General features: G+C 38.4%; 2 protein-coding genes across 2 annotated transcripts; both read left to right on the top strand.

Moving 5' to 3' along the window:
- The first annotated feature begins 55,266 nt into the window (after positions 1-55,266).
- LOC130412876 (uncharacterized) lies at positions 55,267-75,030 on the top strand. The gene is made up of 10 exons (XM_056737669.1): positions 55,267-55,384; positions 61,750-61,816; positions 62,166-62,306; positions 67,005-67,094; positions 68,916-69,091; positions 70,360-70,446; positions 71,048-71,109; positions 72,158-72,284; positions 74,653-74,892; positions 75,001-75,030. Exons 2-10 carry the CDS (start codon positions 61,813-61,815, stop codon positions 75,028-75,030), a joined length of 957 nt encoding a protein of 318 aa, XP_056593647.1. The 5' UTR covers positions 55,267-55,384; positions 61,750-61,812.
- Positions 75,031-78,728: 3,698 nt separating this feature from the next.
- ofcc1 (orofacial cleft 1 candidate 1) lies at positions 78,729-125,503 on the top strand. Its single transcript, XM_056738810.1, has 12 exons — positions 78,729-79,124; positions 80,553-80,816; positions 81,461-81,596; positions 87,938-88,032; positions 90,738-90,820; positions 100,946-101,176; positions 104,208-104,460; positions 104,814-104,977; positions 108,680-108,839; positions 121,166-121,336; positions 125,078-125,192; positions 125,369-125,503. Exons 2-12 carry the CDS (start codon positions 80,595-80,597, stop codon positions 125,425-125,427), a joined length of 1,689 nt encoding a protein of 562 aa, XP_056594788.1. The 5' UTR covers positions 78,729-79,124; positions 80,553-80,594; the 3' UTR covers positions 125,428-125,503.
- The last annotated feature ends 18,676 nt before the right edge of the window (positions 125,504-144,179 follow it).

Genomic DNA, 144,179 nt, shown 5'->3' with positions numbered 1-144,179 from the left:
TTAAAGTGGACAACAAAAGCGACCCTTAAACCCCATTTGTCTTTGTGTGGTTCCACTGTTACCAATGTATTGACATCAGTGACATCATATCTTATATAAAGAGTTTTTTTATGCATTTCATAAAGCTATCACACCACTACAGAAGACTTGTGGCAGACCCCTCCAGGCCAATGTGTGGATGCTTTTTTGTCATTCTGAAACTTGACAAAACCAGTCCCCATTCACTTTCATAAATAAAACAATGTGTAATATATACTTGTGTACATTGTGTTGCATGTGTGAGTGTGTGCATGTATGTTTTAAAAAATTTCACCCAGGGGCTTCATGCTTGCTGAAACATTGTGATGCTTGCTGGAGGTCATCTCTGTGAATGGAGATTCTGATGAATGAATCCGGTGGCCAGTAAACACTCAGATGACATAAAGCACATGCACATTGGGTAAGATACAAGGTGCCCTGCCTCTGGGAATACAGTCAAATCAGCCTTAAGTCACATTCTGTGGAACAAAGCCAACCCGGAACTGAAATTAAAACGACAGACCTAATACAGAGTCAAAAGCCAACAATTATATTAGTTCACTTTCGGCTTTACAACTTGTCAGACTGCTTACATTCACACACATCGACATCACACACTGCATGACATTATATAATAATTTACAGGACATACGCCACAGGTAAAAGAGCATATACGGGTCACATGACAATGCAAACATGGCAGATGTAGTAAGCTAAATTAAATCAAACTGCAGCCCCAAATACTGTGTAGAATAAACTGTTGCAACGCTCAGTGGGTAGGTTCTTTATCTAATGCCTCACCTATAGTCACAGTATGTAATTTCAGATTCCTTCAGCCATAGACATCCATACAAAGGCGACTTAATAAGTTAAGTTAATTTTTGGCCTGCTTTATATTAACACGACAGTGGAGAGAGAGAGAGACAGGTTGTTGCGAATAAGAGAAGGGAACAGTAGCCAGGAAAGGACCACGAGCCGGAACTCAAACTCAGGTTTCCAATAGTGCTTTTGTACAACATGTCGGTGCACAGTCTACTGGACCACTGCGCAGACCGTCTGTAACATAGACTTCTGCAGTGTTGTCCATTTCATTGGATGATTGAAGTTAAGCCCAGCCGAGTTTCAGGTATTTTGTTAATAAAAAACATATTTTTTTTTTATCAGAGATGATTTACAGATTCACAGCAGCAATTAAAAGATTGAGGATATGATTCACTCGTACTCAGCACACCTTGTTTAAACTGGACACATCATGCGAACGATACGACAAATGTCCACATTGTATTTTGCGTGGTAAGTAGGTTATGCACCTTATTGTTTTCCCTGTTATGCCCAAAAGTGCACCCACATGAAATATACTGGAGTATACTTCAGTATAGTGTATTATATTAAAGCAATTATTTAAATATTTACTATGATATGGTTAAAAACACCATGAGATCTTTTCAATAGTTTAATACTAATAATAGATTTATAATAATTAGTGTGTAATAGATTTATTACAGTGTTCTGACATTGTCCAACACTTGATTTTGTCTTTTTTGGTCTTACATGTTATCCTCCTATATAAGAAATTTGTTGAAAGGAGGGAGCATCAGAACTCTCAGGTTTTCACAAGGGCATCCCTGTGGTTGATGTTATCTACCCAGTAAAGCCACAGCGTCTGTGTTTGCTTTAGCAAATGACTTGCATCTTGTCACTATACATCAAGCCTATGCATGTGCTGCCAATGTGCATTTCAGTATATAAAATGCTTATGTTGGGCTGTATAATCTTTTTAAAATAACCAATGAATGCCTCTACTAGCACAATAAACATGGACATCAAGCTCAGGTCCTTTATGGAAAAAGTAAATATCATATGAGGGTGTTGAGCTCAGCGGTTTTATAGCTTTTACCAGAGTGCATTTCACACTTCAAAGAGTGAGTTTGGTTTTCTACGTTCCCATTAACAATCTCCCTCCATAACACCCAGTCTATTTATGATGGTCATATAACCATAATTAAACGGAGACATGTGTTGCCTTGTGTTAGGAAGGCACAAAACTGCTAGGACAGGAAATCCAGTGCTTCCCGACATCAGCTTTAGGTTATAATTATTGTTCAGAGCAATGATATGTATTACAAAAATAACAATACATGCTGTATTTTTGTAAAAAAATATGTTTTCCAACAAAAACTGTAATTTCAGAGATTTACAGTTGTCTTTGTCCATGTTCATAAAAAATGCAAAATGAAAGAATACTTCTATGGAGCATAAATATTATCAGTTGAACAGTGGAAGTAGACAAATGAGAGTGTGCTTAATTTTTTAATTTCCTAAACTTCCCGTTTATGAGGTTTTTAAAGTCTAACCATGTACTCAGAAGAGTTATTGCAGGTTAAATCTAACATATGGTAACTGGCATACACAAAAAAATAAAATGCATTGGCAATGTGTAATCCAAAGGAATTCACGGCATCATGAACGCCAACTTTACTGATTACTTTACCCTCTATAATTTGATCAATTGCATCAGTTCAGTGGGATTTAAAGTCGTGGTCCACATGGATGAAGAGTGCCGCCCACTTCACAATCTTATGGACCTCATGACAAACATTCACAAGCCCCAACCAGACGAAACTATAAAACTGCTCACTAATCGTTTCAATTCATTGCAGGACTCCAAGACTGACTTTTTTTCTCAAACACACATAAACACAAACAAACAAACATTTTTTTACCTGAAAAACCTCAGAAATTTAGGTTAAACAACTTCCTACAACAGTTTTAACTTGTAACCATTCCAAGGTGACTTCCAATCAAACTTTTAAGCAGATTTCCACACTCCTGAAGCTCAATGACGCGCCGTTATTGAAACCCTGGTGGAATGATGGGTTGATTTGGTTACTTTTGGAATCAGTTGACACCCACAGGCTTCTGTACAGGTATTTGATTTACAATGAGGAGGAGTGTCTGGCAAAGAGCAATGTCTCCAGAGAGAATCTTTCTTCTGATTTCCCTTGAAATAATAAACAGCTGTTGTTTAAATAGATCAAATCAGTGTCACATGGCTCCAGGCCAGAAGAGAAGCCACTGCAGTCCTGATCATGCTCTTTGTCATCTTAATATCTTACTCGCTTTTCTTGACCTCTTTTATGCAGATTAATGTTGATTTGGGCTAATGAGACATTACCAGGCAATAAGGCAAAAGAAGCCTGAAAACGTAGATTGAAGACTGAATCTGTTAGCTTGTGAGTCTATGAAGTACAAGGGTACAGAAAGTGAATATCTACCTACATTTCCTATAGACAATACAGTGGAGTTTAACTTTTGACACCAACCTCAAAAACATGAAACACAAATTGGATATAGATGAGTGCCTTTTGCTTGTGCACTATATTCCAAGTCTTCTGAAAGAAAATAGCCTATTACTTATTGATTTTGATATTTTAGAATGTAAAAACCACGCGAACTTCATATCTAGACCTCATACAACAGTATAAAACAATAAACAAGGCCATTTCATGAGACCTTTAAGGCAGCTCATTAAGGTAAGCTCCTGATTTTTGTTGTTGTTCATTATCATGCAGTATGTAGCTTACAGCATTTTAATTGCATATTTTTTGCCATGTGATGTGTATGTGAAGTTCATGAATGAGTGCAAAATACCTGCTCATTGCGTTGCTTTCCGATAAGCATTCCTGTGGCGCAGTGGTTAGAGCATGTCGCTAGCGACGCCAAGGACATAGTCAGAAATAAATGTATAGTGCAATCGACTATATATATCGACTAGTGTAAGTCGCTTTGAAAAAAGGAGTCTGCCAAATGCATAGATTCGCTTAAAAGGACTAGTTGGTATAATCAGGGGTGCACAAAAGTTTTTTCTGTCAGGTTCTCAAGAGAGCACCTGGAGATTCGGTTTGGTGCTCACACTGCACATAGTGTGACAAATTATACATTACCTATAAAAGAAAGTTACTTTTAAAGAACAATAAACAAAATAATACAGTGTGATTAAAACTATATTTAAATTATTTTAAATTAAACTTAAAATACAATGAAAATGAATTACTTCTTACATTAGTTAATATTAATGGGTCAATGACGTGACATGTATTTTTTGTGTCCAAATTCATTATTTTCCTAAAAAGAATTTGAATAAATACATGTCATATATCAAATGGATCTACAATATGTCCTTTATAAGAAACCCTTTTCATTTTATTGAAATTCAATAGATTTTTTGAGTTTTGGTGTTTGAAAGACCAAAAATGTCAGGTGGTGCGACCGTCCGAACATACAAACAGAGAACAAAACTGAGAAATAAATGTTAATTTTCTCAATAAAATTCTTTATAAAATATTTTGGCATGATTTTATGTTAAATTTCTTATATATGAGGGGAAAAATACACAGTGCTAAATACATTAAATGTATATTATTTTAAATTAATATATGGTCGCACCACCTGACTTTTTCTTATTTGTCATTGACCCTAATATTAAACACTAATTTTGAAACCTAAAACGACAACCTTTTTGATTTTTTGACAGGTTGCTGAGAAGTTTGCGAGCATTTCCCAGCCACATAACTTACGGAGCTGGGGTCGAGTATAACATAGAAAAAACAATCGAACCCAGTCCGATTTTTTTTATGATGGACGAAAATATCGGAGGCAGTTTGAAAATGTGATTGACACAACGTGAGGTCGTATTTGTTTTTTAACGTGCGGAAAATTTGGACGCAAGTGTCGGATTCAATGGGTTAGGTTAGGGTTTAGGGTAAGCGGTAAAGCGGCCGATAGGGTTAGGTTAGGGTTAGGGTAAGCCAGTGGTTCTCAACTCTGGCCCGCGAGATCCATTTTTCTGCCGAGTTTAGCCCGAACTCTGATATAAAAAACCTGAACAAGCTAATCAGCGTCTTTATGAATGGACGCGATAAACTTAATGCGGCGATGTGCGAATCTATCAGCGTATGACATTTAAGTACGGCGAGAGCAATTCAACTGCAGATTGCTCGGTACGGATTTGAATCGCTCTCGCGGTACTTTAATGCGATATGCCAAACAATCTGTGCAGCCCTACATTAAGTACTGATTACTTAATGTACTCACTGATTAGCCTCATCAGGTGTTTTATCAGAGTTGGGGCTAAACTCTGCAGGAAAATGTATCTCGCGGGCCAGAATTGAGAACCACTGGGGTAAGCGGTTATGTTTTAAGCGACCGTCAGGGTTAGGATAGGGTTAGGGTAAGCGGTAATTGACTTTACACATTGACTTTAAACGTCCCCACATTCACGATATCTGGGGCACTGATCAGACATGCTGCAGGAGTATTTTTTTCGGTGTAACTTCGATATAGATACTCTTTGTTTACCACCAACTACTTTGACTTGTGTACTTACAAATCGTTCACGCTATATGCTGTGGGGTGGGGGTTATAGACAAAGTCATGATGGAATTGCAGTATATTATAATACTGTCCAGTGAAATTCTTCCTGTCTTCGAATTAAAAAGAGACATCAGGGAAATGAAAGAAAATCACTTCTCTAGTGTGGCCTTTAAATATCAAATACTGTAAAACTCCATACACCAGAACTGTATGTCTCTGTACTAAAAAGGCCACAGACTCAATACAGAACTACAGCTCAAGTTGAATGCATGGATATTCGAAGATACCTGCGGATGAATGAATTGTGGTTAAGAATCGTGTGTGTAATGTGTGTCACTGTGTCAAAGGGTTTCCGTTCTATGTACATGCTTCCCAATTCTAATTGTCCTTAAAACACACATAAATTATGGTCTCATGCATAGAATATGCACAATTCATCACATGTGTTGTTATTGTAATTATATCTTATTTAGATGGCAGGATTTGCCTCTAATTATGTTTAAAATATTCTGAAATGTTGGCATTCTGATCACATAACGACATATATCGTTGTAATTTGTTTCTAGTGTTTTTACTATATTGCAGTTAGAGATAATGAACTGCACAAAATTCCAAATGAATTGAAACTTCCACCTGTTTTACCCACTAAAATTAAAAACATGTGGCTGCTACCTTACATTTTTAATTACAATCAAAATCACAATCTGCTGTGATTAATAAATACCATTTTTGATTACTTTTTTGATGAAGTGGTTGGAATTATTGAAAAGCAAATGAAAGCATGTCCAGAATGGTGTGTCAGTATTGTGACACCATGCACCCAGGGTGGATGTTTTGGCAACAATAGTTGGCTGTTGTTATCCCGTTTACTGCTTAATTACTCATCTGTGTTAAAATGTTCTTCAGCAGAATGACAGTTGTGTGTTCATGTTTCAACAGATTCCGGTCAGTAACAACCGCTCCATGAGTAAAAACGGAATTGGAACAGAATGAAATACCACTGTGACTCCATTATTAAATAATTTTTAGTAAAGCTACCAACCTATGAGGAGACCTAAGAAGGAACAAACAAAAACCATCACGAAATACCACCAACTTTATGCCATGTGTTGAATTTATATTCCATTTAACAAACACTATATTAATTAACCAACAAAGTACAATTTAGCTGTGCCCAGCAGCAACCAATAGTAGCTTAATGTAACTAGCCCCTACTGAGTGATAGTTAAAAGGGGTCATATGGCGTGAATACGTGTTTTTATGTGTCTTTGTTGTGTTATAAATTGCCCATGCATGAAATAGACACGTTACATTTCAAAATTAAAGTGTTGGAACAAAAGATGAATTTTATCTAAAAGTGAATGCTCACCCAGACCTGCCTGAAACGCCTTCAGAAATCTATGTAAACTCTAGGTCAGTTCGTGGTAGTACCCCCCACATGTATACATAAGTAAGTTGGGAGTACCTGTCACTACAATTGCTTTGGAACCTGATGTTCCAAGTATGATAGCAGCATTACATTTCCGTCACACCCTTGCAGTACTCGACCAATGATTATGCACTGGTTAACGACCAATCATGGCACACCTCGCTTTTTGAGAGCGATGAAATTTGTAAAAAATCTGCGCATTTAGAGAGGCGGGTCAAAGAGGAGATACAAACATGTGGAAAATATAGCTTTTTTAACCATAAATCGTGTGCACGCATTGGATTACTTCTTGAAAACAAACGATAATAATAATTTTAGCCATGTAATATTAACTCTTTAAAGAGGTGGTTCAACAGTCGTGGAAAAAGCAGGATGCGCTGCTTTCTCACTATCTCCCCTTGCTCACACTCATAAATTCACGAGTTTGCATTGCCTCTAATGAACTGGGAAGGATAAGTCTGCGTGTTTGGCGTGCTGTCCCTGGGCGAGGGCTACGAGCTTGGTGATCCTCCTCGAACTCGGAGCACCTGCCCCTTGACTGGGGAGAGGGTCCCAGGCTTGGTGTGTACCCGTACCCGGATAATACTTCCCAGTGCTGAGGTAAAAATGGCCTTGCGGTGTGAAGTCGGGGGGGAGACGTCCGAGAGAATGGAGGTGAGGTGGCTGGAGTACGTATTGGCTGTCAGGATGGTTGCTGTGATTGTTTATCGAAAGCCAGCTGAGTAAATTATCTGCAGGTGCTCCTCCCGAACCTTGTTAATAAAACATAATTTATTTTTGCGGAAGACAATGAAAATGTTTACTGAAAATGCAGTAGTAAAAGTCCCAAACAAAGAACTCTTTTTGCAGTTACGGCGGACATGAATTAGACCGTTTTCCCGCTACATTTTTAATTACTAAATAGACTATCGACAATGACGTAACTACACTCGAAAAACCTGGCAAGTCTCAAACTTCCGTGTAAACGCGGTTTTCTGCATAGCTGGTTTATTACTATGCATGTTAACAGGTGAAAACAGGTTTCTTTTTAAGCAGATTTTTGATAGTTTTACGATAATCTCTGTAATTCCTGTATTTGAATCAATAGGAAGAGCTGTGGGACTTTCCTGTTGCCTCGAGAGCTAGGTGACGTCATCGGGGATTCCGGATATAAAAAGGCGTTGAGGCAGCAATGGCGTCTCTCTGTCTCTCCCGGTTTCTCCATTACCACCTCTCTCGCGGGCGTCTCTCCCAGCGCCTCTCCTATCAGCGCCTCTTTGGATTAGTTTTGTTTTGTTTTGCTTGGATTTCGATGGTAATTCTGTTCTCTTTTGTAATCAGTAGCAGCGGGTAGAATATTTATTTATAGTTCACGTTTTGTTTTTTAATTTAGTTAGAGCTGAAGCGAAGGAAGCAGTTTCCTGGAAGACTCATCCATGGTTAAGAACCTTACTCCAAGGCAGGTTTAGTCACGGTTTTGTTTTCTTAGTTTCCTACCCGTTGCCTCCTATTTTTCTTTTTTTTTGAAAAATATTTATGGGATTGTGATTTGGAACAATTTGGTGAAATATATTATTATACTACCTGTGGAATTTAATTAAATGGAGGCATTTTCGAAAGCAATCAAGATTTGTGATTCTTTAATATGATGGGCGGATTCCTTTTTGTTCGACTTGTTGAGTTTAACAAGCCTTAAACGGGTTATGGGCCGTAGCAATAGATATCAGTTTATTTTGTGCATGTAAACGCACTCATAGAGGTGCAACCTCAGAAACGCGGCCAGTATGAAACCAACAAACAAGTGACATTTTTAGGAATGGGAATAAATTGTTTTTAAGTTTAATGCACCGCAACAGCAAGTGACGTTCCCCAAATGACAGGTTGGGAACTGAGCTGGATTCAAAAAGCGGAGGATGATATGGACGGATCGTCCACTGTATATGATCAATATTCCCAACTAGAAAGAAACAATTTATTAATTATTAAATTAAATTAATTGTTTTTGTCCCCACCACTTTTCAAAACAAAGTTATGCCAGTTATTCTGACAAGATTTACAATGTTAAACGTGATGGCTTCTCAGGCTTGGCATGGTCAAATTGTCAAAAATGAGTTGGACGTACTAGTATTTCTGTGCTACATACACTCCCCCAAGGTTCGTCTAGGTTTTGGAAAGTTTTTATTTAAAATGACATTCATTTACGTAACATTTCTTAGTCCCTTATTGGACAATTCTCACGGAGAAACATGCGCACACGTCAACCAGCTAGAGCAAGAGAAAGAACAGGCCCATCAATGTGCTTCGTTTGCGAAGTTTAGCTGGGTTTGTTTGATCAGGGCATTTTGGTGATGAATGTTATGTAAAAGGTGACTATAACGCTAGATTTGCAAATTCATTTGAAACTGATAGACGGAGCAATCCCAACGCTAAAAAATGCATGCGCTAAGTGAACCGGAGTTAAATGTCTGTGTTCTGTTAGCAATCACCACGTCCATGCATAAGGTACACAATACGAACTTGTAGCGAGTCAACAGCTATGCGGGAGATGATGCTATGATTCATTGTGCGCTTGTGCCTTAGTACCGCCCCCTGCGTGCCTTCAGGAGGTCATCTGTTTTCGTAAATAATCGTACAGCTGTATCTGTCTGTTATAAATGTGATAAAGACTCTTCAAAGATACAAAGCATTCAATACAACTGTATACTGTTTGGTCCTCGGAATTAATATGAGATTGGTAGAAACTGTATGTGTTACATCCACTTTAATTTAAACTAAACCGAGACAGTCAGCAAAAACATTCCTGTCACAGAATCTGCCACAACTGCAGTGTTAATTCTGATTTTTTTTCCAGGTTGGCTAAGAACTCTTCCAATATTTATATATATTTTTTTTAAGATTTATTTTTGGAGTTTTTATCCTTTAATTATAGTATAGTCACAATGAGAGGACAGGAAACGAAGTGGGTGAGATCTAGAAATGACCACGAGCCGGGACTCGAACTCGGGTTGCCACTAACCACAAGACTATCCACTCCAATACTCTACCAATACTGATGCGTCATCACAGTACCGCGGTATATCGTATTCATTAGTTTAGGAAAAAAATTATACAGTATTATTACAAATTATGTACACGCTCTAAAAAACATTGTAGGGTGTTATAATTTAAAATATGCTGGCTTGCTTTATTCCAAATTATAAACAAAATCTGGGTTAATTTAACAGAACATTTGGGTTTGTCCATTTTTGACACAACAATGGGTTGAAATAACCAACATTTGCAGCTACAAAGTTTGTTTGTGTGTGTGGAAAGGCTAACACAGATTTACACACGTCAATTTCATAAAAGGGATTTGGCCACCAGACACAGAAACACTAATTTCCCACTATTTAGGTGTGTGGGGGGGCAGTGTCAGAAAAATACATTAGAGCTGAGCTCACTGTTCATTAGCAGAAGAGACTGACGGCAGGTATGTTGTCCCATTAATTACAATAATCACATCATAGGTGCTGGAATAATTCATTAACTCAGATTTAGTTAAGGCTTAATTTAAAATGTCAGTGTTGGTCAGGAGGACTGAAGAGAAGAGAAGGAGGAAATACTATGAGGATATTACACCACAGGATTTAAATTGTCAATTTGTGTTGGGTCGCCCCGCTGGGGACAGCTTTCCCTCTTTCTGGAGACCTATCATTTAAAAATATGAAAAAATAGGCAAACGTGGGGGATGGAAATCAGTTGGCTACTATTTTTAACTGCCCCATAAATCTGTTCTTAAATTCCCTTCCATTTAAAATATCCTGGTGAAGCATGCCTTCATACGGCCTGTTAAGTACCACAATCCATGCATGGCGCTACATTTATCCTAACAGTGTAATTGGTACAGCTCCCTTGGCTGGTGGCTCAGTTACTCGTCCTCCCCCAGGCCTGCAACCAGGAGAAATCCCACACCACCCCGAGATCCCACGCACAAAGACCCACCAGAGAAAGAGAGAGAGGTACCCCCTTCTCAAACATCTACTTCACACCTGCTAACAGATCCACTAGAGGTAAGTGTGTCTGCCTTTGTGTGTGTCAAGGAACTCCTCAAACAATTTGAAAATAGCATAAATAATCGACAATAAATTCAAAATATGCAAACAGTGTGTAAATCGCTAATTTATCCAAATAAACACTGTTTAGAAAGAGCAGCTGAACTTTCGAAGGGAGTCAGGGTCTCTTATACCCCCTTCAGTTCAATAAATTCTCATTTAGTCTTCGATGAATAGTGTAAAATATAATTTTATTTCATTCTGCGACCTAGTGACAATCCTAAATAAAATATCGTAATATAGTATAGTTTGCAATATTTGTATGTAACATAACTTTCTTGTGTCTTTGAGTTTGTCACTCCTGAGGTTTGTTTCTTTATGCTTGTGAGTGATTTTAGGCCGGTTCTACAGGCAACATATGAAACACACACAAACCACCCAGAGAAACACACTATCACTATGAGTGCAATTGCTGCACCGTGCATGTTACATTTACAGACGGGAGGACAAAAGTCTGAGAGTGGGGCGGCAGAAGGCCGACTGGCAGCGAATTTCACCTGCAGCTAAACTAAGAGGAGGGGCCGGAGAGGGTGAGCGGCGCATAATCAAGCCCAGCGCTAATTTAGAGACTCCAGCTGCTCCTGCCAGAGGGGCCCAGGAACACCTACCACTAACCCTAGCCGCTCCCGCTCGCTCGCTTTTCCTGTTAATCATCCCCCATTCAACCCACCTCCTCTCTGTGCTTCATGCATGCCAAAACAAAGAGGCTGCAGTGTCAAACACCTTCAAACGTCAATATGTTTGGAGTTGCTCTGCAGAGCGTGGCTTGTTTATAGCCTGTATTTCTAGCTTGCACTCTATATGAGCGTCGCCAATTAACAGGTTTTTAGCTTTTTGGTCCTGGTAGTGTTTTAGCTAGCACTAACCTTATTGGTTTAATAAAAAATACTATCCCACAATACAAATATTAAAGCCAAATATAAATATCAATGCAACTTTCACAACGTACAGTAACTTAAATTTATCCTTCCCGTGGAAGGAATGTTTCGTATAAGTTGCTCAATGTGGTTGCATCCGAAAGCTATATAATGCTGCTCAAGGCTGCATTTCAAGGCAGGAAGACATGAATGCACATCCGAATCCAATGTGTGATTTGGATTCCAATGTCTTTACTTCCTGTCTCCTGAGATACCTTCATCTGATCGATCTCTGAAGGCAGCATAGATGTATACTTCACTGCCTTCCATGTCCCACAATGTGCGAACAAGGTGATTGGTCAAGGTCGGTTGAGCTTGGAAAAATAAAATAATGGCCGAGAATTTTTTTTGTAAAGTTGCCTTGGAAGAATAAGGTTCTTTCTGCATTCTGAGTAGTTTTGAAACATTCATCTTAAAAGATTTTTCCTTTCATATGGTGAACATTATATGAGGAACAAAGCTATTTAATAGTGAATAGGATCCTAAATGTATTATAAATGTACAATATTGTTATTTTTCTGGGGATTTTTGGAACAGGTCAAATACAGATATGACCTAATTCTGAAAAATCACTTAGCTGCTTAGAATTACAAGGTTCTGCCAAACATTCATAAAAGCTATACATTTTTAAGCAACAATTGACTTGTGAAAATAAGTGAAAATAAAACGTGAAATTAGTGTAATTATGTGTAAAAAAGTTACATTAACATGTTTTTTATGACACTTATTTAATGTTTTATGATGCTTTTTTTCTTGTTCAAGTTAAGCATAAAAGGCCGTGCTAATTGTCTAATCTAAATATTTTATCCAAAGAACGTGGGATAAGTAAAATAGGTTCTAAAGATGAGTATGGCTGAAATAACATGACGCAATAATATTGTAAAATTTAGGACATTAATTGCATTATGAGTGTGTATGTTAGGTTGACCATATGAGTCATTTCTCCTTCTTCCGGGAGTCGCATTTGTTTACCTCATACATCATCGTTTTTTTTTATTTCAGGTTTTATTTTATAAAGGTAGGCGTTATATTTCAAGGTCGAATGACTACAATGATTAAACGTCTTAATCGATGTTAAATGTAAATGTTATAATGCTTTTCTTTATTGAAATGTGAGAACCACGATGCGGTTGATATGCAACTCCCTGAAGATGCACCCAAAGCCTGGCCGGGAGAATTAGCTCATATGGTCAGCCTAGTGTATGTAAACACAGGAATTATGAAGCTAGCGCTGCTGGCTAGTGTTGTGTTAGAAAAATAATCTCCTCAACAAAACAACAACAAAAAACTGTAGTTTCACACTTCCTGAACCTCGCTGTGTTGTTGGACTGCAAACGTCAGCGCGGAGAAGCAGATGCAATTGAAATACCCCTATTTTTACATGAATATGAGGACAATCTTTTTTTTATCTATTATGAAAAGTTGCTTTTAAGGCACAGTGGCCCTAATAACAAATGTTTGTCTTTTTGCTGGGAACGTCCCTAGAATTCATAATTTTGTTGAAGAAGTGGTCAATTTGTACAGTCCTTCTGACTTTCAAAGTCATTTCAGACTTTCTAAAAGGCCTATATAAAAAGGCCTGCATGGTGTTAGAAGCAAGCAACACAGCATGTTAAGATGCTGTACAATGTAAATAATATAATTATATGTGTGCATGTAGCATTTGTTTTGATGTATTGGCTTATTTATTTCATGGAATAATGTTGTTGAATAAAGATTTACACCAACATAAAATATTATAAAGTAAAAATGACAACAAATAGGACCTAAACAAGTAATAATTAAAACGAAACAAATAAAATAAAATAAAGCACATGCCCTCATTAGGCTACGCTACTTATGTAAAACATCCCTTTATAGTATACGATTTTAACTAGGTGTTTTCATTATCACATATAAATAAAAATGTATAAACTACTATAAACTGTGAACTTCTTAATAACCAGCGGACATTCTTAGCCAATGAGCGTTAAGCTGTGTTGTCAACAAGTCGTTTCCCATCATGCTTTGATCAGCGCAGTCGGTTTGGATCCTTGTGTGCATTCAAAGTGATTGGCTCGCAGATAGAACCTAATAGAACCAAATAATAATTAGATTTTGTTGATAGAGCCTTTTTCTTACAGAAAGTCCCAAAATGAACAAAAACAAACATGGCATAATGCAAACAAGGTGTCACAGAAAGAAATATGTGAATAACTATATTTTGAAGAATGTCTGATAGTTCGTTATATTTCAAAGGTGACGAAGTTTGATTTTTACTTTCATTAACTGTTGATTTGCATTTTTGGTGAGAAATTTGTATTGTGGTTCCATTTCTTTCGGTCTCTCGACGTTGTGTCGAGCCGACAGATGGGGTTCGCCCTTGAGAACTCTGACTACTATAGAAGAGGCCAATGAAATTTGCATGCCAGTCTCCGCCCCCAGATATCTGGTATAAAAGAAAGACGGCGTGCAGCATTCATTTACCTTTTGTTCTTCAGAGCCATCGCTCATGATTACTATTAGATTAAAATAATCTACAATCAAATTGCCAGATCTACGACGTAGAGCAGCGGATCGTCCCTATACTGCAGCGACCTTACCCTTGGCATCTCGGCAGTTCCAGAGGTGTTTAGAGATTTTTCTAAAAAGTCCTTTCAAGGCCGCTCGCACCCCGCCTCGCTCTTCTGACCGTTCCCCAACCGAAGGTGGCAAACCGTCTGGATCTTCAGTCACGTATTCGGAAATGATGTGTGACAACGATGAGATGTCGCTCGCAGGATTGGAGGGAGACTTGTTGGCATCCGACGCTGAGGACTCTGAGGTCCCCCTCAAGGGGGGTTGAGCTCAGGAGGAAGCAGAGGTGGAAATGTCAGCCATGCTTACCCGGGCAGCCGCAAGTATTGGGTTGGAGTGCACACCACTGCTTCCTCCCCAATGCTCGCGGCTCGATACGCGGTTCCTGGGGTCGGAGCGCGGTGCCAAACCGTGCCCACCCCTGGTGCCATTCTTCCCGGAGGTGCATGAAGAGCTGTCCAAGACTTGGAGTGTTCCACTCACGGCTCGCTCCAGTCAAACCAGATCTAGCTCCCTTACTTCCCTCGATGGTGGGGCAGCCAAAGGTTACGTCGATATCCCCCAGGTGGAACGTGCTGTTGCGGTGCACTTTTGCCCACAGACGGCTGCCACCTGGAGGAATCGGCAACGCCTACCGTCCAAAGCGTGTAAGACTTCGGCATCACTGGTGTCGAAGGCTTATGCTGCTGCGGGCCAGGCTGCCTCCTCTCTTCACGCCATGGTCATCCTGCAGGTCCACCAGGCCAAGGCGTTAAGTGAGCTCCACTAGGGTATATCTAACCCGGGTATTATGCGGGCCCTGGGTCGGACGATGTCCATGCTAGTGGTCCAAGAGGGACACCTCTGGCTGAACCTTGCGCAGATGAGTAACACCAATAAAGTCCGCTTTCTCGATGCACCCATCTCACAGGGGGGCTGTTTGGTGACACCGTCAAGGACTTCGCTCAGCAGTTCTCGACGGTGAAGAAGCAGACTGAGGCGATTAGCAATATCCTACCTCGCCACGACTCGGCCGCCCAGAGGCATCCCAGACTAGATCTCTACTCCATACCCTCTTGGGACCTTAATGTGGTCCTTGCGGTCCTCTCTGGGCCCACCTTCGATCCCCCGGAGGTTCCGATCTTCCTCACCTTTCGAGTAAGATGGCCCTACTGATGGCGCTCGCTTCCTTCAAGAGGGTAGGGTACCTTCAAGCATTCTCCGTGTCCCCAGATTGCCTTGAATTCGAACCCGGAAAACTCTTACGTCATCCTGAGGCCCGGATACGTGCCCAACGTTCCCTCGACTCCCTTCCGGGACCAAGTGGTGAACTTGCAGGCGCTCTCCATTGGGGAGGAAGACCCAACCCCATCCGTGTTGTGTCTAGGACGCGCACTGCGCCTCTGCTCGGACCGCACGCAGAGCTTCAGGAGCTATGACCAGCTCTTTGTCTGTTTCAGAGGACAGCAGAAGGGGAGGGCTGTCTCCAAACAGAGACTGGGGCACTGGATCGTGGATGCCGTCACGGCGGCATACCGATCACAAGATCTCCCGTGCCAATTGGCAGTGCGGGCTCACTCCACACAGGGTATAGCCACCTCCTGGGCACTGGCCAGAGGCGCCTCTCTGGCAGACATTTGCAGAGCTGCGGGTTGGGCTACGCCCAACACCTTCGCAAGGTTTTACAACCTTTGCGTAAACCCTGTGTCAGCCCACGTCCTGCGTGTCAACATGTAGGACTGGCATCCGGCAGGGCGTATGCCTGCGAAAGCACCTCCCCACCCTCCAGCAGGTTGGGTCAGTGTGCTATCTACCTCCCTTCTTACCCAACCACATGGTTAAGAACAGGCATCCCATCCATCACTACGCAAACACCCCTTGGGGGTCGGCTGGGCAGAGTAGCTTTCCCCCTAAGGCCCGGAGAACATATGAACTATTACAGATAGCTCTAACCGTACCTAGTGCTACTGGACGTCTGTAACACCCCCTTTGTGGGTTGTTCCGACTGATGTATCCTCATGAGATGGTTCCCACTCCTGGTAACCCATGACCTCCCCCAGGTGGATCTCTACCTCGCAGTTAACTACTCAGTCCGCATGTTCCATACGATCTCCCCTGACGTTTAACTCAACTCAACTTTATTTATATAGAGCTTTTTACAATTTTCATTGAGACACATTGAATACAAGAAAAACAACTTAAGGCATATACCTGTAAAATCAAGAAAAAGGTGAAAACAACAAAAGACAGACATATAAATGCTCCACACACATAATATGTATACATACTTACACACACTGACATAGACGCACACACGAAAACACACTCGCACACACGCACAGTGAAAGCACACATAGGAGAGAGAAACGCAGGTCAAATATTAAACGGACTATTAATTCTTATATGCAATATTAATTATGTCTCACTTCTAAATTCTAAAGCAGCCCCCCCGGCCAGGCAAATAGTAAGAAACAATATGCAAACGGTGGCGAGGAACCCAAAACTCCAATCGAGAAAAAAAACCTCAGGAGAACCCAGGCCCAACCAGGGGATTCCATTTCCCCTCTTGCAAAAGCTGCTGCCTCTGCACAAGCTCAACAGTGCTTGCACAACAAGGCTATATAAGAAATAATTAAACTTACTTATAAGCTAAATTATAGATTTAAGATTATCATTATCAATCTAATGGCATTTGAAGTGTTGTAGAAAAATCGTGTCAAGTTGCCGCGTCCTTTATCCAGCTCTATCATCTCAGCTCTTGTCAGGTCATCGCTTCCCATTCTCAGCCTTGCCATCAGGTCTGGGCATGAACTGCATCCTGCGGTAACCTTGGAACAAAAAGACAAAACTGGCTGAGAGTAGAGTACTGTTCTGCACTCTTTGATGCAACAACTACATCATTTTGTTGTTGGATGTGTTCCTGTTTCCGGTTGATCTAAATAATGCAGCCTAAATCCTCTGAGGATTAATATTATGGAAGTGTAGTGTATGCAAGATTAAAAAGATGCATCTTTAGTCTAGATTTAAATTGACAGAGTGTTTCTGCCTCCCGGACAGTGCAGGGAAGAACATTCCAAAGTTTAGTCGCTAGATAAGAAAAGGATCTACCACCTGCACATGATTTTGAAATTCAAGGTATTACTAACTGACAGGTCGCCTGAGAGCGTAATGCACGTGGAGGATTGTAATACAATAGAAGTTCATTCAAATACTGTGGCGCTAGACCATGTAGGGCATTATAGGTAATAAGCAAGATCTTAAAGTTAATGCGATGCTTTATAGGTAACCAGTGCAAGGTTGACAGAACCGGGGTTATATGTTCATACTTTTTTGTACGTGTAAGAACTCGAGCTGCTGCGTTTTGACCAGTTGCAGTTTTTGTAATAGGCCTGCAGGGCAACCACCTAAGTCTATTACAGTGTTCAAGTCTATTACAGTAATCTAGTCTTGATGTCATGAATGCATGAGTTAATTTCTCTGCATCTGACAGTGACAGCATATGACGAAGTTTAGATATATTCTTAAAATGAAAAAATGCAATTTTACAGGTGTGGCGACATGGCTCTCAAATGACAGAGTACTATCGAATACAACGGCAAGATTCTTTGCTGACGACAAGGATTTTATAAAGCATCCGTCAATAGTTAAGCAGTATTCTTGGTCGTTACGTATGGCGGTTTTTGGTCCAGTAAGTAACACTTCTGTTTTGTCAGAGTTCAGTAGTAAAAAATTGTTACTCATCCAGTTTTTTAAATCAACTATGCATTCCTTTATTCGATGGAACTGCTGGGTTTCATGAGGCTTCAAGGAAATATAAAGTTGAGTATCATCAGCATAACAGTGAAAGCTAATTCCATGTCGCTTAATTATATCTCCTAGAGGTAGCGTATATAATGCGAAGAGCAGTGGCCCTAAGACTGAGCCCTGTGGTACACCATACTGGACTTGCGATTTGCGGGACACATCATTGTTTATTGCAACAAATTGAAAACGGTCAGATAAATAAGACTTAAACCATTTCAATGCTATTCCATTAATGTCGACGTACTTTTCAAGTCTGTGTAGGAGTATGCTGTGGTCAATGGTGTCAAATGCAGCACTAAGGTCTAGCAGCACCAATAACGAAATACAGCCACGGTCAGACGCTAAAAGCAGATAATTTGTAACTCTGATCAAAGCAGTCTCTGTACTGTTACATGCTCGAAATCCAGACTGGAATTCTTCATTAATGTCATTCCTTTGGAGGAAGGAGCATAACTGAGTTGAAACTACTTTTTCAAGAACTTTAGATATAAAAGGTAAATTCGATATAGGCCTGTAATTCCCTAGTTCTCTTGGGTCGAGTTTGGGTTTTTTGACAAGGGGCCTTATAACAGCCACCTTAAATGCTTTAGGCACATGTCCTAATGTCAGAGATGAGTTAATAATACTAAGAAGAGGATCTATAATTTCCGGGAGCATTGCTTTCAGCAGTTTTGTAGATATAGGGTCTAGCACGCATGTTGTTGATTTGGATGATCTAATGATTTTAGAGAGTTCATCGTGATCTACTGTAGAAATAATTGCAATTTCTCCTTAGGGGTGCTGTAGTTAGTTTGTTCAGCGGGTTTCACTTCTGGTTGCATTGTTGTAATTTTTTCTCTAATGTCTTGGATTTTACTAGTGAAGTAGTTCATAAATTCATCACTGTTATGCTGATAATCAGAAACTGGCCTATGGGCGAGACCATATCTTATCCACTGTATTCCTCCCCCCGGGTAGGAAGTGGCCTCTGCAGCGCATACCTAATTAAGGAAGTTGCGCTCACCCGGTGTAAACCCGATCCAGATGGCCTCTCGCCAGTAGAGAGCTAAGGCCTGGGTCCGTGAGAGGTTACCGGTCAGGGTGTACCCATCTTTCTCCAAGAAAGCACTGGGACCTCCGACCATCACACTGGAAGGTTTCAGTTTCGTGAAAGCCTCGTGCTGACACGCCCAGGCCTACTACCATCGCTTCGCTAGAGATTGTGACACGATACAACGTTGTGGTGTTTTCCACAGGAACCCCATCTGTCGGCTCGACAGAACGTCGAGAGACCGACAGAAAGGAAACGTCTCGGTTACGTTTGTAACCTTTGTTCCCTGATGGTGGGAACTGAGGTTCCCTTATTCCACAACACGTATCTTCCTCTGCTGTAGTCGTGAGAGGCTCTCAGACAAAAGGTTAATGAATGCTGCACGCCGTCTTCCTTTTATACCGGATATCCGGAGGCGGAGACTGGCATGCAAATTTCATTAGCCAAATTTCATTGGCCTCTTCTATAGTAGTCAGAGTTGATTCCTTCAGAGTTCTCAAGGGCGAACCCCATCTGTGAGCTCGACACAAATGTGTGATGTTATTGCAAAGACACTATCTAATTAAAATGTAAATACGTGTGCAAAAGCTGCCTCTGAAGCCTTTGCCTGATTGGGCAGCGAGGCAACAAGTCAGCTGCCTGAGCTTTCGGACCCGGCCACAGAATCATTGGGTGTAGCAGTTTTATTGTGTATAAAGCACAGCTATTGGCCAACCAGAATCCAAGAAAGTGTTGTCATCACATTTACACTTAGTCATTTAGCAGAGGCTTTTAACCAAAGCGACTTACAGAGAGCAATAATACAATTTGTGCTAATACCGAGATACTTGTTTCAACAAAAGCTAGAACAATAAGTGTTGAGAAAAAGTGAGAGATGTGGTTGCCCAGACTTAGTTAGGAAGAATATTCCACCAGGAAGGAATTGTGAAGGAGAATGAACGGGAAAGCAAGTTACTCCCCTTTCGAGAAAGTTGAAAAGTTAAAAACCTGGCTATTGAACTATCAATAAAGTCCCACCTTTGCACTGACATAAAGAGAGAAGGAGGGGAGGTTCATGTTTTTGATCAAAGATTGTTAGTCCACATGAATAAAAATAAGTAAATAAATAATGACCTTCATTGATATAGCATTTATAATAAATATTCCATAAACTGACCTATTTCATTAAAAAAATCTGAATTGTCAGTTTAATTTTACACATTAAAATTCAGCAAAACAACTCATAATTAAAATAATTGCATATTATATGTATATGATAATTCAAATGCCATATCATTATGCTGCATATCAAATTTTAATAAAAGCTATGACATCCATATAGTACAGTACTAAAACCTACATCACCAACAACATGTAAATGAAGATAAAAGGAAAGAATCAAGCAGTCCCTATAGATCACACTGATAGACGCAAACACACCCACATATAAGAACAACAGAACAACAGTAAATGTAATAGTACCGGATGATTGTATGATGAAAGATTGTGTACTTTTCTCATCTCCCCTCAGCACGATTAAATAAAACCCTGCCTGAGTTTCACTAAACACATTAGAGCAATCACATTCCCCAGACAGAGATTAAGGGACTGGCATCATCCGATTGGATTACTCAGGACAACAGGCTCGCTCTAAAGTTCCTGTCTCACCCCTGAATGCCCAATGTCGGGACACTCGCATATCCTTTATTGCACCTTGATTTTGTCTAATTTTGCACTGCTTTCAATCATTTCTCATGTGAGAGGAGATAAGGGTTTTGGGTGAGTTTTTAAGGCTGAAGCCCACGGCGCCTTGAGCTGTGATACCCTAATGATGACAGATCACCTGAATGATTGACATTGCACCACATTCAACAGAAGCCACAGGTTGATAGCACACACACATAAAAAGAAAGAGAAATTTGGAAAAAGCCAGACAGAAATGCATTTAGAAATACCATTTTAGACAAAAAGTTAAAGATTGAACAGCATTGATGGAAGGAGTAACAAAAAGTAAATATGTCTGTACAGTACACGGGGGGGGGCAAAATGTTTCTTTTATGAGTAGAATCAGTGTTTGATTACAATTTAGTAATTTTATTTAAGTGTTGACATACCTTCTGCTTTATTTTCAAAACAAGTTAAGAAAATGTGTGTGTCGGGTGTGTTGTTGATGTTACATATGCTGTGAGAAGATTCTTAGGATGCCCAGTTTGATTAAAATTTTCAGGATTATATCACCGGACAGGCACTGACAGGCTCGTAGATCTTTTCCACTCCTTCTCCTATGTTGCTGCATGCTGAAATGTGTTCAATCTGAGGGTTAAATATCATGACTTGGCCACAGGTATGATCTTTAAACGTCTCTGAAGTTTGTTACATCCGTTCTCACGGAGCATTTGGTTACTGTAGACCTTCGGTGTCACTTTCGTTGTTCAACAGGATATCAGAATGGATCTGAAATACACGTAATGCGCTTATTTTGAAGATTAATCTGGATCAGTTCCAGAATGCTGTATGAGACGTGTTTGACAATATGTGGAATTTAAAGTGGAGGCTATGTAACCTAAAATCTGTCCACAAGACTATTTTAAACAAGGTTCGGTCCTGTTTCCTTTTTGAGTCAAGTCTGCTTTGTGAATATCTTTTTAAAAACACTCTGGAGTGTTCTGTGTTACAATAACAGCACGAGGAAGACAAACCGTTTTAAATCCACTTTAATACTCAAAATCAGATGAAGAACAGGACACACGGAGTAACACATGCTTACACTGATAGGACCGCCAAAGGGCTTAAACACTTAACTGACTTGAATTTAAACAAGGGAATATTTGGTAACGCTTTAGATTACGGACCGCAATGAACCACATAATTAAACAGGATTTACAGCGTAACTAATTGTAACAATAATGTACCTTTACAGTACATATCTGTAGGTGAAGGGGAACAATATACAAAGTTTGGGAAATTAAGGGGTAAGATGTTAATTAAAAAAACATTAATGAGGAAACTGCATGCCATATAAACACATCCATATCAAACCAATCTTAAAATACTTAATTATAGTCTCAAGAGATCAACATTGATTTTAATTTTACACATTAAAATTCAGCAAAACAACTCATAATTAAAATAAATTATTTGTTACCAACAATCCTAAAATTATTCAAATATAAATGAATCCTAAAGTAAAAAATAGTTTAAAAGTTTTTTTGAATTTCCTGACTTCTTTATTCCCTAAACTTTGAATAGTGTTCCCCTTTACCTACAGATATGAACTATGTAAAATCTGGTTAATTATGTGGTTTATTGCGGGCCGTAATCTAAAGCGTTACTGAATATTTCTATATAGAAACTGAACACCAACTTAACAAGTCAACACTAATAATTAACCAGGGGAACTTATAAGAGTAAATATAAGAATAAATGAGGGAATGACCCAATGATCACAAACTAACTAACTGAAACAAATACACAAAAGACAGTGAGTACATGTACAAGTACGTCCCCTCCTGGAAAGGTGCGTCCTCGCGCTGCATACAGTCCATCGGAGGAGGGAAATCTGGTGGAGGGTGTAAAACTGGCAAAAGGCAGGGAATTGAATATGAGATATGAGATATGGAGACAGGGGTCTGGCGAACTATAGTCTCTGCCTCAGAGGTCATGCCCATGGACCATTGACTAAACATCTGATGCATAAGGCACACTTTCTTGGAAAGACTTCAAATCATCATCTGATTGGTTGAATTAACAGGATTTCCAGAAGATTTCCAGAGGCAAATCTGATGGGCTAATGAGAAGAAGTGGAGTCATGGGGCCCGAGGATCCAGGTGCAGCCATGTGATTCTCGAGAGAGGTCAGAGCTAGTGTCAAATGTGTCTGAAGAGGAGCTGAAGTGCAGGCAGACGTGAACAGCTAGAGAGGAACCAGGGAGCTCTAAGAAACAACCAGCAACAGTGGATCCCAAGTAGCTTGGAGCTGTTGGGATGAAGAAGCCATCAGAGATTCCAGGAGCAATAAGTTAGACTGGACACAAGGTGAGACCAATAATCACAGATGTAGACATCTTATCATTGAAACTTTCAAGTTGATGCCTTCTGGATTATCACGTTTCGCTGTAGCGTTCACTTGTGACAGGACCGGGCCGTTCAGGTTGCTCCGCTAGCGGCTCAGCGCCGTTGCGTTTCGTATAGGGACCCCATTCTGTCTCGGCACAATGTTGAAAAACCGACAGAAAGGGAATGTCTCGGTTACGACTGTAACCTCTGTTCCCTGATGGAGGGAACGAGATATGTGTCCTTCTTGCCACAAAGCTTCGACATCCTCTGCAGCGACCAGGAGATGCCTCCTAGGTTACTCAGCACAAAATGTGAATGAAGGGGTATTTCATCACCCTTTCATACCCATATGCAAGGGCGGGGACTGGCATGCCATGCCATGCCATTCGGCAAGTTAATTGGCCTTTAAAAAAAAAACGTGACTAAGTTACATGTATTTTGTTACTCCCCGGCCATGGTGATACTCTAAGAAGAATAAAAATACATAGGAACATATATTGAGTATATTTTTAATGAGACTATAACTTATTATTTTATTAAACTATTTGTAGAATTAATTTATTATCAATTGTTTTATTGCTCTTTGCAATAATTTCTTGGCAATACGACACAATTCTATTATTAGAATTCAACCCAAAATGGTAATGTGTAATAATGGCGCTTGCTTTCTTGGATGGCCTTTAAGTTATGCACATCTACAATTTCAGAACACAGAAAAGAGTGATTATATCTTTTTCAGGTAGAATATCTGCATTGCTGGCTTCAGTAAATACATAAATGCACATTAACCCACACAAAGAACAGGGTCAGGCTTGACTTAGTCTAGAAACACATCTGCTAACACATCTGCTCTGCCTTTACCTTGAGTCACTCTTAACACACACACATACACACACACTGAATCATAGAGCAGTGGTGCACATCAGACATGTGGCAGCACTTCCTTTGGGAGAACCAGCATCCAGCCAGTGACCATGACTGCATTAAATACAGCAACAGTAAACAATAACAATAACAACAGCACACACACACACCTGTACAAGCACAAACACACTCACAGTGTCTAAGAAGGCCAAATTCATCACTGTATAGCAAGTCAATGGCGGATCGCTCCATCATGTGGCTGTGTCACACTGCTCAAGCCTCATTCACATTTAAACATTCAATCATTCGGCTCTCACAGCTTAAACACGGCCCAGAGCCACACACACACACCCCAGGCCCAGTACTACACTGGTTGTATCTAGGGGCAGATATTCTGGTTGGGTAACATTTTTTTCTAGTAATATAATCATAGCATGCATAAATAAAATAACATCTATAATTAAAGTGACAGATTTATATCAAGTGGATATAAATTTAAAGTTTCTTTTTTTTAATTGTCAGCTGTGTACATTTGTCGAGGGACCCAAAGAAAATCTGGGGGCCTATACAATAAATATTCCTACAGCTGTTACGATACTGTTTTTCTCATACCAAACACAGACTGTGAGTAAATACAGCTATAATTGTAAAGAAGTACAGATCGAAGTGATTGTGAAAAAATCACTTGTCGGGGTAAATGTGTGTCTGTGTGTGAAGACATCAGTATTGATTTGAGAACAACCACCAATACAAATTGGGCAATACAACTACAGAAGTGTGTAGTTTGTGCCAATGAATTTGGACTGTTGTTTGAAGTTCGATTTTCTCCCTTGGTCACAGACTCAACAAACACACAGCAGCCTAAGGCATATCTATCTATCTATCTATCTATCTATCTATCTATCTATCTATCTATCTATCTATCTATCTATCTATCTATCTATCTATCTATCTATCTATCTATCTCTATATCAATCCATCCATCCATCCATCTATCTATCTAGTTCACACAGGATTTGGACATGTTGCTAAGCTAACATGATAACGTAATAAGACCATATAACGTGCATAGCGAAGCAACTAAATTGGATTGTTCAACTTTAATAAGATTAATAAAATAATAAGAATAACACTCATTCAGTTTTGAATAAAATATCATTATACGTGTATTTAAAATTACGTTTTCATTACTTGCCATGTGTTTACTACAATATGGTAAAAGCAAAGCTTTACGGGATTGCCTTAACTTTACATTTATTAGCAGTTGCTTTAGATTTGGATGCATCCACACATGTACATAAGTACATGAATACACATTTATGAAATCTTTTCTGTGTGTTTTTGCGTGTGCACAGGTTTTAGGTAATAATTAGGTAATTAGGGTGGCGTTAAACACAGAGAATAATTTGAGCTCATTGACATCTTTTAAAGTGCCTATAAATGCACTTACTGTTCCTATAAATGTTAACACAGTACATGAGAGGTAGAGGGGATAACAGATGAGGTACAGAGAGTTGGGAATGTCAGAATGATGTAACCATTTCTTTACACCCACATACAGTAATAATAATATGCAAACCCTGTTGCAATGCACAGACATTTTTTATAAATATTCAGCATTACAGTTAACCCAGTTTGCTTCTGGGGGCTATGGGATGTAACTCACAGTATAACGCTTTTACAAACGTAATTTTAAATAGATTCAACTGTACAATAAATATAAAATTCTAGTTTCTCACTTTTTGTAAATGGGTATTCCTTCAAGAAGTCCACACAGAGTAGTAATGCACATATTAATCACAGAGGTCTTACGGATCCACCAGGCTCCACCCTCTCCTCATCGCTTTCGCTCATCATCCCCTAGTTCTAATACCCAACACCTTGACAATAACCCATTCACAACACAGTAGCTATACAGTTGAAAGAAAAAGTATGTGAACCCTTTGGGCTTACTTGGATTTCTTCATAAATTGGTCATAAAATGTGTTCTGATCTTCATCTAAGTCACAACAATAGAGAAACACAGTCTGCTTAAACTAATACCGCACAAACATTATACGTTTTCATGTTTTTATTGAACACAACATGTAAACATTCATAGTGCAGGGTGGAAAAAGTATGTGAACCTTTGGGTTTAATAACTGGTTGACCCTCCTTTGGCAGCAATAACCTCAACCAAACGTTTCCTATAGTTGCAGATCAGACCTGCACAACGGTCAGGAGAAATTTTGGACCATTCCTCTTTACAAAAGTGTTTCAGTTCAGCAATATTCTTGGGATGTCTGGTGTGAATCGCTCTCTTGAGGTCATGCCACAGCATCTCAATCGGGTTGAGGTCAGGACTCTGACTGGGCCACTCCAGAAGGCTTATTTTCTTCTGTTGAAGCCATTCTGTTGTTGATTTACTTCTATGCTTTGGGTCGTTGTCCTGTTGCATCGTCCATCCTCTGTTAAGCTTCAGTTGGCGGACAGATGGTCTTAAGTTTTGTGCTGCAAAATGTCTTGATAAACTTTGGAATTCATTTTTCCATCGATGACAGTAATCCGTCCAGGGCCTGAGGCAGCAAAGCAGCCCCAAACCATGATGCCCCCTCCACCATATTTCACAGTTGGGATGAGGTTTTGATGTTGGTGTGCTGTGCCTTTTGTTCTCCACACATAGCGTTGTGTGTTCTTTCCAAACAACTCAATTTTGGTTTCATCTGTCCACAGAATGTTTTGCCAGTAGTGCTGTGGAACATCCAGGTGCTCTTTTGCAAACTTCAAACGTGCTGCAATGTTTTTTTTGGACAGCAGTGGCTTCCTCCGTGGTGTCCTCCCATGAAGTCCATTCTTGTTTAATGTTTTCCTTATTGTAGATTTGTCAACAAAAATGTTAGCATGTGCCAGAGATTTCTGTAAGTGTTTAGTTGACACTTTAGGATTCTTCTTCATCTCATTGAGCATTCTGCGCTGTGCTCTTGCAGTCATCTTTACAGGACGAACACGCCTAGGGAGTGTAGCAACAGTGCTGAACTTTCTCCATTTGTAGACAATCTGTCTTACCGTGGACACATGGACATCAAGGCTTTTAGATATACTTTTGTAGCCCTTTCCAGCTTTAGTAAGTCAACAATTCTTGATCGTAAGTCTTCTGAGAGCTCTTTTGTGCGAGGCATGGTTCACATCAGACAACGCTTCTTCAGAACAGCAAACTCAAAACTGGTGTGTGTTTTTTATTGGACAGGCCAGCATTAATCAACACATCCAATCTCATCACATTGATTGGACCCCAGGTTGGCTGACTCCTGGCTCCAATTAACTCTTGGAGAAGTCATTAGCCTAGGGTTTCACATACTTTTTCCACCCTGCACTATGAATGTTGACATGTTGTGTTCAATAAAAACATGAAAACGTATAATGTTTGTGCGGTATTAGTTTAAGCAGACTGTGTTTCTCTATTGTTGTGACTTAGATGAAGACCAGAACACATTTTATGACCAATTTATGAAGAAATCCAAGTAAGCCCAAAGGGTTCACATACTTTTTCTTTCAACTGTATATGGTCACTCTATACGCATGAGCATACGTACACTCTATCTGGTCTTGTTAATCTCCATGATTATCAAGACAGCAATTATACTTCTTAGGGTAGCTGCCTCTGTATTAGCTCAAGTTTTCAATTCAATTCAAGTTTATTTATATAGCGCTTTTCACAATGTATATTGTTTCAAAGCAGCTTTAAAGGGGCAAACTGGAAAAACAGAAAAGTTAAAACACAGCACAGTGCATGGTATTTATACAACGAGTAAGATCATTCTAATAAATAATATCTAATTTCTAATTAAATAAATAAATGAATGAATGCAGTCTCCCGGTGAGCAGGCCAACACTGCCCTGCTGATTTCCTGATTGCTATTTGTCTCCTGGTCATCCAGACAATCTTTACAGTTTTTGTTGATCTGCTTTGAGTTTTGTACTAACCCATGTGAGGTTTTACCACATACTTGAGATAATAGTAGCAAAGCGATCAACAAAAACTGTAAGAGAAAGTGGACTGTGTTAAACCTATTGTTGTAGTACTCGAGACTGGTCTTGGTCTCAAGACCGGTCTCAAGACCATGTTTGATTGTCTTTGGTCTCGGTCTTGTCTTGGTCTCAGACTTGGTGGTCTCTGGATTTTTTTCCAGACCGGTCAAGACCACATCTGTGGGAATTACACTAAATTGCTGGTGCATTGTCTGAATTATGTGTTAACATCATTCGTGTGATTCGTTGTAAAACTTCTGGCTTTAAAAGCATTCACCACTTGTTCCTTACTTGATTCTTCTCTTACTTTTGTTACTCTTACTGCTGGTAAGATGAGAATGGGGATTGTCTTTAAGAAATCTGTCAACAAAATGAATACACACAAAGCCCACAAAGCTGAGATGTAATTGCATTAAGTTATTAAATAAACATTGAGTTAATAAGTGACTTAAGTTTCAGAGACAATTGAACACTCTGAACTTTTGTGCAATTCTGAGCAACACACAACTATTTTGCTATTGATTAGATAAAAAAGCAATGAAACTAATTAAGTAACTGAATGTTTTGTTTTGTTGAAAGTCACAGACCTAAATTTATCTTGGGTATTTACAGTTTTTTTATGTTTAGTTGTTGGAATTTTTGTTACAATGTTACAATAGGCGGGTGATAAAACATGGAACATAAAACATCCTATACATACAATTCTGGACAATAAATAACTCAAGTTACTTCTATTATTATTTAATTATGACTTCTTTAGTGTTTTGTGGATCTTTTGAATTAATTTTGGGAGTGCTAGTCTTGGTCTTGACTCGTCCCCTGCCTGCCTTGGTCTTGGTCTTGTCTTGGTCTCGGCCCCTCAAAGTCTCGGTCTTGTCTTAGTCTCTCGACCACAACACAAGTTAAACCTGTACAATAAGTTAAAGCATTTAGTCACTCGTTACATTTTACAAGTTACACATGTACATCTTAATTCCTTATCCACATGGCAGGTAAATGCCCACGACACCTTAGTAACTGCAAGACATCCCCTTTGCAAATCTGCACCAATGCAGACAACCAACCAGAATGCCCATAAAAAACACACACACACAAAATGATTCCGACCACCCTAGTATTAACATTTAATGCTATAGAAACCCGCTGTAGCAAATGCAATGCACTAATGAGCACTCAGAGAAGCACCTTAGTTACAGCAGATTACTGCTGGCAACCACCCAGAAGCCCCTAACGACACCACATAACACCCTAAGAACTGCTTTTACAACACCTCAGCCATAGCACAGAAACCAAAAACACAAGTGCATAGCAATGATGACCTAAAATAAACAATTTTTATACACCTTTCATATATAGAGCGATTTAGAGTGCATTCATCCCACAACAAAATTTGCATTGTTGACAATAGGCTTTATCAATCGTAAAAGTTTGTTTTTAAAGCTCTGCTGATACAGGGGTCGGTTGAGGCGGGTGAGATGTGAATTGTATTGATCTGAATGTTGTGCTTCCTCCTAACAAACGTTGTGCGATAATTGTGTGTGGTGACAGACTGTATTGAGTGAGTACTCTGAGGTGCTTTGCTGGTGTTATATGGCTGTGACATGATGAAATGAAGATTGAACATGAGATGACTGTATATAGTGTATATATGGTATTGCTATATATCTATCAATACCGTAGCAATAAAAAAAGCTAAAATATCACATAACAAACTTACAAGTGTAATGGTTATGTTTTGTTGAAGCATTATCGTAAAATTGCTGTGAGTATGGGAATCGAAATCATTGCACATGTGACTTTCATTAAAAGTTCTCAGTTTTCTGTTAATCAAGGTTTGAGCAGAACCCTCACTGACCCCACAGAGGGTTACGAGCCCCCTCTAGCCCCAGAAAGACGCCTAAGCTCCGGATCGGGAGTTCCTTCGTGACCCCGTGCAGCCTTTCACACAAACCCTTAATGTGAGAACAGCAGCAGCTGCTGCGGCCACTCGATGAGAACCGCCGTCACCCTTCCATAGAGCTGATTGCACATCTGTTAACTTCACTCTGGAGCTTCACTCTCCGATGGCTTATACTGAAGAGACCGTCAAACAAGCTTAAGCTTGCAGGCTAAATCCGTGGGTTCAAACACTCCTAAAGGTAAGACCAGGTCTAGGCCTGTACGGTAATCAGGGCTAATGTTAGAGGCTGTCTCTCTTTGTCTATTTCTGCATATCCATTTTAATAGAGGCTGACAGTTAGCTTTGCTCTTTTATGGTCTTTGCGTCACTTGGAATCAGTCATTGTGAAATCAGGCGGTGAGAGGAGGGCAGGGCAGGGCATATGTGAACACCCTCCCTCTCAGTGCATTCACACAGGCCAGGGTGTGGGTGAAAGCCGGGCTTTCCTCTGGATGTGGGTCAGTCTGCCCCGGCCTGTAAAGCCGTATTGATTTTTTTCTCCTGCTGAACAAAACTATTATGCAGCTGCTGTCACTCCGGTGCTGTGAATCATTTTCTAGCTGCTTTTCCGCTGCATCCTGAAATGACAATGGCCATATTCGATATCAGGGAGGCCTGATCATTTGAAAGATGGCGAAACAGACATTTCATATTATCCCCACCCCCCTTTAAAAGTGTGGGGCTTCACCCATATGTTTGTCTGTCTATGCAGAGAATGTAGTCAAATGAAAGGAACTGATTTGACTGTCTGTCTGAGTCTGCGTCTATATGTGGGGGGAGGGGGGGTCTGTTGCTCTGACTGTCACAATAGCACTACATATGACAACAACTATTGTTTTGACTGTTTTATTTGTAGTGTTTATGCCCAACACACTGTATGTGCGAGTGTGTCGGTTCTAGAAAATGTTCATGTCCTCATTAACTCTACAATATTTTTACATATAACTAGGACTAGTGATGTTCTATCATTATGATCTAATCGGATAAGAACAAGTAGAGAGCACATCAATCCTCAGTAATATGAGGATAAAAAAACTCTCTCTTTCTCTCAACAGTTAGTGGTCAAGCTTTTGTTGAATCTAGTAACTTTTTATTAGCACCTATTGTATTAATGCTCCTGTATGACATTTCACGTATTACTCCCTGAACTCTCTGTAAGCAACTCACAGGAAACCAGGAACAGAACACACGTTGACATCAAACACATTCAATACTAGACAATGACTACAAACAAGGAGAGAACTTCAATAACACAGGTAACAAGGGATACACAGGTGACGCAGATAACCAAATGTCCGGAGATGGTGATCAGGTGAGACGGTTCCTAGGGATTATGGGTAGTGTAGTCCAGTGACGGAAGCAGGCAGACAGTGAATTGTTACAAATAGTCTATGGGCAAGTTTTGTACGTCGAAAAATGTCTATTAAAAAATATAGACATATATGAGTGTTATTTGAGTTGTCTTAATTAATGTGTATTTTACAGTTCATTCTGTCACATGCCCTGTATTTACTACATGTCTCACAGTGTGTCCATTGAGCTTAACTTGTATTGAATCAGTAAGATTCTGTATAAAGAAAGGCTCAGGGCACACTTTGAACATCACCATGAGTATTTACAGGTATATAGAAACTAAAGGGTGCTTATCCTGGGATTGCATACTATGTTTTCTGAGGGTGTAGAAAGTTTTAACCAAACAGGAATATGGTGAATTTGTTTAATCAAGCACCTAAAGCACTTTTTTACTATGCCCCTTTCCAGTGTGCACATTATTTACTCTTATGCACATTCAGTTAACTGTAAATACATTGTTGACATGTGGGCATTTGCATATATGTTATGTTTGTATGTACACTTGTGTATGGATGTAGATGTACAATACATATAGATATATAATACATAATACAATGATTGCCAATTTGAAACCTGGTTAAATGTTAATTGTATTTCTCTGGTTTAGTACTGGTTCTTTGTTCAATGACAATAAACAGAATTTGGATTTTAAATTGTCCAATGATACACTAGTTGAAGGAAGTGAATTTTTGGCATTTTGTGATGCTGTGTTAAGTAGCAGTGTCATACCTTTCTAACCCAATGTTATTCTGAATGGCCACCAATGATAAAAAAAATATTCCTTCAAATGTAATACTTTGAAGAAATAGTTTGCTAAAAAATTAAAATTGGATAGATTTGGAAGACATTTTTATCAGTGAGCATTTAAGGCATGCATTTTTCATGAGCATGTGTTTCCCAGGTATCGAACCCATAACCTTTGCCCTGCTAAAGTAATGCTCTAACAATTGAGCAACACTATGAAAACACATATTCAGATGCAGTACTTTTTAAAATGAAAAACAAAAAAAGAGGCTCTTCATCTTAGTGACCATGGCTGTTATTATTGCATAACAACACTATTAAAGTATCAAAAATACCATATTCATTTGGGAGGTGAAGGGAAAGACAAGTTGTTGTTTTGCTCTGTGCCTCACACAAAGCATTGTATAACTCTGAAATCCAACTAAAATCTGACAAAATAAATTTAAAATGATGTGCATGTCTTGAGATCGGAGGCCTCCCATCACCATAAAAAACTGCCCTTTACACCCTCAGTTGATCTCCAATAATTACTGGCCGGTGGTGAATAATCAAAGCTCATGTCCTCCCTGCATTTGCATCTCAACCCTGCTGCGGGAATGGAAGTTAGACTGATTCTCACTACCCCACCAGCAAGCGTTTAGCTCTCTCATTAGCTTGCTATTCGTTATCAAGTATGCTGTAGGCCCTTTCTCAATTACACTCATTTAGATTCTGCCTGATAATTACATTCGACTATGTTACCTGTAAGGTGGGCAACTGTAAATTAATTTGTACGTTTTTTGTCTTGTTCTCTGGGGAGGTCATGATGATTGTGGGACATTATTCAATGGTGTAGAATGAATGCACAAGAATGACCTGATAATGAGAAAGACAGACATTTAAAGTAGTTTCAACACTCTCAGAACTACGATATTTTGGATTTACTACAGTATAGTCTATAGACAACATTTGGACAAGGGCAAAAAGCAACAAATTGTTTTAAAGCAGAAATATAAAGGTAGTAACCTGTTTACTTCAGTCAAGATCCGTCAAAAGTGATTATTTGAGCTGCAAAGTAGTCATATTCATTAAGTTAAGAAATCAATGAAATCCACCTGTAATATTTTCATTAACTGCAAATTGCTAAAACATCTGAAGTCTATATTACATCAGTCCCTTGTAATGCTAAAAAATTATTTACAAAATCACTCTAATACTCCCATGACCCTTGTCCACTGAAGCAATCTTAGAGTCTCTCTTTCTGCACATGGCATTTACAGCCCATGTGTTTTGTGTGTCAAGTGCACTATGTTTTTTGAGTGGTTCTCATTTCCTCCGCGGCTTTAACTGCTTGTTCAAGCATCTTGCTGATTAGTGGTGAAATAAATCAGCCTTTGGATGGTGACATACACGGAGACACTGGTAAACTGCAATGATTGTTTGCGACACTGAAAATCAACTTGCGAACAATTTGCTAATTCGCAAATCCCCATTTTTAGCTGAGTTCCTTGTGCTTTAGATTTACAGTTTCATAGACCTTAAATCTATCAGGACGTCGCCTTGCTAAAGGGATTCCCAGAAACACTACGACACATTTCCATCTAATTCAGTCCAAATGTCCTTTGTGTTTTTGCTAATGTGATCAACAGTTTTCCTTACAAACATACACTTACTATTCTTGTATGTCGAGAATGCTTGTGGTGTTGTGCTCTCAAGCACTGAGTGTCAAATGAGACACTTTATTAAAATGAAGTGTCATTATTTGAAAGCGCTGCAGATTCAGTTCAAAGTATTACAGTATAAAATGTGACAGACTTTCAACATGCCAGACACAAGGCAGAGCGTTTGTGCATACTGACAGAAAGAGCAAACTATGTTCTGATGAGGTGTGTGATTACATTACAGTGTTTTCGTGTTGGGGTGTGTATGCTCCAGTGGTCCTGTCAGACAAATCGACAGTACACTGACAGAGCCGATCAACTGCAGGCAATCATCACAGTATTATGGACTGTTCCACCAGCAATATAAACATACTGCACACATGAGAACGCTTCTAACTAAGGAAGCTCAAAGTCACACAGTGCTGCTTCTGAAATGCGTCAGGAAATGTGTTCATAATTCTATTTAGTTAGTTTAAACTTTATACATAGTATAATACTTGAAACATAGTTTATGTGAGCAAGTTATTTAAACAAGGTGAAAACAAGAATATCATCTACCTGCATGGAGGTTTATATATATATATATATATATATATATATATACAATAAGAATCTCATAGTTTCACCAATGTTCTATGTATTTCAGTGTAACTGAAGTGAGTAATTTATTGATTTTTATATGCAGCATTATTCTGCAAAGAGCAGAGATGCAATCGTGTGGTCCCCAAACCCGACGCCCTCCGGCCCCTGGCTGCGCCTAGAAATTCTGTCCATAAAAATTATGAATTTATGAAATTATGAAATTATAACAGAACCGGCGACAAAGGGCAGCCCTGCCGGAGTCCAACATGCACCGGGAACAAGTCTGACTTACTGCCGGCAATGCGAACCAAGCTCCTGCTCCGGTCGTACAGGGACCGGATGGCCCTTAGCAAAGGGTCCCGAATCCCATACTCCCGGAGCACCCTCCACAAGATGTCGCGAGGGACACAGTCGAATGCCTTCTCCAAATCCACAAAACACATGTGGATTGGTTGGGCAAACTCCCATGAACCCTCCAGCACCCTGAAGAGGGTATAGAGCTGGTCCAGTGTTCCACGACCGGGACGGAAACCACACTGTTCCTCCTGAATCCGAGGTTCTACTATCGGCCGGATTCTCCTCTCCAGTACCCTGGCATAGACTTTCCCGGGGAGGCTGAGAAGTGTGATCCCCCGGTAGTTGGATCACACCCTCCGGTCCCCCTTCTTAAAAAGAGGGACCACCACCCCGGTCTGCCAGTCCAAGGGCACTGTCCCCGACCGCCACGCGATGCTGCAGAGGCGTGTCAGCCAAGACAGCCCCACAACATCCAGAGACTTGAGGTACTCAGGACGGATCTCATCCACCCCCGGTGCCCTGCCACGAGCACAAGCACGTTTTTCCAAAAATGAGACTAGAGTGTTTCTAAACAGCATGCTTGATATGCAAAATGCAACAATGTGATGATGAAAAAACAGAATATTTTCATAGATTTCCAATCAAGCTGGAACTTAGTCAAGTAATACGGACATTCTTAATTTTATGTGTTTGAATAGATTTAAAATTAGAGTCATTTAAATCCGAAATTCAATCAATATTTTTACCACATAATAAATCAAACACATCTGCTACTTAATTACGAGAAATAAAACATTTATTGGTAAAAACATGTTTCATACTCATAACGCAGGGTGGCCGGGCGATCCCTTAGAGATAGGGTGAGAAGCTCGGTCACTCGGGAGGAGCTCAGAGTAGATCCGCTGCTCCTCCACATCGAGAGGGGCCAGCTGAGGTGGCTCGGGCATCTTTTCCGGATGCCCCCTGGACGCCTTCCCGGGAAGGTGTTCCGGGCATGTCCCACCGGGAGAAGACCCCGGGGAAGACCTAGGACACGCTGGAGGGACTATGTCTCCCGGCTGGCCTGGGAACGCCTCGGTGTTTTCGGAAGAGCTGGAGGAAGTGTCTAGGGAGAGGGAAGTCTGGGCATCCCTGCTTAGACTGCTGCCCCACGACCCGGCCCCGGATAAGCGGAAGAAAATGGATGGATGGATGGATGGACTCATACCGCAAAGCAACAGTTATGACTAGAGGATAAAGAAAAGAGGACCAGATATGACATGTTTAATTTGTACATCATTGCAATGTTTAATAATAGTTTATTAAACACTTATTGCACTTTTTTCCAAGTCTTCATTTGTCTTCTTAAATATTGCAATAAATATTGTACAGAAGACATTACACTGGTATTATCGTATCATGAGATTTTGATATCGTTACATCCCTATTATATACTGTATACAAATGGAATCAGATAGTGTAAGTATGAAGTCATGTGAATGAAGATTGTTTTTATTTTCACAGACACAAATGTGTTTATATTTAATCAATCAAACACGCACAACTGGACCACAGTATGACAATGCATTGACAAAGCCTTAGTATATTTTGGGCCTGTTCCTAACCTGAAGGGTAGGGAGATAAAACACATATGTGTGTAACATGCTAAGATTTACCATAATAACAACAAGTTATTACATGCAAGAGAAAAAGAGAAATCTTGTGATTTTTTTTCTCTCTCCTCTCGTAGGCTCACATCATGGTCTCTGTATGTTAATTTGACCTTGATGGACCTGTGTTTTGAATGATTAACCTGTTCATACTGATGATTACAAGTTCAAAGGAGTTGTGGAGTTAATACACATGAAGTGAGTGTGCTACTGGTTAAAAGCACATCAGCAGCACTTTCTCAATGCACACAGTTGCAGCGCTCAAATGAGCATGGGCTATTTTTAAAATGGTTTCCCATTCACCCATTACCTATAGTACATCATTTCACTTTAAAGAGACTTTTACAATTCCGAGTCTTCTGTCTATGGTTAATATTTTCCTTGGGCCAGACAGGGAATTGAGTGTCGATTAGGTCATCGTGTCTAGAGAAAGAGCTGTAACGTTAGCACTGCTTTCAGGAAGTGCAAGAGAAATGCTTGGGTGCTTTTCATGTGCGCTATTTCACAAACAGCAATTATTTTCAAGAGCTTCTTAGAACTCTTTGCATAAAGCAGTAATGCTATAAAGGCTTCAGTGATTCTGGGAATTGTACAAGGTTCCACAAACAGCTACAGTAAAATGCTAAACAAATATTAGTATGTGGCATTTCTCATTACCTGTAAGTGCTTCAGAGAAAGTCAAAAGTTAATTTATGTTGACATAAGGTTTTCCTCAGGAGTCACAATAATGTTAAGCAATGTATCAGATAATAAACTGCTGATATTGATGTATGTGCACAGCAGAATACATTTGTGATGTGTAAAGATGTCAATATGACAGCGTGTCGCTAACTTCAGATCTCATTGGTTCTTTTGTTTTCGGTCTCGAGAAGGTCAAAAACCAATGGCATTTGAAGTTAACTGTATTACATTTATTAGCCCCTAAAAGAAAACGACACATGTGTTTTTTGTACATGTGAAAAGGTGTGAGATTTGGACTTTTAGAACAAAGTACAATTGTAGACTTCTCTATTGTTCATATGAAAAGATAGATATGTTCAGATCCAGAGATAAGACTGCAAAAGATAAATGGGAAAACATTGAGTAAAATATCACATAATAAAAGTTTTCAACTCAACTCAACTTTATTTATATAGCGCTGTAACAAGTTCAAGCTTAAGGAAGAAAGGAGGCGGGGTCGGCGTGGCTGGGAAAGACGTAAGTTTTATTTTTACAAATAATAATACCTCCGGGTTTAAAGACCGGTTCTCTCTGTCCGTTTAACAACTCTTTTTGTTGACGATTCCTTCTGCTCGGGGATTCCTTGAGTACTCCGTCCTCGTGTCTCCTGAGCACCGTCGTTTCCCAGCCGGTTTCTCTCTCTCCCTTTGCTTCCTCCTTCGTGCCTTAAAAGCGTCTCCTCGCCAATTACTAGAACGAGAAGCAGGTGTTTTCACTATAGCGTTGATCTGCTTACTCACCGTCATTCTCCCGACACGCCCCTTCGCCGCAGACCGTGCTAAACCACGCCCCCCTTGCCACATACCCCCACCGCCCGACTCAGGCCGAGGCTCCATCCGGCCTGTAGCCTCGTCCCCCCCCTCCGGGAGAGAAAGTCGGCCACCGCCATCTGAGTCCCCGGCCTGTGGATAACCTGGAATTTAAATGGTTGCAAAGCAAGGTACCAACGAGTGATCTGCGCGTTGGTGTCCTTCATGCGGTGGAGCCATTGGAGGGGCGCGTGGTCCGAACAGAGCGTCAACTCCCGGCCCAGGAGGTAATAACGGAGGGTGAGGACCGCCCACCGGATTGCCAAACACTCCTTCTCGATGGTGCTGTACCTCATCTCAGTCCGAAACAGTTTGCGACTGATGTACAGCACCGGACGATCCTCCCCCTCTATCTCCTGGGACAGGGCCGCGCCCACGCCCCTATCCGAGGCATCAGTCTGCAAGAGAAAAAGGAGTGAAAAATCGGGAGAGTGCAATAACGGCCCGCCACATAGAGCAGCCTTCACCTGGGTAAACCCCTGCTCCATTGGACGGTATCTGGTGCCCCTTTTTTAGTGAGGTCAGTCAGCGGGCTGGTGAGGTCCGAATAGTTGGGCACAAACCGTCTATAATATCCCGCAAGCCCCAGGAACTGCCGCACCTCCTTTTTGGTCTTGGGTCTCGGGGAGGTTCGCAATCGCTGCTGTCTTATCAATTTGGGGATGCACCTCTCCGTGACCCAAGTGGAAACCCAGATACCTTACCTCTACTCGCCCAACCGCACACTTCTTCGGGTTAGCCGTCAGCCCTGCCCTCCTCAGCGAACTCAGAACCGCTCTCAAGTGCTGCATATGCCGCTGCCAGTCATTACTGTATATGATGATGTCATCGAGATAGGCTGAGGCATATGCCGCGTGGGGTCTGAGTATACGGTCCATGAGACGGTGAAAGGTAGCAGGGGCTCAGTATAACCGAACGGAAGTGTGACGAATTTGTGTAAGCCGAACGGCGTAGTAACCGCTGTTTTCTCCTTGATTAAGGGATCTGCCAATATCCTTTCGTCAAATCCAATGTCGAATAAAAATGAGCCGTCCCTAGCCGGTCAAGTAATTCGTCAATTCGGGGCATTGGATATGCGTCGAACTTCGACACAGCATTCACCTTGCGATAGTCCACACGGAACCGGACCGAGCTGTCGGTCTTCGGTACTAAAACTATCGGGCTCGCCCAGTCACTATTGGACTCTTCTATTACCCCCATGTCCAGCATCGCTTCTCATTCCTTCTGAACCACATTTTTTTGTGTTCAGGTAACCTATGTGGGCAACTGCGCACTACCGCACCCGGTTTTGTCTCAATGTGGTGCTCTATGAGATTCGTGCGGCCGAACTGGACGTTGGGAGTAATACAAGCACTTTCTCTCCCGGTGAAAATTTACGTAGCCTGGCGCCTCTGTTATAATGTCGGCTCTGTCTGTCCTGTGCCTGCAACAAATTCTCCATAGAGAGCCGCCCCAGTGCATGGAGTTTTGTTCGCAGGTCCAGGACATACTGAATTTGTTTTTTACTCGCGGAAGGCCCGTCCTCCCAAGCTTCTCTTAGGACGTCTAAAACCCCGCGAGGCTGGCGACCATAGAGAAGTTCGAAGGGGGAAAACCCCGTGGAGGCTTGGGGGACCTCGCGGACCGCAAATAACAGAGGTTCCAACCACTTATCCCAATTTTTGGGATCTTCGTGTACGAATTTCCGGATCATGGTTTTTAACGTACTATTAAAACGTTCGACCAGCCCGTCTGTTTGTGGGTGGTAGACGCTGGTCCGAATCGTCTTAATCCCCAGTAATCCGTATAGTTCGCGGAGTGTCCGTGACATAAACGCCGTGCCTTGGTCTGTGAGAATTTCCTTAGGGATTCCCACACGGGAGATTAATCGAAACAGGGCGTCCGCAACACTGGTTGCTGAGATACTGCGTAACGCCACTGCCTCAGGATATCGAGTTGCATAGTACACAATGACCAATGTAAATCGATGTCCCCATGCAGATCGCTCTAACGGCCCGATCAGGTCCATACCAATTCGCTCGAAGGGGACCTGAATCAGAGGGAGCGGGCACAATGGTGCCCTTGGAGTGGCCGCGGGGTTTACCACCTGGCATTCAGGACAAGACGCGCACCACCTGCGCACGTTCTCATGAATGCCCGGCCAAAAAAAACGGGTCGATACATTAGTGTCCCAATAATGTCGGAAATAATGGCCAATTTGTTCCCAAAATTAGCGAATGCCGGAGGTGCTTGTTAACAGCCACCTCTACACTATGTTTTTGTCCCCTGAATTGTATGGACAAGGGCAGCAAAGGGTAGTTCACCACGTCCCCGTGTACGCACCTTACTTTAACCGCGCTGCTCGTATCCATTGCCTCAAATTGAATCAGGCTTTGGTGAATTGAGGTTTGGTTACACCCTGAATCCACCAATGCCTGATATATACCCCCCCTAATACTCACAGGTATTTGGTACAGTCCATCCTGACCGAGGGAAGCCTGAGGGTTGTCGGGAACCTGGATCATCATGCAGACCTCCATCATAGGACATCGGTCAACAAAATGTCCGGGGTCCCCACAACGCCAACAGGCCAGCCCAGGAGTCACCGCCGCCCCAGCGGCAGGAGGCAGCCCCCAGAATTGGCGAGTAGAGGCTGACGAAAGGGAAGAGGTCTGTGGACCGTTGCCCGTCCGGTGGGGGTGTCCCTCCGGGGACCTTAGAGCTCCATATGGCCCCGCCTCTGGTGGGAACCGGGTTCACGGCGCCGGACGCGGGTAGAAGTTCCCCCTGGACCTGGGAAGTGGCACCGGTCTGGTAGAGGTGGAGAATCTAGAGGGAGAGAGAGAAAGAGATGATGGGGTCGCGCTGACCCCCGGGCACGCCACCAATTGGTCCTCCGCCAGCTGGATGGCCTGGGCCAGCGTGGTCGGGCGGTGACACTGGACCCATTGGGCGGTTTTCTTGGGCAACCGCGCCACGAACTGCTCCAGCGTCACCTGGTCGACGATGGTATCGACGGTAGTGGCCCCGCCCATCAGCCACCTGCGGCAGGCATCCCGGAGCTGGTGAGCGAAGGCAAAAGGCTGGGCGCGCTCCCCGAACTCCAGGGATCGGAACAGCTGCCGATGCTGCTCAGGACTCGGGCCAACCCGTTGCAGGATGGCCTTCTTGAGGTCCGCGTAGATCATCAGATTCGCCACCGGAAGTTGCTGGGCAGCCATCTGGGCTTCTCCAGACAGGAGTGGGATAAAGCGGGAAGCCCAAGCGTCCGGCTGCCATCCGGATAGCTCCGCAGACCTCTCGAATAAGTCCAAGAAGGCTTCCGGCTCGTCCTGGGTTCCCATCTTATGCAGCGGTACCGTCCCGAAAGCAGTCGATGGAGATGAGCCTCTCTCCTGGCTCAACCAGCTCCGGAATGTCCTCCTGCTGAGTCTGGACAAGAGCCTGGAACCGTATCTCCTGATCCTCACGAAGACGCAGCAGGGCCTGTTGGTGTTCCTGGTGGAGACCAGTGAGTGATGAGATTACTTCCACAAACGGCGATCCTGGCGGGGACTGCATGGTGGCGGCTCCTTCCTTTCTCACCGGGTTTCGGCACCAGTGTAACAAGTTCAAGCTTAAGGAAGAAAGGAGGCGGGGTCGGCGTGGCTGGGAAAGACGTAAGTTTTATTTTTACAAATAATAATTCTTCCGGGTTTAAAGACCGGTTCTCTCTGTCCGTTTAACAACTCTTTTTGTTGACGATTCCTTCTGCTCGGGGATTCCTTGAGTACTCCATCCTCGTGTCTCCCGAGTACCGGCGTTTCCCAGCCGGATTCTCTCTCTCTCCCTTTGCTTCCTCCTTCGTGCCTTAAAAGCGTCTCCTCGCCAATTACTAGAACGAGAAGCAGGTGTTTTCACTATAGCGTTGATCTGCTTACTCACCGTCATTCTCTCGACACGCCCCTTCGCCGCAGACCGTGCTAAACCACGCCCCCCTTGCCACAAGCGCTTTTTAGAATTTTCATTGTTACAAAACAGCTGTACATGAGACACATTGAATACAAGAAAAACAACTAAAGGCATATACCTGTCAAAACAAGAAAAAGGTGAAAACAACGAAAGACAGACATACAAATGCTCCACACACACAATATGCATACATACTTTCACACATTGACATAGACGCACACACGCAAACACACTCGCACAGTAAAAGCACACATTTGAGATAAAGGAGAAAGAAACACAGGTCAAATATTAAACGGACTATAAATTCCTATATGCAATATTAATTATGTAAAACTTCTGAATTCTAAAGCAGCCCCCCCGGCCAGGCAAATAGTGCAAAACAGTATGCAAACGGTGGCGAGGAACCCAAAACTCCAATCAAGAAAAAAAACCTCAGGAGAACCCAGGCCCAACCAGGGGATTCCAGTTCCCCTCTGGCAAAAGCAGCTGACTATGCACAAGCTCTACAGTGCTTGCACAACAAGGCTAAATAAAGAATAAAAAAGACTAATAAGATCAATAATAGATTTAAGATTATCATTAACAATCTAAGAGCATTTTAATTTTTGTAGTGAAATCATGTCAAGTCGCCGCGTCCTTAATCCGGCTCTATCATGTCAGCATTTGTCAGGTCACCACTTCCCATTCTCAGCTCTGCCATCAGGTCTGGGCATGAAAAAAATATGACCATCGGACCATCCCAGCTCAGACCACTACATCCCCAACCAAGAGCAAAGACGGACTATTTGTCTTATTAATGCTGAAGTTACAATATTTGGTATTAAATGCTAAACTTAAATCACATGTCACCAGTTTGAGTGCAGCTATGACACGTCAGAGGGGATCTGGCCCTCCCGGTTGAGCCTGGATTCTCCCGAGGTTTTTTTCTCCAATAATCAATCATTAGAGTTTGGGATCCTCGCCACAGCAGGGCAGTGTTGGCCTGCTCACCGGGAGACTGCATTCATTCATTTATTTATTTATTTAGAAATTAGATATTATTTATTAGAATGATCTTACTCGTTGTATAAATACCACGCACTGTGCTGTGATTTAACTTTTCTGTTTTTCCTGTTTGCCCCTGTAAAGCTGCTTTGAAACAATACACATTGTGAAAAGCGCTATATAAATAAACTTGAATTGAATTGAATTGAACTGCATCCTGCGGTAACCTTGAAGCAAAGAGACAAGACTGGCTGAGAGTCGAGTACTGTTCTGCACTCTTTGATGCAACAAGTACATCATTTGTTGTTGGATGTGTTCCTGGTTCCGGTTGATCTAAATAAATCAACCTAAATCCTCTACGGATTAATATTATGGAAGTGTAGGTTATGCAAGATTAAAAAGATGTGTGTTTAGTCAAGATGTAAACTGACAGAGTGTGTCTGCCTCCCGGACAGTGCAGGGGAGAATATTCCAAAGTTTAGGGGCTAGATAAAAAAAGGATCTATCACCTGCACTTGATTTTGAAATTCTAGGTATTACCAACTGACAGGACACCTCAAAGCGGAATGCAGGTGGAAGACTGTAATACAATAGAAGTTCACTCAAATACTGTGGCGCTAGACCATGTAGGGCTTTATAGGTAATAAGCAAGATCTTAAAGTTAATGCGATGCTTTATAGGTAACCAGTGCAAGGTTGACAAAACCGGGGTTATATGCTCATACTTTTTTGTATGTGTAAGAACTCGAGCTGCCGCGTTTTGAACCAGTTGGAGTTTTTGTAATAGGCCTGTAGGGCAACCACCTAAAAGTGCATTACAGTAATCTAGTCTTGATGTCATGAATGCATGAATTAATTTCTCTGCATCTGACAGTGACAGCATATGACGTAGTTTAGATATATTCTTAAAATGGAAAAATGCAATTTTACAGGTGTTGGCGACATGGCTCTCAAATGACAGAGTACTATCGAATACAATGCCAAGATTCTTAGCTGACGACAAGGATTTTATGGAGCATACGTCAATAGTTAAGCAGTATTCTTGGTTGGTACATATGGCGTTTTTTGGTCCAGTAACTAACACTTCTGTTTTGTCCGAGTTCAGTAGTAAAAAATTGTTACTCTTCCAGTTTCTAAATCAACTATGCATTCCTTTATTCGATCGAACTGCTGGGTTTCATGAGGCTTCGAGGAAATATAAAGTTGAGGATCATCAGCATAACAGTGAAAACTTATTCTGTGTCACTTTATTATATCTCCTAGAGGTAGCATGTACAGTTGTGTTCAAAATTATTCAACCCCCACTGAAATTGATTGTTTTGGTCGGTTTGACATCAGTCAGTCATCCTGCTTACAATTAAATCAAAGAGGCACGTGTAGGTCAGACAAATATAACATAACATTTATAATGAAATAACCACAAATGTCTTTTCTGAGCTCACATCATTATCCGTTTTATTCAACCCCCAAGTGTCATTCAATCTTAGTACTTAGTACAGCATCCTTTTACAGTTATAACAGCTTTTAAACATGAAGCATAGCTTGACACATGTGTCTTGCAGCGATCTACGGGTATCTTCGCCCATTCATCATGGGCAAAAGCCTCCAGTTCAGTCACATTCTTAGGCTTGCGCACTGCAACTGCTTTCTTTAAGTCCCACCAGAGGTTCTCAATCGGATTTAAGTCTGGTGACTGCGATGGCCACTTCAAAATGTTCCAGCCTTTAATCTGCAACCATGCTCTAGTGGACTTGGAGGTATGCTTGGGATCATTGTCCTGTTGAAAGGTCCAACGTCTTCCAAGCCTCAGGTTTGTGACGGACTGCATCACATTGTCATCCAATATCTCCTGGTACTGAAGAGAATTCATGGTTCCTTGCACATGCTGAAGCTTCCCAGTACCTGCAGAAGCAAAACAGCCCCAAAGCATGATTGACCCCCCGCCATGCTTCACAGTAGGCAAGGTGTTCTTTTCTTCATAGGCCTTGTTCTTCCTCCTCCAAACATAGCGTTGATCCATGGGCCCAAACAGTTTGTCCACATGACTTTTGGCATACTGCAGTCGACTCTTCTTATTCTTTGGGGACAGCAAGGGGGTGCGCCTGGGAGTTCTGGCATGGAGGCCTTCATTACGCAGGGTGCGCCGTATTGTCTGAGCAGAAACTTCAGTACCCACATCTGACAAATCTTTTCTCAGTTCCTCAGCAGTCACACGGGGACTTTTCTCCACTCTACGCTTCAGGTAGCGCACAGCAGTCGAAGTCAGCATCTTCTTTCTGCCACGACCAGGTAACGTTTCAACAGTGCCCATTGCCTTGAATTTGCGAATGATGCTTCCTTTGGTGTCTCTTGGTATGTTTAACATCTTTGCAATCTTCTTATAGCCATTGCCCTTCCTGTGAAGAGTAATCACCTGTTCTCTTGTCTTCCTGGACCATTCTCTTGACCTCACCATGTTTGTAACCACACCAGTAAATGTCTAGAAGGAGCTGCGTATCACAGCTGCCTAATTGGTGCTTATTAGGCTTTATTGCTGCTCCCTGATATCCACAGGTGTTTTCAATACCTGATTGAAAACACTTCATTGAACCTCTGTTCTTCAGAGTGGTAGTCTTTAAAGGGTTGAATAATTGTGTCAATGAAGAATTCACAAAAGAAACATTTACTACTGTATTACAAAACTAATTGATGTAATTTTAGTTGCATATGGTTCTTTAAGAAGTCCTTGTAGGATTTCATTCTGAATACAATTACAAATGTACACTAAATTCCCTAAAACCATTTACAGCATTGGGGGTTGAATAATTTTGAACAGAACTGTATAATGCGAAGAGCAGAGGCCCTAAGACTGAGCCCTGTGGTACACCGTACTGGACTTGCGATTTGCTTGATACCTCATTGTTTATTGCTACAAATTGAAAACGGTCGGATAAATAAGACTTAAACCATTTCAATGCTATTCCGTAATTTTCGAGTCTATGTAGGAGTATGCTGTGGTCAATGGTGTCAAATGCAGAACTAAGGTCTAGCAGCACCAATTACGAAATACAGCCACGGTCAGAGGCAAAAAACAGCTCATTTGTAACTCTCGATCAAAATGTACTAAATTACTAAAATTATTTTTATTATAAGTTTTATTATTATTATAGTATTGTAGTCTATAGCCACGGAAAATTAAGTTATTAATCCAAAATTACTAACAGATTTCTATAAATATGTGTCTTTGTTACATTCATAACAGTGACAACATTTTCCCCAAATTCCAAATGAAAGTATTGTTTTCATATGTGATTATTTTCTGAATGATATTTCAAAAATATTAGTTTCATAAATGTTTATTAATACTGCAATGAAAAAAGTTCTTATTCATGTTTGCATGATACAGTACTAATGTTTTTACATGTATTTTAAGATCGGTTCAAAACTCATGGAATACTTCTGATTTTTCACTACACTTCTACACAATGTTACATGCGTCTTTGCATTCGCCCAGTCTTTCTCATTGCTGAATTTGTCTTTCCCGAAGTTTGTTTTTGTTGAAATTCAACCAACACTAGACTAGAATCACCGCAATATGTGAAGAAACTCTGATTAAAGGCAAAGCTGAAATGGTGTAATTTTTTTCTATGGCTGTATATATACTTACACATATGACCAAATATTTACTGTGCCATTACATCAGTGATCGCTTCACCCATCTAATTCAACATGAATATTTTTTAGCAAAATAAATCTTTGTCTTTTGTCTGATATTCACAGTCAATCAACAGACACAGTCTCTTTATTGTCAGGAAGTGACATCATATTACAGCAACAAGCTCCCGTGGTCACGATTTTTCTGAAGATCAAGTCCTAATGATGACCTGAGGCCAAAGTCAACCATATTTGTCGTGCCCTTTTAACAATGATTCCAGTTCCATGCACAATACGACCACAAAACTAGATGCTTTTTTCATGCCAGTATCATTCACACAATCTTCCCTCTTCGCATTATCACAGCGAGCTGGCACAGCACATTCACAGAAAGCAGAAAATTCTTAAATACTCTTATTCCTCTCAATTCCACAATTCCTCTCAAATATATCATGACAGACACAGCCTCTGAGCAATCCAGTCTGTAAGATCACACATGCATCTCTCTTTATGCAGATAACAGTCGAATATGTTCCAAAACCTACTGTAGTGAGCTGTCTTGCTGTTTTCTCTCTCGATAGGCAGCTACCTTCTAAGAAAACATATTAATAAGTGACGCGCTTGACATGGAGAGAAATCCACAAAATATACAAGACACTTGAAACCTAATATTCCTATATACTTTTACTGCCTGATGTTTGAAAAAGGCATAAACATAATGTACAGTACAGGCAGGAGGCTTTTTTCTTTCTTAAATAGGAATGATGATTATTTTTTGAAAATGTTGTTATGCTTTTGAATATCAGTGGATATTGTTTGGTACAAACCTGACAACATAACAGATTTCTAAAAGCAATACTCTTGGTGGACGGTGGACCTATGTTTCAGTGGGCATCAAGACTGGTAAATGTGTTCACCGGTGGCATGCTCAGAAGCTGGCCAGACATAGTTGAAATGCATAAATATGTGAGATTTGATATATTTCAACACGGTGTAATGCCAGAGCTTTCAAATTTGAGTAATCTAAACATGAATAATAAATCAGCCTTCAGGTTTATGTATTTTTCCCATATTGGCTGTGTTATTTATAGCTTCATCTTTATTACGAGCTTAAATAAATGACAAAATATTGTGACATTTGGATGGTGGAGGGGGGCCGGTGCAGACCAAATAAACATTTGCTTAATCAATCACTAAAATTCAGCATCAGGCAATACCTCCTACAGCGCCACTGTTTCACACCCGGGCCCATCCTGCCACACTCCAATCACTGTTTGCTTTTGTGGCAATGTTTAATGGAGGATACTGAGAGAAGGGTTCTATTTTGCGGTCCCGTGTTTTGCTTTGTTTGAGTGACCTTGAATACATGGGCCAAAAATCACAGACGTTTAAAAAAAATAATTAAACACAGTTTATAGTTGAAACAACAAAAACAGTTAATTGAACAGCTGCAGTCTGAAGAAATGCCACCCCATATGCTGGAGTTAAAAAACAGCTATTTCTGTGCATCTTACAGAGGAAGAGAGCTCAAAAAGCTCTCATTTAATCAACTAACATTGATATTACTTCTGGCAATTAGAGGCATGCTGATAATGATATGAGTTTTCAGCTGTACATAATTATGCAGCCCTCAGGCCAAGCTTTTCTTTTCTACAGTATCTATAAACAATAATCAAACCACCAGGCGGAAGTTAAGGGGATTTTGTTTGTTGCAGCGCTGCAGATTGGGAGGAAACATGTGCGCGACCCTGCAGTGTTGCCCTTGGCAGCACTGACCTTCAGGAGCCTGGTGCCAGCAGCAATGGGAGCTAAAGCATCGGCATATCGATCCTTACAGTTTCACTTCAAACGGCCAGTGTGTGCACACGCTTATTTAGCCTGAAAACAGGGAGGGACACACAATGCTCCTGTGGCCTGAAACTGCAAGAGACACGCAGGCAGAGAATTTTAGTGGTGCATCTGAGATTTCAAATAATAATAATGGAAATAGAGGCAGACCCCGCACATATTAGATTTAATTGTTTAGCGGCTACAGTCTCCTTTTGAAGTTGTAGTCAGCATTTGGATTCGGCTAATCGTGGCACATGAATTTAAAATGCATTACTGGTTAGCGTTTGTCTCACATGCTGCTTACTTTCGTTTGTCCTTTGTAGGGTACAATTTACAGAAAATATCTCATTTTAAAAGTGAGACCTGGGGCTACTGCAGTAAACTGTACAGTTATTACGAAAATATTATATTAGAATCTTACTTTGAACTAAAACTCTAACAGCATCATATATTTGTAATAGCTGCATTAAACTAAAGGGAAATACTAAGAGAAAATTGTACTGTAGACTTAATTAAAGAAAAGCTATTTACCTGCATAAAAACAGGAAAGGCATTGTGTAGTTCTCGATAAACTGGATTATAAAATATACCAAAGCTGAGATACCTTAGACTTTAGACTCCTGTGTGGCACAGATGCAGAAAACACACATTTTGAAAGGGTGGCATTAGTGATACTTCACCCAAAAATGAAAATTCTGTCATCTTTGTCACCTTTGAGTTCCAAATCTGTATAAATGTCTTTTTAACCAGACAGATTTTGCCCCCCGTTGACTCCCATAGTAGGAAAATGCACTTTATCAGGTATTGTTTGTTCTGTTGAACACAAAAGAAAGTTGGACAGCGATCAGTTTTGACTACCATTGTATTTTTTCCTACTATGCATTCTTCCAAATATCCTTCTTTGTGTTTAACAGAAAAAAAACAGATTTGCAACAACTCGAATGTGAGTATAGATGATGTCATATTTTTTTGGGGGGGTGAAGTATCCCTTTAAAGAAGCTGTAAATTTAGCACAGCAAGAAATTCACATTCATAAAAGACTGCTGCAGCGTTTCCTTACAGCAGTCCATGTGGCCTGATGGTGAACACTGAGAGCAGCGGACAGTGAAGTTTGCTTATAAACTTCATCCAGTGTAGTTACAGTCTAAGATGAAGAACATCATTAAGGAAACATATGAAAGGGTGCTCGAGGTCTGCGATTAATTAGCCTTCTGTCGATATTCTCATCAATAGCCGATTAACAAATGACACATTGCCCTATGAATGCTATTGATCTGCCTGCATTCTCCAGCAGTAATAAGATGAAGCTTCCTAACAAACTGAAAATCTGACAAAAAAGTAGAAGGTCAGTTAATGCAGCGCACACTAATACACAGAGCTATAGCTCAGTGCACTCTACACCACTAACAACGTCTTGGTTTGGATATGCACACTAAATGATTTGTGGGAATTAATGCAGTGAAAAATCACTCACACAACATCCCCTCCTCTTGCAATATTTTGTTTCCTGATGCCCTATTGCCGCACACCTGGGGCCCGTTTCAATAAGGAAGTTCAACCAACACCGAGTTAAAATCTGAACTCTGAGTTGATTTACTCAGAGAATCGCTACTCTGAGTTTTCAGTTTCAGAACAGCTGATTTGAGTTAGTTCAATCAACCCTGAGTAAGTTCACTCTAGGTTACGCGCGTTCAGCATGGCGATGAAAAGCCATTATCAATTGAGTGAAGATAGCACGATTCACCATGGCAACGGCACGTGACAAAAAGCGCTCTGTTCATTTCTCGCCAATCGAATTGAAGGTACTGTTACAAGCGTAAGGTGAATATTAAGAAAAAAAGAGCAACACAGCCGCAGCAGCAAAAGAAAGAGAGTTGGTATGGGAGAAAAGTGCTTCACTTGTTAATGCGCCAGTTTATATGTCAATCACTTTTATATTTATTTTGTTGAAACTGTGAAAATGCGAATTATATTTAACTCTCTCGCTCTCATGTAGGTGCTATCCTTTTGCAATAAAAAGATCTTGGCAGCAGCTGAATATGAAATATACGACGGCGTCGTAAAAAAAAAAAACATTTCGAGAATAAAGTCGAAATGTTACGAGAATAAAGTCGAAATATAAAGTCAAAATGTTACGAGAATAAAGTCGAAATATAAGGTCGAAATGTTACGAGAATAAAGTCGAAATGTTACGAGAATAAAGTCGAAATGTTACGAGAATAAAGTCGTAATATTTTGAGAAAAATAACAGAATTTCTAGAAACAATGGATGTGGAGGATTTGGTTAAATCCTACTTTAGATTATGATTTAGCAATAAGGAAATTCTTTGTATTTTGGCGCATCATCACGGAGTTATAATTAGTAAAAGGACACTGCAGCCGTTATGTAGGAAACTGAATTTATTCAGAAGAAAAAATCTGACATGAACTACGAATTAACTCACTGATTCAGATGACGTGCTCAAACATAACTTCAACTCTTAAACTACAACCTTCACGAAAATAAAATACGTATTACGACGAGTTTATTCTCGTAACATTCGACTTTAATCTCGTAACATTTCGACTTTAATCTCGTAATCTTGAATTTATTTTATTTTTAACGTGCCACTAAAACGCCGTCGTAGAAATACAATAACATCATTTATTCAGGAAACTTTAAAGAAATAAAATGGTCTTGCTAGTAAGATGCCTGATTGGGAAATGTTAAATATACTTCTTAAACTGGCCTTAAAAGTTAAGATAAAACGTCCAAACGGGGCCTCACAATTCTCTCCCGACATAAATATAATTCTCTGCGAATTAATGCAGCTTCCTCTTCTATGGGTTCCTAAATTAACGGACATGCCATTTTAAGTTCTGTGTGACTAAATTGAGCGCGATTAGGAACACGAATCAATAAACAAATGACGTATGTAATTTCAACACCGCTCGCTTTCACTTCGAAAAGGGGGAGGAGATTGTAACAAACCCTAGGTTTGCGGAATAAAACCTGCTCCGACCAGGTTAGGTTCACGGAGTAGGTTACTCTTGTTACTCACTCGGAGTATAAAATACCTCGATTTCTGAAATGGGCTTGACTTACTCCGTGGTCGCGGGTTTGACATACCTCGCGTTCTGAAACCAAAAACCCTGAGTATTCCGTTTTCTGGGGTTGACTTACTCTGAGTTTGCACTTACCCTGCTTTCTGAAACGGGCCCCTGAAGACATATTGTGTTGATATCAATGTCTTTAGAAATCTTTTGTATATTTTATTTAAAGGTCTAAATAGGGATTCATAGCGGCCACTAGCAGTGAGTTTGAGAATTGCGACTTATCTCTCAGTCCAGGTTGCTTTGATTTGGATCAGTATGTAAGTAACATTGTTTTTTCTGTTTGGTAGACCCAAGATATGTTGTTGTTATTGTAATGTTTGCTGTCTAACGGAGTAGTTTGAGCTTCATTATCTGGAACCAGTCTTCTGCTTGTATACACTCGTGTTGTCTTCACCAATTTTATTCATTGTTCGTTTATTTCGTTTTCGTTTTATTGCTAACTTTTCACCATCTGGGGGGTTGTTCACCAGCAATCTAGTAAGGCGTAAAAAGTACTCAAAGCAGATTCTCCAACCACCAAACTTTAAAAAAGAAGAAATGCGGAAAACATCATTCAAACTGCAAAAATAACGTTGTTAACAAATCTTTGTCAAAAAAGAGAAAAACGAATAAACCTTGTTCAAAACAACAGGAGGAAGACTTTATCAAGTTATTATGATTTTTATTGCTCAGACTTAAATGTAACATATTGAGCATATTTGCTGTTATTCTGCATAACAGTGACATCGATCAGATAAGTTGTAAATTTTCCACGGTCAGTTCGATACTTTTAGTTCACTGTAACGGCACCGGTTTAATTTTAAGATTTATTATAATTACAGTTAATTCGTTGTAGAATCTCTGTTTATTGTCTGCTAGTGCAGGTATAATGATGTATGCAAACTTCTTTAGGAAAGTACAGCAATGTTAAACAAGGTTAACTGTGTGGGTTTGTGCACGTACGCAGAGGGCAAAGGCTCAAACCTCACTGTTCGCAATTAGTAAATAGCAACACTGTTATAGACGTTTGATCAGACAGCAACATAGGGGTTAGGAGTAAGTTAGTAGATACTTTTCCCCCCTTTGCAAAGTCAGGGACAACCTGACTATGTACCGCAGGGTAGAGGGAGAGGAAAGGCACTTTGTAGAATTGTTTGTCCGTTTAGGGCAACTGTACAAAACAAGGCGGCCAATACAATGTATGTAGGCCAGTTCTGTATGTAGATAGAACTAGCTTATTCTAAGGTACAGTAATACAAGGTCTTTATTCACCACTGAAGAAATAGTTTTGTATATTATATTGCATTTCTGTCAAATCCTCCCAAAAATCCCACATTGCTGTTTTAAAATAGTCTTGGATGTGCACACATTTCTAAATTGTAACCAGCTGGTTAATGACCATTTTGCAGCTAATCCTGAATAACTTTTCAAGTTATCCATTAATTATTGGTGATGAGAAATAAGGAAATTGTCTTGTATTGATCTGTATATTGTCTGCAGAAATCAACAGTGGACTCTTCAGTCAGTATTTAGCTCCAGACACAGGCGGTTTCAGTTTTGACAAATGATTCCAAAGTGAGGTAAAAAGAGACTTAATATGAATGAATGTTGCCCCAGCAGCCCCATTTTATTCCCCTTGCACTAATGATAGTAATGAGGGATGTTCATCGCTGTCCTCCAGTTGCAGCTTTACTCAGGTTAATTAGGTAAAATAACATCATCAACCACTTTAATGCCTACACATGGAATTAATTGGGTAAACTGGAACTGGATCCTGGTAACATATAATCATGTGAATGATTGAGAAGAGGCCAAGCACTGGCCACGTCACAAGATGTCTTATTTAGATGTTCTAACAACTTGTTTAATAAGCACATGTACCCTAATGGCAAAGCCCTACTTTACAATAATGAAACAGTAAAGTGAAACAATAGCAGTGTAGCAGTGCCAGTATCTGTAAAAAAAGACATCAGGTCAAGTTTGATCGCCAATTATATAATTACGTAATTAGTCAGAGGGGTTCAATAAAGCCATTTCATGTGGAAAATGTTGGAAGGGAATAACATCAATCACTCCATGGCTTGAGATTAGATATAGAGACACTTAAATTATTATTATTATTATTGGTATTGGTTATTGTTTTTTATTACATGGCACGTTGGAATGCTTGATTCTGATTGGCCAGTCATGACATTTGCATGTACGTAATTCCCAGATAACAACCACTCAAAATGTATAACACACAGTAACCCAGATGCTGCAAAAATATGTCTTTTAATAACACATATGATGTTATATTTACAAATGATTCAACCAAACTGTGCGTGACATTTAATCGCTGTTTCTTACCTTATAACCTAAAGCAAACAGCTTTAGACGTAGACGTGTAATAAGCGGGATATTGTACAAGCAGGCAGCTGTTATTGCGAAATAAGCCCCTTCAGTGTGGTTTATATCTGCGATAACAACCTGCTGCCTGTAAATTATCCCTTACTTAATATAGACACATGAAATACCTAATGTATATGGGTTATCCCTTGGTTTTTGGAAGTTTTTAAACGCTACCGCCAAGCTCTGGCATAGGAGTGCAAAATCTGACATACCAAAGAATGAAACGGTGAGTACTTCTGACAACACACACAACCAAGGTATCTTTTGAAAGCAAATACTTCAAGTTTTCTATAAGATCGCCAGAATTACGGCAGCAATCAGAGACTAATAATGAATATAAACAACAGCGATCAGGCTGCAGTCATGTGGCTGCAGAGGAATTGGTACAAAGCAGTCATTATCTAAGCATTCTATGTAGAATTAGAGTAGAACAGCTATCTGTTGTGTTAGCAAGTCTAAAGCTCATCCAAACTTTATCTTCAAAGAGAAAAAAATAATAATTACCTCATCGGTCAACCACATCTCTAACAACATTAAAAAAACAACTCTTCCGTGAATGCTTACCTTCTCTATTTTTCTCTCTCTCAACAGGTATTGTTCCGGGTTTTGTGGAAACTAGTAACTTGGCATTACCAATTATTGTATTATTGTCCATGTATGACATATTGCTTTATTGCTTCCTAAACCCTCTGTGAGTCGCTTATAAAAGCATCTAATGACTGAATGTAAATGTAAATAATATCAATAATCCACACCATCTGGCATTGTATTAGTATATTGAAATTTATACATGGCCAGATCTGTATTCTAAAGACAGTGATACATGTTTTTATGTTTATGAAATATTGTCCGAAAACCTATTCAAAAGTGCTACTAATTGAAGAATCCCTCATCTATGCAAACAGATCCCGAAAACAGGCGTCTTATTTGAGAAATAGGTTGAATAGTCCTGCTGCATTGTTTTCAATCACCACATGTTTTTTTATGTGTTTATGAGGCCAAACATTTACCATGGTCCAGCTTGTCACGTGCAAGAAAGCTGTGTGTCATGCAACCTTCATCATCCTTCACAACAGATGCTTGGCTTCTCTGGTTAGCTTTGTGTGAAGTACGTTTGTAAATTATGTATAAGGAACTTTTGTGTAAATTGTCATGCTGCATAATGTATGTTTACAAAGCAGCAAGACTGCTTACCTTAGATGGGAACTCATTACAGTAACAAAGGGCTATTTTGCACACAAATTCACTTTCTGATCTCCATCAATAATGAACGATCATTTCAAATGGACTAGATAGGCCATTTGCCATATGGACCTCTCATGTCAAACAAACACTGCATTTACCATCAAACATCATTGTGTACACACTTATCATACCATCATGGGGTAATGACACATCTCACACGAACATCTAATAAACCTGGTGCAAACGCACTGCTCCTAATATGGTGAGGGCTCTGCTCATAAATATTAATTAGGTTACATGACGGGATGCTCCAGGAAAGTTACCAAGCAACATCAGTGTGACCTATTTAATATTCATGAGGCAAGACTGCATGACTCAGGGGTACGTCACTGTCGCCACAGCAACAGACGCCTCACCTGAGAGCTTTGTAGGTATCTGAAATATGTGTCAGTGTGGCCTTAACAAACTTTCCTTAGATGACGATATGATCTAGTTAAACAGGGACATCCCATAATGGTGTCAGTTTTTCGTACCTTACAAAGGTAGGTGATTTAATGTTATGCGCATGTTGTTGTTATTGTGCACAATATTGACCTACAGTATATCAATGTGCTGCCGTTGAGGTCATACTAATTGCTGTGTAGAAATATTCTACTTTGAGTTGAGTTAATCGGTAATCCAGCTGGCACAATCCCATAATACTGTTTGAGTTGTTGTAATGGAAAAGCATGATTGAGATGGTAATGTACTGTCACCAGGGTCACACTAGACTTGCTTGCAGTTAGATGTTAAACTTAAGACAACTTTAGGCACCATATAGTGTATTGCACCTACAGTGAATTAGTACAATATAAAAACCATGGCTTATGAGAACCATGTTCCCAAGCATTTCACATCTGCTTTTCCCATGTGAATATAACCGTGGTATAGCTTTTCTGTAAGGTATTGCATTTCAGAGTTCCACGTTATTTGATACAATGAGCCAATGCATATTATGCACCAGAGATATGCTTTTCTTGTTTTATGACATATGTCCATATGGTATGTTTTAAAAAGGAAAATGTCCTGGAAGCTGATTGGTCAATACAATTGTCATGCTAAATAGTACATACGTACTAACATCAATGAGCTATCAACCATGAGCTATTTGATCCCTTATAATGACAATTTTTGCCCTTTGTATCTTTATTTAGTTGCATAAAGTTACTCAAGAACATTAGAAATGTCATGATAGCAAAACCTCTCCTTCTATATTTTTAAAATGTAATTCACCTTAAAGTATTGTGAAATTATCATAATTTAATTTGCTTAGTTAAAATATTCATTTGATTGTTTATAGCATTTTTTGATCCATGCTTATATTGTTTTGAAGACTCTTTTGGGCAATGTTCAGAGCAGCAGATAGTGTAGCAGCATGCTTTGAAAGTGGCATTTGGCATATAGAAACGAAACAGCTTTTACTACCAATTGTCTGGCCTTTTTGGTGTATTGCATTTTATAGCCCCGATAAAAAATTCATCCTCTTTAACTTATTAGTTACAGAGAAAACATATCACCAAATGAGAAACATTGGGTTTGAAAACCCATCCGTATTCCAATAAGATGCACATGTGGAGAAACCGCGGAGACCAAGTGCTTCATCAGAGAGAATTATGGGTGCTCTGAATGCCGGGCTGACTTACACAATGAATTGGAGCGCAAAAAGACAGAGAATCAGTGGGTGAGAGAGCTGGCGAAAGGCGTTTCTCGCTTCCTGACTATTTATTTGAGCAGGTCGGCGTGTCTTTGTGTTGCGATGCAGAGGGATATCTTCTGTTCCCTGTGTTTTCATTTGCAGAAGGCGGTGGAAAGCTCTTCATGCCTTATCGCAGGCAATGTAATTTGAAACAATTACCAAAACACAGGCTCACTTGTTACTACACACATTTCTCCCCATATATACAAAGTGCAGATTCAATAGCTTAGCATGTTTTACAATCGCACCCGGTGGAGCAGCGTTTACTGTGAAAAAGTATAGTGTTTCACTGTAACCCACATAGTTCAGGATAATCTTTCACATTTTGCCTGGGGTTTGTTTTGCTATTTCTGCAGAAACTTGTGCAGGCCATGTGAATTACCATGAAGAGAGCACATAGAAATACTAAACAAGCCGTATCTGATAAAAATGAGTAAACACAATTTAAACAATATGGGGAAACATTGTGTTTCTCTTTGATAATAAATACAATTGTATTTTATTATCAGTCACATAGATGCATTAAAAAGAATTAACCGCATGAACCTACTCCAGCACAGTGCAAAACAGACCTGTGTGTACATTTTAAGTTTTATTTAATGTTAATATAATTTACCCAGGATCAATACCCCTATACAAAAGGTAAATCATTTGTAGATTTTTTTTTCTTAAAATCTGTGAATATTTTGATTTTTTTTTCGGAGATCACCTTGAAATTTTATATCTACCTTGACAACACTGGCTTCACCAATGCCATCATTTTAGAATGGAGCTATTGCTTTGCCCTACAAATAGCAGGGCAGGGGTCAGGAAGCCATTTTAAAACAATCATTATGTTTGCAGCCGAAATTGTTTTGTCATTGTGGAGCGCATTTTGATAAAATATAAAACTATATGTAACACAGAGAGACATACAGTATAGTATACTGTGTGTGTGCCTGAAGAACTCAGGCAGCCGAGTTGCATTAATTTCCAGTAATTCTTTGTGCAGGTATAGGTCAAAGGTTACCACACAGGGAGCAGTACAACGCATACTCTGTGGTCATGGACGTGAGTGTGCTTTTCAATAAGGGGTCAGAGCCTTTAGCTTACAGTTTTCTATTAAGTCAGAAGCAGACTTACCATTCACATTTAACATTTGCTCCAGTGGCCTGTGAGAGGTCAGCAGGGAATTGAGCGAAGGAAACACCAGAACAGGATGCTGAGAAATTCTCAAGCAGCTGAACAAAAAACTGTGAAATACTGAGTAGTTCTCATGATCCTGGGCCTGGACCCTCATCCTGCTGTGTTTAATTTCATAAAATGTACATATTCACATGCTTCATCAAACAATGCTTTCTTTTTAAACCTAATCATTTTGCAGCATAAATCAACTGTGTTTGAAATAGCATAACAACATACACTTCTTCAGTAGTGTGTAGTACATGCCAAAGTTTACAGAATTGCGCACAGTAGAAAAACTTATGCCACAATACAATGTGCTCAATTTAAACATCCATTTTCGTCATGATTTTGTAAAAGAATGGAGCATTAATATTGTCCAAAATGGTTAATTTACTATTTTTTTTAATAAATGTATTGACAATATATTGCTTATAATGAAAAACATACTTGTAATCTATAGCATTTAGTAAATAAACTAGCTTTCTATTTTGAACATTGTTGCGTATGTTTACCTGATCCAAGATGAAAAAAAATATTCCTTTAGTTTTTCAGTGGCCTTTCTAAAATGACAAAAAAAGTGTAATTCTTCAAGGTTGTGTTTTCCCTCTTCATCAGTTAGCATCAAAGGGGCACACATGCATAAATAATTGGCTAATTCACATAAAGGGGCCAGCGTAGATTAATTAAATCTGAATTCTAATTATGTTTTTCTGTTTTCACCAACAGACATGGTTTTGTTCAACATAAAGCTTTTGCTTTAATAACAACTAGTATTTCGTGAAAATGTCTAAAACTAAAAGGATTGAGCTGTATTATTATCACTCTGTTTCGATGTATTTACAGATATAATATATGAATATAAAATATTCAATTCTCAGCTTGTGGCCTCTGTGCTATAAAACCAACAAGACATGCAAGAACAGAGATTACAGAGATTTTGCCACAGTAAATTCTTCTGAAGATATCTTACCTGTTCTTAGAAAATCAAAAATATGCAACAAAGGCACACGGAGGTTAGAGGCTTATTTTGAAAGTTTCTTTTCACATCAGACGGAATAAGTCCTAGCTTTTGATATCATCAGTATCCTTAAAATTATGATCCACACATGAGAATGTAAATGTTGCTGGAATATGGCTTTTGCATGATGGTGAGTGTGTGCATTTAATCTTAAGGTTAAAGCTGTAAAACAGAGGACAGAGGCTGTCAGACTATCATCAGCAGGGTGAGAGAGAGAGAGAGAGAGAGAGAGAGAGAGAAAGAGAGAAATTGTCGTAGGGCTTGTTTACCGCAGCCAGCAGAAGACAACAGTCAGACGGAAATGAGGGTTGACGGTTTCATGAAGCACAATTGGTTGATGGCAGATTCAATGTGACTGCTCTGAACTGGGCAATGATCCGTACAGTATGCAAAATTCACTGTAGAGCTGGTCTATGCCCACCAGCCTTACGCCCAGCCGCCCCTCTCTGAACGGATCCCAGACTACAGAAGGCATCTGTGTGCCCAATTCCTTTAGACAACAATCACAATCCCTTATAAATCTCATACATTTTTCTTGTCATGCAATGTCTCTGTCCTGTGTGCTGCACAGTGGCAGCATGTTAATTTTCATTGAGAAAAACAAAGCTTTTCCTTTCTCACAACTGACTGGATGCCTCCAGATGTCTGTGGGTTTATTTTAATTTCTTCTTGTTTTATGTGATGAAGGCATAGTTCACTTGGCACTTCACAGCAGCCCAGTACTCATTTCTGATGTATGTATTTGTCTCAGACAGTAAAGCCAGATTTAAACATGTATGTTAGCAACATAATTTAAAGCCTGTCGCTGTTGACTTGTAATACTCAATGATAAAATTATTACCTTTACCTTGCTTTATCACAAAAAAGTTGACATATTTTTTTTAAGATCTTGAAGATTTAAGATCGTAATGTGATTAATGTTGATCCACAAGCCTCTAAGTGGCATGAAGAGCATGGCACAACTTTGAACGAAGCAAACGTAATTTTTTTGAGGCCTGAAATATCTATTCATATTTTGAAATAAATATCACATAGGATATAAAAAGAGGCTATTCATCAAATTGACAGCTAATTGTGTTTTCTTTATGTCAGAATTGAAAATGAAAATAAGGAACTTTTATTAATGATATGTTAAAAAGCACATACCTTCCCTACTCTATATTATGCGCATGAATTTATCAGGGGAAACATGGAGGAACATGACAATGCCAGTGTGACAACTTCAAAAAGTAATTAAAGAGATTTGTTACTGGGAGATAATTGAAATCCACCAGTGTAAGAGAGTGTGGGATGAATAATGTGAAATGTGGAATTGGTGGGGATAATTATGTGTCATTCTGCTTTTGGCAAAATCATTATTTGCTTATTTCTCAAGTGGTGGCCCAATTATCACTTGTAAATTTCCATGCGGGACATGTGAAAAAAAAAATGTGCAGAAAAAAGACAAAGTTTTATCCATTAAAAAATGACTAAACATAAAAAAAAGTTTAGGCCGAGAAAAAAAAACGTAATTGACACATTTAAAATATCTGGTCAGTTTTACCATCTTCCTTTTGGAGAAATTGTTTCGAAGACAGTGGGGGAAAAGCAAATGGTTTTTAAATAAGTTACAATTAGATCAGCATTAATCTCAGCGGTGCAAATGAATGTGTGGCTTTAGGGCTTGTTGGATGTTAAAGCAGATTTCTAAACTCTGCACCAGATTGGAGTGTGTCCTGCTCAACTTTAATTGCTCTGTCAAATTGGATGAAAAACATTTCCCACTTACACTGCCATCTTTAAAATTATGTTTAATGTGTTGTGCATCTGTACACTCTCTTCATATGTATTCCTGTGTTTATTGCCATAATCTGTTCCGATCAGAGTTCATTTACATACAGGCGAGATTTAAATACTGCACATACACATCTCAACATGCCAAGTGTCATAAAAAAATCAAAACACAAGCTGTGGAAAGATATGATAAAAAAATATGGAGGATATTTTCAATTCAATTCAATTCAAATGTATTTATATAGCGCTTTTCACAATGTGCATTGTTCCAAAGCAGCTTTACAGGGGCAAACAGAAAAAGCAGAAAAGGTAAAAAACAGCACAGTGCATGGCTTTTATAGAACAAGCAAGATCATTCTAATAAATAATATGTAATTAATATATAAATTAATAGAGTCTCCCGATGAGTAAGCCAACACTGCCCTGCTGTTACATTTGACATTTTTTATTTGTTAAAAATGTATATATAAACCAATTTTAAAGCCTCATTCATATCTTCTATATATACTTATTTATTGTTTATATCACAATGGGTTTTTGTACAGCTGCTTTGAAACAATGCCAATTTGTCATAATAGCAGCTGACCACAATTGCCGTATGTGATCACTATGCATTAACACGTTTTTTGGGGGAAGCTGTTAAATATTTTCATGAAAGAATAAAGACATTCCTCAGAGAGTGACCCCTTAAACATTACAGCCACACAAGCTTTTAGACATTTGAACCTTTTTCATGCTTTTATTGTCATATTTGAGTCTTAGTGCATGCTAAGAGGCGTGCAATCCTAATTTACGTTTTTAATTTCTCTTGTTCTATTTTCTTTCTCTTGTGTTTGAGCCTTCATGCTGTGTGCAATGTGTTTATGATGATTTACATATTCATACACACGCCAAACCTCTAACACTTCTACGTAGCGTGCATGAAAATGTCATTTTGTTGTAAAGGAAAACATTGTTTCTCTCGGGTTCAGGGTTGGGGGGTGGTCACTGAAAGTATTTTAATGTGACCTTCATCAGGCATTCATGTCAACGTATCTATTTATGATTCCAGTTCCTTTCACTCCTGTTGTTCAATTATCGCTTGACCCCTTTAGCAGCGTTGTAAATTAAATGACATTTTCATGTCGTTCCATATTTAAAATACTGCGTTAGTTGCGGATCAGAAATGATGATCTTCATTCTGCAGCTAATTTATTCATTTAACAATTTCCCTCCAGAAGTTGCAGCAGAAGGCTGTGGAGCAACCTAAGCAGAAGAAATCCAAGTCGGCTGAATTTCTGATGGGTGAGTCCCGCGTGATGAGTTATTGCTCATAATTTGTGTAAGGATTAATTAACTAATTACAGACAAATGGCTCTGGGCTAAATTTTGCTCTTGCTTGTCAGGGCACAATTTGTAATTATTTTAATCATTTCTTCTTTTTCTCCTTCATCTTTTTTGCATTCTCTCTTTTTCTCTTCTTCCTCATTCCTCTTCCTGATATTTATTTTGAACCTCATTGTATTTCTGTGTCAATCTTAAATTGAAGAATAACTGAAAGGAATTATCTGTTGTCTTTAAATTTGATTCAGAGTAATGCACTTGCATGACGTTCTCTTATCATTTTCACGTACGTTCTGTCTATTCTCTGCAGCAGAAGGAGAGGAGGTTAGAAGCATAATGAAAGGTGTGGTCAATCTTGCATTCCAGGAGGAGACAGAGGTTGGAATGCACAATAGCACCCTTGCAGCTAAGTGTCAGAACGTGGAGCTGCCGGCGGCAGCTACAGTTAGAGGTAAGCTTCAGTCTTAATCGTGCGTCCTCCCTGTTTCTGTAATGCAAGTCTAGTATCACATTCCAACACAGCCTGTCCCAACAGGTATTTAAGAGGATACAGTACTGCAGTAAATTGCAGGATGTTGCAAAGTACTTTCTATAGATGACTGTCTAATGATATTAGGTAGTTAGTTTATCAAACCAGCAGAATCTAGGTAGCATCTAGACATCCTATCTAGGAGTAGTTGATCTTATCAGTGTTAACACCCTTCAAACAATGTTGAAGGGTGTATTTTAACAATATCCTCAAAATCCGGTTTGGAAACATTCAGTTAATTTCATTTGCCTCTATACAGGCAAATAAATTGCAGCCAATGTACTTGCCAAATGTTTAGAAAAGATAAATATTCTAGAGAAAAGTTTTTTAGCCTGAATATAAGACATTTCATTGCTGCTTACAGCTGAATACACTGTTATTTGTCTATCTTTTCAAATTGTTCTTGAATACATTCTGTTACAAACTGCCAAACTAAATTAACATTCTTAAATGTTTTGTAAAATTTATTTTCATAGAAACTTCTTGTCATCGTATGAGTAGTCAGACCTAGTCAGACCTTCACACTGATGGTCAGGGAACTTTGCATGCTTTCATTGGCCAATGCCTGCCCAAGAGGCCTTACGATTAACAGACCAAACATCATGTTTCGCTTTGTGCCGTGTCATGTGTAGAGGCGTGGAAATGCCCCCGCAGTAACAGACCAGTATACATTCACGAGCATGTTAAAAATGCAACGTTAACAACAACATCTAAATGTATGAGTTTATGCCATGATGAATTCTTATTGAAACCGTTGCAAACAATACAGCTTACTTCCTCAATCGGATGGCTTTGTGTTGTTTCGAGTTCTTGCTTGGTTGCTTACTATGTCTATCCACATTTTTTGAAAGCCCTGAAGTCAAGAATCAGGTTAAGATTCCTATAGAATATGAAGCATTTGAAGACATATTCAGTTAAGGGAGGACAACCCAGTTTCCTCCCCACTGGCCATGGGATTGTGCAACAGAGATGTACAAGAATGACCACAAGGATCTCAAAGAAAACCAAATATTTAAACCCTAGTACAGGTTGCTGATCATTGTTCTTTACACAATTTCAACACTCACTTACCGACCAGACAGTAAGAACAGAAAATTGATCCACCATGTTCTCCCCCTCTTAAAGAATTTTGAAGCCCTGAAGAGCAAAGGTGGAGCGACTCACAAACTCCTCCACTGGACTAATCCCTTTTCAATGTGTTATCAAGTGGGTGTGGGACAGTGCTCATGTAAGGCTTAAGCATGCAATTGTGTTAAAAGAACACTATCTGACTGCAGGAGGCGTCCGCAGCCCAACTACCAGCCAGGCCGAAGAGTTTGGTTAAGATCCTCATCTCCGGCTGCCCAGCTGGAAGCTCAGTCCCATTTCTTATGCAAAAAAAATTCACCATGTGCAATGAAAATGGAATTGCATCCTCCCGTTAAGAACTATGGGTCTACCTAGTCAAAGAAATGCTCCATTTAAGGAGAAAATTGTTGACCTCATGTTAAGATTGTTTGCCTGGTTAAATTACCTGTCTGTGTTTGATGTTTGTGTTTGAATTGATCAAACTTCTGCACTATGGATTGCACTTCGTCTCCAAATTTGAGTTCATCACAGTCCTACAGGATCTTCTCACATTGCAATAAATCAACAACAGAGAAAGATAAAAAAATAATATTCACTTTGAACAAGACTTCAGCCTCCTTATCAAAGAAGAGGTTATTGCAGGAAAAACACAAACAAATATCAATAAACCAGTATCAAGCACATTCTTCTTTTTTTATATTAAGTAGTTGGAGTCAATAATGTGAAACAGAGTATCAGCTGCAGTAGACAATTAAAGAAACGCTCAGAAGTCAACTTATTTTACACAGCCATATGTAACACTGCAAAAATATATATATATATTTTTCGCATTTTAATTGTATACTAAGATTAATGTTGGTTAAAAACCTTATGTGGAGTGCAGTTTTTGTGTCTCACTCTATATACATTCATTATATAAGATTTTTTTTGCATTTATCATCCTAATAATTTGTGTACAAGTAAAAACACAAATTAAACTACACAGAAAGCCAGAATAAAGTTGGAGTGGAGTGGAGATTTCAGATGACTGCCATCTCTGTGCTGTTGTGAAAGCTCACAGTGCATTGGAACCAACATGTAGTGTGTTTTAGCTGGCAGGCATATTCCAGCATGTAAATAATTCAAATGATTATCAAATTCAAGCTGAGATCAAACCCTAGCCTTCGCCTGTGCATAATTCAAACGTGTTCTTTGATAAATACTACATCAACTTCAATTCACATTGAAAAGAAATAAAAGAGCATAATTTTGTTCTGAAGAAAATATGTTTTTGTAAAAGCATGTAGTTGAGAAAATATTTACTCAAACATTAGAAAATTGCATTTTCCCCCTAATTTTATTTTGGACATTCTCTTAACAGATATGCAGTCACTTAATTAGTCTAGTGTCAGTCTGTAAAACAGAGTTGTATTACTGATATGCTGCATCGAAAACAGAAGAGGGTTTGATAAAGAACAAAAAAACACTGAAAGATGGCTATGACATGTATTTAAATAAAATATATGACGATTCAAAGACATAAATAGGGAGACAACCAACATTATGCGGAAACAAAAACAGAAGCCAAATATTTAAAATGATTCAAAAAGACAGTGTTTTAAGAATGTTGTTTGTTGCCAATGTCTCACAGTTATGTCTCACAGTTACAGAAATCAGACAGGAGCATTTAACATTGAAAAAAGAATGGGTGAAATCATTAGGCACAGTTAATAGAGCCTAATGCATCTCAGAGAGGCATTATGTATTATAGTATGCAATATACGTTTTATGCACATTAAGAATATGCACTACAATGATCTGCCTGAATAAAAAGTCGACTAGTTTTCCCGATTCAATAACAATGGATGGGAGCTGTTCTTGTATGCCTATTCCAACGTTGAAATCAATTCCCAGGGGGGTGTTATGAAGATGGTTGCTGATTAAACTGACTTACTAGACTTTTGCCAGTAATATTTTATTAAAAAGGAAGGACCTCAGGTAGCTCTGTCGCTTTGAATCACTGTCAGTGTGAGCACCCTTTTCACCATAAGTGTCAATTATACAGTATAAAAATTGGATTTGACCAAATTAGCTCTTCTCATAGATAAAGATTGTTTGGACGCATCTTCTGCAGCTCTTCAAGTCACGCAAGTCAAGACACGCCAGGACTGTGGTTGTGATGTCCATGGATGTCCCCTGCCAAACACCACATGTAGGTGTTGAATAGTGAAGAGGAGAGAGTGGCTGTTTTACAGAAATACCCCTCTAGCTGCTGGCTTTCCATAAAACTCTGGCAAAAAGCTTTGATGCCCAAAGGTCAGCAATTGCTAATAAGAAGTCAATGTGATACAGCGTAAGCTCTGTGGCCCCGTCTCTCACCTCTTCTCTCTCTCACTCTGACCGGTGACCCCGGAGCACTCTTAGGGTATTGTCTTTGAAATCCACTGCTCTTCGGCTTGTACGCATTTCTTATTAGTTCTTTTGAACACAGGTAACATATGGCGGGTTGTGTTTAAGAGATTGCCTGCTTTGACCTTTCCTAGCATGCTAATTAGGCCCCTGAGCAGCGTCGGGCCTGGGTGAGCACAGCTCAGGGAAACCAGGCTGAGCGGGGCCTTATCAGGTAGCCTGCACCAGCCAGCAAGAGCGGTGTGACTTTTCAAAATTAACATTTTCGCTTCATATGCTTCTAATAATGACTAACCTCACCCAGCTCACCAGCCATCTATCCCCCTCACGCTGTCGTCTCTCTCTTTCGCCTGCCTGGACTTTCCACAGGAAATGAAGGTCCCCAAAATTACTTTGACCCCTCGTCGGCGGCGGAGGGTGACCCAAGGCGGTGCAGGATGTCTGGGGTCGGAGGCAGAGATGAGCTGGAATTAAGTATGCCATTTTTCTGGTAATAGGCCGTCTCAGTTCATTAAAGCAAGGTGAGCGAGATCACTCGCAGCCAGTCAGAACGCTTAGTGGGAAGGCCTATGTAAATACTTTTACTGATGGGTAACGAGATAGGGCTGCGCGGTGGCTGTCATTGCTGAAGGTCACCTATCATTGGTCAGTTCCATTTCAGCTCCCTATGCTTCCTTTAACTTCTCTTAAATAGAGGGGTTCCTTCCAAAAGTGCTACACACACCTCAGCATGTCTATTAAAAGCATGCTCTGGGGAGCAAAGCCATATGCATGTTATAATGAAACGTGGCTATTAACATGGCTATCTTTTGGACATTGCCGTCGTGTAATATTCCACAATCCTCGCAAAAAATGACAAACCTTTGATAACGACACTCAAGAGGTGGGGACACCTTCAATGATATTTTGTATGAATTTTATTGCCGTCAAATGACTTACAGTGGGCTTGCTCGCATGTTAATATTAGCTCTGAGCTATAACCATTTAATGTAAATGAAGGTCAAGAATTAGTGTCAGTGGTTGGAAATTTCGTGCCATGTATTCCTTTATGTTTCACTTGGACTTTCTTGCAATACAAGGAATCAGTCTGTAAGAAATGTTCAAGAGTACAGCAATACCGTTCATCTGTTATAATATAGCTGAGCTTTGATTTTCTTCCCCCAGAGTTTATGAATGATGATGAGAAAAACCTTTATGAGAAACTTTCAGAAATGCTTCAAGAAGAGGACACTTCAACTGTCATTGATTTACCAGGTAATATATGAAATGATTGTGAACTTTGATGAGTGGTCAGGGCTGGTAACCAAGTGATTAATAACTTAATAATAACTTAGTAATAAGTTATCAGAAATCAGAAAGAGCTTTATTGCCAAGTGTGCTTTTCATACACAAGGAATTTGTCTTGGTGACAGAAATTTCCAGTAAACATATAGTTGAAAGTGACAAGACATGCAACAAAAAAGTAAAACATAAATATGTTTAAAACAGTACACTTTTGACAAAAGACAATAGATGAAAAAGGCAATATATACCGTTATGACATTATAGTGATATGTATGTGCTTAACTATCCATCTCAACCATGCATCACAACTGTTTTAAGAAATGTCTGCCATGACTCTTTTTTCAAACATTAATCTCAGTGTTAACTATGCATCATCACAAAACTAGAGATAATCTGAACAATACTTAATACTATGTCAACAAGATTTGACTCTTTGTTTATAGGAGAACCATCTGAGGCAAATTTTAATTTAAATGAAACACACAATATCAACCTACCCATCTGTAAGCTCAGTGCGAAGAGATAAACTCTTCAACACTTTTCCACTGAGCTCTGAGGCCTACACAGAGCTTGATGTCCTGTGTGAGTTTCATTATTGTGCATGACTTCAGCATTTGTCCCATTAGCAAAGTGTTGGATTGAGACTCTCGCCCAAGTAGAGCAGAACATGGCCGGGTTTATGCAGCTATTGTTTTTGCGTAAAATGCTCTCGATGGATCGGCTGAGGTTGTAATTGGTTTGCCAGAGCATCGCTGGGTTTAGGCCTACTGGTACACATGAATAAGGGGTTAGCCATCTAACACTCAAGTGGATTGTTGTGGATTTGGCTGGAGCAGATAGATTAGCCTCTCTACTATTGTCTTAAAATGCTCATAAAATCCCCCAAAAAAGCAGAAAGTAAGAGGATACAGGATTAGCAGAAACACAGTAGAAGAAAGATCACGGCCAGCATCCATCCATGAGGCTTACCAGAGTCACAATAGACTTGAGACAATTGCCTGCATACCGTCTTATACCGCCACCACAGTCTAGTAATACTCTTGACTTCTCCACACTCTTTACAGCCTTTTTGTTTAAGGATATCGTGAAAATTAGAGGTTGAAAAGACGCAGTCCAGTATTCTGTATGCAATATGTATTTTTCTTTCAGTGCCAGACAACTTTTGGAAAAAGTGAATTTGAGAGTTTGTGTAATAAACTCTGACCCTATGTTGTAAAACTCTAGTGAGCTGTCTTACTATGCACTGTCTACATTTGTTGAATAAATATTCACTGTATATCAGATTCAGTAAACATATTTGTTATCAGGTGTATACCTCATTTTGATTTGGAACAGTGCTCTGGTATTTCAGATCTTTGCACTTTGACCATTCGTGATACAGATGTTTCCCCACTGAAGGGAACACAATCACATTAGGGCTTCATTAGAACTACTTGCTTTGATTAACTCGCTGCTTTAATTAAATCCTATTTCAGTGTAATTTAGTTCAAATGAGGAATGTGTCTACAGCTCTGCCATTCTGCCTCTGACTTCTGTTTGTGATGTGTATGATTGGCCATGATGTGCAGCCACAACATCATGTACAGTAGCTCCATTGGGACAGCAATGCATTGTTAGGACAAAAGTCATGGATTTGATCCCCAGGGAACATACATATTGATTAAATGTTTTGTCTTAAAAGCCTGTAAGTTGTTTGGAATTTAAGCATTTGCTGAAAATTTAATGTGACCATAGCACCCATAGTAGGCTACTGTTGATGTTCAGTTTCATGTTGTTTTATTCTGTCAATAGGTACGGTGATGTCTGCCCATGATGTTGAGGAAGCTGAACCATCCGGTGAATGGAAAGATCAACCTAGAGCCGAACAGCTGGAGAGACGAACAGAGGTCATACCTCACTACATTCAGCAGCTCAGAAAGCATGTGCAGAAAGACATGATCCCTGTGGGCAGACCTGCAATGGCACAGGTTAGAGTTCCACATCATCGCCACATTTGAGTCCTTAAGCAAAATCACTTGACAACAATATCTCTTTATAGTATTGTTAGTTTTAGTTGCATTTTATAATACCACTCAAACAATACACTCTTAACAAAAGATGTTTCAAAGCGTTCTTCAATGCTAAAGTAGAACCTTGTGGTCCCACAAAGAACCTTTAACATCTGTAGATTTCTTTTTCACAAAAGGTTCTTTGTGTCAAAAAAGGTTAATCAGATTATAAATAAGAAAGAAAGAGAGGGTTCTTTAAAGAGCTGACTGAATGATTCATTGTGGAACCAAAATGGTTATTCTATGGTAATGCTGTGAAGAAGCTTTTCAGCACCTTTATTTTTAAGAGCGTACATCCAAAGCAATGAAAACCTAGCTAGAATCAGCTGTCTTCATTTTTACATTTTCATTTTCTGTTGCTACAAAAGATTATTAACAGCATTCAATCTTAACAATAAAGGCGCTTAAAAGGTTCTTCACAGCGGTGCCATAGAAGAACCTTTTTTAGTTCCACAAAGAACCCAAATATTCCTTTTTCATGTCTTATAGAAAACCTTTTTCCTGAACAAAGATAGTTTTGTGAAAGAAAAAGGTTCTTCACGTGTAAGAGGTTCCACATGGAACAATTAAAAGGACCTTCATTTTTAAGAATGTTGGCATTACAGGTTCTTTAAAGGTTCTTTGTCAGGCTGTATGGTTTACTTTTATGACATTGCTGCGATTGTCTTATAGTCTACACAGGACACTACCTGCTAAGGTTTAAATTTTATTAGTATGTATGTTCCACATCAAACAATTATGTTCCATATGTTATTGCAAAATGTAGAATCACACTGAACAAGATCAGAATTAGTCAACATATTTTTAGATGTAATCTGTCTTGGCAACTTGTTACGACTGAAATGAAGAGCTGCACATTAAATAGAGAACATAATGTTAAAATGAGACACGAATGCACACTGAGCGGATGCGATGCAATGACGTTTGTTGAATAATCACTCATGGTGTGTTACTGCAGATGATGACTTTTTTCTGCTCTCCGACTGAAAAAAAACCCCACAACATGTTTTCCTTTTCACACTTGCCATCAGCTATTAAAATAATTTTGTATTGTAAAGACAATAATAATGTATGCTTATTCTCACTTGCTGGACAAAGCGAGCATAAAGTCGTGTTGACTAAATTCTGCCGTATGTGTAGGGAGTGTGCTGGTCCTAAATGAGAGCGCACATTTTCCTTTTTGGCAGGAAGACCATTTGGAGAAGGGAATGAATGAGGAAAAGGTGTGGGGGAGAAAGAAGAGAGTAATGTCGTTCTTAAGGGGAAATTCAAAGGTACTGAAGTGTGTCCAGAAAAAGGAAAGATTACTGTAGGTATGTCAAATGAGATTTGCTGAGGAACAGGAGGTGCAGCCGAGAGACTGTTGCCATCTACCCGTTGTAATATCAATTAAAAAAACTAGATCTTTATAATTAAACTATAAATTACAATTAAACATACATAGTATATGTTTACAGTTCTAGAAGGAGGCATGACTAAATTGTTTTGTATCATTCTCTTTTTCAATCAATTTAATATGAACTGCTTTTTGTGTTCAACTTGACCCCGTGCAAATAGCTTTGTTGTTAACGTGTGTCATATATAAATTATTTTTCAAAGAAAATGTATTTTGTCTTTGAAAATCTTTCATTGATATATACAGCATAAATATACATGTATTGGTAAAATGCTTGGCATTCAAACAATGCTCTACAATGCCTTACATGCATTCCATTTCACTCAAAAAATATATACAGTATCTAATTCTTTTTGGTCATTTAAGAATTGGCTTCTAAAAGTTATTGCATAATTAGCAATGTTCTTTTATGGTGTTTGTTTATTATTTGTCAATGCATACAATTATTTATTTTTTAAAACATGATATGTTTCTTTTAGATCAGGAATATAAATAAGGAGGATGAAGTTCTTCAGGACAGACTCTACGATGCTTTCCAACGGTGCGTGAATTCCTTTACATCCCATTTGATGTGAAATAATCATTAATCTGTGTTTCCAAAACCATTTACATTCTGCTGACATTTGTGAGGAGATGTAATATACTCTACATTGTATTGTCTCTACCAGTGCATTGTGGGTAAATTGCCAAAGGGGGTAAAATCTGTCCGTGTCATTGGACGCAAAGTAACATCAATTTCAACCTGTTCACTTCAGTCTAGTGCTCTCCCTCCTTCTCTCTCTTTCTCATGCTCGTGAGTGTCGGGCCTGCAGGCTCGGCTGTGTTTAATTTTTTTATAATTGATCAGCAGAACACAGACTGATGTAATGAAATCAGGGCTGTTAGTTGGACACTTGTGCAGAGGTTTGTTAGATGACCCTCTCTGTGTCCTGTCATATCATGGCTGAGTATCTGTTAGTCACAGACCTCTATATCAGATCAAGGCCACACCACCCACTACAATTACTGTGATGTACTTAAAACTTTTTTGTTGTGTAGGAAGAAAAAGCTATTAGCACAAACTTGTTTATTGCATGCTTTTTTTCAATTATATTATTATAGGAAATTATATTTATATAAAGGAATTACTTTTTTTCTTGTATTTTGCTGTATTCTTGTATTTTTTCTTACATTTATAAGAAGTGTAAAAAAGGAATTGAGTACACAAATTAAATGTTTACAATTCTTAAAAAAAAAAGAGTTTTTAATGTTACCATTTCACCTTTCGAGGAGTCAAAAGTGCCCTTATTTTAAGAATGAATCGTAAGTATGTCTATAAGCAGATTTTCATAATCTCTTTCTCAATCCTTGTAGTATACCCTAAAAACAGTTGTGTTAAAAACAACATATTTTGTGTTATTTCTTGTATAAAAAATCAACACAAAATGTGTTAAATAGGATAACACAAAAATGTGTTAAAATGAACACATTCGTTTTAATAGTGTAGCAGTATTCTTAAATCAGTAGGTGTTCTGTAAATATCTGATAATAGGAAGTTGTCTTTTAATTGTGTGGTGTTATTGAGCGTTTGTGTCTATATATCTCATCAGAACACAGACTCGCTTATTAAATTCTCTACGGCAGCATCAAGCTGAAGTGATCGACCAATACGGGGATATTATAGAAGAGACAGGAAGCACAGACATGCTGGGCATCGGAACTGACCTCCGATGGGAGGTATGCACACTCACAATCAACATACAAAACAGCCAGAACATTGTGGAAAAAGGCCAGAATTACAGATTCCTGTGTTTCCTGAAAATGAGCTAATAATGAGAGTTTTGTGCTGTAACAGTTCACCACAACATACCCTCCTCTTCTCACCTTCTGGGTCTTGACATTCGCTTAAAGAACACACGCAACTTTATGCAATTATTTAAGTTTTTAAAATGTTTTCAGATTAAAACGAAAAGAGGGAAGTTCTTGCTAAATCTTTTGCATCCTCTAAAAAGGCCATGCAGCAGCAGCAGCAGTAGTGTCAGTTTGCAGATGGAGCGCGTCAGCTTTGAGGGAGGCAGTAAACGCAGTGAGATTGTGGTATAATTCCTCAGCCTGGCATCTGTGCCCCCCAGTCACTGTTCCATTATCTCTCAAATTGCTGTGTTTCAGAGAGATAAAGATATTTTATGGCTTGCTGACTTGAAACAACCCGCGCAGCCAGAAAAGCAATGGCCGACCTGCCACGCATAGTAATTTCATTGGTAAATGACAAAATCTTTGTTTATATGACACTTCCAAAATTACAGTGGCAGAGAATCTCAAATGTAAAATGTCACATTTGGCATGCAAAACTATGAAAATATATTTCTGTACAAAATTCATGGAGGCATTTAATTTAGAACGTGTTTAATAACTAAGCCTGCCTGCATCACTAATCCTGCCTTCAGGACTTGAAAAGATTGTCATATTTATTCGCTCGTCCTCCCCACCACCACCACCTTCCTTCTCACGCCAAAAATTTAAGGGTAAATGTTCATTGTTAATTAAGATTTACTAATTAAAATGAAAATAATTAAGAAAAAAGCTTAATCTTGAAATATTAGGCTATACTTAGAAAAAAAATAAGTTTTTATGTGTGTGTATTCATGTCTACTTGTGCATCCTGGAGGTGGTGTTTTCTGTATGGTTTTAGTGAAAGGCGGTCTGTGTGCCAGAAATCAAAGGATGACAGAGGACAAGTGAAGAATGCTGAGAGCTTTAACCTTATCCACAGTTGTGTTACTGTATTTGGCTATTGCCACCTTTACCTTCCTGCAAATCTCTGTCGTCTTCAAATTTTTCAGTATTTCTAATGTTATTGGTTAGTTCTTGAAAATTAAAAATGTAAATTAAAATAAAAATTTTGAAAGTACATAGATGGATGCAACAATATATAAATAAATATATATATATATATATATATATATGTATACAGTATATATATATATATATATATATATATATATATGGGTGTAACTCACTTAAGAAAATCTTTACCCTTGCTTGACTCTAAAATAAAATTCTAAATTATACAAAAATTTGTATATAATAACAAGATTGAATTTCTCCAGTATCAATTTTCTGTAAAATGGTTCAAAGAAATCATATGCTGAATTTATTTATTAGTAATTTGCATGTTTTTACTATTTGCACAAATTACTGTTTGCACATTACTATCAATACCATCATATTAGTTAAAAGAAGTTGCTAAAATTTAAAATGAAACTTTGAGATAGATTTCAAGGACTTCCCCAAATAAAATAACAAAGTTTGTCCCAGACCAATTCTTTTCTAGAATGTTTTGATTGCAAATTTGATAACAAGAGCTAAAACCATCTCTTTATTTTTGTCTACAATATTGGAATATACTACAGTTTGTCTTTTTAGGCATTTTTTCACAACTTTTATCACACTCCATGGAACAACTACCGAGGTCCGGACCTCGGGGAACTCAATGGTGGATACGGCCATGATCACACAAACACATTTGGTCACTTACAGTTGTTAGAACACAGAAATGTTACATTGTTAAACATCATAAATTCTGTCTAGTCTGATCCTCATTTTTCCACTATAATTCAGCTATAATTCCTGTATCAGACTGTACTACAGTAGCCCTGAGAGTTATTGCCTTTGTTTTGTATCCCAATATTTTCATTCATCTAAACAACAGATACTGCCATCTGGGTCAATAGTAGGCCTATATCAGTGGTGGGAAACCAAGAATCTCCAAGCCACAAAGTTTTGTGGCATTTATTTCACATCTGTTAGCTATGAGAACATATTTACTTCAGCAGTCTTAAATCAGTTTAAACAGTTTAAAATTTGCATAACAGTCTTTCTCTTAAAAAAATATTTGAACACCACATCCTGGTCAAAATTGTTCAGTTATAAAATGCACCTCCCCGTAAACAACTTAATAATTTGTATACATGTAATCAAAAAGTGTAAAGCTTAAACAATAAATCTGTACCGTATGTCTATTTACCTATTTATACAGAAAATGCATCAACACAACAGCATATGTCTTGAGGAAGAAAAAAAAACATATGTTCTCTGTCTGTAGATTGAATGGACCAAGACTCCGCAGCCCATTGAAGTGCGTGTTTTGTGTCTGAGGGCCGTGAGAGAGAAGCTGCCCAAAGGTCTGTACTCACTGACCGTGTCTCTCCAGACTGAGGTGGGTGGCCGTACGTTGCGGTGGTCTCATTTACAAGAGCAGCCGTGGACTGGAAGCACAGAACCCGTGCAACACGGTGGCCAATACTGTGACACAGATCTCAACATTAACCAGAGCCTCTACATGGTAAGAAAACCCCAGCGAGATGCCCTCCCGAGATGCCCAGCGCCATGGCATTTATTTAACCTCAACAACAAAACGACTAATGTTAAAGGAACCATTTGATGTGTGTAGATTGGTGTGAGTGGATTCATGTGGCATTAAAGAGCACAGCAATCAAACCTCATCACCTTTACGCTACAGATTGTGGGATATTTTACCTCTATCAATCACAAGCAGCGCTCAGAGGGGCTGTCTATCATCTGACAAACACCACTGAGGGCATTTTTCATCGTGTTGGCAAAAATAATGAGTTTTCAAAGCATATTCATTTTCTTCTTTTTTGGCTGTAGTTAGTTTGTAAAGCAAACACTTAGATCTCAATGAAATAGACAAAAAATATATATGTTAGTGCCATCGGAATATACTATGAAACATTAAAGCAATAATTTAGAGATTACTTTTTAGCATTTGGATGTATGAAGCCAGTTCTCATCACAAGCATCCTGACAGAGTAAACAAATCCTGACAGATTTTTAAACATGACTTAAAGATCTAATAACTAGGGATTTTTAAGGTCCTACTTTGATTTAGGAAGTGTCCATAAACAAGTTTATGTACATAGAAGGTGTAAAAACACAATTATTGCGGTTTGTGTCACGGTTTTAGGGCCACGGTTTAGGTTCGGTTTGTGATATGTTCAGGGAAAAGGTGCGAATTTGTGTGAATTTGTCCGTCTAAGGGCTTCAAAGACAACTCAATATTTGCGCCATGTCTGAGACTTTCTTTGTGCGCACTTCGGATCTTTTTGCAGAGCGCAAGCAAGTTTTTTTGTGCATCATCTTGCACTTAAATGTTTAAATTGGCAAGGCTTGAATGAGTTTAGAGCAACATGTGCTGTTCAGGTCTCACCTGCACTCGCAAGCACACAACAACCGGGTGATGAAAGCATAAATAATTGGTCATATTACAGCATATGTCAATCCGATTGAAATTTGTAGGTATTAAATGTGTATCTATCGACAAACATACGTTAGCTGAACTTTGTCAGTCTGTTTTGGGCATTATAATTTTTAACAAACCATATTGTAAATGCGTCGTCAGTTTTAAGATGAGCCGCAGTCCAAGTACGTCCCCAATCCTTGATGGAGAACCGCGCAGTTACCTTTTTCACAGAGAACCGTAACACCCCTACGAGCCACAGTGTTTGGGGGAGAAGAGTGAAGTTTTCACGGGCAGTCCTAGTAAAACGTAGGCGGGACTATATGTTGTGACATAAATCTGTGGCGGTGCGCGAATCGGACTAGGGAAGACTCGTTTCCGTGATTCAGAGTTGACTCTGAGTGTTACAACATTACACACTGCATGAAGTGTAATTTTCATGATTTCATGCTATGTACTCTTATAGTGTTTTGTATTGTATTTCATTATTATCATCAATTATAATAAAATATATTAGCTGATAATATACTGTTAGCTGGTGGGTTCCTACAGCAGGAATGTGTGATATTTTGGAAACATATGCATTACTGTACACTATACAAAAACATGACAGCTTTTAAACATAAAATTCTGTAAATGCAATTGTATTTATCCTTCATTGGACATCAGTGAGCTCCAGAATAGAAGCAGTTATTTTTACCATGGTTCCACTTGAGCTGTGTAGGGAATATAGCGGCAGAATGAGGCTTATGAAATGTTATATTAAACAGTAAGTGTGTGTATGGAAGTGGAAAGAAGGTGTATTAAAAACTGCTCCTAGTATAACTTGAGGGACAGTCGGTGTGAATAAAACAGCTGCTTTTCTAACATGACATTTAGTGTGTGAACGTAAATCAAATGTATAACTCATTTATATAACAGTAGAGGGTTTAACGGGATGAAAATGAAGTAGAAATGCTGTGAAACATTCCAGCAATGTCAGAATTGCAGTCAAACGACCATACTAAGAAACGAACAAAAAATAACTAACTAGATTTCAGTTTTCTGAAGGAAACACCTGTGATCACAAGGAAAAGTGTTTTATGATTTAACTCCTGATTGTGGTCAGAATTTAAATGCTGCTTTGCAGACCTTTTTTTTCATAGAACGTCATCAGTGAAGGAGACACAACTCAGACAAAAAGAAAGCAAAAATTTACAAAAGTTGAGCAAAAACAGAATAAAGAATGTAAATGGTGCAGTCTTAAGAAAAAACTAAAACTCTGATCACAATCAGTAAATAAAGGCACAGATCTAGTCATGTGTTTCTGTAGTAAGGCCTGTTTTTGCAGTTACACAAAGGAAAGGGAGTGGGCTGCTTTAACTGAATACTCCTCCTCTCTCGTCCAAAAACGTGGGCTCTGATTTGGCAGGCAATCGTTTAGTGCTCCATTGAGATCGTCTAGTGTCAGACTCCTCTATCCTCTACCAGCTCTTATTTATAGCCAATCCTGTTGCTGTTGTTGATGTTTATGTTTCGAAGATTTCCATCAGATTTGTCTGTAATTGGCTCATTTGCTTTTTGCATTTGCCCACATTAGTGCACGCTCTGGCCTCGTCTGTTTCTCCTCACAGCTTCGCTGAGGAAACCAGGAATTAGCGATGGTAGGAGGAAAGCTTCTGCTCATCGTTATTTTTTTCTTCTATAGCATCTCTTGCTGGCTTGATACTTTTTGCAGATTTGAGTTTTCTCTTAAAGTGGGCTACAAAAGCTGAGAAAGGCAAGGAAGTGAAAGATAAGATGAAAATGTCACTTCTTTGCCAGCCTGAAGTCTTAGTCTCATCTTTTCATGTTGTTGTCCTCATTGTCCTCCATCTAAACTAAAAACATTCACTATTGCTGCGGAATTTGGAGCATAAACAGTAGGACGCTGAAGGAATGAAAATGATTTCAAACCAGATTTAAACAGACTCTTTTCTATACGATCACAGGTTACAATAGTAACCACATATTTCACTCAACCTCAAGCTTTCCGCAAATGATGACAGACCATATTTTCATTTGAGTTGAACTGTTTCTTAAAACCTGTTTTCTATCTTTCTCCCGTGGAGTTTGTTCAGTAAACATAAGTCTGTTTTGAATGGATGTTGATAGCTGTGTTGCTTTAATAGATTCCCAGCATGCAGTTGTTCCACCTGAGAACTTACACAGGCCTGAAACACAGCCTCTCACTCGTTTCATCGTGTTTTCTCTCTCTTCTTTTTTAATCTCCTTTTCTATTTCAATTGATACACTCAGCGGTGTTCTTGCTTATTTTCCAGTGAATTAAGCATATGAAATATTTTTCAATATGTATAATGTGGGAGATTATGGCATAAATTTGAGGCCTGATGCAGGGAATCTATGCCATTTTTTAGATGTGAGCGCAAAGTGATTAGAAGAGAAACACATGATGAATGTGATAAAACAAGTCTCCTCCATTTTCCATTACTCCTAATGGAGGGATGGAATATTTCAGGCGTGATTGATGAAGTCAAGCGCTTCTTTCTGTCACTTCATTTTTTAAAGATCTGTCTTCTGCTTGATGGGTAAATAAGGATCTCGGCGTGTTAAATGCTGGCATTCTGCATGCCGCTCTTTTTTAAACATGTCTGCTTTGCTTACATATGTTCTAGCGATATCATGGCTGTCAGGTTGGGACTGTCACATGCCCCTTCTTAAAACCAACCATAATCGAAATAGGACATTTCATCATCTACATTTTAAGAACATGTTTAAACACATTTAAATATATAGTTGTAGAGAAGAAACCACGGAAATATATATATTTTTTATTCCTTTCCTCTACAGTTTTAAATACCTGCCTTTTTTTTTGTTAAAGGGGTGGTGCAACGATGTGTCATGCATTCTGACTTCTTTACAATGTAAAACGTGCAGTCTTCTCATACTCAACAGGGTCAACTTGTCTAAAAACGAGTTAGGCCTGACGTATGATTCCTGTGCTCAATACAATCCCAGCGATCTTACAGGTTTTGGAAAGGTTTTTTTTGAACATATAAAACTGTTTTGTAAAAAAAATTCTTAGTCCTGTATTGGACAATTCTCCCGGAAAAGCGCGCGGCACACCCAGAGCAGGAGAAGGAGAAATCTCAGACGTCACTTTCACTCGTGTTCAGCAGAGGGTATATGTTCACGAAGTTCAGGTGTTTGTTGGTTCAGTGCATTTGGGTGATGAATGTTATATAAACAGCAGATATACCGCTGGGGCTGGAGATTTTTTTAAACTGATATATGGAGCTGTCCCAGTGCTTAAAGATGTCAGACATGAACCGCATGAGGTGAGTGAAACTGATGTTTGTGTTTTGTTGTCAATATGCTTTAGTTCAGCCTCCTCCTCCCCCCCGCAAGTGCCGTATGATTTCGGAAGTAATCATACAGCTGTATCTTTTTTTGTGTAAATGTGATCAAAGTAAATTCTCTCGAAGATACGATGTATGCAATACTACTCAATAGGTACTCAAGATTAATATGAGATTGGCAGAAACCTTGTGTGTTAGGGCCGCTTTAAAATATACCTCTTTTAAGACCCTTATGTACACAGCTTGGATGTTTTCGGAGACGTGGGCTTAAGGGAACCACCAAGTGCTCGGCGCTCATGTATCCCGCCTAACGCAACCTCACCTCGCAAGTCCTTCTGTCAATAACCAATGGCTGTGATATCTGTAACGTTAGCAGTTCAGCTAGTTTTTAAATATTATTAATTTTGGGCATATATCTAACGGTCAATATTTGGTTTCATATTTTTTTTGCAAATGTGTAATGTATGTAATGTGTTATGTACTAAAAAATAATTTGAATTGTTAATGAGGTGATTTATTTAACTTTAAATGATTGTTTTAAAAGGAATATAAAAAAACACTCGAAAATATAAGCCATTTATGAAATCAAATTAACCCAGCATTTTTGTTAAAAAAATACTCATTTTTGGGTCAAAAAGCAATCCATTTCCTGGGTTAAAATTAATAACCCAACTTCTTGGGTTAGTTTAACCCCAACTGTGTTCTTTCCTTTATTTACCCAGCAGCTGGGTTAAAAATAACCCAAGTTGGGTTGTTTTTAAGAGTGTGGTCTAAATTGTGTTATCAGAAATCTGTAATAAAACTCAAACTCGACAGAACATAGACTAACTGAGACTGGACTAAACTAGAACACACTTGACATTAACTATAACTAAACAATTACTAAGACTTGATTTCACCAGAGAATCCTCATAGCAGCACTGACGAAGCCTCATACACGGGGTACAGAAAAAGAAGGTGACTAACAAAGAAGATAACAATGGGCAGGTGTGGGTAATGAGACACAAGCAGGAAGCTTAACAAGGAAACGAGAGGGGCGGGGCCAAAGACAAGACCGGAGAGAGCACATGTTAAGTCAGAACCAACAATAATGGGCCTCTCTCCAAAACATAAGGCTCTGCCATGATTCTGCCGCAAGACCAAGAAAGACATGACATGATGAGGCAAAATCATGACAACTATACCCTCAACATAAACTTTGGTAGGATAGTTAAATGCTAAATGCTTGAGCTTAAACCTTAACCACTTCAATATTTAGAACAAGAGTATTTCTGCCATGCAGTTGAAAATGCCAAAATGTCACTTCCAGGATTACATAATCATCCTCATATTCAGTATAGAGTAAAGTACCATGAATCTTAACAAAGCACCCTATAATCGAGATCTTAATCACTCTCTCTCTTTCAGGTCTTTCCTGCCTCATGTGATCTGTTGCCTTCCAGTGTGTTAATGTTCAGGCTGTCAATGCTGCCCAGCGATCTCAGTCATGTGAGTTGCGTGGTGAGCTGGGGTGTGTTCCCTGTCTGTGACTGCTCCCTTAATCTCCTCAATGGGAAGTTCAAAACCCCTCTGCTGCGCGGTGGGCCGGACCCATCTCTCAATCAGTTCAGCAAAATAGAACAACTGCTTTCCACTGATCTGGACAACTGGCTGTGCAACCTTTACTTCCAGGTGCCTCTTTAAACTCTTTTGAATGTTTCTGTTTGAATCTTACAATTACAATAATTCATCTTCCTTTTACTAATCTAAAGAAGCTGTGTAGTTACCTTAAATTAACTTACAGTATAAGAAATATAAGCATGTGTGTGTGCGTGTTTGTATGTGTGTAAAATGGGAATTGGAGCCACTTTGAAAACAAACAACATCTTTGCTAAACAAATCCAGATACATCTAAGAGGCCTTGCATTTGTGACTCAACATCATAATAAAATTAGAAAGTGGAGCAATAGCTTCTCTCATTATGTGGTGTTCATACAATACTAATGAATTCTGGATTATTCAACCTCATTTACTCTGAGGCTTTTTTTGGTGTTTAACTTGGAGAACCATGGGTTGTCAAGTTTGTACAGACAGTCAAGAAAAATTGACAGTCCCTCATCCTTCTTCCGACCGTGAATAAAACAATGCAATGTGGATGAAAATACATGCAAGACTCTGTTGAATACTATGTGTTTGGTTTTGTGTTGGGTTACCACTTGTCCAGTGTTAAATCTGTGCCCTGAAGCAAAACAATGTCCATTTTGCCAAATGTCTCTAACATCTCTAATGCCTGTCATGATCAGTGTTTGTCAATCATCAGATGTGTCTCTGTGCAGGTAAAGAGACTCCCACGGGGCAGCACCGGGGTGCCAGAGCAGAGCTTCACCCTGCAGGTCCCTCCTAACCCCCAGCAGAGCTCCAGCCAGGGGCTTCCACCTCACTCATCCACACTCTCCTCTGCCTCCGTGCCAGGTAGGACTTCTGCTCCCCTGAACAGGAGGAAATGCCAGAGAATGTCACAGCCCACCACAAACTCGCTCATATGACAATGGCAGCTGCCAATTTCAATCTGGTGGGGAGCTCATGTGGGGAAAATGAACCTTCTCCACTCAGACAAAAGCATGTCTAATTTGGAAAGCACAGCACAATACATGCAAATAGTTTTCACAGTAAATGATGCTCACCAACTTAAGAGCCAGCTTTGCACATTCTTACTCAATACTATCATCATCATTCGTCGCTGCGTCAGTAAACGGCACGTTCTTCTTCTAATCCAAATTCTCAGCCAGAAGCCGATTCACATTTCAGCGACGAACCGTGAGCAGTCAGCACGAGCACTCGTGAGATCTCTAATGGGGCTTTTTCACTTGTCTGCGCCCCCATTAGCTTATTGATTTTTTCAGTGTGTTTGTTGCTTGCCATTTGTTTAGAAAGTAGCAGATGAGTCTGGAAAGTTACAATTCGATATGAATACTTTCAGAACCCTTGGCATATGTTTGTGTGTTGAACACTGTATTGAAAATATTTGCGGTCACATTGAAACAAGTGAACCAAATCAAGCAATCTGTAGATTTATTTATGTTGCATCACTGCATTCTCTTACTTTTCTTGTTTTCAGGATGTCTCAACTGATATGTTGGTGCATAAACTACCCAGTTTGGCAACAGATTTAAATGGTACCTGGCTTCTTGAGGATAGGGATGCTATTTTTGAAATTATCCAAACCAGCTGGCAGTGCATTCAAGACAAACATTATAAAATAAGTATTGCTTAGCCATTCTTGCTTATCCCGTCTTGAGCGTACTTTGGAAGCTGGACGGAACCAGATTAGGAAAGTGAAGTACTCCAGGTCTTCAGAAGATCTCCGGCTCTACGCATGGCCTTACTAAAAATAGGTGGCTATTAATTTATATATTTTTATTTATTTAATGAATAACACATCCATGTCTCACTGTTCAAATAATTTAAAATGTAATTACACATCTTTTATTCCTTGTCAGATAACTAGATTTTTAGGTTTAGTGAGTCAAGTGTTCTTTGGCATTGCTGGTGACAAGACATGAACTCTGCCCCCACATCAAATTCAACCGTTGCATTAGTGTATCATTACACCCCTAAAATCAACACCCTGGAAATTACTCTCTTGACTGTGACATTTGTACACGTAAATGCCAATACATTTCTTTAAAAAAAAGCCCAGGTTGGAATAACTGGAAAGAGGTAAAGAAACTCCTTTAGAACATGATAATGCGTTTACTGATTTAATATCAATAAGTTGACTTAAAGCTATAAGCATTTTGTTCTTACTCAGGTCTTGGAAGATCCTGACGCCACTAAACTGCTCCAGCGCATGCATCATAGTTTGGTATTGATTTAGCACCAAGACCGTTGTTCTGCTATTAATCTCTCTTTCTTTTTTTGGCAGTACTCATCTTTATTTAACAGAGCGGCACTAGAAAAAAAGATTCTGGGGTGCTCAGCTTTAAACATCACATAGGCTTTTTAATTACAAATGAGTTGTGACAGGTCTGCTGGGTAGCAACCTGTCCCATTTTAAGTGTGATGCTAGCTGACAGCTCAGCGCTGTTCTCAGAGCGCTGTAACATGTGGAAGAAATTGGTCTTTTACATTTCACAGCTTGTCACTTCCTCTCTGCTGTGAACTTTGACCTCCCACTGTGCTCCTAACACCCCACATGGGAAGTGTCCCCACACCGCACTCTGGGAGAGCTGTGCTCCACTTGCTACGTATGGCAAAAACAGGAGAAGCAGATGAATAGAAACAGGTATCAAAAGTGAAGTCAGTTTTGGGCCTCCACTAAAATCACTGATCAAAAGCTGTCCCATACCGGACATCACAGACTTGGACCACTGAGCAGAGATGACGTTGGCATAAGGATCAGTTCAGGTTGCATTACTGCTACACACATTTATGATATTCAGGTGGAGATATCCGGTATTAGGAAAGAAAGCAAGGATTGAACTGACAACCTTGCATTACTCCTAAATTAAAATGAAACTCGCTGAGGAAAACTACAAAAAGAGAATGTCCATTGCTTGAGTAACGTGTTTTATAGTGTACCATTTCTGCAAGACTGGGAAGGATTACATATTTTGTATTTTTTTATATTTATGTTCGCTATTCTCATAGTAGCAGCTTGTTATTTGTTGCATGTTTTGCCACCAATTTTGTCACATTGTGTATAGCCAATACATAGAATATTTCATGTTATATTTTTCTAGCTAATCATTTTGTAAATGGTGTGATGATCGCTTGATTTTTGACTCCGTTTCACACATTCAAAATTTTTTAGCTCATTTTTTAAACACAGTAAATACATATATAACCCTAAAAAAATTATTAATAAAAAAATCACAAATAATACTGGTCTATAATAACACAGTATATACTGTATATATATTTAAATGTTTTGCCCCAAAGATTTATTTATTTACTGTTTTAGTTTACTTCACAAACAATACTTTTTTTACTGCATAGTCTTTGTAGAGAAATATGCCCACATTGTAGCTGGTTAGCAACTGCATCTTTTGTATCTTTGAAACAAGGATCATCAAAGATTTCTTGAGTATTTCTGTTATATTAAGACTAAAGATGCCCTTCCTTCAAAATATTTTTCTCATCTAAAACAGCGAAAAGACTTGATAATACTATGTTCATTGCAACATGTGATGTTGCTGCAGGCGTTATGAGTTAACTGACCTTTCACATTATGTGAACGATCCGGTTACAGTAGGTCTGTTTGAATCCAAATGACTAATTAAATTAAACCATTCTCCTCTGATCGCCCTTAGTGGATCTGGAACTATATGTTGTTGGCTTGGCGTTTAGAAGCTCCAGTAGGCTATATTGTTTAATTGCGTTTTGCCCCTTTAGTAAATGCATCATAGTAAGGTTGGCCCTTAAGCGCTGTGACAATCTCCAGGATTTTTTCTGGAACATAGCCATCCTCATTCAGATGCCTGTCCCTCAGGGGCACGTCTGGGCCACATTGGTAAACCGTAATGTAGAATCATACTTTCTCATCACACTGCTTTCTTACCACAATTAATTTAGCACAGCTCCTCTTTAAATTTCACGTTTTATATTTTTTTCCTAGACGTTGTAGCCTCATCTCGTGAAGTTTAGTTGGACAGACGCTACCAAAGAATCCTTTGTATGCTGAATGAAAAACAAACGGCTCTGAAGTGACAAGTGTTTAAACATGCTATCTGTGCTAATGTGCTTGTATTTACTCCATCTGTATGTTAGATGAGGCACTGATGTTAACAATGTTTGCTTACATAGTTCACATTAAAAATGCAGAGTTTCCACATTATCATGTACCTTTTACAGTGAAAATATATATATTTTCTAGTTTTACTCATTTTTAAAGTTTCATCGGAGAAATTGGCTCTTAAAAAGCTCTGGAAAGCCACATGCATATATCTCTATATGTTAAATGTAATCATTTGTTGTTTGTTTAGAAAAAAAGGTTTGTGAGATTATTCCCGGGACAATGAGTGCAGATTTGGTAATTATCAGAATTATGAAGTGTGGGTAATAAATCATTCACTGACCTTTGATTTATGGCAATTCTGTGCCAATTAAAGCCTAGGTGAATGGAGAGGTTCCTGTAGATCACCTGACCCTTCAGGCCCCGTTCTTACTCTCGCCACGTTTGTGGTAGGCAGAGGATAACAAGCCTCAGTTGTTCACCCTGGGAGTACGTGGGTTGTGGCTGCAGCACTCCAAGTTCATGGACATAGCCTATAGCTGTCAACACTGCAGTGATTCAAGCACCAACTACCTACACCATCGCAGTATTGGGCTGAAAAAAGGATAATTAATGGCAAAGTTGCGAAGTTAGGATAGCTGGCCCATTGAAACATGCATGACCGTGGCACAAAGACAGGCAGAATGCTCTCCTGACAGGGATTAGAGTCTCTGGACAGAGAACAGAAGTGCAGCGCAGGCTTCTGCTACACATCGCTTCGGGCAGAAGATTGTAACAGGCAAAAGCTTAGAAAATATTAAATATACTGCACACAACACCGATAGCGGCCTCTAGTTTATGCAAAGCTTGTTTGTGATTGTACTGTATTAGCCATACAAAATATACGTTGTTGTTTGGCATCTGTGGAAATAGTGATATTATACATTCACCTGTTGGCTTCTCGTTCTTTTCTCTAGTCGCAAGGCTTCTTATCTTTTTCTATGCACTTGTATCTAAAAAATGCCAAAAGCAAAGGAAATAAGACATAGTATTAATATTTAGTTTGCTATTTATGTAAAGCTAATGATTGCATGACTTTGTCACTATATTTTAGTTATGTTGTTAATATATATTTTGTATGGTCAATTGGTTCATGTCGGAGTGTGTAGTTTATAGATAGATGTATAAGGAATATTTATGGCTCAGCATGTAAAAGCAGTGCATTTATGTTTTTACTTATAATTTAGTCACTCAATCTGAAAGTGTTACTTTATTCCTCAATCTTGGCCACGTTACAGTGTTATCAAAACTAGTGCTGTCAAAGAATTTTCTTATACGCAATATTTTTTTTTTTTACATAATATATGTGTGTGTATTCTGTATAATAACTATGGGTATATATAAATACATACACATACAGTACAATTACATATTTAAGAAATATTTACATGTGTATATACATTGTCTATATTTATATGCTATATATTTAATATATAATTATATATCTATATTATATAAACAAAAACTTTTATTTTGCATAGAATAAGTTGTGAAAAATCCTTTGACAGTCCTAATCAAAACTAAGTCATTGTTTACATCTAGTGTTTTAATGAGCCACACAATGGACATTATAGTACAGAAGTATTATTGACAGGCTATAACCTCTATCCATGTGAAAAAGTGAAACCATACGAACCATGTAAACATTTTTTTTTGCATCAAACATACCATTTTGAATAACAAAGAGTCAATGGGGCCAGTCTCATAGCATGAAGGTATTGAATAAACCTTTTTTAAATGTAACTCCATATGGTTTCACGGGTCATTAACTGTTTCCTTCAAGTAAAAACAGACTAACACATCTTCTGTACATGACAAATTTCTTTTCCTCTACTTTTTGACTCTGCAACCTTCAGCGGAAAAGACTATATAACATTTGTTTCCGATGTCTACAGTATGCCACCGAGCTTGACGCTATACAGTAAAAAGACATGATTGAAAGTGATTATGCAATCTTTACAATGAAATCCATACATTTAAAATGGCTTTTACCTCGTAACTTTAAGCTTTATCTCAAATATTTACTGTAATATCAGTTCCAAAACAGCAATGAGGACATATTAGCCCAGACTGCTCCTGCTATTAAAACGCATTTGAGTCTTCTAAAACCTTCCTCATCCGTTGCCTATATTTAAAAGTTATTATTACTGATATATTTAATCCTGCAGCAGGAGAAAAATTATATCATCTGGGAAGTTTCCATATTTATTATATAGATGTGACTGGCTGAGGCAAAGAGAAAAGAAAAAGCAATGAAAAAGTTTCTCATGGTAAAATTTTTACATGTATCAAGCTAAGGTTTACTTAATTGGAAGCTCCAGGCAATGCAGGAACCCTCTTTTTAAATTCTGTGAATGTTAATATGCTAAATAATGCAAAGCTCCTGCACTTCAAGCATGAGACACACATCTGGCAGCTTACCATTTAAATTACAGACGGAGAGAGAGAGAAAACACTTCAAAAGTCATTTTCCAAAGGAAGGAAGAATGGCAAAATGTATTACAACTAAATTTAATTTTTTTTCAATTTTTCATCATGTCTAATTGTGTGCATTAGAGCAATGAAAAAAGGAGAGGTTGGGCTCAGAGATGTTGATGATGATGTGCGAGAGAGAGAGAGAGAGAGAGAGAGAGAGAGAGAGAGAGAGAGTGAGTGAGAGGAAGAACAGAATGTGTGGAAAGATAAACTTTTATCACTTTTTCTCTAGCAGTACATTTAGTTTGTGTTGTTTAAAGTCTACAGACAGCAGAGTGTAATGCTTACCACTCATGTCAGTGACACCGTTGCACTAATGCACAGTTAAACTAATCATTTTGTCCTCCATTGTTTTGATAATCTAGTTAAGAATTTTCAAAATAGAGAAAGAATGATTATAGTACAAAATTAAATAAATTAGATATGCAACAACTAAACTAGACTTTTGTACTTTTTGTTTTGCAACTTGCTGGATGATGTAATCCTCTTTGAAATGATCAAACTACAAATAACTGATAACTATTTATATACCAGGCACAAGAGAACAATTGTAATGTCATTTCAGGTAAGAGCACCACTGGAGCTGAGTCAGCCCTGGAGCCCAGGGACCAGACAAACCGCCTCGACGCTACTAAAACCAAAACTGACAATCCCAGCAAGGTAACTTTATGGTTGAGAAAACATTTTAACTTTGAATATTTTATTACACCTGAAAAAGACCATTTCTAGAGGTTTTGGTAATTCACAAATATTTTTAAAATATTTTCACCATTTCAAGCAACATTTAATACATTTTTTTTTAAATCTGTATATTTGGCCCCATAATTAGCACAAAAAAGTGGAAAAAGTCTGCAGATTCCATCTGGTCCTGTGCATTAGTAATTACAATGCTTTTTTTTCTTTTTATTCTTTGGTCATGTCTTATCTTGCCAACAGCACTAAATGAGCAGACCGCCACTGTGGCCCCCTCCTTAAAAAGGTGCATGATGCCCCTGATCCTTCCTTCCCTCTCCCTTCTGCCTCTCAACTCCCCTTATTATCTGAGATTTGTCAAAATACATTTCACACTAACAGGTACTTTTCAGTCTTCAAAGGCAGTTTTGATCTGCTAGACAAGCCAAAACAGCTCAGATTCTGTGAAATCAGCAGTGCCAGCCCAGCGCTCTCTCGAACCGCTCCCAACATGCCTTTTCCTGCGCTCCGAAGGACCTAAGTTAAATGAATCAAAGCCGCCGTGTTACCAGCCACACTTTGAAGTGGTAATTGCAGAATAACTTCTCTGTGCTGATCTGCCTCTAATTCTTGTGTTGCATTCGCTCTTGCCTCTTTTTATCGTTGTGTTGTCATTGTTATTGGGGTGAATGGGTGACGGCTTAGAAATCTGCTTGTAGATGAATTACAGGAACAACTGAAAACATTATGTTAGAGATGATATATGGTAACCTGTGAAAAATACTAGTAATGTTTAACTAAACTGTAAAAAGAAAAATTTCAAATGTGAAAATGATATCACACAGATAGATTTCATCCTCTTATCGCAAACACCAGCTTTCAGGAAATAATTGTAACACATATTTTTATGTAATTTATAACTATACATATATATATATTTTTTTAATTCCGGAGCATTTGGCATATGATTTTTTTCCATTTGTGTGGTGGCTCGGTGTGTGTTTCTGAGTTCTGCAGAGGTGATGTGAAACTCATTGGCATGTAGATGCGGGCAGTATCTATGCTGCAGCAGCGTGTCTGAGCCCACCTAGGGGCATCGTGCTGTAGACAGGATAGAGACATGCATGCTGCTGGTCTCACAAACAATATCAACACCAACCACCACAGCTTAAACTGACTTCTGAAATTGAACAAAATGTGGGAGATAAATAAGTTGAGACTTTGTTAATTATGCTTCATTTTACTATTGTAAAGTTTGTAACTGTAGATAGCCTATATGATTGTTTTTCCTTTACGATTTCATGATGTTCTTTTTTTGTGTGCATTAGAGAAAACAGAGACTCAGGAAATGTGTCTTTCTAGTATTTCTGTATTTCTGTCTTTTGTCTGTCAAATTCTGTCTTTTTAAGGTTGTGTACCATTTTCATTTGCTTCATGTTGTGGTTTATTTTCTCAATGTCTCAAACATGCGGTTCTAGTTTGTGTGATGGGGAGTGTTTATTCTGGAATTCAACAGACTCTAGTAACCTGCTGATTGTTGTGTCACTGCAGCTCTAAAAAATATTTTGAATATACAGTATATACGTTTTTTATAATTAAATACTGTCTCGTCAAAGCTGACAAGCCCTTTTTATACTTGTTATAGGTTAGATGTTTGCAAAACCTAGTCACAAACATAAAGGGGTACTATTAATAATTATTCAAATCACGAAATATGGAGATGCAAGGTTTCAGAAGGAGAGCAGCAAAATGGTAGATCGTTGTTGTGATGTAAACTTTTTTTTTTTCAAAGATTCTTAAAACAACCATTAACCTATTAAATTCTGTAGAACCTTACTCCACTAAATGGAGCCTTTTGAATGAAACATTGCAGTAGACGGAGGCGGCGTTGAAAATGTAATTTCTACAATTTTGGGGGCCCACAAATGCAAATGTGTACCATCATGACTTTTTTTTGCACATTTTACTCTTCAGGCTTTTGTGACAGTCTCCATAGTCTCAAACTCTTCTCCAGGTTTTTCTTGTTGAGCCAGTTTCAGAGATGTTCTGTTGCAAAAATAGTTGTTGAATAAAGGATTGCACTTATTTTTTTGAATGAAAATGAAAATGTGTGTGTGCCAGATGAGATTTCATAGTTGTTCTGTGAATATATTGATTTGATTTCATTGTATGCTGTAATTCTTGTGACTGTAGGGCAGACCTTCATTCTAAATTAAATCACGTGTCTACTGATGTCTGTACGGCAGGGAAAGATTTTCATTTCTGTTTGCTTTACATTTGTTGTTGTATGTTGTATGTCTGTCAGTGTATACACAAGTGTTTCTGAGCAAAGTGGTAATAATGGGGGTTGTTATCTTATTATCAACACCATAATTAGCTTACACAGCTCTCATCGGCTTGATCCTGCATCACTCGGTTTTTTATAAGGATAATATGATAATGACTGTAGATCTCAGGAGTATGTCAGGTGTGGTGTTTTAAACATCTCATCTCGTGTTTTTCTTTCTCTTTTCATTTGACTACCTCAGAGTATCGGCACGGTTTCCTGTGTTGATTGTTTTGTTCTTGTGTGAGAGTGATGATGTCAGGGAGAAGTTGTGGTGCCGTCGTTGTATTCCCAAGATAAATCATTACAACCGTTTCCTGCTCCAAATGGTATTCCAAATGACATACACATGTGTCTCTCTGATCAGAATGGCAGACAGAAGAAGACGATGGGGAGAAACAGTGAAATCCTCGCTGAAGATCAACTGGATCAATTTTCTTTCTCTGTGCGGTGAGTATTCCTTTTCTAACTCACTAGCTGTGTACTTATTACTGAATACTCTACAGTACATATACAGCATATAATTTTCTCAAGTTGTTAGCCTGGTTAACATATCAGAAGTAAATACATTAAATTTACATACATTTTTCAATGTAGTATCCTTCAAGTTAGTTTCAGTTTTGTGGAAGCACGTATTTTGGCAGTCAGATAAAATATTATAAGGTAGCAAAGAATGAAAATACAGATTGGTTTGACTTGTAGCTTATAATGCAGGAAAAGGAAGGCCACGCATGTTGCATTCTGTGTCATTTTGGTATTTTATGCATGCAAGAAATGCACTGTGTATGCTGCAAAAACAGCACTTCGATTTGATATTGTGCGATCCGACAACTAACATGGTTATACGTCCCTATTGGTCCAATAGAAATGCTGCAGCTTTTGTTTTGCATTTATCAGGCATGACTTTCCACAGAGATTATACATAAAACAGCTCCGTCCAATTCTCCAATCTATTCAAAATAGTTTTTTTCAATGCATTAACTAGCATGATTTATTTGAGGCGGTCCGCAATATGAACATCGCTTTATTGTCAGATTCAATGCGTCTTTTTATTGAAGGGATCAAGGTAACGCTAACATCGGCAACACATAAAACCTCACGCTGTGGATAATTGCTTTTTCTGTGGCGATGCAAAGTGCAAAAGCAGGGTCTACGAATGAGTGTTTTCTCTATTTTATTGTGGCTCACAGCATTTGATATTAATGAGAAAACAGGATCGAAAATACACAGACGCAAACAGCAGCGCTGAACAAATCTTATAAACGGTCTCGTCAAATTGCATTTCACAAACACTTACCTAAATTTCAGTGCACGTGCACGCGATGAGAGCGGCTCGCCCAAATCCACAGAGGGGAAAATTGAGGTGTGTGTTTTTATTTTTATTTTGCTCGAATTATTGCCAACGCTGTACATTTCTCGGAGAAGAAAGCAAGAGCGAGTCGTTTTATAGGATTTAGAGATGCCTGCCTCTGCTCATTTCTGAAAATTGGTAATTTGTTGCCGCTGGACTGGTATTAAACAAGATCAGAGCTGTGCTGCTGTAAGTACGGGAGGAAATCAAATGAAACTCAGGCCACACATCTGAGAGGAAAGGGCTGGAGCGCAACTACTAACCCAAAGCACACCATGAAGACTTCAAAAACTAATGGGAAACATATAGAGACGCAAGCGTCTTTCATGTAAGCAACCCAATGCTTACATGAATACAATTCACTGTTTCTTCGTTTTTCCTTCTTGTGTTGAAATGCAAATCAAGTTGAAGACAATTTTCAACCTGCTCACATAACCATCCTACAGATATCATATTGACTGAGAAAGGGGGTCTGAGTAATATAAATGGATTCAGATATGTTAGTTAGCACATAAAGAAACTTTATACTAGGCTTTTAATTCAGTATTAACTTTTTAGTACATTCAAAAGAAAGCTGTGTCTTTATTGCAGGATATGTAAGAAATGTTTAACATGGAAAATTTATCTTGAAGAATTTAGTAGGTGTCCCTAATTTGTGAAAGATCTGACATCACAGCTTGCTGTCTTTGATGATGGATGTGAATGAGTGAGGCATATTACTGCCATCTAGAGAATCACCCAGAATTCTGATGCTGTGTTTAGTTGATTCTGCGGCACACAGCTCATACTCAGAAGTGTTGACAATTCACAGCCCAGAGTTTATTGATAACTGCTGTCCCATTTGTTTGCATTGAAAAGTCCAGCTGTATGGGTTAGCGCTCAGTGCTCTCATATGACCTCAGAAAGTACAATGTGTGCCGACAAAACATATTTCAGACATACAGTGCTGAGCTGGCTGCATTACCAGAAAAACGCAACCAAATAAAATATGAATTTGTAATTAAAACAAGCAAACAATTTTGATAGAAATCATAATTATCAGGATCCTAAGGGGAAAAAAAAACATTGTATTGTGAGCGGACCAAAAGCTCTGGGCTTTCCCTAACCTTTTTTCTCTCTATGGCAAAAAGTCCAACGCTATTTAAAAACCTATATTAGGATTCACATTAAAGAGGTAAACTTTAAGAACACGAAAATTAAAAATCTCAACTCAAAAGACCTGTGTGTCTCCAGGCTGGTGGCGTACAGAGACAGGAGAATGGCATTCAGAGAGCTGTTTTTCTGACATAGGCAGAGTTGCTTTCTTTTTGAGCTGTATTATCCCATTCTTATTTGATCCTCCCCCAGATTTACATATCAAACACCTTTGCCATAGTAATAACCTTAAACCCCAAACTACAATTTCAAAGAACAAACAAAAACCTGCCTAAGTGGAAATATTGATAAGTTTAGTCAATGGTTTGAGGATGAAAGAAAAGTTTGAGTGCGGAAAGTACAACAGAAAGATTTTGAGAGGTTTGAGGAACGCAAAAGAGAGGATTCTGTAAACAGGTAAAAATCAGTTCAGTTATTTTATTGTAGTTCAATTATAACTGTCCATGTAAACGTGTCTCTGTAAATCAGAGGACACACGTATACAAGATATACTGAAGAAAAAAATTCTCTGAGTTTGAGATCAGAGAGCAGTCATTTACAGAATTTATCACATCGAGTTCAATACAATTTTTTCATAAAGTTGTAGACAGAATTATACATTACTGTAAATACATAAATTATTTTGTTCCATATTTAAGATTTTCAGACAATCAAAAAACAATAATTAGCAATAGCTAATTATGCTGAAATTAATTGTGACAACTTCACTACGGCGTGTTTGGGTGTTGTTTTAAGACAACTTTTGTGATGAGAAAAAACTATGAAAAAAATGACCACTGCTTATTCATTGTTTGTTATAGCACCAGTGTCATCCTGTCAACTAAATATTTTCCCTTCTTTGCTCTTTTTGGGGAAACCTGTTTTAATCAAACTCAGTCTCACACAACAATTATATCTAATTAGCCCATTTATCACGACTCTAATTACACTACAATATACCCCCCAAATCTCATATCAATTATATCTGTGACGTTCTTCTGTCCTAAAAAGAGGAAGATAAGGAGACATAGAGGGGGTTGTAGTTCCTCCCATGGATGAGCAAGGCTTCCAAAAATCTCAATCAGCTCTCTTTTTTGCTTGCACACCAAAAGAGCCGCAGATTGCTTCATGACTTGTGGTCTACTTTTCTCGAACCTTTTCTGGAAGTCGTATTGCTTTTTATTGCTGCATAATGTTAAATCCTGTTTTGTTTATATAGCGTTTTATCATTCATGGGACCAATGACCCTTACCAATATAACTCTTCAACCAAATTCACTCCCAGAAAATTCATTAAATATGTCTAGTGTGATCAAAACTGAGACAATTAGTCTCTTTTAGACTGTAAGATTTCATCTGAAAATAAAGAAATAATTTGCAGATTTCTCTCTTCACCCAAGTTTTGCCCTGCATGATAACTGATTTGCATTTTACTTCACACAAACTGTCTTTTGGTTTTTTAGATTTTGGCTAAACATTGTTTAAGTATGCTAACTGTCCATCTCGGTAATTATCTTACGGCTGTTCGGTGGGAGTGCTGAGGTATCCGTGCATGAGCAGAACAAGCCTGAAGTTTCACATCCCACGTTCCCCATCTTTCAGAGTCACAGGTCAATCAATTCTGATGTAATGCTGTGGGTATATTTTGTCTGGAGGTGTGTAGTGTCACCTCAGGGGCCGATGGGCCTTTTCCTGTGCTAGGAGGCTCCTGGGAACCATCAAAGCACCACACACATGCGCACACACACATGCACACTAGACTTCCTTGACCAGGTTAGTATATATGGCCTCTGACTTCACGCAAATCAGAACTGTCAAATCTGACAAGCTGTTGGCCTGAGAATGGCTGACCGGTCGTGATATGGTGGGCGGCTGAATTGTGTGTGTGTTTGTGTTATATATTTTCCCATAACCTTGGTTTCAAGTGCACTTCAGAAGGAGGTGTCCAGTTGAACAGAAGGTCATGGACAGACTAGTCAATGTTGTGCACTTGTAGATTTCCAACAGCATGTTCTTAAAGTCTCAAGAGAATGCTGCACTAATAAATAACTGAAAAGCTCTGATGAATATATTATTGTATCTTCTAAATAAGCACAATTTCTGAGGAAGTTTAAAATATAAAATGCCAGCATAAACATGGTGAACAGCTTTAAATTAGCATTTCTTTTACATGTTTAAATAAATAAAACGTCTAGCACTATGAATCAGTTGGCAGCAGATTTAATCTACTGTTTGATTTACCCATGATGCAAAGTGTGACAAAGCTGTCACTTCTGTCACAGGGCTGTTTATGTGGTCCAGTCTTTTAGTTTCCCATGCTGTAGCTTTGCTAAATTAAACGTTCACACTTTAATGACTTTAATGATGAGTAATGTAATGTGAATGTGACATTCTTGTATCTGATGGTTAATTCTGTTTATAAGACATATGATCATATGAAAAACAATAAATTGTTTCATGACACATGACCAATAATGTTGGTCTATCCTAAAACACTGCTTGCCTTTTTTAAAAAGACTTCACTGTCTTGAATATCTTCAAACTACAATATAAAATTAGTCTGTAGATATAATTGTAATGTAAATAATAATATTATAGATAAAATGGAATAGATCAATAAAAAAACATATTGAATGTATGTTATCGTGTCTACATTTGTATTACCTTTGTTTTACATTATTATTCAATCACAAATTATTCATCATTTGAAAGCTAAAACACGCTTTTGTGTTTGAACATTTATGTTCTAAACTTGTTTTTCCAATCAATAAATGTGACGACAGTTTTCATGTGTCTTGTTATGCTGTCAATCTCTCACATTGCTGTTTAGTGACTTTATATCACTCCTGAGGTTTGATTTTGTTTAAATTCAACAGACACTGAACTGAAATTACCACAATACATCTAGAAATACTGAATACATAACAATTTGGAATGGTATTTTTTTACGTGCCTGTATATATTATATTTATACAATTTGTTAAAAGTGTGCTTTTACTTTTTCTCAAACTTGTTTTTGTACACTTGTTAAAAATGGCACATGGTGGCTTATTTGTGAGTGAGAAGAGTTTGTTGGTCAAATTGTGAATGGTTGATATTCTTATGGGTTAGGTGTGTTTGCATCTTGTAATATGGAGCAGAATTTGCTCTGACAGCAGTCTGCACAGATTTAGTCATAGAATAGTGGGTCAAAACCTGCAGCTTTTTGGGTGGCATTCAGTGAATATTCTTCCTATCTCATACTTCTGATCTCCATGTCTTGATGTAGAAGTGTAATATAGTTTAATATTAGTTTAATATAGTTTTAATACTTAAACAAGCAAAAACTATTTGTGGTGTGTTACTGTCTGTCAGGCTAGTCTTACCTTTCCTTTTTTTTTGTTTATTACATCAAAATGTACAGCTTAGCAATCAGTGCTGACTCACATGGTCAGGAAATGTGCTGTTCAAGTTCCATTTGCAAATTACCTTCCTATCTGTTTTTAAGTAAATTAGGTTATAAAACATTGCAGACACAATGCTTTAATCAAGAGTTAATCGTATTGTTTAATGTTTTGTAATGTGTGGGAAACTGACCCCTGTGCTCATGTCATTTTATTACTGTCGTACATGCTAAAACATTAATTGTTCCCAAAGTTGATTTCTTTTGGTAAATGAAATGGTAAACTGCATGTCATTTCTTTGTTACTTTATTTATTTTATCTTACATTGGTTAAGTTCAATACATAATAGACTAATATCTTTTTGTAGAACTGATCTGTGCAGGATCGTGTTTGTTTATTTGCCATTTTCAGCGATGCATTTATTCAAGATCATTCTCATCGATGACTCAATTCTTGCAAAATTCCAGCACTGGGGCGCGTTCAGCCATTGTAAAAGAAGCTTTGTGTTTAAGTCTTGCTCAGTTATTAACCTGTGCACAGTCGCTGTCGGTGGATTCCAGCTGCATTGAGACACTTATATTTCCACTGTGTTTATTGCACCCGACGGGTCTGGACATTACCATTTTTGTTTCCCTACTGACAGATGCAGCTATAGCTTATAAACACGCTTTACTGTTGGCTTGAATATGCCTTCCTTGAGCACCCAGGGTGTATCGCAGCATTTAAACATTAGAGCCAGAACACTGGAGGCATAAATCAGTGTGTGTGTGTGTGACGTTCATACACTTCACGATTCTGCTTTTATAGAGACTCAAGCACTTTTCTCATATGTAAGAATTTCACTGCATTAAAAAAGAAGCAGTTAGCTATTAGTCAAACAAGATCCGCTAATTAAGTGGAACACATTTTTTTCTGCATTCGATTATGTTAAAGCACCCCAGTGCCCATCTCTCCTCCACTCTCAGCTGCAAATAATTCTGATAATTTGGCAGTGGCGAAATTCCTATTCTAATTATGAGGCGTGTTATAATTCTGTGGCGGAATCAGGGGGCAGTAATTCTCTTTTACTACACCCCAAATCCCCTTTTGCTGCCTTTTTCTCAATGAAACACATTTATGCGTGTCTCGCTCTGCCAGAAACTGGTAAATTAGCTTTCTTATAAAAGCGCGAGATGTGAAGATAATTACGGAAAAACAAGGCAAGATGTAAATCTGTATTGTGTTGTAAAAAATCTGCGGAAAACAGGACGTGAATGCTCATCTCACAAGGCCGAAGAGAACAGTATCTGAACGATGCTGAAATTATCTGTGGCTTTATGGAGAAAGAGGCCTTGGGTTAAAATATGGGGTGTATAGACAACACACTAATGAATGATTATTTATTATGTGCTTGGGGGCAATATATAATTTGCATGTTGATAAATAACATCATTGTTGACACACCTTTGAAGATGAAAATGATGGGTACACTATGAATGTGCACATGCTTTTTTTAGTACTGTTCTGTGAAGCGACATGTAACATTCCAAAAAAAGACCACAGCACTTTAAATGAGCTGACATCAAAGCTGTTCCTCTCACAGCAAACTCTCCGCAAGAAGTGTAAGAAAACTTTGAATGTACCTAACCTTATGGCTTGCTATCAATCACAAAAGCTTACAGCTATATTGAGCCCATCACACACATTCACATGCATCAGCTGGGGTAAGGGTCTCTCTGTGTTCATGTAGTGTGCTTCAATTTGAAATCAGGATATAAGGGCCTCATTGATAAAATGTTGCGTAGAAACCGTCCTAAATGTTATTTTACGATCATTTCTCAACGTGCGAACATGTAATTCATGGAACGAATTTACGCACAAAAATACATGTGCACTCCCTATCAGAAGTGAAATCTTTAAATCGCAAACTATCGTGAATTTGAGTACAGCTGAGCAGTTTTAGATCTCCGCTTTTTAAAAATGTCTAATTAATATCATTGCTAAATGAAAAAGCCCCTGGCAACATCCAAATCTTATACAAGCGGCAGGAATGGCTTATATTTCCCAAAACCTGCAGCACTCGGACAAGCAAAAGTGCATACGTCTGCTCAGACCTTGACGTGGCGCAAAGCACTTTTCAACATCAAAGACCAGTTTTATAAATATGAATGTTGCTGTCGATTTTTGCGTACGCACTTTACGATCAAATCTGTTGGTATGCATGTTTTATACATGAGGCCCCTGTTCTCCACACGAGATCTGTGATATACAGGTATGGTTACTCTAATACAGTTTTCTAGAGATGTGACAGAAACAGAGTACCTCATTTGGAAAGGCCTGGATAATGGCTTCAAAGCGAATAATGAATTCTCCTGGGTAATAATGATACCAAAACGGATAGAGATATCTGATTTTTCCCTGCAATCTATACACAAATTTTATATGCATAATAGTATATTTTTAATCGACTGAACTATATTTATGAAGCTTCATTCACATCAGCAGCAATAGACCACCCTACGCATTTTTTCTATCAGAGTTTTGTGTTTCCAGCGACACGAGTGACAGTAACCGTTGGCACCTGGGAATGGGCATGTCCAACAAAGTGACAAAGTTTAACTTTATGCAAATGATCAGAAGCTTCATGAGTGAATACCAATTAAAATTCAAGACAGTGGAGCTCACGTCTTTTGTCCGTTACTGCAGTGGCTGAAAATTTGTGTATAACGGTTACTAGGGCAATCAAAACATGAAATATTCTCATAGCAAGAGATGCAAAGGTAATCATTTTTTTTTCATGAGCTCAGAGCAGCGTATACTAGTTTTTATTTTTGCATGAAACTTACACGCTTTTGCTTTAGCCAGACCAAAGTATCTTAAAAGACAACTTTTTTTGCCTCCCTTTCAAACAGTCTTCGAGCTTGAATTTTTATTTTATTTTAGTCTCTCTTTCACACATTGTGTGACTCAAACTGTTCTCTGATGGAGGGGGTTGAAAGTGACTCTGGCACATTTACAAAACAACCCCTTTGGTCCAAATCAGAAAAAAAGTGACAGCAAATAACTTAATTCTCTAAATAAAGAATAAGTCCAGCGGTTAAGTGACTCCAGATTTAAAGCAATAACTAAAGGCACAGATAGTTCCCAGAGTTGCTGTGTTTTGCCTCAGAGGCATCAGGCCATAAATCAATCGGGCCCCAGCGCCCAATGCACGTCATAACCTGCACATCTCTACACCACATTGCTCGTATTGTGATGTTTCTGAGAATTGTTTTCCTGTAATGTTCCGATTGCTATAATTAATGGTTGATCCAACATTTTGTCTGTTATAGGTAATTCAGTCTTACAACGAATTAGTCCTTTGATTAAAAGCTTATTTTTTTATAGAATTTTGAGAGTGGTTGGCAGGGTTTTACTACTGTGTGTGAAGCAATTGATTATACAAGTACTGGGACATATATCGCCTACTGACACGGTACTGAAGTTTTGCCTAAATGTCTCTGTAGCTAAGTTAGAATACCATTGTGCTAGCAATGCAAAGTTCATGCGTTCAATTCCAGAAAACACACATTCTGATGAGAGACATGTATTTATAGTTATATGTAGTTTACCCAAACACGTCTTATCCCCATTGAATCCCATGGTATTTATTTCCCCTGCTATGGATGAGAACTTTGGTAACGGACATTTTCCCAACATCTTCCCTTGTGTTCAGCAGAAGAAAGACATTTATACAGGTTTGGAACAACGCAACGCATTCATTTTTTAATGCTAAATACTATTTAGGACAGATAGCAGTCTGGGATTAAGCATAAATACCGTAAATTCTGATCTGTACACATGTGGTTTGGTCTCTTCTTCAATGTAGAGCATACGGGTTTTGATAAACCATCATAACACCTTCCCTAAACTATCCCCATGATTTAAGGTATCTTTTCTGTCTATAGTACAAACAACTAAAATGCAAACACAACGGATGTAAATATAAAAAAGAATCCTAAATATAATATGTTATTATTAAACTAAAGTAATGTTAATATACTGTAGATTAAATTTCAATATTGAAATTGCACAACACATAGAAGAAAGACATTTCTTCATATCTTTTATGTAGCCTTTTGACATTTCGCATAAAAGCAGACATCACACTACAATCCATTTAAAACATACCTCAAGAAATGGACATAACAGATTTAACAGAATAACAGTTTTGTGGCAATAACAGATTTCACATTGTATTAGTGATTCTGTGTGAAAAGCCCGTCTGCGCAGGCGTCTAAAAATACATCGGTTCATATATCATGGATACATTCATTAGAGAGAGGACCCAAGTCAGGATTTATTTGCTGCTGTGGCGTAATGCAGCTTGACAGGGGGGCTTCTCTGACACATTAACTCTATCTCGTGTGGTATGGATGTACAGAATACAGTTTTTTCACTGTGGTATACAGCAAAGAAGAAATGTTGTAGATGTTACATTTAATGTTTAAATGTATGTTTCCAAATCTGGAAAACAGACTATTTTTTCTTTAAAATATTAACAAAGTAAATAATTGCAAATTTCTTTACATTTTTTTTTGCCATATAAGTCAATTCCGTCTATATATAACAGGGATCCTAGCAAACTAATATTTTCAAATATGAATTCAAATGGAATTATCTTTTTTGTATTTATTTTTCTAACAATAGGCCTTTAAAGTGAATATCACATATGATGTGTCGTTAACAGATCTCAGCACCACAGTCAGCAACGCTCTGTCACACTTTGCTGTGGCACAGCAGAGAGGATGCGTCTGATGCGGCGTCTCCTCCCATCACTGCTCGATCTGTCCTGGCATGCTCGAATGTCCAAGACCAGCCTGAACCTAGCACTGTTCACCATCATGTGGTTCCCACGGTTGTACCTGCATTACTGCGGCCAATGGCTCTACCTGCAGACCAAACACATCCCCATCAACAGGTAACACACATGTCTCAAAGCTCATTGTTATTCAAAACACACAAAACATGCAGATATATTCAGGAAGAGGATACACTGACCTTTACAAATGTCTGCTTAAAAAATAAATTTGAAACACACACAAACATGCATAGGGGTGATTCATGCATTGGTTTGGTTGGTTTGCATGTGCATGTATATTTATGCAAACACTTTTACAAGGCTCATTCAACAACCTCAAGATCAAAGATTATCATCAGTTTTGACATTCAGTCAAATGGATCTAATAGTGTGCATTATTCGGAAAGAATTTATTTTTTTATTGTCTGGACACTTTCATTATATTGTTATCCCTGTGCAATTTTGCATGTGGTGGTAATTTAATTTATCATCCAGAAGTCGTTCTGTAAAAATCCTCACACACGTTAGCTGTTGCCAAACAAGTCCGGGCATTAAATCACAAAAAGAGACGACAGAAGATGAAAGGAATGTAGAGGAATCTAGAGAAGAACAGAAATGAGTGAAAAACACAGAGACGGGGTCACAGGCACATGACATGTTCCACATGTCTGTCCGTTTGTCCGCTGCGAGCGTTTCTCTTCAGGGCTGGTGACCACAGCAGTGGTCAGAGATCAGCTGCAAACTGACAGCACACACACGCACGCTCACACGCCCCACAGTCATTAGAGTCTCTCTCTCTCACTCTACCCCACGCACATTTCATTACCCCCAGCATTCTCACAAATACCACCCCCCACTACTCCTACACAAACACACACGCAAACACACACACACAAACACACTACAACATCAGCACACAACAACACAGGGCGCCAAATGAGTTCCACCCGTCTACACAACAACATGTGTTTGGTGGATTTTATTGCACCACAAACATGTGGAAAAACTTCATTACCAGCACAGGTCCTGCTGTAAACGCTAAAGTGAGTTGTGTTAGGTCGGTTGATCTGTTGACGTAATTTACAGCACAGGAACCTGAAAAGTTTTATATTTGACAAAGGAATATAATAAGGTTCAGTTACGTAAATGCAATGTCAATTCAAATAATTAAATTAAATTAAATATTAAACAAATCTTAAAATATTTGACAGCAAAACAAAAAGTATTAAGACAATCTTAAAGAAACTTGATATAGCATCAAATCAACATATACTATTACAAAATAAAGGTGTTTAAGATTCTTCACATACCATAGAAGAAGGAAAAAATTGGTTCCACAAAGAACCATTCAGTAAAAGGTTCTTTAAAGAATCATATCTTTCATACATTTTTATCATTTGAAAACCCCTTTTTTGAATTTTGAATCAAATATGAATTGCACACACGTCACCCCTCTCTTCATTAGGCTACATTTGCTCCCTATGGTCACTCGCATCAAATACAAAGCTGTGCTCTTGGCCTACAAGACCATCACTGGTTCAGCACCCCTATATCTTCACTCGCTAATAGAGTCCTAGGTACCCGCCAGATGCCTGCGCTCTGCAACCAAACAAAGTCTTGTGGTGCCATCCCAAAATGGGAATAAATCACTCTCACGTACTGTACCTTCTCTGGATCTGTTCCACATTTGTACACGGTACTGACACGGTACTGAAGTTTTGCCTAAATGTCTCTGTAGCTCAGTTAGAATACCATTGTGCTAGCAATGCAAAGTTCATGCGTTCAATTCCAGAAAACACACATTCTGATGAGAGACATGTATTTATAGTTATATGTAGTTTACCCAAACAGATCTTATCCCCATTGAATCCCATGGTATTTATTTCCCCTGCTATGGATGAGAACTTTGGTAACGGACATTTTCCCAACATCTTCCCTTGTGTTCAGCAGAAGAAAGACATTTATACAGGTTTGGAACAACGCAACGCATTCATTTTTTAATGCTAAATACTATTTAGGACAGATAGCAGTCTGGGATTAAGCATAAATACCGTAAATTCTGATCTGTACACATGTGGTTTGGTCTCTTCTTCAATGTAGAGCATACGGGTTTTGATAAACCATCATAACACCTTCCCTAAACTATCCCCATGATTTAAGGTATCTTTTCTGTCTATAGTACAAACAACTAAAATGCAAACACAACGGATGTAAATATAAAAAAGAATCCTAAATATAATATGTTATTATTAAACTAAAGTAATATTAATATACTGTAGATTAAATTTCAATATTGAAATTGCACAACACATAGAAGTACCTTCTCAACACATAGAAGTACCTGTACCTTCTCTGGATCTGTTCCACATTTGTGGAATGATCTGTCTGCTGCTATAAGATCAGCAGATTCTGTAGCCATCTTTAAGAATCGGCTGCAAAATACATTTCTATAGTCAACAGCTGACCGTCCACCGATTAGTTCTGACTTCTATTTCTTTTCTACTCTTTCTATCCTTAAAAAATAAACTCAGCTTTGTATACTGTCCTAAATGCGACCAGTTTTTACTGCACTTATGCTTTTTGTTGTCCTTATGTTGTTCCAATTGCTAACCTCATTTGTAAGTCACTTTTATAAAAGCGTCTGCTAAATGACTAAATGAACTGAATAAAAATTGAATCAAAACCTGAAAATAAGATAGCAAATAAAACATTCAAAACATACATAATCAATCATAGCAGTATGTAAATGCTGGATAGTAGAGCGAAAACAGAAATGGGCTGGTTGGGTGAAATGAAGAGTGGAAGCACGGTCTCAGGTAATGGCTGAGAGAGAGTCATGAGCAGAGAGATGATGGTAGATTAGGAAAGACATGAGGCTTCATGTTAATAGACATATCTGTACTTTTTACTGTTGTTGTTAAACATGATTTATTTATTCGCATTCATCCTAATTTGTATCGCTGCTGTTACTACATTCACAATTCGATTACATGCTAAACATTTGGAAAGGATGTGTCACGTGCACAGCCGCACATGCATCAGTTAATTTCTTTATTAATGCAGATATCTGAAGATTTTCTCATTTTTAATATTCTAATATAATATTTCTTCGAAACGAGATGAATGTGCTTTCATGTCTTTGTGGGGGCAGGTTCGGGTTGGGTGCGCACACGGTGGATCTGGTCTATCAGGGCTCGCTGCTGTCTACCCTGGAGGAGGTTCTGCTGGTGCTGCTGGGCCCCTTGACCTTGAGTGGAGTTGTGCTGCTGCTGCTTCTGATCAGATGGGGCTGTCAGCTAGCGTTTGGCTCACCGCCCTCCTTCCTGTCAAAGTTTATCATGGCTGCCGCGGTGTGGACAGCGCTGGACCCTCTGGCAGTCTTCGCTGTGGATGCCGTCCTGGGGGTAAGTCACTTAAAATTTGGGGGACACTTTTGCACTGTAAATAGAAGTTTCGCATTATCTTAGCAAAGTCACTTTACATATACAAATGCGTGAGGGAGCAGGATTGAGATGATTGAACATAGGAGTCAAGCTTATTAGTGGAATCATATTTACAGATTATATGTACACAGAAATATGCCCGTAAAGCAAGTGTTTTTTATTGAAAAAGGTTGCAGTACATGCAATCGTGTGATACTTTTGGTTAAACAGGCAAATATGATTGAAATTAATCTCTTCTCACGTGTGCATCACAATCAAGAGTGTGTGCATTCAGTCATAGAGATGATACTGTCTGTGTGTTTGTGTTTGCTCAGCGTCTGTCCTACAGCGCAGATTATCCGTTGGCAGATGCTGCCAAACTCTACTGGCATTTCTACCGAACTGAGCAGTCGGGCACAGCGGGCATCATCATCACCCTCTTTCTCTATGGTGTCCATTTTGTCCTGTCTGTCACCATTCTTTACATATATATCCTCAGGTATAGTACCTTTAACATATACAGCAAAGAATGTTAGCATTTTATTTCTGTAAACCAGCTGGTGGGCAAAATGGGTGCAAAACTCATCTTTAAAGCATGCAAACAACACTGTATATTGGACACATTTACATTGCATTGTAATACCTGAACTTTTGCAGCAGGAAAGGAGTTAAAGCTGCGAGGAAGAGGCCGAGATAAATATTTTGTAGGACTTTCCCGAAAGCTGAAAGGGTAGAGTTAAGAAGTGGTTGGGATTATTTTTTGCTAGAATCTGTGTATTTCCCCACCAAGAATTAAGATACCATTTTCTCTCTTTAGTTATGTTCTTTACTGTCAACTGTCAAGAGATTGAGTGACCTTCTTGGTGGTAGTGTCAAAAGTGTTACAACACTGCAGTCCACGTGAACCAGACTCTGAAATTATAGTGATGTATTTTTGGATGTGTAGCCCCTGGAGGACATCCATTCAATGAAGTCCGGTCCACCAGCACAAAAGCATCATAAACAGGCCCTATCAAGAGCTTTCCGCTCATTACCGTCTTCTGACAGCCAAGTGTTGATGTAATGCACTTTGATGTTATACTCTCATGAGGTTAAAGACTGAATATAAAAGATTTGACAAGGATAGGAGATAAAATCACTTTGTTATGGGTGATAGACTTAATACTCTTTGCTTTTTCTGAGTGTATTGTTTTTTCTATTTTAGCAAAATAATAAGGAAATAACGCTTAAAATTGTGCAGTAAGAAAATAAATAAGGTGATTTTTGATTTCATATTTACCTTAAGTATTATGCTACTGGCAAACAAATTTAACAAAATGTCATTGTCAACCTTTGATCTTAAGACTACATTGGGCCAAAAAGTCCATTTGCCAAAAATCTGCAATTGTCCCTAATTTCAAGCACCGTCCCAATTTGAAATATTTAAGTCTACTATCTCACACACTGTAGCTTTAAGGTCTGGAAATATAACAAAGACTCAGAAGTGTAACCGGCAGATTTTTCACTTATGATCGGAGAGAAGAGCTTTCATCTTATTTCTCAATGGTTGGGCTTATATTACCACACTAGATGGGCAGCATTAAGTGTCAGCCACAGAAGCGAGTGATGTCTCTTGCCAGTGTGGAATGCTCCAGAATGGCAGGGTTGGCGCGGGTTAAAGCTGAACAGTGGCTGTGTGCTGTGTGAATGTAGGCCAGCAGTCTGATTGTGAGTAGGCCTGCTCATTTTATGGGTTATCTGCTTCCATTCGCTGTGTGGAGAAAAGCACTGACACAGTGCCTGACCTATTTCTAAAATAACGCCCCGGGCTAGACGTATAGATAGAATGAACTGTTATCCGTTTTTAATTACATTTAAGCAAGCCCCGATTCACTGTCTGCAAAGCTTTTTTTCAATCTGATCACTAACAAATATATAAACACAATCACACAACATTTGACACTGGACCACTATGGAACATTTTATTGAGAAAGAAGGAAAATTAAGACCCAACGAGTATTAATATGACGTTAGAACAATCATTTATAGCTATACAAAACAAGTAGGAAAAGCCAGCGTTCTCAAGACACCATTCAACTGCATGTATAAAAACTGTATTTTTAATTGATAACTAATAATAAAATTGTACTTGCTAACAGCAGAATATTTCAACCTGTAAATGGTAATTGTTGAGAGTAAGCTCAGCAGAAGCAGTGGTCCACATTTCAGCACTAAAGACAGTAGACCCTCTAAGATACCGTTTAAAGTAAGCATTTTATTTATTATTTAAAAGGATATTTAGGGTCTAGTTTGTCTGAATGTTGATCCAAAATACATCATCACACGAAACCAAATCTAGTTTACTTTCTGTTGTTTTAAGGAAAGATTGATGGTTTGAGTGGATGACTAACCGCATGGAGCATCTGGATCTGTATGTCTAGATGCCAAATTCAGAAATGTTGGGAATGTGTAATAGAAGTAAATTTCAGAAGTTTCTCATTATTTAACATAATGCACATTTGTTTAAATTGTCTTTACAGACGCAACAAGGTTGAGATTCTCTGAGACAGAGAAAAAGTTATGCGTAATGTTCACTGCAGACAATTGCTTAATAAAGAATACAATCAGTTTTTTTGCAACCACTCCCGGAATGTTTAAAATCTCTTATTGAGCTGTACTTTATTCTATCATAACTGCAAGATACATAATTTTAAAGGTGTTCATTTGGGCATTTGGCTTTTTTTGCATTGGCATCAATGTAGCCCAAACACAGCGCATTATAATGTAAGCTCCAACCTGGCAAATTATTTTACGTTGCTCAACATAAATGGGTTGTGTTGATATCTTCGTGTATGCTTACAGTAGATCCGGAATGTACATGGCATGGCCAGTTAGATATCACACACTTTTTTCCCTTGGTTGGATGATAGAGCAATACATTTCGTAAAGCGCTACCGCTCTCTCGCCTTTATACATTGCGTGGTAAATATTAGCACTTTCTGGAGCGCTCATTACCCTCTGAGCAAGAAAAATCTCTTCATGGCGGAGGGTCAAGGGGTTTTGAAGAGAAGCCAGCTGTTTGTTTTTATGGCAGCTGATTCATGCAGTGAGAATGAGAGCCGTCTGAGGTGCTGCAATCAATAACTGCTCTGTTGTGCTCACATGACTCAAGACTACCTCATCAGACAGACGCTCAAATGCATCTTGATGCTGCGTTTTGAAGATGTCTCTGAAGAACCTTGGGATCCAAGCATGCACCTTTCAACAAAAACACAAGCAAAGAAATCACCTCCACAACCGTATTATTTTAGCATCTCCAGATCCTTTGATTCCCAGAGTCAGCACTGATAGGGAGAGAAAATAGGCTTTATTTTGATACACTTCAGAGATTTCAGATTCACTAGAGATCCATGACGTCTTCCACTCGAGCACAATGAAGGAGACACGAAAATACTGGAATTAGTTAACCAAAGTGTCAAAACTCCTCAGTTACGTGGTCCTTGGATTGTGGACTAGAGTCACTTCTGTTATGCCAGTTGACATTGACAGGTTGGGCTGAGCCGAAGCTCATCAGAATTTCACTTTGTTGGAAAGGTCATACTGGCTGTTCGTCAGATGTTTAAAGCCTTGACGGGTAAATGACCAGGATGTGACACGCTGGCATTCAACGGTGTGGACTCTCTACTTCTTTCCTAAGATGTTGAAAACAAGCTCTTAAATTAAGATTTTCTCATGAAATACAAACACACAGTTTCTGTTTCATCAACAAAACCTGCATAAAGCATTATTACCATTTTCATTGAACACTCTACGAAGAATCTCTTTCTAAGGTGCCCTGCAAAAGCAAAAGGCACAAACTTCCTTTTTGGTAAAATAGAGTTATTGCATGGATTAGTCTCTTAAATAAAGACTTTAGAAAAGAATGGGTTGAAAGCCAATGAGATAATATCAAATAACAACCTTTTCTCAGTTCCACACTCTAGCGAGTTAAGGTGTTTTGCCTTTGTAGGACTATTCAGTAGATTCATAAGTGGTGCCCTAAGATATATCACACACAAGTGAAAGAAAAAAGAAAACAAATGTAACAAATGTAAAGACTTTGACGATAATGTCAGATATTGTCAGATTTTTTTGTCTAGACAAAAGGAAGAACACAGATATAGATGTACAGTATAACCCTTTTCATTGTATGAAAAATTGTAAAACATTCTATTATCTTTAGGCTCCACAATGACGGCAGACTGTTAGATATCTACCATCGCCTCCACAGTGCTGAGGGAGCGTTCTTCATTCCACATGACATGGAAGTCTCCAACCAGCAGCTCAATTACATTGTAAAGAAGGCAGAACAATGGAGAGGCTTCAACGGTGAGAGACGCAAGGTGAGTCTTAGTAAGTAAGGCCAGATATCATGATTGTAGTGGTAGTGACGAGCAATCTGCTCCAGACCTCAGAGAGATTGTCTTCTTCATCGCAACGCAAAATTTGACTATCGCACTGCTCAGCTCAAGTCTCAGGCGTTTAATTGGATTAATGGTTGTATTAAAGAAGATGGGCGAAATAGCAGTTGATACTAATGCATCAGATTGCCTCTGGAAAAGATTTCTGGTGTCTGATGGTCCATAAGATTCCTGTTGGCGTTTATGAATAAGTAAGCCTTTGTGATGCTTTTCAGACCATCACACTGACTTCATGGTAAACTGTTCGCTCAGCTTTGTAACATGCACTATAATTAACATAAATGGATATAACATTATTTTTTTTAGTTACATTTATGAATGCCAAAAATTTGTCACATTGGTTTTTAGCTAGACTAATTAGTAGGGGCTAATTATCCAAAAAGCTTGATTAATCCAAGGAAATCAATTTCCAGCAATATTTCATTAAGAATAAAGACCACTCAATCAACAGAGACATGCAGGAGGACACACACACACTGACTTGGGTGGCAACTCCTCTTGTCGTTCTCTTGACAAAAAGAGCTGTCTATTGGCTGTCATTCTGTGATTTCTTTAAACCATTGACCATTGCATGCCTAATGTGTTTATTTAGATCTTGACAGTGTTCGTGTCTCGTATCATTTGCAATGTCAGTGCTATGAATTCGATTCAGTTTGTAATTAAGAAAACAGCATCGTTTTCTAAGAATCTTCAAAGTGTTGGACTATAGCAGCCTTCATCCCTGAACTGCAGTCATAACCTCCTCTCTCATATTGGCCCTAATTTGCGGTTATTGAACTGATAAAATGCTAACACATTAAACACATTTGCCAGCATGATGAAAATTTAGGGTTATTGCATTTCACAATTTTTACATTATTCAGGCAGACAATTTTTCATTTAAATAAGACGGTCTAGGACATTATTTCATAATTATTGTGGCAATTTCTCTGTGCAAAAGGGGTCACTTTCCCAACTCAGCACAGACATATCCCTATTAAACTAATTTGCCTACATGCAAATTTTTTGTCATTTTCCCCTCATTAACTATTTATCAACACAGTAGCAAAAGTATATGTTGGAGGGGAGGGAGCAGCCAGACAAAGCTGAAACTAATATTTTGCAACTCTAATGATTTTTTGCATCCTTAATTAGAAAGAATATGCTTGATATGATTAGGTCAGGATGTAGTAGTTTTCATTAAAAATAGATTTCAGAAACTGTATTCCAAATGTTCCCTCACAATTAAATAATGAATCCGGCACATTCCTTATTATGGACCCAATTAATATAGCAGAAAGAGGCGTGATTTTAATAACAAGAGGCCACGAGGCCTTCATTAGCAGAAAGTGGGGGCGGAAAGCGAGTCGAAAACATTTACCGCATTTACACCACCCTAAGATACTAAAAACTCCAAAACTATGAAACCAGTCAAAGTTTTTGTATATTTTCTATGAATGGCTGCAGTTAACACAAGTGTTGATTTTCAGAAATGCATATTAGGCTGTATTAATACATGGCTTCTGATTTGCATAGACATTACATGTCCATGCAGTTTAGTAAAACCCCTGAGGAAACTGACATTTAGTATTAAATATGATTTATATTGCATATCAACGTGTATTTGTGTTAGGTATTGTAGCTGTTTGGTCGTACAGCTTCTAATTCGTGCATAATTATTATACATGATAGTTTATAACATTTTATGAGTTAAAAATAGATAATAAATATTTATTACCATAAACCATAAATTTGTCACACCATTAAATATGTTTAAAGGCCTTAATAACTCACATGGTGATTGTAGAAGTATCTAAAAACATAGGCATAATGTTATAATCTGCACATATATCTTTGTCTAAATTATTGATGCTAAAAAGTAGTTTTTATCTATATTTTGACAAAAAGCTATTAATTATTAAATAGATAAAATATATTTTTATCGTATTTTGATTTTCAGTTTTGACACACTGTCTGGTTATAAATCTTATTATTTTGGCTTATTTCCTTCCAGGCCTTCCACGTGATCATCATTATTGTGTACATGTTTAATCATTACATTGTCATAAAAGCATCATAAGCAAAGACTGCAAAACATGATAGGTTAAAATTGGACTATTAAGTCCTTCATTATATATATTTTTTTACTGCTGCTAAATCCCATTGTGCACTATAAGTGGTCATTCATTTGGTATTCACGAGAATTTGAGTGTGATTACAAGCACATAGACTTTATATTCTGGCTGCACTCCTATAGTGTGTATTTCTACTGAAGGGGCCTTAAGTCAAAGCTTGCGGATAATGAGCTCATTCATTATGTATAGGCACTGCTGCAGATGGACCTCATTAATTGCATGCCGTCACCTTCTTGATTACTGTACCTGGAAGGGAGGTGCTAATGTCTGGCGTGCTTAAGCAGGTAACGCAAACTGTTTTGTCACTGGCCGCGTGACAGTGACAAAGGAGTCCAGCGTTGCCGTAATCTTCACCGTAATTCACCAGAACGTGCTGCTAATGGCTGCTGATAGCCCTGGAGATGTTTTCGCTACTGAATCGCATCGAGATTTGCGCTCCGTCGTGCTATTTGTCTCCACATGTCTCCATAATGTCTTTCTACGGGCTGAATTTAGGGAACACCCAAGGTGCTTTGCAAAACAACTAACGGGGGGCCCAACCTGTCGCAAGAATGCACGCATTGAAGATCTAATGACGAACAGACTGCACCCCCCACCACTCATCTTTCTCTCTCTTGCCGTCTGTAATTATTAACCGCCAGTTGCGTGGGACCTGTTCTCATACTGTTGTTTTGGTCTAACTTTGACAACACATTCATCAAGGAGAATTGACTCAAAACTTGCATTAGTACAAATAATGACATGTATCAGTGTGTGATATTTTAAAGTCTAATATTATATATTTGTTTTGTTGGTTGTGGACAGTGCATTGAGCAATATTTTTTACCCCAAATTAAAAAATCAAATTCTGCTTGAAGACTATGAGAATTGTTATAATATTTGTCCATTATGAAATAACATAACATTTTATTTCCTCCAATATTGTTTTGCAAAAATCACACTCTAGGTATTATTATGTACATTTATAAGGCATTTATACACCATGGCAGTATCTGTTTAAAAACATTGCTATTTACAGTTAGATTAATTTTAAAGTAAATTATTGTTAGAGTAATGCTTGATCACATTAAGGCTATCGGGAATTACATGAACACCCAAAAGTAAATGTCTATATTTTGCTTAGTGTCATTTGTGATAAATAAACAAGTTCTCCCAAAATTCCCAGCAGCAGTTGCAGCCACAAAAGCTCACCTGCTGACTAGCAGCCCATGACCGGCAAGCTCCGGAGACGTATAGGCCACAATAGGCCTGAAAAGGCCTCAACAAAAACACCCAAAACAGGAACATAAACATAGAGATGAAGGAGGAAGCTGCTCACAGTCTTTCCTGATATGGGAAGGGTCACGGGAAGGCACCTGCAAACCAACCGTCCCACCCCCATTCGCTTCGCCGGCCTGTTTGCTTGCATTAGCTCTGAAAGCTGCTTCTTCAATTACAGGGGGCTATTAGTGGACAGTGCAGTGAGGCTGCCAGGCCCCGGGCTACAGCGCCACACACAACTCAATACGACATGACTGCAGAGGGGACATGCCTGCCATGCAGAAAAGGTCAATGACTTTTAGTGGGCTGCAATGTGCGAAAATGCTGCAGTTGCACAGCGGCTAGGGAAGAGAGAGAGCAGGACAGAGGCCCTGTCTGGATTTAACAGGCCCATGGAAGCACTTGAAATCATTTTTGGCTATCTCAATCATTCGCAAACTTTTGTTGACTTGTCTTTAATAGCACTTTTATTTTGGTTTTGGTCAACAGATTTCTCTAGTAAACTAGTTTTTCCTGGTAGATGCCATAACTTCATTTAAGGAGCAAAAAGCACTGTTCTCCGTTGACAATTTTTCAAAACTATACTGTATTTTGATTAAATTAAACATTTGCAAGCATATGAATTGCACATATTATATTGTATTACAGTTGACTTTCCCTGCCTGCTATTTTAAACATCATAACTCAGGATTGCTGCTAGTCAGGAGTTTAAAAAGATCAGATTGCCGTCAGCCGCTGAGATGTGTAAAGAAATTTAATTTTTACTAGTTATGGTCCAGCTGATTCAGCTGAGCTTGGAAAAATACAGGTCCTTCAACTTCTTTAAGTGCATCCTGTAACATCCAAGCAACTGCCATACAGATAAATGCCAATGAAAAGATCTCTTTTAAGATGGATGGGCAATCAGTAAAAATATTATCTTAAGAAGTGATGAAAAGTTACTTCAGTCACACACGATGAAAACGTGGCAGCACTATGATTGTTTTTTTTAACATGCTTGTTTTTCACATACCATGCTGGACATTGGTTCTATCAGACATTTCTTTTAATTTTATCCCAACATATTGCACACAGTCAGCTGTCAAAACAATTGCAGCTGAGAGCCTGAAATTTAATCCACATGTTTAAACTCACATAGATCCCGCACTCTCTCTCTTTCTGTTTCTCTCTAGTTCACTTATAATCTGAAACAGAGGAAAAAATTGTATGGTCTGAAAGCCAATGAACCTTGTTTAAAGATGCAACAGCGATTTGTGAGAATATATCAATAACAACATCAGCAACATCAGCATTTACGAAAAAAGAAAAAAAAATCTTTACTGTTTCTATACTTCTCTTTTATTGAGTAAAGTTAAAGATGAAAAGGTGACTGAAAAAAACACATAATAGACGGTCTCATCAAACAAATGCGTCCTGGTCTAAAGTTCCGGTCTGTGTTTGGTTCTAATATAACACATTATTTTGTACTTCATTTACATTAATATTTAATTGTATTTTAATTGTATCAAATGAAAACTACTCAACAGTTATTGATTCTTTGCGTATGTCTACCGGAAGTACATTTTGGGCCACATAACAAATGTTTTTATGTTGTTGCTGCTGAAACTGTCGACAGTCTGAAATTGTTATACAGAGTTTTTAAAATTCATTTTTATTTATTTCGAGTTATTTATTCATTAAAATGAAATACTTCCCTTGACCAGTTAAATCATGTGGTCCAGTTTCACAGACACGGTCTTAGTTGAATTAAGATGTTTATGTCGCTTTAATAAAAATGTCTTAGAAGAATGCATGGAATACTGGTTTGTAACTTGAGACAAAACAATGCCACAGATATGTTTTAAGATATTTCTGGGCAAGTAATATTCAGTTAAGACAGGTCAAACATTCATTCAGTCTTGGACTAGCTTTAAGCCTTGTCTTTGAAAACGGGCCTGTATTACATATTCGTCTGTGACTTATTTTTCATTTTACAGACAGGGGACAGAGGACCCAAATGCAGACAGGGTAAGGGGTTAACAAGACTTTAAAAAATACAAAACAAACACACACAAGGGGGTAACAGAACAAAACAGGAACATGGACTGACTAGACTAAACTAACTAAGAACAGGACTTGACATCTAAACTAAACTAAACTAAACTAAACTAAACTAAACTAAACTAAACTAAACTAAACTAAACTAAACTAAACTAAACTAAACTAAACTAAACTAAACTAAACTAAACTAAACTAAACACAGCAACTCACCACAATGACACAAAACAATGAACCAGCACAAGACAAGAGACACGAGGTCAATATAAAGGGAACCAAATCAAGAGGGGACAGGTGCAAAGGATAAACTAATTAACACAAACTAGGAAACAGGAGGGCAGGAACAATGACAAGACCGGAGAGAGAGTATGGCAACAATAAGGTGCCAAAATAGTCTCTCTCCAACATAAAACAAGGGATCCTGTCTGATTCCGCCTCAAGACCAAGAAATACCTGAAATGGTGAGGCGGAACCATGACACTTTTTTGTGTATTGATGCTCGAGTCACCTGTATATGCAGATAAGATTGCATTCAGTAAAATTGTAAATAATGCTGATTCTACAGCATTTAGCCAACATCCCCTCCAAACAAACCTGGTAAAAAGTTTTGATTTCAGGCATCAATGGCTCATGCAAGCGAGTTGTTTATGGATTAAATTGTTTTTTTAGGCATTTATATAAAAGCAGATTAGTAACAGTGAATTATGCAGATGCATGAGGCAGATTATCCTGAGCTCAGATGCTATCTTCATCTCTTTATCTCTCTCTGTTTGGAGACTAAAGTAAAATATGCATGCCTGTTTGGTTTATAATTCCCTTTCTCTCTCTACGAGTGCCATTTTAGTCAAGCACGCTTCACAGTAACTTTATTGCCATTATATTATTTTATGGGTTTACAGAGGTAAATGGGCTGAGCTATCAGAGGAGGCTAGTGTTTGTTCTGTCCATTGTTAACAAGCAACAAATACAGTAATAATAGCAATGACCAGTGTTCAGGTGGTTTTCATGTTTTCATATCTGTGGTTTTGGTGAAGCATATATAGAGCTTCTCTAATCACGCAATCATTACAGTCCGCCAAGCGTTTGATATTAATGCATTATATCTCTAATGGCTGGTGAAGTCTGGGTAATCCATGCTCTTCTGCTTTAGGTCCATTGGGGTTTTATCCATGAAAAGGATGTCAGTAAACTATTAATACTATGGACATACAAGAGCATTCATTGACCCTTTGCTTAACCATATTGTTAGGTGAGATTGTACTTTCCACAAAATAAATTAAAATACTGAGCCTTAAACTTTTAGAGATCAATGTTGTGCTTGACTTTCAATTTAGTTATGGAAATGAATATAAAAATAAATAATACAATTAAATTAAATTAAATAATAGAAAATACAGAATAGAAAATAAAAAAAATAAAAAAAAATTGATTAGAAACACAGCAGAAAAAATATTATTTAAATGCAATGTAAATTTTAGATCTCCATAAAATAGAACTATGACGGCAAAACAAGAATCATTGTCTGTGTAATTGAATGCCGATCTCTTTATTTTTGCTTAGGGTTTTACTGAATTAGTATCCAAGCCTGAATGCCCTCACTGGCCCCATGTCTTACCTCTGCTGTGATCCCAGCTGCAGCTCTGCCTACTTCTTACCCATGATCCTCTGCTGTAGTCTGCCCATCACACTTTACCAGGCCTGCCATGTGCAACTTCCACATAAATAACCCAGGCTGTCCGACACACACCACACACACACAGGCTCATTCAAATGCACCTGTCAACGTGATGAAGCACTCGCCCGCAGGGAAGCATTGTTTACATTTTCACTCCACTCTTTGCAAAAGTGAGATTCTAATTATTTTCCCACTGTAAATTAATGCCAAGTGGGACAGAACTGAGAAGCGGCAGATTCCAGTGGCAGAGCGGCACTATATTTAAACTGCTCTGAGGGAGCGCAAGAGTGCAAGGTCAATAGAGTTTTGTCTTGAAAATAAGAGCAGATGTGCTTGGGGTATAAAGGGAGGTACAGAAAAGAGTGCTGGGATAGATAACTAAAGTAACTTGACAAACTACAATGTCAGGTTTTTGATTTTGTATGGTAATTAAAAACAACTGTCATGCCACAGGAAGTTGCCATAAAATGCATACTGTATTTGTTGACCAATAAGAAGCTGAAATTTAAATTGGCCTTTTTTCATTCTAAAGCATTTCTGTCTCTAGTGTGTAATAGTGTGCTGTCACATCTATATGATTTCCACAACTTTACTCATATGAAAAATGATCAGATGATTCTCCTCTAGAAGAATTGAGAAAAAAATAACGCACTAGTGTAGATAAATTACGTACTGTAGATATATAGCATCACAATATAGCATAGCATTATTGATTATGATGTTGTCCGCAAGAATATTTTGGTACATTTTAATTCACGGAACAGATTTCAACTGTTTTAGACTGTCTTTTTCTCTGGGGACTGCAGTTATCATAACTCCATTAAACTGCTGCTTTTATACACACTGGTCAGTGTATTAGGATTGTCGTGAGGAGGCACTCGCACTTTAATAATGCACTTATCAATTTTGGATATCCATTTTTACAAATATGGAGATGTGTAATCTCATTTGCTTGGACACAGGCACAGACTCATAAGAGTAGAATGGAACACCAGCCGCTGTGTTTCACTTCCTGAATTTCCTTCTCCATTTGCAAAATCTGAATTTATGTTGCGGCTGGGAGACATGGTTTGATGTTTATAGTCCTCAAAGAAGCAATGGCTGTCTCTCCAGATTCAAATAAAGAGACTGATATGGACTCTATCAGATTTTTGAATACAGACGTCCACAATAAATCGGAGCTTGATTGGTTGGAATTAGGTTAGCTCACTTGAATGCTATCTGCTTAACCCACAGATGGGTTCCCTGAGAACAGCCAGACATTGAGTCAAGCACTTACCGACAGCACTAAGACGACGTTGGAAAAATGCGCTCGCCAAACACATTTCAGACAAGATGACGCTTGCTCAGAATGCTCCTTGTGTGCTTTAATGTTCCTGACAGTAGAATTACACATGCAGATTACAGAAACACTTCTTTCTTCATTTACTCACACTCACGCTATTTTTTATCCGTATGACTCCTTTGCAGAAAACAAAAGACAATTTGTCTAAATGTCTGAACTGCTTTATGAATGGCATCATCACAATCAAGGAATGATTTGCCCAAAATGAAAATTCCTTTAGAATGAACTCACCATCATGCTACATAATATGTCTCCCTTTTTATTAGTTGAACACAGACTAAGTCTTTAAAAAAAATATTGAAATTCTCATCAATATCTAAAAATGGTTCAGCAACCATCCATTTTAAAAGTAATCCAAATTATTGCAGAAGGTTAATAAATAAATCCTGTCTGTTTTGTGTGTGTGTAAAACCATTAATACCTTGAGCTTATTTAACGAAATTGAAAAATAGCACATGACCACTAATCACGTGACATTTTATCATCTATGTTATTTGAAGTATTTCAGCACCATCCTATTCCAAATTGGCGCCATAGTGGGTTTATTTTATTTATTTTCTTTACCTACATAAACTCAAAATATAACTTGCATTTAATATTTAATTTAACATGGATGTATGTGCATTTTGGAACTTTAACATGTTGACTGCTGTATAAGAAGATGAATTGACATCAATTTGTGTTTGATAAAAAAAGACACACACAATGGGATGGGATGAAAGTGAGTAAATTATGACATTCTACACAGTCTTCGTAAGACCAACTAGTCAAACTAGTCCGTAAAAGTATGAGTACATTCCCATATGAACAACCAAGACACAATGGTTGTGGCATTTGAAATCTCAGTAAACTTTCTTCAGGACCTGTCAGGCCACATATGAACAGGTGTTTGTAATTTGCTCTGTGATGTCTTTCTAATGCCGTTTGATGTGTCATTTGCCAATGCTGAATGTGAACCTTCTCTCTAGGCAGCCTGTATTTAAGAGGTGTCTAATTACATGCAGTAATGACTCTCAAACTCCTTACTAGCATGACTTGTGTTTAGCCAACAGTCTTAAGTAGTCGGGAAATCACGACATGGTTACACAGTGAAATTAAAGTTCCTGTTGGCTTTGACCCTGCTTGACAAGACCTGTGTTTTTTTCAGAGGAGTCGTAATTACAGAGCTAATTAAGGGGTCACCTTGAGTTTATAAACTTGACTGCGGACTGAAAAACTTCCTGGTGAGAAAGGGTAAAGCTAAACAATGAGAGAGAAAGTTAGTTATGTGCTCGTTTGGTCGCTGATCAAGTAAGTTATCTAAGGTCGCAGTTATCTTAAATGTAGATGCGCTGTTAGATTCGTGACGTGCATAAGGTGCGACACGTTCATTTTTCAAGGCAACTCTGCGCTGCATCGAGATGAACATATTTAAACTTTTGGAAGTGCAGCAAGCACATTGCAGGTCATGTGACACGAAACAACCAATCAGCTTCAACATTTCTGGAACAAGACGGAGATCCAGAAAATCACAGCATAAATAAATCTTATTTTTGCAATGTATTTTCATTGCACATAATCCAAATATTCTTTGATGAATCCTCCTCATCGTCACAGCAAGCGTGGCTAATGATTGTTTAGCAATGGCAGGTGCCAGGAGAGTGCAAGCTCCCCTCACAGTTTTAGACACGAAATGATGTGAACGGCTCCTCAAAGTTGAAACATGGTACAATGATAGTATCAGGTGGTAATATTATGGTACTTTGTTAGTGACTTCATAAGATGAATGTAAAGAAAAGCAAATTTGCACATAGTTGCATTCAATGCATATATGCTGGATATATATGTACAGTATAGTGTGCATGTGTCTGTGTTTGAGGTCAGAGAGGGTGTGTAAAACAATATTGTCACTAGTGTGTGATTCTGGCCCAGTTGGGTGAGAGGCGCTATGATCTTCACACACCAATGCATCTGAGATCCATGACCTATATACCATGTTACAAGCTCTGCTTGTTTGCTGTGTTTCAGTGCATTACAGGTACAACACTCACATACACATGTATGCTTGCAGATGCACAAGAGATAGGTAAATTATCTTTTTTTTATTTTTGCAATTTAGTCTCTCTTTATTTTAACTAATCTCACATGTTCCTTTGATGATCAAGAAATTTTTTGTCACGTTTAGAAATGAAAATGTTTCCCTAATTGGTAACGCTTTAGATTACAGCTCGATTACTAATTGTAACAATAATGTACACCTACAATACATATATGTAGGTAAAGGGGAACAATATGCAAAGTTTGGGGAGTAAAGGGGTAAGCGAAAGGAAAATTAAAGATATATATTTATGAGGGAACTGTATGCCATATAAACATCCAAATCAAACCACTCTTTAAATACTTGATTATATTTACAAAAGATCAACATTGATTTTACGAATTAAACTCCTCAAAATAACTATTATACGGACTCTGAATGAGCTTGTCAATATCAATTTAATCGAGGTGGCCAAAAAAATTAAAGAAGGTGGGATTTACTATGGACAGAAGGCAAGGTCCGCTTTAACCGTGAAAGAGCCAGCGCAATGTAAGTAGCTAAATGTTTAATGTTTGACAACTGTTTTTCAAAGAAAAGATAGGCTGTTCACATGTCATGCGTAAAATCACGCGCAAAACGCTGGCTGCGTCGCTTTTTCCCTCTTTCTGGCGCTTGGGAGTTTGCACTCCCTTGGGGTCTGCCATTACTATTTGAGCGCGATTGATATGCATCAACGTTTAAATAACAAACCTGAGTAAACAAACAAACAGTCGGAGGTGGCCTGTTATAAGTTTTCGATATGGACCCGGACCTGACTTTCTACGCCACTGTATTCAAACACATTTGTGGAGGTCTCTGGGCTGAGCCACGAATATCTACTCAATTTAGAACAACCCCAGTTGTTCCCCTTTACCTACAGATACAATTTGTTACACTATAAGTCCTGTTTTATTATTATTATTACATTGCGGGCCGTAATCTAAAGCGTTTCCCGATAGTTTTATTAATTCATTGATTGTTTAATAAAATGACTTACTGTTCAAAATTGTGAAGATCTGACGTATTTTCACAATCTGATACATAAACAGGAAAATATATGTTGGGATTCATTTACAGTTTTAAAAAATATTATAAGTAGGATGGTCGTATGTCATTGGACACTTACATCAATGATCAATCCAGGACATTCTTTCCCTCATTTAGGGATTAGACTGTAAAAGAGGTTATTATAGGCTGGAGAGTTGTGTTAATGTTGTGTCAGGGTCAGAGGTTTGTGAGTCATGGAGAAACCTGACACGCCACATTCCTGCATCTCTCAGCTAGAGCTCATCACCTTACAAGCACAGCTGTAAATTACAGAACATTACTGTCAACTAGCCGGGTTTGGATTCATCTCACAGCGCGCTGATCTGTGGCCGCAGGTAGGGCAGGTAATTGCGTCAGGGTGAGCATTTGTGCAAGCATGCAGTTGCACTCAGATCCACCCTTGACCTAAACACACACACGCATGCAGCTACATGAATACGCAGCCAGATTGTCTCTTCTTGCCGCAAGATTAGATTTATATACATTTTTCTGATATTCTTATATTTACCTTAGATCCTGAAATTATTACCTCACCGATACAGGCATTTATAGGCCTATAGTGCGCAGACATTTGCTTATATTTTAAAAGTAGCTGTCTGCCAGTAAAACAGCACTCAGAATTGACTTCAGTCTTCAGTCAATACCCTATTGAGTATTCTTTAACAGTATTGGGGTGATCTCTAACAAGGTATATGTATGTGGGTGTCTCAATAGGTGGCAGTGTATGATTACATCTGGACTGAGGAGGAGCCAGATGCAAGACTGGCACAGCCTGTAAAAGGGTGCGAGACCAGCACCCATCTGTCCATATACAATCTTCACCTGAACGGCCTGCGCCAACATTACAGACACTTCCTTCGACAGCCAGATGGATCAATTATAGAGGTGGGCATCCATTTCTCCACATCTTTTAGAAAGAAATATGAGCTTTGTTCATAAACCTATTCACCAGGCTATATAGATTTACATAAATCTACATAGGCTGCATGTTTTCTAAATAAACATGGAACCTCATAAGTGTTCCATCAATATTTTCCATCATACTGGATATGGTTTATTTTATCTACTTACAGTATTATATTTTTTCATAATATTATAATCCAGAGTGCATCTCCAGGTATTGTGTCCTGAATTGCAGTCGAGAAAGACTATACAGGTTTTGGAAGACAACTATATGTGTATACCGTCGCCCATACGCAATTCAGAAATCCACAGACTGTGTGATATTTACTTTTTCTGTAACTTCATCTAAGAATCTATAAGAGGTCATATTCACTAACCTTGTTTCTCTGCCTACAGTTTCACACGTTATTAAATGTAGCTGAACAGCAGGGCGCAGAATGCTGTCCAGATTGCTGTCTAATTAAATGTACCACTGATTCTGCTTGGTAACAACTGCAAGCACATGAATTAACTCTCATCCCCCCGAGAACAACCTGGATCATCCTAACAAAATTAATATTTTAGAACTTCTGTGTCAAAAACAGTAGATTTATGCTGCGTGCGCGTCAACGGCTTGCTTGCAGGCAGTGCGGTCGGTTAATGGCGTCCTGAGCAGCTTTGTGACTGATGAGAACGCCACAGAACGCACGGCATATTTATCAGTCTGAGGGACGGCCCTCAAGAACCACAAACACATCACTGATGATATTACATGACAAATGGCTTTTTAGAAGCTGATGTGAATTCCTGAACTTTGCGCATGTTTAGCAAACAACATTCTGGATTATGAAATTTACATGGTGGCTACTTTGTATAGACTGTGGAAATCATATACAGTTATTTGAATTTGCCCCCTCGTAAAATTGTAAATTCTGATTGTGTTGGAAAAATGTCCACTGTTGACTTGTTTAGATAAGAACATGATTGTGTAAGAAAGTTAAGAAAGTAGATAGGGTTGTAAGGAATTTCCTGTGGCGTTGATTTCATTTGTGCTAGCACCCAAGCATATTTGCAGACATGAACAATCCCTAAATCATTCCTTTTACCATTTTCAAAGAAATTAAGAGACCACTTCAGTTTAGTTTTTTTCTTAATTTCCTGTTAATAGCTGTGTTAAATGAAAAAATATAATTTTGGTCATATTCTGTGAAAGCTCCTTAATTCCAAATAAAAGTATTTAATTTGCAATTATTTGCAGAAAATTTAAACTGATCGAAATAACGCAAGAGATGCAATGTTTGCAGATCTTGAATACTGCAAACCAAAGCAAGTTCATATCATTTTTTAACCAATACAATATTAACGTTTCACTTGTATTTTAGAATCAGTTTAAATAGATTTATCATGGGATAAGTCATTTTTTAATGGATCTTACAATTTTCTCAACCTTTCACATTGCTTTGAGTGTCACTCTTGAAGTTTGTTTTGTTGAAATTGAACAGACAATGGACTGAAGTTGCCACAATCCATCAACTCTCTATGCTCATGGTGTTCTGTTGGTCCTGGCAACACCAAGATACTAGCAGATCAGTTGCAAGATATACAGTAACAAAACATTCTTCATTATGTAAGTTTTTTTAGCATTTGATTTGATGATATACTGTATATAGCCGCCACACCTGTGAGCTTTAAGCTACTGCTGCTCTAAGACAACATCTATAATCTGTGATGTTGTATACTACCAATACCAAGTGCAGCTGGTTTCATAAATAATTTATTGACCAGTGATGTTTTTACTATTACTTTGAATTGTAAAGAAAACTTTGTCACCCTCTGTGTGTCACTGAAAAGTATGACACACTAAGCAAATACAATATCATGTGGCCATTCAACAATGCTTTTACACAGTGAAGAAAACAAAATATTTTATAAAGTTATTGTTTGATTATAATTCATTTTATATTTGCTCATCATATTTTTTAAACCTGTTTGACTCGTTGATACTGTATGTGGAACATAAAGGGAGATAATTTAATGAATGAAATAATTACCTGGTAGGCTATTGGGTTTGTTTTGCAATGCTTTTGTATCAAATGATATATTGAGTTCCAGAAATATTATATTTTCTTTCGTCAGAATATCATAGTACTAAGCAATGGGTTCTGTTCCAATGGAATGCACAAACTGTTAAAATGTAAATGAGTAAAAGCTTTACAAGCGCATGAATGCAGAACATTTACATTTCACTGAAAATAAGCTGTATCAGCAAATAAAAGAAAGGATTAGAATCAGATTCAATTCCACACCAACTTTACGATGCATTTGTGATGTTTCTATTAAAGTTAGAGTGGGCTTTAAAAGCAACATTACTTAGCAGATGTTCACTGCTATCTGAGTAACTACACATCGGAGCTGATAATAGCTCAGACTTGAACACAATACCAATTATTTCTTCCCTTCTGAGTGGGCCAACATCCGCCTCATCTGCAGAAACAAGATGGCGCTGGACATAAACGGTGTGAATTCATTACTCCATGTGCTAAAACGGCAGTAGGTTTACGTGCGCGAGTGCGCGTCTTTCCTCTCGGGCTAGTGTTTAAGTGTCTGCGGCCTCAGAAAGCGCCGTTCTGGCCAACTGTGCTGTATCATCTCTTGTTTCCATATGCCGACTGGAGCATATGTGAAGCCTGCCGCCACTTCTGTAAAACTTCCATTAAAAATGCACAACTACAGCTTCAACAGCTTGAGTATTACCTTCACACAAATTATTAATGCTCGGCAAAACCGCTGATGAGCACCCAGCGTGCATTAAACACACTCACTTATGCCAGCCGTTTTTATCATGTGGCTTTTGAGGTTTCAGTGCATGCCACGCTGTTTGTGTTTCTGTGAGTCCTTTGTTTGTCCTTGAATGCTGCCAACTCTTCAAATAGACGACATTTAAATGTCGGTGGCTATTGAAAGATGCTGACGACTGGATGCTAGTCTGTTTTGTCTAAAGAACCACAGATAACAGATTCTCAGTGATAGCAGCGCTGTTCGCTTTTTTCACAGTTAACAACATCTTGTGTCAGAAATCTGTCATCTGTTGTGAATAAGGGCATCCGGGGCTATTTGTTAAACTTGGTACTCAAGTAAATATTTTTCAAAGAAGATTTGCCACTTGCCATCATGACAACGAGCCCCGGTCTTCCCTGTATCATTCGTTATAAGTGTTATTGGACCACAGGCTTTCCAAAGATATCTACGACCAGAGGTCATTGTTTGCCCCCAATGCATTGTGCAAGGTAAGAATCGTGACATTTTATGTGTCATTTCTTCATCTGGATAATGGTGTATTAAGTTATCCAGCTCACATTTATGAGTCAGTGCTCAGGATGGCTGTCCGAAGTCGACATTGACCCAGATTAGCATTTGGATATGAAAGATTTAACCTTTAAAGAATCCTACAGTTACAGCCATTGACAGACTACATCAGTTCTTCCTACCGTGTCTCATCCGTGTTTATAATTACTCGTCTGTAGGTTTGATTGGCGATGCCTCATACGCCACGGGCTCGATGTACCACTGCGTGCACAGAAAACATTATTCTAATTATATAAATTCACAATCTCTCCTTCGGGATTCAGAATGTCAGTGTGCTTCAGTAAAATTTGATTATATTTTTGACATTTTAGATGTATGACCTGAGACACATTATAACAGTTCATGAGGCAAATGTTAAAGGTTTACTTTTTTTTGCAGGTGATGGAGAAATGTGATAGTCCAGCTTTTCAGAGGTCAGAGGTGCATGTAGAACATGAAAATATGAAAAATGTGACACATCTCCGAGAGAGAAAGAGAAGGAGAGCTGTTTGGCGTGAGTTTCAGCACAACACTGGCATTAATAGTGATTCAATTCAAGTTTAAAATTCAAGTGCTTTTTGATAATGTGCATTTTTTTCAAAGCTACTGTAGATGTGAGTGAGTACATTAGTGAGAAAGTGTTTGTTCTTAATTTTGTTATGTCTTTGTGTGCGTGTGTGTGTGTTACAGGATCACACAGAGTTGAGCCTCTTGGAGTAAGTGTCTGTGACTCTACAGAGCCAGGCTAAAAACGTCAGATGTCTACAAGAAACATTTGTATGGACAGTCAATTAATACTAAAACACTTATTACTTAACAAAAGACATTTTTAAGCTTTCACCTGTGTGGAAAGGAAAGGAACTGACTTGATAAGTTAAAATGGAATAATTCCTGTAATAAATCTTTTTCTGCTATAATTTCAAGTAATTTTTGTTTGTTTGTTTGTTTGTTTTTACGGTATGACCCCTGGGTCAGTTTTTTCCAGTTAGGCTTCCAAGGATCAGGATTAAAAACACAACTTGACCGTAAAAGCCCATACAGTCCAAGCATAAATATGTCACAATGTAAAGTAACAGTTTCATATACTGTAGACACGAATGTGGCCTGTTTAATCTTCACAGCAACTTCAACACCATGAAAAATGACTATTCTAAAAGTCACTTATCAAGACACAGTGATAAAATATCAATATTGAGGCCACATTAAGCAGGATAATATTCTGTCTGCCTTGATTTGTATTGAGTATGTGTCTCCTGCCCGGTGCTTGACGTAATGAACTCACCCACAAATCAGCCCTTAATGGGACCCTACTTATATATACTGCTTAATTAAAGGTTGTGGGCTTATTAACATGTGTCAGCGGTGGCGGCCGGCCGAGATTGAATCTGCTCGCGCACAGCCAGGTTGTAAAGGTTTTATAGATAACCTATCATTATTAAACCCCGTTGCTTAATATTAGATCTTAATAACCTGTCATTTTCATTGATGATGATTTGCTTTATGGGTGGCCATTATGGCTCAAAGTTGTGACTGTTTGGGGAAAAGCTGTTTGGGTCATCTCAAGGCTTATGACTCTCATTTGCTCGCAGACTTTTCTGTCTTTTATGTGCCTGGAGTGAACATCAGTATTTGGTGACCAGAGACTGAGGTGATGCATTGAGTGTGTTTTTTTATGTATCTTTACAGCTCAAGAGTGCTTCTTGCCCGACCAAAAAAATATTCAATCCACAAATATCCATGAAAATTATAACGGGTTGCAGCAATAATGTTCCCACAGGGTGGCATACTATTTAGCAAATATTTATTTATATTAAATATTATACTTCACATGCTTTTGTAACACATTTACATAATGACATAATAATGAAATATACTAATGTTGAAATGTTGATACACAAACATACGTAAAGTCTTTTTACTAGGTGTTATCACTTAGCAGCACTTAATTTAGGCATGTAGATAAAGTAAAAATAAACTAGACAATGTGAGCATTAAGGATGCGAGTCAAAACTTGGAATAGAATCTCTTTCTTACTAATATATTACATCATCGGTTTATATTTGACTCAATTTACTGTTTTTAAGAAGGAAATTTACAGTACATGCTTATGGTTGTGACAAAAAATGGAAGTTGGATGCACGTTTTTGATAGACAACATACTTTCTATGATTTATTTTTATTATAGTGCACAAACCATTAATTTAATACAATTAACCCATATCCAACAATGGAAGAGGGATAGCTCTTCTAGACCATGAAATAGTTTTTATCTGTCCATTTATGAGGAACATGGACCTATGTGTCAATTCTATTATGGATGTAACAATTTACTTAGCTGACTAATGTCTGCCAATGCTTAAAAAAAAATTGTATATGAGTGCTTCAAATATTTCATTGCTAATGACAGTGATTTCAAAATTCAAATGGGTCCCTGCAGCAGTTATATCTGAGAAAGATGCCTGCGGTTTCTCTCTGCTGTGCTTTTGCTGATTTTAGTGAAAAGAAAAGCCAAACCATCATACAGTGACTTTTTCAAGTTTTTTCTTACATTTACACAATCCTGCTGCTAGTTAAAGGCAGAATTATATCATGAAAGCACTTTGTAAAATTCAATATTGAAGAAGCCCGCTGATGTTGAACCGAGAGATGGGTGCAGTGTGTATGATAGAGGCAATTCTACAGGGTGAATAACAGGACTCAATTCATTCAACTACATAATGCCTTTCAAAAATATTTCACTTCATAAACTGTTTGCACTCTTAATTTTTAAAGAACAGATTAACTTTAAAACAATAGACATTATTGTATTAGGCTAGTGGGGACGCTTCAGGGTTCAAGCGCTTTTTATTTATGATATATATATATTCCTGTATATTTTTTTGTGCAATGTTCTAATGTGCTGTAACATTGGTTACCCTCATTCAGGTCTACTAAACAAATAAGGAGCGTTAAACTCCTGTGTCACGTCACGCTGCAAGCATCTGGATGTATCATGTGGATTTTGCTTTGTTTATTTCCTTTTTTTATTTATTTATTTATGGAGTGGCAGAGCCAGATGTCCTGTTCAGTAGAGAGAAATTATCTGGAAGGAGAGGAAGAAAAATATATGAATATGCAAATCGGGTCACGACGTGGAACTTTGTAATGATGGGGGAAATATTTTTGTGTATTTCATTATGCAGCGGTCACTGCAGGCACCTACTTTACTGCCAGATCTTTAAAATACTTGCAGTGTTGGGTTTCCATGTTTTTGGGGATCTTTATATAGAGAAATATTTATACTGCAAAGACCGTTTCATCCCCTATCCCTACACCTAAAAAAAGATTTAAAAAAATCAGTCGGGGTGTGCCCACCACTGTTATTCTCTTTCCTTTAAAAGTCTTTTTTCATTCCAGCAGCACCCTTCTCTTGTGGTACTGATCATTAGGTAAAGCCATCTTCTCTTCAAATAATCCTGCATATGAATGCTAAAAATGTAATGAACTTCACGCTTCATTGTATCTGACATTGCTTAATTAATGGGTGCATTTAAAGTACATAGGCTCTGGTAATTGATTTATATGCATGATTTGCACATACAGCTGTTGGTTCCTGTAGGAAAGTCATCACTCAAAGTGTGCATGCTTTACTGATGGACTAGAGGAGCTGCTAGCGCATCCTCTGCAGTGTTCGTTTATTATCATCCTTTCATTAACATCATTAACAGCGATTAAAACAAAACAGCCTTTCAAAATAATGCACCGCATCTGTCTGTAAAATCCATCTATCAGGGATGTTCCTCACAGGCAGTGCCCCAACAAAATGAATTTAGATTAAAAATAATTGACAGCACAACAACAGGACAAAGCAAACGTTACTATATGTGGGATCAAACAATGTTTAAAAGCAGATTATATTTTGTAAGGTCACATAACAGTATCTAACAGTGACATCAGAAAATAAAAGTTTCATTGGGAGTCAGTGTTTTTTTTGTTCTCCAAAGTGTGCTTTATAGATGTGAGTGAAAAACAAAGTAAAATCTGTAACTAGTACCTCTGGTTCACTAAGATGACAATCTATTAGGTTTTACTGATGGAAACGAAATACTACAATGCGATTAATAAAAATCGAATATGAATGCAGATTCATGTTAGATATGTTTATAAGAATTCTAAATGTAAATGTAACTAAATGTTTTTTTCTTTGGTTAATCAAGAATCAGTTACTGAGCAAGTACATATAAATTGTCTTGTTACCATTCCATGATTCACAAAGGTAATACAATTGTTACATAAAGTACCCTGGCAAAAGTTACGGACTGCACCTTTAGTGGACACCAGACTTTAATTCACACCAGACTATAATGAAAACAATAGAAACGGTATTCCAGAGTCAATCTAAATTCACTTCTATTTTAAGAGCACACACATTTAAAATGTGATACTGCAGCGCACAAGGTAAAAATAATCATAATATTATGATCCATTAGTATGAGACATATGAGACACTAATTTTGCTAACATTATAGTTTTAGCTCCGGATCTGACCTCATTTAAAACATTCATGTCCTAAATTGCTTCACATTGTGTATGTGTTGCCTAAATAAAGTATTGTTCAGTCATGTGATGCTATAATTATTGAAAGAGTGGTGTATGTGTTTTCTTCAGAGATTTGGAGGTCGGTGGCCTCTAACCATTATTTGGAGCTCGGACAGATTCTCAACGGTGCACAGATCAATCTTTTACCTGGGGAACGAGTGCTGCGTATTTCTATCACCAACTTATTGATTTTCCATGTGCAGACCCCTTATGTGAAAGAGGTGTTTTCATGTGGACACCGCAGAGAAAACGCCGCCTGCAGCACACACACTCATTTATTTATGCTTTCAGACACCCGTTGGCACAGACACCTGCAAAAAGCAAACATTGGCATATTTCGCGATTAGAGATCTTGCGTGTTCAAGAGCGCATGTGCTCATACAGTAGGCGCAACATTTTTAATTCAGAAACATGCTGCTGTCCAACACTGAGCATTTCTCTCCTTTCATTTTCCAGTAACACTTGTGTAATTTATTTCTTTTTGAGCCAGCTCTCTTTATTACTGTGATCAATATGAGACCTCAATGATCCTGTATGGTCATGTATTATCATGGCTTTCATCTTGACAAGTATTCATCACGGTTGAGACATATTTTACCCCCCCCCACAAAAATGTACAGTATATATTGTTATTATTCGCTCACTCTTATGCTACTGTATAGCAAAGTCAAATAACTTTTACTGTATCCTGAAAGTCTGATGCTGCCAAAGGCTTTCTAACGTCAAATGTACAGTATCGTAGCAATCTTCCACCCTTCTTTAAACTTTGTTTAAATTGTTTAATTTTTATCATTACCCTGTGTCTTAAACCTGTGAGCCACAGGCTTCATGCATTGGCCTCCTTTAAGCAGTGTAAAAAGGGTAATATACTTTGTTTATTGTTAGGATATGATGAACAATGAAAGCGGATAGAGTACAGTAACATACAGTACCACGGCACACAAGGATCCATCAACAGGCAATGATCAGTCTCTCTGTTTCTCTCTCTAGCAGAACAGCTGTGACCTCGATCAATACTGCATTACAAAGAGCTGCCAGTTTACACAATACTCATCAAACTGACTATTTTTTATCCTACAATGGCCGTTTCGTTAGCAGCAGAAAAAAAGCCACGGTGGTAACCACTGTTCAAATAGCCGACCAAAACAGTGGGGGTGCAAATAAGATATAAGAAATAAGAAATAGCTATTTATTTTGCTGAAATTACACATTGCTTAAAACAGACATAAGAAATTAAATGTCATAGTTGTGTCGTGCTTAAAAGATGACTTGTTTCATTGAATATTGAAATTCCATGAATATATTTCCAAAGGCTCAGGAAAAAACTAATTCATCATGAAGTTCTGCGGCCGGTAATGTCACGGTAGGGATTAGTGACTTTGTAATGTGCGTGTTGCAGATTTTGCAGAGATGCACACTACACTATGTATTGCATTCCAGCCAACAAAAATGGGCATTGGATCTACATTTCCTGGTTTTATTGAAGTGTAAAGTTTTATTTTATGCAACTCGTTAAATCTGGTTACATAAAGTCACAAGAGTGAAATACATTTTTAAGGTTCATATCTGTTTTCACAGTGCAGGTATCAGGCGATTTCACTCAGTACTGCGCCAAACATGTGTGAGATTTTCCAAAGTTAAAGGCCATCTCTCCTGAATAGCGGCAAATACTTTCAAACTCATCAGACGAATACAGGCATTCAAACGATTAAAAAATCATTTTCCTAACTGTCCTCCCAGGACTCTTTCTCCATTCTTTCTTTTTTTTCTCCAAGAAAACATTAAATTGCTTCAATCAAGCATAGCAGTCTCCTGCTCGCAGTGTAATTTGTAGATCCGTTTGCATGGCGTGTGGTTGTTCGTCATTGTTTTCCTGTAGCACATTTCCCAAATGCTACGATCAGCCTTTAATGCTCTAAATTGCTGCTCTGTTTCTAATGGTGATGTGGACAGATGTGGCATTGGACTAAAGTACAGCATGCGTGTTTACAAAGCTAAATTAATGACTAAAAACAGAGCCGCAGCAAGCATATGCCACGTGCAACACAGTGCGATGAACAAAACTAATTAGGTACAAAACCTACTGAATCACAGCTCAAGAAAAACAGCCACGTTCCCATGACATTGGCTTTCAATTACAGTAAAAAAAGGAGAAAATATAGATCAGGACTTTTGTGTGTATGTTTTCTGATTCACGGTGCGCTGAGAATTATTCTCTTGTTGCAGTCTCACAGAACACAATATCTGACAAAAACCTAATGAAAAGCCAGCTGAGTATATTTCCCCGTACTATTATTCTCTTCCACCAAATGACCTTTCATGCTTTGTAGTCCTGGGTAGCAGGGTCGCCTCCTTATATAATCAATATTCTATTATGATAGTGTGTTAAGCGTGTGGAGGTTTACAACTTCACTGTAATAGCGTCCTTAAATCATCTTTTGGCAGTGTGTATTGTTCTGTTTGTGCTGGGACTGAGGTGGTAAAACCCATATTGACTGTTTGCTAAAGAAGACGCCTCCCTGTTAGCAAACCCAAACACTCTCAAAATAAATATGTGACCTGTCGTATCACGCAGGCAGGCATATATCCTTAAATTGGTTGATATTTGTCTGTCTTAATGTTGGATTGTTTCAACCCTTTGTTGTTGGGTCAAATTAACTAAGAATTTTCCTGTTGTCCATATCTGAAACAACTATGTGCTGAATAACTGAGCATAGACATCTGTGTTTGAATTGACGCTGAAATGTACACATTTAGAGCATCCAAAATTTGTCTTTTTCTTTTTGCATATACATCTTTGTGAGTGTACCACTGACATAGTAGGGATCCTTTAAATGAGAAATGAATATATAAATGAAATCCAGATGCACTTTCCACTATTTGTAGGGCTGTACTATCATTAAATCCCCAAAATTATACAAAATACGAAACAAGATTTAATGGCATGAATACTTGCAGTAATGTGCATTTTATTCACTCACTGATTGTGTATGATTTCATAGGTTCTACGCATTAGTGTCTCTCAAAAGACACCTTGTAATGTCCCAAAGAGTTCAAAATAATGCCTTTAAGCATCTACAAATACGAATGAGACAATGCTGAGTTCACCTCCACTACAAAAGCATACTGAGCTTTATGCAGATTTCTTGAGAGATGCATGCTGGGTGAGTTAACATTGCTGTGGAGGTATAGAGCTCAGAAAAGGTTACAGCTAGGCAGAGTCATTAAAGATTCATTTCATTATGCTTCTCCCTTTCTCTGATAATTAACTTCTGTGAGTATTTCACCCACGTAAACGTTGTTGGCTCTCCGTCGCAGCAGCATTTCAATGTCATTTCCGTACCTGGGTTGAATGAAAGGCTTTAACACAGAGAGAGTTAACGCTAGACTTTGACACATTGGACCAACTATGTATAAACAATACTTCACAGTACAGATTTTCACTTCACTGCTATTTTGGCCAAAACTATTCATGTTGACATCATCATCTATTTTACAAATAATGCTTGTCAAATTCATCTTTGATTTGTTGGCCAAAATTTGACACAATACAGATCAACAAAATCACACGTAAAATTTGAGTGTACGGATTAAAGATAGAATCACGAACCTTGGGGCAAGACAGATGCTGAATTATTTACAATAAGTCTTGCAATATATTGTAAACCTACTTACACACATTTATATCTATATATATATATATTGTTTCACACGGTGTCAGTAATGTATTGTTTCACTGTATGAGTCTTGTTGTAATAATCATCAGTTTTTTATGTTAAACAACACATATTGTTTCACATGGTGTCAGTGGCAATGTGTGGTAGCCCAGTGTCTAACATTATGTTACTGTATTGATTTCTGTCCGCTATGCAATCCATTTTTTCAGTTGTATCATGGTACAATTTGATGTATTGTGGATAATTATCATTTTGTTGTTGCTTAATGTTACTGCTTTAGCCTTGTGGGGCTTTTTTGGCCCTCATGAGGAGAAGAGCTTTCAAATTTGAAAATGCAAAAACAGCAGAAAGACCATGAATGGAAAGTCTCCATAAAAGATGCACTGTAAAAAAATTGAGCCAACGTAAAAAAATGAGGCAACCTGATGCAGTAAGACTTTTGTGTTGACTCAACGTATATTATTCAATTCTTCAAAGTAATGATACTTTGTTTAGCCAACTTAAATTTGTTATGCTGAATGTCTTATTTTTCTAATAAAGATATAATGGTGACACAAATTACTGTTGTTCAGGCGATTAATATATTTCTGTTGTGTGGATGAAAACTGTTAAATTAGCAAATTGAAATATTCCAAGTACTCTTTAAGTTCAGATATACAGTATATAAAAATAAACAAATGTATTTGTCTTTTACTACAATTGATTTTTTTTCTGCCTCAAACAGACACAAACATTGATCAAATAACTGTTTAAACAGTTTGTGTCAAGTGTTTATATACCGGCTATGCCGTCATGTTATGCACTTACACCTCAGCATTGAACACACAAATCTCAACCATGGTAACAATCAAAAACCATCATTCATCTCTAAACTCAACAGTAACAACGATAGTAAAGCATAAATTGAGCCGGCAAGCACTACTCTTTAAAAGAAAAAGAAATAAGAAACACGGAATTGACCATGCTGCAATCCATCTTGGGAAATTTCAAACTCTTGCAATATTGCCTGTTCAGAATACAATGTTTTGTAAATTGGTCAAACTATCTGATGAATTTTGGCCAAAAACTTGAGAAACTAAGTCCAGTCAACAAAATAATCTTTGTTAGAATCATCTGTAGGCTAATTTTGCTCAGTATATGCAAAACAATCATTTGATTCCATTAACCAAAAAGGTTATGTTCAAGTTACTTATTTATCTTTGTAGGGAGAGCATTTTGCAAGCTGGAATTTTTACTGTGTGGAAACCCAACACATTTTTGTGTATGTTTTCAGACTTCCGTTTATTTGGAAATTATTTCACTGTTGACTTTTTGTCATGAATGTATTCCGATAGCAGAAAGAGGGAAGAACACACCTGTCAGCTCTATTGTCAGTCACTAAATCAGATACAGTGAGAAGTAATAGTTGAATGTTGTGTGTGTTATTTATGTCTGTAGGTGCACCAGGCGCCGCAAACATCCGTCATGATGTAACATAGGGCAACCAGGGTTTGAATTCCTCAGCACTGGCATCTCTCCAACACATCCTATAAATGAGGTAATCGTCCTTGACTATAAAATTTGCATTTTCAAGAGTTAATTGCTATCATTACATTTTTCCTTAATTCTATTAATTTAACAGAATGGGGCACTGGGTTTTATGGTTATAATTTGCATTAAAACAATGCGCTCCAAAAATAGACCCATCTCTGATATTGGATTGAGCGGGCGGGTTGAAGGGGCGATGGAGACAGACAGGGCTTGTGGGATTGCAATGAATACACTGAAGCATGTTGGTGTACAATACATACGCAAGAAACCATTTAATCCATCTACTGTGGAGCTCTATAAAAGCTTACAAAAGCATCGTGAAAATAGGACAGGCCACATCATATTGTGTAAACTAAGTCAAGCTTGTGTCTTAATGGAGGTGGCCCTGGTATAGTGCTGCGGTGATGTGTGTGATGCCTGTTTCGCTTTGTTCCTTGACTCCTTGATAGAAAGAATAGGAGGGACATAACAAACCCTTCATCAAAATAACCTTTTTATGACCTTTCATGTCTAATTTCAGAGCTTTAGTTAGAGCAGAGTGAGGGGGTGCTGTTCTGAATACGATTTAGCATCCATCCAACAACTCAGTGTCCTCATAAGTGCTTTCAGGACAAGATGATTTTTACTGTGGCCGCCAGTGCGTGACAGAGTGGCGGCACATTTTTTTAAGGTCATCATTATACTTCCCATAACCATAATCTCAAACCAAACTATTTTAAATTTCTTAAGGCCAACCCCAAATTATAATATCTGACTTTAACCCTAAAATGAATTAACCAGCAAAAATAAATAAATACTAATGAAAGAAATAATTGTACACAGAAACCTCCATATGAATACCAATATACAAATTAGATGTAAATAAAAGCAGTCCTGAAAGAGAATAGTTCTAGAAAAACAAAGGTCATGAGCTCAGGTTCATTCGTAGGCTACTGATGAAATACATAACTTGCACTGCACAGTATGTCATTTCATTTAGTATCATGTAGAAAAGGTGTTTTTAACATTCTTTTACACTTGATATTTTGTAATAAAATTGGTAAAGAACATCTTGTAAGTAATATAGCTTACAAACAGTGCGTATAAATGACACTGTATTTTATGTATTGTGTAAATGTGTGGGCAGTGAGTCAACATGAGCATCTGTGTGAGTGGACTTACTTTAGCCCAGCGTATTATAGTAACGTGACAGTGGTGGACACCCAGCAGGTTGGCCAGTCAGGATGTGTTTGAGGGTTTAGCGTGTGCATCTAGGTAGAGCTGATGGCTCTCTGTACGTGTGCTTTACCTTGAGCAGGACCGATGGGCAGCACTGTTGGCATGTCAGGGAGCATCAGGTCAGCCGTACACGCCTGCCGTGTGTAGACGAGAACAGATAATCAGAACTCTAAAACACGCTAAGTGAGCTGTCAGCTAGCTGCGACCAGCACCATCCATCATAACACTCCTGATGGAGCTAAGCGTATGATATATTCAAGACGGCACCAGGATAAGAGGTAAGGACCCACGTGATGACTCAGTGGACTGTGGAATGATTCACACTGTTAGACTTACACATGTTTTTTGCATTAATAATAAAAAAAACCTGCTAAAAATATGTAATCATATATGTGTTCATTGATTTTTATTAATACGGTTAACAACTAAAGGTGAACTATTTACGATTTGATTAATTAAATAAAAAACATACTCCTCATTTGATGTTTTCTTGTAGGTTTATTTGGGCTGTTGGCTGTGTTTTGGTCTGTCTCTGCCAAGGAGCTCACATGACCAGCGTCAGACATTCATGCATAAATGCATAAAAGTAGGGATTGCAGACTAACAGGCCAAAAACAGAAAGCCATAAATTTAAGAAGATGTGTCTCATAAACGACTCCTCCTGCCAGAATTCGTCATGAGTGAGGACGAGGGATATCTCAGAGAGTATCCAAGTCCAGGCATTAAGCATCTATATGCAAGAGAGTTTGTTCCCATAACTGGCACAAGCAGAGCTTTGGCTGCTGTGTCCCTTCATCTGACGCTCACACCATCTGTTGCACAGGCTTTGGCTATAAGACTGATGATGTGTACTTCAGTCCATTTAAACAAGGAAGGAAGTCCTGAGGCATTCATGCTTTTGGGAGGAAGTACACATCGACTTCAGCTTTTGGTCAATGGGCACGATCTCTTTTAAAGTGGTGCTGTCTCTAATGGTTAGCGATTGTTTGGGTGGTAAAAACCCTTCAGTTTGACATGGACTGCTTTCCATTGTTATGGTACTTGTGTACACTGTAGTTACAATTCAAAGGACAATAAAAATTATCATTAAAAGGGTCCATTTGACTTTATACTTTTTACTCATCTCTATTGCAAGTTTTCTGCAACAATATGAGTTCCTCATATACAAGAATGAAAAATCTCACTTGAAAGTGTACATATTTTGAATTGTATTTCGTATGACGCATTGCACCAGGTTTGATGTTAATAAATTTTATTTAGTGTCTGTTCTTCATGTTCCAGCTTTGTTGCTTAAAGTGTGTTCTGGCTCTACTTTGACGGAAACAAACCTCGATACTCAAGAGGGCTACATGAGTTATTTTACATGTTTGTGCAATTAAACCAGATGTATTTGAGTTCAGGAAGCAGGCTATAAACATGTCAACATATTAACAGATTACCTTGAAAAAGCAAACTGACCATAAAAAAAAAATGGCTATCTGCAGAAACGCTGAACATCTAAGGCACATTTTGCAATGTTACATTAAGGATTGTTTTCTGACACATAAAAAAAATGAAGAAAATTGAAGTACCTGTGGCTTAAGGACATTCAGCAACCTTGTTGTGTCAAGTAAGATTAAAAGATTACCACTGTGAGGACAGGCATCATTAGAGAAGAAAAGACAGCTACATTGACATGGTGTTCCCAGATCCTAAGTCTGAGTTCCTTGTTTCAGTGAGTTACCAAACGTAGGACCCTCAGAGGGGCATCAAGCTGGTGCTGTGCCATCTTTCTTTCAGCCTATATGACCATACAGACTGATCAACGTGGCATAATTGACTATTTCACCCGCCCCGCAAGAGTCTGGCAGGGTGGAGTTGACCCCAGAGTCCTAGAGGCTTTCCAGAAATGTTAACAGACAAACACTCGTCCAAACACACACACTCTCTGTCTGTGCGTCCTTTCATCCAGTCCAGGTGTCAGCGTTCACGAACACATGCAATGTTCCCATAGGTGCTGTGGTATAGCGGTAGGTTTCAGAGAACGGTATTGCGTTCAGGGACTGCGTGTTAACACACTATTTGCATTAGGGTAGCAAAGGGTCCCCAGCTGAGCGCAGAGAGACAGAGAGCGAGTTAACCCTGTGTGTTTGGCATAATCCCAGAACCACCTTGGCAGGTGAAATTGGTTAATGCAGGCATATGTAGTCAGGATGTGTGTGCACCTGCATGTGACCTGGTAGATACAGTGTGGGGACCCAAATTCCAAAAAGATGCAGTTTTACTTTCAAACCAGTGTTTGGTCAAAAATGGACAAACCCGACTGTTGGGTAAAAATGTACCTGTTCTTGGTTGTTTAAGCTTAGTAGAGGAAAACAGACAGATTGCAGAAAGGTTTGTCTGAGGGTAAGGTTCAGGGGTAGAGTACTTAATATACAAAAATTCAACATCAAACAAATGTCTATGGAAAGTCCCCAAAAACATGGACCCCCAAAAAAACATTCAATTTGTTACCTCTTTATAATAACAACAAAATCCTTTAGTTGACTAAGAAGATTAATTGGTTATATTATCTATTTTATAAATAGCCAATGCCAAAAATAATAACCAGAACAAGTGATGGCTAATTTAATGCAGATATGTCCAATTATATTATGAAATATAAAATCCCTCTCTAAAGTATTTCCCACTTGAAATATGTCATATTATGAAAGATCGCATGCACATTAAAAATGATTACATCAAGCAACATTTGGATTTTGTCTTTCTGTGACTGAAATCTTTAAGATTCAGTGCATTGCCCAAATCTGATGTTGTGTCCGGCAATGTGGGTAAAAATGTAATGTACAGATATATACTGTTGTCTTTGTATATTTGGGCCACACTGGATTATATTCATATGTGAGCCATTTGGAAATAAGATTGAGGCCATGCAGACAATGCTAATTTCTTAATATATCGTTTAGGTTGTCATATTAAGATATCCAATTCTTTGTGTGATTTTTATGCAAACACTCTTTTGGCACAAACACACACACATGACCCTCATCCCTACAGTAATGCACTTAAAGACGTAATATGCACTTTAATGCATAGATTACTGTACAACTAAAGCATCAGGAAGAACAAAACAGATGAATCATATGTATTAAAGATTATCATCATAATTTCAGTTATAATTCACATAATATCCTGATCAAGACTTCAATCCCAGCACTAAACATTTAAAATATACGACCTAGCTGACAACATGCAGGAATGTTTTTTTTTCAAAGATGCCTCGTCACAATAAATCTCTGTGCATATTCATTCATTACATCCTGCTGTAAATAATTTGAAGCATGTATAATTACACAAATTTACAACACAGTGTAGGTTGTCTAGGGTATTCACATGTTGTCCAATTAAAAAGGTAGAAGCAGAAACAGGAATTGTGACATAGACTTCATCTGAGCATGTGTGTGTGTGTGTGTGCGTGTGTGTGTGTGGGCCCTGCATTGCCCTCAGCCACTCAGTAAGGACTCCCGATAAGGAGAATTAGTCAAAACTTGGGAGCTGCTAGTGTGTGCCAATTAAACTTTAATCTGGGGCTGAAACAGGCACAAATAAATTAAAGCCTTGTGCGAGGCAATGTGCTCTCCCCTGATAATACCGGATTGAAGCGTCTCCCGGCTGCTCTATGCTTAGCGCTGTCACAATCTTCAAAACAGGGGCAAAATCATGGCAAGCCAGTCAGAGAGCAGAGTAAAGCGACATGTAAAGTTTGCGGTGTGCACAAACTTCAGAGCTGCAGTGTGTTCCAGCATGTTTGGCTGGCTGTTGAACTATGCATGCTGTAGGCTAGACGTTTTGCTCTGTGGTTGTTGGACCTTGTTTTGCAATGTTAATCACCTCTGAATATAGCCGCTTTTCTGCGCACCTGCAGATTTGCACTAAATTCACTTTGGATAGCTCCGTGTTTTCAATCGTAAAGTAATGATGTATGCAGCATAGACGTCAGATGAAGGCCACAAGTGTTATGGCAAAGCATTTTGTGCTGATACAATTGCTGATATAACATTTTCCATTAATATTTTTAAACAAATCAATTCTCTTATCTCACGCTGCCTGCGTGACCTGTGCTCTGGTGTTTAATTTCAAAGTAATTTACCTCCAGTCCAAGAATGCCATTTATGTGTGATATTAATGGTCGGTACCGATGAGAGAAACGAGTCATTTCGGAACGGAGGTCATGCACAAGTCTGTGTAGAAGTTCTAGTAATGCTAATAACAATAAAAATAACTAGATATGGAGTGTAATCACATATCGCAAAATATTCTGGCTCAACTAGATCGCACCGTTATCGCGCATGTGTACATAATAATAGTATTAATTTGACGTCTGTAGCGCGACGCCTGGGGTCGTGAGGGCGGAATAGGTTTGCGTTCATGAATAAAACACATCCCGCCAAAGAGCCGGTGCAGGAGATTCCTGTTTGTCTTTGGCCACACTATCAACGTGAACATGCAATATTGTGATAATCTATAGTTGATGAATTCAGGGCCGACTCGCCTTTGCTAAGTTCAGCTAATTTTCAGACATGGCTTGCCTCCGTAATTGAGTTTCCAATAACATTATGATTATTCCAACCCACATGATAATTGAATTCGAGCTTTGCGTTTTTCACTCTGTACTATTGCAATATTGTAGATGGGTTTCATGAAGGCGCCAAAATCTCCATGCAAATGTATTGTAATCACACATCCAGGGCTGCTTAACTTGATTTCTTATGTTATTGCACGCATTTAGCTCATAACAAATGATGTGCAGCTCTATGGTTATGAGAATGAAGTAAATTATTTTAACTTCTTATTTTTGAGAGGAATTTAGAGAGTCTGGCAAGCGGCTGGGTTTTAGCAAACTTTAAATGAATATTTTCCATTTCTGTTCTCTGCGAGACCTTAAAGAGATGATGAAATGTAAGAGTACGTTAGGCATTTAAATGAACTGTATTGATAATGCTTTCCAATGTCTCTCTGCCTTCGCACATAAATGTGTGCGTTCACACATCACGTCTCGGAGATGTTCTGTACTTCAGCAGACTGGCCCCAATCCTCATCTGTTGCATTATGCAATGCATGCAGAATGAGGTGCGAAGAACGCTAATATAGTTTTCATTTGAGCACCGGACCCCCAGCTGAGGGATTCAGAGCATGAACTAAACAATATAGTTTAGTCTAACTTAGACTATAGTATCTTAACTTCCTTCCTGTTCAAAATTCTCCTCCATATTCTCTCTGCATTCCACTTACTCGAATTTTCAAGCCGCCTGAGTACAAAGATGATGAAAACATGCAGCCAGGCCCCAAACTGAAAAGTTTTTCCTTCTCTTGCTGTGTGTTGCGGGTCCCTAGAACCCAAGGGCAGACAGAAAGACCGTAAGACAGACAGACAGACAGTAAGACAGACTGAAGATATACCAAAAACCATGACATACTAACAGCAAACACAACGAGAGGGAACATACCCACACACTACAAAAAACTACATGCAAATATTCAATTCAATTCAAGTTTATTTATATAGCGCTTCTTACAATGTGTATTGTTTCAAAGCAGCATTACAGGGCAAACAGAAAAAACAGAAAAGTTAACAGAAAAGTTAAATATACACTTTATACAGCACATATACAGCAATACAGAATAGTATTCACTGGTGTATAGTCATAATGTTGGTCACATATATTAATTCTCTCAATAATCCATCTACTATCCAATAATTAAATGGGCGTTTTATCAAATTTATTTCAAGTCATGGCCTTGCTGTTGAAATCAATTTAAGATTGGGGTGTCGTTTTATTCGCATAGGATTCCTACACTTTTTGTCCAATGACATTGCTGGGAACTTTTCAGTTGATTATGATTAGTGATATCGACGGTTTCTTCTTTACAACAAAAAAAAGTTAATGTGCATGAACACTTTTGTGACCCCAACTGAACTACCGGTACACAAACAAACAATAAAGTGCCTGTAGATTATTTCTGATAAAATTCAACTGCTAGATGTCAATCTAACATACGGTTTCTTAACATGCAAATGAAGCACAGGACACATTCAAAAAAAAAAATGAACACAACAAATTTTAACAAATCCATCCATCCATCCATTTTCTACCGCTTATCCGAACTACCTCGGGTCACGGGGAGCCTGCGCCTATCTCAGGAGTCATCGGGCATCAAGGCAGGATACACCCTGGATGGAGTGATTTTAACAAATCGTTTATTTAAAATAATTATTATACAGTAAAATAATAATACAAATTAATATTAACATAAATTAAACACATAATAAATAGGTTTATTATTAGCCAAACACAAATCGGAAGTTAACTGGGAGTCATGTGCGGACATCCGATGAAACGGTCTTATACTGATTTGGACCAGTTTAAGAGTTAACCTGTTGAAAAAGATTGAATCACAAATCCAACTGCCCAATGAAACATTTAACAGCAAATCAAAAGATTTAAAGAAAAATCTATGCATTCTAGGAAAATTAACACGACTTTTCCAATCGTGCAAAGCAGTATTTTCAATTTGTCTGATATTTCTAGGCCTTCCATGGCTGCGAGAAGCCTGTTATAAGATCTGTTGTATTCATTAATTGATAGTCTTGGAATATATTGGAGTTAGATTAGGAGAAAGAAAGGTTGCCACAATTTTCAACAAAACATGACATAGGAATGAGAATTCAGCCTCATTTGCATACGCTGACATTTTGAAGAAAATATTTCAACGTTAGTGGAGATGTGTAATGAAATCCTGCCAGCAGCCCGTTATGGAATAATATTACCATAAAGGTAACCTATCCATATTCTCCTCTCTCGTTTTGTCCTCTCCTGCCATGTTCCCTCTCTCTCCAGGATTATTTTTCTTCTGTTTCCTCCGATTTGTCTTGCCCGTGCTGAGCTAGACTTCTCTTGCTAGGCTAATTGTGCGCCGCAGCAGAGAATTTGTTAGTGGTGACACCTTGCAACCCAGTGGGAATGCATCTCATTATCGGCCAACGTCCAAGAACATCAGACATTATTAGCTGTCATTAATCTGCAATATATATGGAGGCAGAGTGAAAGAAAGCGGTGGGGGAGGAGAAAGTGTGGGGTGCATGAAGGGCGTCAAAGGACACAAAAGAAATGCATGTGTATAGGGTGGAGTGGAGGTTAGAGGTTAACGTACAGCATTAAGGGTTTGAAAATCTGTATATTAAATGATTCAAATGTTAAATTGTATGTTTATCAAATTATATTTCAAGGTTCTGAAACTAGCTAGTTCGTATTCTTGCGCTGTTGATTTATACATCTGTCTGTCTCTAAATCCAGTTGAAATAAACTATCTTTGACAGGCTTTAAGTAGATTTGGTGAATACACAGTATTCTGTGGGTACCACGGACCTTTGTATTTAGTGCTACCAACAGTGTACTTAATTTGATTCAGCATCTTTTGGCTGTTATTCCTGAACAGCCACGCCTGAAGACAGGTACTGTATATGCAAACGTGATGGGATTACAGCTCCTAAACAGATTTTCATGGAGGAAGGGTTCATCATGGCCCACTTGCCTTGGCAAATAGAATACATGCCGCTAAATCAAGAAGAACTTCCCTCACCCCCTCTCTCTCTCTCTCTCTCTATCTCTCTTTAGAATAGTTGATGTAAAAAGAAGTGTCTGTCTCCCATGGATTTTCTCCGCTCTTTGAGCCAGGCCTGCTCTATGGCCCTAATGACTTAAAGTTCCCCTATAAAATGTCTACAGCGCAGCTCCCTGCAAATTGAGTTTCCTCTTTGAGCCAATTGAGTGTGGTTTATGTAAGCTGCGGGGAGTGCCTTTGAACCCTGCTTCCAATGCCGCCAGCTCGGGGTCACAGGAAAAGATGGAGACCAGCATCACAGACGCCCAAATTCATGCCACATTGAGGAAGACGGCTCCTCTGAGAAATGGGAAAGAGGCATGCAGATTCACATTCAGAGTTTAAGGAGCATGGAGCAGGTGTTTGCTTCCTTTATTGGTAGTAAATGAGTTTGTAAATGAGATTTCATGACATTAAACTCTCAAATGTTTAGATTATGCCAACTTTGAAGCTGCCACTAGAACATCTTTTATTCATTTTGCTCACTCTTTTAAGAACTAGTGAATCTTTATTGAACGCTGTTCGCATTTCATAATGTCTTTACTGGAGGGCTAAGCCCTTAAAGATAAGCCCTTAAAAAAACGTTTGCCTGTTAAAATGCATGTAAAACTCAAAACAGGAACGGCATCTACAGGTACCTTCAGATTATAAATATACATGTCAAGTGTACTCAGTACTTCACTTGCATCATTTCATTAAAGCCATCCTACAAAAAATGAAAAACGTGTAATAAATCTAAAACTTGTTTTAAAAACATTTTCTTGCTATTGTTATTTATAATTTTGGGGGGGCCTATATTAACCTAAAATCTTGATGTTAAAATATGTACATGGTAATATTAATCAAACTAGACAGGA

This window comes from Triplophysa dalaica, chromosome 23, assembly GCF_015846415.1.
Source record: "Triplophysa dalaica isolate WHDGS20190420 chromosome 23, ASM1584641v1, whole genome shotgun sequence".
Lineage (NCBI taxonomy): Eukaryota > Metazoa > Chordata > Actinopteri > Cypriniformes > Nemacheilidae > Triplophysa > Triplophysa dalaica.
The sequence above is the reverse complement of the archived record's forward strand: the minus strand, read 5'-3'. Positions and strand labels throughout refer to the sequence as shown.

What these genes read in the sequence shown, in the direction of transcription:
- ofcc1 (XM_056738810.1), top strand. Translation starts at nt 80,595, where the DNA reads ATGTTCAGGCTGTCAATGCTGCCCAGCGATCTCAGTCATGTGAGTTGC. An exon ending in CAGATGGATCAATTATAGAG is followed by an intron (nt 121,337 to 125,077) that starts GTGGGCATCCAT and finishes TTTTTTTTGCAG; the next exon opens with GTGATGGAGAAATGTGATAG. An exon ending in GAGAAGGAGAGCTGTTTGGC is followed by an intron (nt 125,193 to 125,368) that starts GTGAGTTTCAGC and finishes TGTGTGTTACAG; the next exon opens with GATCACACAGAGTTGAGCCT.
- LOC130412876 (XM_056737669.1), top strand. An exon ending in TCTTAAGGGGAAATTCAAAG is followed by an intron (nt 70,447 to 71,047) that starts GTACTGAAGTGT and finishes TGTTTCTTTTAG; the next exon opens with ATCAGGAATATAAATAAGGA. An exon ending in GAACTGACCTCCGATGGGAG is followed by an intron (nt 72,285 to 74,652) that starts GTATGCACACTC and finishes CTCTGTCTGTAG; the next exon opens with ATTGAATGGACCAAGACTCC.